Source organism: Balaenoptera physalus (genome assembly GCF_965194825.1).
Source record: "Balaenoptera physalus genome assembly, chromosome: 10".
NCBI lineage: Eukaryota > Metazoa > Chordata > Mammalia > Artiodactyla > Balaenopteridae > Balaenoptera > Balaenoptera physalus.
In genome coordinates, this window is record NC_138889.1 from 110507579 (window position 1) to 110649457 (window position 141879).

General features: G+C 54.6%; 1 protein-coding gene and 3 long non-coding RNA genes across 7 annotated transcripts in view; 1 reads left to right on the forward strand and 3 right to left on the reverse strand.

Moving 5' to 3' along the window:
- Positions 1-2065, reverse strand: part of FGF3 (fibroblast growth factor 3) — a gene marked incomplete at both ends in the record, with an annotated part of 7638 nt that extends 5573 nt beyond the window's left edge. The window contains one exon of the mRNA XM_082476802.1: positions 1846-2065. Coding sequence (XP_082332928.1) covers positions 1846-2065 — 220 coding nt within the window. The remainder of the gene's footprint in view (positions 1-1845) is intronic.
- Positions 2066-34708: 32643 nt separating this feature from the next.
- Positions 34709-36670, reverse strand: LOC309668195. The gene is made up of 2 exons (XR_014268115.1): positions 35886-36670; positions 34709-35337 (listed from the first exon to the last, which is right to left on the reverse strand). It is a non-coding gene; the product is annotated as an uncharacterized lncRNA (long non-coding RNA).
- A 4911-nt stretch (positions 36671-41581) lies between these two features.
- On the reverse strand, positions 41582-54414 carry LOC309668192. 4 transcript variants are annotated; one of them, XR_014268109.1, is made up of 7 exons: positions 54244-54414; positions 52063-52188; positions 51753-51918; positions 44485-46358; positions 43424-43617; positions 42402-42512; positions 41582-41890 (listed from the first exon to the last, which is right to left on the reverse strand). It is a non-coding gene; the product is annotated as an uncharacterized lncRNA (long non-coding RNA). The 4 variants fall into 4 exon arrangements; XR_014268110.1 differs by having other exon boundaries at positions 45472-46358; positions 51753-52188; XR_014268111.1 differs by having other exon boundaries at positions 45201-46358; positions 51753-52188.
- Positions 54415-60962: 6548 nt separating this feature from the next.
- Positions 60963-90086, forward strand: LOC309668194. The gene is made up of 4 exons (XR_014268114.1): positions 60963-61183; positions 63543-63682; positions 70209-70449; positions 89308-90086. It is a non-coding gene; the product is annotated as an uncharacterized lncRNA (long non-coding RNA).
- The last annotated feature ends 51793 nt before the right edge of the window (positions 90087-141879 follow it).

The following is a 141879-nucleotide window of genomic DNA, read 5'->3' on the forward strand; positions in this document are numbered from 1 at the left end:
CTGGGCCCTTGGTGAGGTGAGTTGATAATGGAATCCACTGGGGTGCATTTTGGGTGCCACCCAAACCCGCTGGCAAGGTACGTGGGCGTGAGATCATTGTCTCGGGCCTGTATGCAGGTTACAGGATGTTGGCAGGAAGCCGGTTTAGACCCGGGAGCTCACAAAGGGAAGCCACCTGCGCTCACCGCTCTCCACTGAATGTAAGAAAGGTTAAATCTCCCCCAACGCCTCCCTTTTGGACCCGAAAGCACTTTTTTCCGGAGGCCTGCAACGAAGCCCCAGGTGGGGCCATTGTCCCCCGAGAATGGCTCCGAGGAAGGGCGGCTGGGGCAACAGCCGGTGCCCTCTCCAGGGGGCGCATCTCTGGCAGTGCGTCTGGCCCCGAACACGTCAGCCATCATAGGGCCCAGACGCCGCCGGAGGCTTGTGCGGAGCGTACGGGGGTGCAGGATGCGGGCCTCTCGCGTCCCCCGGACGCAGGCTGGGCGGATTCCGCGGCGCCGGCCCGAAAACCAGAGAAGCGCGCATCTGGATGCGGGACAGGGGCGGCTGCAGGCGCGCGCCCTCCTCCCTCAGCCTATGGGCTGCCCGCCTTGGATGCCCCAAGAATTTGGATGCTCTGCGACTCCAAGGGGGAGACTGGATTTGGAGAGAAACGGGGTATCGCTACTAGGCGAGTGCAGGCGCTCCCGTAACCCCGTCCTGAGCGCAGGGACGTCCTGGCAACATTTGGCTCCCGCCGCGCGGCTCCGGAGGCGTCTGCCGAAGATGCCCTCGCGGGACTGCGGCTTTCCTGGAGGAAGTAGAGTTTTCCGGCCGCCGCCCTGAATCCACCGCACCACTTCCTGCGCCCGGGGAGGGAGCAGAGCGCGGGTCGCAGCGGAGGACCCCCGAGACCCTGGCCCCACTCCCACGCTCCCCACTGAGTTCCTGCCTCGGGCCTCCTGCTCCCCACCGAGCGGATCTGCTTCGAGGCCCCCTGGCCTTGCGCTCCTCCAAGGAGGGCTCAGCATGAGCCCGGGCCCCCCCTGGCCGAAGGAACCAAACCTTGGCGCCTCGCGGGACTCCGGCTCCAGCGCAGTCCGGGCGCGGGTCCTGGCTGCTTGGCGCGGTGAAAGTGTATCTGCGCCCCCAGACACAGGCAGACGCCCCTGCGTGCTCCTAAGCCGCAGCCCGCGGCCCCCCACCCGGCGGCCGGGGCGCCCACCCGGCCTGTCTCTCTGCGGCCAAAGGTAGAGGCGGGAAGGCTAGGGATTCCGGTCTGGGGACACGATTCTCTATCCGTGCGGCCGCCTCCCCAGAGCCCCGCTCTGTCCGGGCGAGTGTCCTCCGCGCGGAGGCGGCGCGGGGCGGCCGCGAGCCGCGAGGGCGGAGGGGATGTCGGGGCGCCCCGGGGTCGGCAGGAGGAGGAGAAATCGTCAAAATAATAAAGAGGATGATAAATGCTTTGTCCAGGGCCTTTTCTCCGAAAAACTCAAAGGGCTCAAACTTGGCAGGACCTCCGAACCCAGCCGAGCAGGGAGCCCCCGGGCGGCCTACCTCGCACCCCCTCGGACGAACGGGCGGGCGGGGTTGGGGGCAGGCTCGGCCAGGCCAGCCGGCCCGACAGCGGGCAGCCACTGCCCCGAGCCCTCTTCGGACGTGTCCCGCCCCCCACCCCACCCCAGCTCCACTCTCGCTCTTCTCCCGGACGCTGAGGGAGGCCAGGGGACCCCGGCGGTCCCCCTCGGGCAGCAGGGGTGGTCTGCGTTCCTGGGCACCCTTCGCGCACCAGCCCCTCCTGGGCACCGCTCCCCCCCCCCGCCCGGGGATGCGCCGCGCGGCGCCGCGGGGCCGCACACTCACTGTAGGCGCTGTTCTCTAGGCTGCCGTTGACGCGGCCGCTCGGGTGAAGCTGGAGGTGGTACTTGGTGGCGCAGTAGAGCTTGCGGCGCCGGGGCGCCCCGCCGAGGTGCTCGTAGACTCCGCCGCGGCCTCCAGCATCGCGCCGCGGCCGCCCCCCGGGGCCCGCGGCCGGCCAGCCGGGCTCCAGCAGGCCGAGGAGCAGGAACCAGATCAGGCCCATCGTGGCATCGCGCCCGCCCAGCAGCGGCGGCGGCGGCTGCAGCAGAGCGCGGCGCCCATGGAAGGGACGGCAGCGGAGCCGGGGCGAGGCGCGCGGAGCCGGCTCCGCGGAGTGGGGGGAGGGGAGCGAAGCGGAGGGGCGGGGGCGGGGGGGAGAGAGAAAGAGAGATCCTTTAATTTTCACCCAGGATCGGGTGAAATTTCCGTTGCTGCGCAAAGAGCTGAAAGAAAAGACGGTTGGGCAACAAAAGGCCGACGTGGTCCCCAGGCGGAGGCGCGGGAGGGGCGGGAGGCCGGGCGGGTGGGGAGCCCGGCGGGGCGCGGGGTTCGGGCCGGGCGCCGCCAGCGCACACTCGACCCCCGCGGCCAGCCGTCGAGCCGCGGCTCCGCTCCGCCGCGCGCCCCGCGCCGCCGTGCGCCCTCCCGGCTCTGAAAGGTCCCTTCCCCGCCCCTCCCCCGCCCCCTCCCTCAGACCAATTATGCCTCCGAAAATTATAGACCGAGGCCTCGAGGCGGCCGCCCCAGGCCCTGTCACCCCCTCCCGCCCCCCATCAATCCCAGGGCACAATGGGAACGCCGCCGGTGACTGATGTCCGCGAAAACAACTTGCGGGGAAGTCGAGCTGACAAACGCCCATTAAAGGCGGCGCATAATGAAGGGGGCTGAAGAGCACGGCGGAGGGGAGGGCCCTGGGCGCGGGCGCGCGTGGGGGACCCCAAGGTTCTGACTGCGCCCAGGGCTCCCCGTTGGAGCCAGGACGCTGTTCTCGGCGGCCCGAGGCTTGGCGGGACCGGTCGGGAGGTGCTGTATCCCGTCGCGCATCCCAACCGGGCAGATCGGGAAGGGTGAGGTTTGCGCCTGGAGGGTCCTGTCCCAACAGCAGGCCAGAGAGCGGGCTGGGGAGGTAGGAGGGGGACAGGAGAGCCAGAAAAAGGGGCACAGAGACAGAGAGCCCTAAAGCAAGAGAGACAGACCCAGAAGGACAGGGAGAAAGATCTCAGAGAACGGGAGAGAATATGACAGAAAGGAAAGAGAGACTGAGAAACAGAGATGGAGACCAAGAGAGCAGGGGAGTGATGCCCAGAGAAAAACATGGGAAGCCTGGTGGCCACAGAGAAGGGAGGTGGGAGGAAAGTGGCAAAGGTGGGTGGATATCCCCGCCTGGTGGGTTCCAAGTAGCAGTGTAGATGCCCCTGGAGACTGCATGGGGGCCCCTCCCCTAGGGACCCCAGTGCAAGGGGGCTGAGGATGGAGTGTTGGGAAAAGCCACATCCCCACTCCCTCTCTTGTTCCCGCAGCCTCTGTGCCCCAGCAGCCCCCTGGCCAGCAGCCAGCCTGATGTTGACACCCATGCTCAAGCAAGGGCACTTGCGAGGTCCGGGGTGGGGGTGTGGGGCTGTAGGGTCCAGTAGTCTAGGCTACAGCCTTGGCTCGCAGCCCAGGAGCTCAGGGATGAGCCAGGTGGGCTGGCATCTCCCATCCCTTCTACGTACAGCAGGATTTGGAACCTTGGCCCTTCCCAGGGGAGGGGCATGTGTGGAGGGCACCAGGGACTCTCTTGAGCTGCAGGAGCTAGCACACCCCATTGGGATATGTCTCACCACCCTGGCCTAACACAGATAGGGCAGCATGTCCTCAGTGAGCCCTCCCCAGCACACTCAGTGCCTGAGTAGCCGTGGGGCATCACTCGGTACCCCAGTCCCAGAGAAGGTGGCTTCTGGCTAGGGTCTGTCTTTAGACTTAAAGACCAGGCCACTGATTGCTAGAGCCCCTTAATGGTGGAGCCTGTGTCACAAGGGACCGAGGACAGCCCCCAGGCAGCCCCCGAGGTTGGAGCCAAGGGGAGCCCATTGGAGCTCTACCCACAGGGCTGGCCTGGGGCTGCTGGTCACTTGAACTTCCAATGAGAACACAGGAGAGACACAGTGAAGGCTGTAGGTGCCCTAAACGCCATTTGCTCTGCTTCTGGGGGTCGGGTACCTCGGGGAGATGGGAGGAGCCAGAAAACTCCAATTGGGGAAGCTCTGGGTTTGCAGCCTCCTTCCTGCCCCATGCCTGGGGCCCCAGCAGTGCCCTGGGACCAGTTTCAATCCTTCCCATGGTGGGTCACCCTGCACCCACCCCAGTCTGCCTGCACCCTAGGACTGGTGGGGGGAGGGGGCTCCACAGAGCAGGGGTCCAAGGGTGGTGAGAGGTCAGGAGGGCAGGAGGTTCTGCTGGGTTTGTTCATTGCTGTACCCTCAGCTCCTAGACTGTGCCTGGCCCACAGAAGCCTCTCAGAACCTACTCCTTGAATGAATGAATAAATGAGTGAATGGCTTGGCTGCTTTCTAGCCCTGTGACCTTGGCCATTTGGCATCACCCCTCTGAGATGCTGCCTTCTCGTATATAAAATGCCTCAGATAGGGACTTCCCTGGCGGTGCAGTGGTTAAGACTCTGCGCTTCCATTGCCGGGGGCACGGGTTCGATCCCTGGTCGGGGAACTAAGATACCACATACCATGTAGCGAGGCCAATAAATAAAATGCCTCAAATATAGTGAGAGAAACTCAACAGAAGTACCCCTGCAAGGGTCCTGCCACCATATCAGCGCAGATCTGGCCCCATCAATAGGGAGCCACAGTGTTTTTGTTTTTTTTTTAAATAAATGTATTTATTTATTTATTAAACTAATTAATTTATTTATTTTTGGCTGTGTTGGGTCTTTGTTTCTGTGTGAGGGCTTTCTCTAGTTGTGGAGAGCGGGGGCCACTCTTCATCGCGGTGCGCGGGCCTCTCACTATTGGTGCGCGGGCCTCTCACTATCGCGGCCTCTCTTGTTGCGGAGCACAGGCTCCAGACGTGCAGGCTCAGTAGTTGTGGCTCATGGGCCTAGTTGCTCCGCAGCATGTGGGATCTTCCCAGACCAGGGCTCGAACCCATGTCCCCTGCATTAGCAGGCAGATTCTCAACGACTGCGCCACCAGGGAAGCCCGGAGCCACAGTTTATTATGCAAACCAAGATGCCTCCAGGAGTGAAACAGGGCACTGTGAACAGACACGCTTGGACAGCCGGCCCCCCTTCCCCAGGTCCCTTCCAGTGGGCCCGGCTCGCCACGGCTTAGGGGGATTTCTCCAAGGCAGCTAAGCTCCCTGGGCCCTGCCCGTAGCCTCCAGGCTGAGGTCAGAGGTAGTGTCTAAAACCCAAAGCTGCCATCTGCGCCGCACCCCGCCTTGCCCCGCATCAGACCCTGCGGCAGCCCCATCCTCCACTAGTGTTGGGGGGCACTCGCCCACCTGCCTGCACCCCCAGCCCACTACCTGCAGCCTCTCCCTCCTCAGACACTGGGGCCCAGCTGAGGGAAGGGTGCCTGATTTCATGGAATCTTCCAGGCAGGGCAGAGATGTCATTCACAGAGTCGTGCTGGGCTGGGTGGTGCACTCACACATCCCCGCCACGGCGACCTCCCCTTCAATACGGAACCAGTTGGGGGGGTAATGCAGTAATAGCCATCCTGTTAATTGCTTCCAAATGGTCTCTGCATCCATTTGACTAATTGGTCTCTTCCAGACCCCAGCCTGGACACCCTCAGGCTTGGCCCCTGCCAGCCTCACCACCGCTCTGGGACTTCTGCTCCGGGTGTCCTTGCCCCCAGATCCCCTCCCAACCCTATCTCGTACCTGGGTGACCCCCTGTGACCCCACTTAGGTCCAGGCCGACACCTCCAGCCCTTCCCCTGGAGAGGGAGCAGGGGAGGGGAGGGAACAAAGAACAGTGTTCTGTGATGTGGTCCCAGCCTGCCCACCGGGGTGACTATCAGATGTGGTGCTGGCTTCAGGCCCCAAACTCACTCTAATTACCCCCCCTCCCCAAGAGCAGGGGAGAGAGGCCTGGCCTGCACCGGACCTGCTCAGAGCCAGCGGGCCCTGAAACCCGACCGACAGCCCTGTTCAGCCCCACCTTAGAGGTGAGAAACGGAGGCTCAGAGACATGAAGAGACTTGCCTGAGGACACACAGCTGGGAGGGGAAGTGAGGTGACAGGAGCCTCCACCTGCCTCTGTGTGGGCACCTGGCCATTTGACCCCCCAGGTGGCTGCAGGGTCCAGGGATGAGCAGGGGAATCTTTACTCTCAGGCCCCGTCTTTGCTTCCAGCAAAGTCAGAAGCCAGGGAACAACGGGGATGGTCCTTGAGGGCAGACTCTCCAAGCCCAGCCGGGGCCAGTTTTTGCCAATAGACACTGCCTCTGGGTAGACCATTTGGCTGCCCTCCCCAGCCAAGGCCGCCCCACTCCTTAGGGCAGAGCCTGGTCCCAGCGCCAGGCAGGAGCCCCCAACCGGGGGGCACAGCTCCCTCTTGAGGGTCCTCCTGGATGCACCTGGCTGGGGGCCCCCTTCTCGCCAAATGTCCCAGGACCACTGGGCTGCAGGGGTGGTGAGACTGCTGGCACCCAAGGGGCCTTGAACACTGCTTGTGCCCAGGGAGAGTGAGGGCTGCTGGGCACAGAGAGGAGGGGACCTGCCACTCTCCTACATGCCGGCAGGACCTTGGGGTGGGTCAGCTCCAGTACCGGGTCATGGGTCAGAAACACCTCAAGTGCACAGCTGCTCACCAGGGGGGGGAAAGGAGACCCCAGGAGGGTAATGTGAAGTCGGGGTGCCTAGGGGCTACGACCACCCAAGCTGAGTCTTTAAAAAATTTTATTTTTATTTTTTTAATTTTAAAGAGCTTTACTGAGATATAAATCCACATATCCTACAATTCACCCCTTTGAAGTGTACAATTCAATGACTTTTAATACATTGTTGCTGTGCAGTCATCACCAGGTCGATTTTAGAACCTTTTCATCACCCCAAAAGAAACCCTGAACTTTTAGCTGTCATTTACCTATTCCTCCCTCCCTGCTCAGCCTTAAGCAACACGAATCTACTCTCTGTCTCTATGGATTTCCCTATTCTGGACATTTTATAGAAATGGACTCGTACATTATCTGTCTCTTTGTGTCTGCTTTCTTTCACTTGGCATAATGTTTCGAGGTTCACCCATGTGGTAGCGGGTGTCAGTGCCTCAGTCCTTTTTATGGCTGAGTGATGGTCGCTTGTATGGATGGACCACACTTTGTTCATCCATTCTTCTGTCAATGGACCTTTGGCTTGTTTCCTGGCTCTTATGAAGCTCCAAGCTGAGTCTGAAAGGAGGAGGAAGAGGAATCCTTTCAGGATCGAGGGGTGGAGGGGAGACACACTGTGAGCTGTCCCCACTCCTCCCCGCACCAGACCGAGGGCAGCCTCCGGCCCCTGCGCCCCCTCAGTGCCTGGCATGGGGCCGCACACGGAGCAGCCAGGAGCATGGGCTCTGGAGACGTGGCCTGTGGCCGTGCCCTCCGGTGCCTGGCCAGACCTCTGCCTGCCCCAGTCTCCCCCCTCTGTAGCAGGAGTGACCGTCCCTCCCCCTGCACGTACTGGGTGTGAGGGTTCAACGAGGGAGCGCTCAGATCAGTGCCCACTGCAAGCCATCAGCTCACCCATGGTGACCAGCAGGAACCAGTGCCTCTGAAGCTCACCTTGAAAGGTGACTCGGGGTAAAGGGCAGGATGATGACCACGCAGTGAGGGCTATATTAGTTAGCTCGGGCCATCGTAACAAAGTCCCGCAGCCCCGGGGGCTCACACACAGACAGGCCCTGTCTCCAGTCCTGGGGCTGGAATCTGAGATCCAGGTGTGGGCAGGGCTGGTTCCTCCTGAGGCCTCTCTCCTTGGCGCATAGATGGCCCTCTTCTCCCTGTGTCCTCACAGGGTCGTCCCTCTGTGTGTGTCCGTGTCCTGACCTCCTCTTCTTATAAGGACACCACTCCTATGGGATTAGGGCCCCACCCTGGTGACCTCGTTTTACCTTAATTACCTCTTTAAAGATCGTATCTCCAAATACAGCCACATTTTGAAGCAGTAGGGTTTAATGACTGGAACATATGAATTTGAGGGTACACAATAGCCCATGATAAGTGCCAACGATGAGGTGTGCCCCCAGGCCTGTGGATGGGGCGAGGTGGAGTCAGGGGCTTGGCCTGTGATTTCTACCTGCCACCCACCACCCCCATCACGGCCTGGCAGAGCTTGGTAAGAGCTATGGAAGCAAACCCACACCCACAAGATCATCCCTGCCCCACCCTCACCAGGGTCTTCACACACGCTGGTCCCTCTACCACCCGGGACACCCATTAGCCTTTTCCTTCTAGAAACTCCTGCAAGACCCAGTGCACGGCACTTGGAAGCTCCCAGCTCCCCAGGCACAGGGAGTCTCCCTCACATCCCACGTGCCATCCTGACTCCGAGACCCCTGCCTCCCAGCTGGGAGGGCAGGCAGGCCCTGTCTGTCTCTGTCCTAGTGTCATCCTGTGTCCCATGGCCAGGATGGATGAGATGGCCACCAGGAGCTGTGGGGCGCTGGCCAGTGGAGGGCGTGGCGTGAAAGGTGCTCTCAGGGCGCTGGCAGGGAGGAGTGCCCTGGCCTCACCCCCAGGGATTGGCACGCTACTTGTGTGCGCCTTCACTTCGCACAGGACCTCTGGGCACTGCTGCCTGACCCCAAGTCTGCAGAGAGAAGGGGCTGTGCTCTGGGCCTTCACTGGCTGGCCACCCCCCACCAGCAGACTGCCCGCCAGGGGACAGGCTGCCAGCTGGCAGCAGTGGACCGGTGGCTTCTGGTTCATAGTCTCTCATCACTGTGGGCCCAAAGCCTGGATCAGGCAAAGGCGCGAGGGAGTGAGGTCAGGAAGGGGCTGGTTGGGCGCACGCTTACTTTTGTTGTTAGGAAACGTTTCTCATTTCCCAGCTTCAAGAGGCCGGGGAAGGACACTCACCTCCCCTCTCCCTACTGGGTGGGCTTCCCTCCACAGAGCAGGACAGCCTCCCAGGGCTCCCCTGACATCTCCATCCTGGCCAGCTGCCGGTGTCACCTGCAAGCCCGCTGTGCCTGCCACGCATAGCCGGTGCTTTAACTCCTCACCTTCAGGCTTAGGACCCTGACCTCAGGCATGGTCCAGCCCCCGCCCACTGGCCTTGACTAGGCACTGCTCCCAGCACCCCCTGGGAGCACGGGCTCTGCCGGACCTTGGGGTCTCTGCGCTGGCTGTTCCCACCACCTACAGCGCCCACTCCCCTCTCTGTTCCCAGTGTTGGCTTGCCTAGATTCTTCCTGTTCTTGGCGATCCAGCTCAGAGAGTCCCTCCTCCGACGGGGTGTCCCTGCATCCCCCTCCCCGCACTCCCTGGCTGGATCAGGAGTCCCTCCTCCCCGCTCCCTGAGTCCATCTCACCCACGGGGCCGTGAGGTTCTGAGGAGGCCAGGACTGGTCTGCTGTTCTCTGCTTCCTCAATGTCTCCACCTGGGGCTTGGCCTGAATCTATCCCCCTGGAGATGATGAATGAATAAATGAAGGAATGAATGAAACCCCCATAGCATCCTTTAATCCAATAACGTTGGTCATTTGAGCGAAAAAGTGCAGAAAAGAAGTTGGAAATATGGGTCCTGACAATACTGGCATTTCAGGCGGGCGGGAGGGAGCAAAACAGTCATCTCGTCTCACTGCCTGGCAGGGTGGGCAGCCCATTTGGAGTCGCTGTTTCCAATAGAGATAGAGGGGGTTTTCTGGAACATCGGGTCTGGCAAAACTCCAGAACATCTGTAGACTAGAAAATGACCCGTCATAAGAACTACTCATCAGAGGCGTGGAGCTGGTTCTGAGGCAGTTTTCAAACGGGAGGGAGTGTCTCCAGCAGACAGAACTGTCCGGGTAGCTGCAAAGAAAAGAGCTGCACTCGGGCGTGTCCTGCAGAGCTGGAAGGAGTGCAAGCCAGGGCCACCTCCAGGAGGGACATTGGGCAGGATCTGTGGCAATGCTCACTGGAATGCCCCTTGCTCTAGGAATCCCACAGGTGGCACGTCATCTCACAAAGTCCATAAAGAAATATGCCTGGCAACGTCCACTGCAGCCTCATTCACCAGGATATCAACCCAGATACAATGCAAATCGCCCCCACGTGGAGACTGTGGCGTGCAGCCGTCGCCATGACAGAGAGCTCCCTGGACGGAAGGCTCTTGGGGTGGCCTGTACGGGAACCACACGGTAGCATAACAGCGTGGGGACTGCGATCCCATTTGTGACTTGCTGGGTTCAAATCCAAATCCTGCCACTTACTACCTGTGTGAGTTTGGGCAAGTGAACCTCTCCAAGCCTCAGTTTCCTCATCTGCAAAATGGGATGATTACCGTGAGGCTGGGATGAGTTAGCACAGGCAAAGCGCTCAGGGCGGTGTCTGGCATGCTTGGGTACTGGACCTGTGCTTACTGCTGTTATTAGTATTTGCGCACACTCGTGGATACGCAGAATGTTTCTGAAAGATACAGGAAACTGTAGGAGCGGTTAGTTACCTCTGGGAAGGAGGAGGCGAGGAAGGGATGAGTGGGAAGAGGACGGTTCACTATCACCCTTTGGTGTTGATTTCACTGTTGTTTTGATTTTTTTACTGCGAGCAGGTATTGCTTTGGTGATTCATAAGGGAGTTGGTACTCGAGACATGCTTAGCCGAGGCCATTTGGCCGGGGCACAGGGGACACTGAGGGATCAGGATTAACGCCTGCAGAGACGAGAAGGAAGGAAGCGGATGGGGGGCAGCGGGGTCCTGCCCTGTGCCCTGTACACACGCATTTTCCTCTGACAGCAGCTCCGCCCAGGAAGGATGCTTCAACTGGTGGGAGCCCAGGCGGCAGGAGGTCGGTGCGCGTGCACGGCGGGGCTGGATTCACACTCCACAGCCTCGCTCTCTTCCACTCATCAACCGGACCCGCGAGTGGAAGATCAGACCCACCAAGGGCCCCCTTGCCGATTATTTTGGGTGAATGTCTCAGCACAAGCAGGCACCTTCCCGCCGCCCACCTCCGCACAGTAAGTAATGAACTACAGAGTAGACCTGGGCAGGGCTCCCTGGAGACGCCAGGCCCTAGACCCACTCTCCCGATTCACACACAAAACCCTGACACAGGGAGATGAAAGTAGGTCCAACTCGGGGACTGACGGACGGCGGCATTTAAGCAGAGACCCCACTTGACTTAAGAGGGGCCTTGGGGCCCAGTAGACGCGGCCACGGCCGGCTTGAGGCCCACACAATGTAGCTAATTGGCCTCCGCATTTCTCTCTCTTGAATTTTAAATCCTTTTAGCCACAGATTATGGGACAATGGGCTGAATTCTCGGGGCTGTCATTAGGCTGGGGGACAGCGCGCGGGCTCACCGTCCCTGGGCTGGCCTTGTTACCGGGTGGTTGAGAGGTGTGGGTGTCTCTCCTGGGACGTGCACACAAACGTAAAGAACGTCTCGGAGCCACAATGCCAGTTTCATCTGGGGCGGCGCGCCAGCCCTGACAAAGGAGCCTCTCCCCGCGGCTCCGGGCCCGCGATCCGGAAGGCCCTCAGCCAGCTCCTTGGTGCTCGTGATCTGAGTGAAAAGCGGGCACCAGAACCCAAGTCAAACCCCGACCTCTGCCCTGTACGGGCACTTGTTCCTGGTGCGGGGGATCCTTTGGAGTGGAGTGTGGGCCCGAGACCGGGCTGGGCTGCCCCACTCCCCAGAGCGCCCTGCCTTTGCTGGACAATCACCTCGGCCCCTTTTGTTCCTGCGGCTTTTGATCTCACCTGCCTGCAAACTGGCAGCCATTGCCCCGCCCCATGCCCTGCACCCTCTTACCTGACCCTCCCTGACCCGCGGGGTCCCACCAATGCCATCTCCAGGGCGCCGGGCCATGGCATGGGGTGGAGGCTTTGACCCAGTCACACCTGGACTAGTAAAGATGCCAGAACCCTAGGCCCCTTCCCACTGCCCACCCCCGGCCCGGCTACGAATGTGGGATCACGGGAGTTTGGGGAGCATAGGTCCCTAAAACAGAGCTCCTCGTAAAGGTGGAAGACAAGCGCTTTGCCCCATGGCGGGCACCCCTCCCAGGCTCTGTGTTCCCCACACGTTTGCTGCAGCCTCCCTTATAAATCACCAGTGATGAGCTTTTTTTTTTTTTAATTACATTTTATTTTTGTCTGAGTTGGGTCTTCGTTGCTGCGCACAGGCTTTCTCTAGTTGTGGCGAGCGGGGGCTACTCTTCATTGCAGTGCATGGGCTTCTCATTGCAGTGGCTTCTCTTGCTGCGGAGCACGGGCTCTAGGCGTGCGGGCTTCAGTAGTTGTGGCATGTGGGCTCAGTAGTTGTGGCTCGCGGGCTCTAGAGCGCAGGTTCAGTAGTTGCGGTGCACGGGCTTAGTTGCTCCGCGGCATGTGGGATCTTCCCAGACCAGGACTCGAAACCGTGTGCCCTGCATTGGCAGGCAGATTCTTAACCACTGCGCCACCAGGGAAGTCCTGATGAGCTTTTAAACAGTCTTTCTTGTACCTAGATGAGGCCACATTTTGACAACTTGACTCCGCAGCAAAGAGAGATCCAGGGTCCTGGGTGCCTTGTCTGGCACCCAGGGACAACCTGGCCGGGGTACCCACTGTCCCAGCCCTGCTGAGGCTGCCATGAGACTTTGCCGCAGGCTGGTGCCTGGGCTCTTTCTGCAGTGCCAACTCACAAACCTACTTGTTTTTATAGAGATTTGTTGAGATATAACTCACATGCCACACAATTCACCCACTTAAGGTGTTTTAGTGGGTTCAGCGGGTTTTAGAGTATTCAGACGCTCAGCCATCACCACTATAAACTTTAGAACATGTTGCTCACCCCTCAGAAACCCTTTACCCGTAAGAATTGCTCGCTTTTCTCCTAACCCCCAGCCGCTGGCCAGTACTCACCTAATTTCTGTTTGTATAAACAAGCCCATTCTGGAAATGTCACATAAATGGACTATACAATAGGTGGTCTTTTGTGACGGGCCACACCTATGTTTTTCTTTTTCTTTTTTTATTGAAGTATAGTTTATTTACAATGTTGTGTTAGTTTCAGGTGTACAGCATAGTGATTCAGTTATTCTTTTTCAGATTCTTTTCCCTTATAGATTATTATAAAATATTGAGTAGAGTTCCCTGTGCTATACAGTAGGTCCTTGTTGGTTTTCTCTTTTATATACAGTAATGTGTGTATGTTAATCCCAAACTCCTAATTTATCCCTCCCCCCTTTCCCTTTTGGTAACCGTAAGTTTGCTTTCTATGCCTATGGGTCTATTTGTTTTGTAAATAAGTTCATTTCTTTTTTTTTTTTTTTGAGATTTCACATATAAGCAATATCATATGATATTTGTCTTTCTCTGTCTGGCTTACTTCACTTAGTATGACAATCTCTAGGTCCATCCATGTTGCTGAAAATGGCATTATTTCATTCTTTTTTATGGCTGAGTAATATTCCATTGTATATAGGTACCACATCTGCTTTATCCGTTCATCTGTCGATGGACATTTAGGTTGCTTCCATGTCCTGGCTCTTGTGAATAGTGCTGCAATGAACATTGGGGTGCATGTATCTGTTCAATTTAGAGTTTTTTCTAGATATATGCCCAAGTGGGATTGCAGGATCATATGGCAACCCTATTTTTAGTTTTTTAAGGAACCTCCATACTGTGCCCCATAGTGGCTGCACCAATTTACATTCCCACCAGCAGTGTAGGAGGGTTCCCTTTTCTCCGCACCTTCTCCAGCATTTATTATTTGTAAACTTTTTGATGATGGTCATTCTGAGCAGAGTGAGGTAATGCCTCACTGTAGTTTTGATTTGCATTTCTCTGATAATTAGCAATGTTGAGCATCTTTTCATGTGCCCGTTGGTCATCTGGAGGACTTCTTTGGAGAAATGTCTTTTTTTTTTTTTTTTTTTATGTATTATTTTTGGCTGTGTTGGGTCTTCGTTTCTGTGTGAGGGCTTTCTCTAGTTGCAGCGAGCGGGGGCCACTCTTCATCGCGGTGCGCGGGCCTCTCACTATCGCGGCCTCTCTTGTTGCGGAGCACAGGCCCCAGACGCGCAGGCTCAGTAGTTGTGGCTCACGGGCCCAGTTGCCCCGCAGAATGTGGGATCTTCCCAGACCAGGGCTCGAACCTGTGTCCCCTGCATTGGTAGGCAGATTCTCAACCACTGCGCCACCAGGGAAGCCCAGAAATGTCTTTTTGAAGCAAAGCAAAGGCACCCTCCTCTCTCGAGCGCCCCCCTCTAGCACCCACTAGCCACCCACACATAGTAGGTTATGAGAGGTAGGGCCCCAGCTCCCACCTGGTGTGGAGACAGCAGGTTTTTCAGCCATTTCTTTCAAGCTGGACTCTGAAAATCGGTGGGCGAGACCCACAGGGAGGCTCGTGGGAGCTGCCCAGTTCAGATCAGGCTGGCTGAGTTCCAAAGGAAATAGCAGTGATAGTCCTAACAGTGAGTGTAATTACAGCCCCTGTGTGCAGTGCCAGGAGCTCAATTGGACGTAAATATTTTTTGCAATCTTCACCGGCTTAGGCCCTGCAGTCACACTGCTAGATGTGGCAGGGCCAGCATTTGGTCCAGAACCTTCTTCCCAGCTCTCTGTCCTGCGATGTAACCCCATCACTGGCCCTGGGATGGGGAAAGGACAGGAAAGCCCCAGAAGCCAGAGGCAGTACCAGCTCTGGGGACCTGCCCCCGGGAGCCCTGATGGTGCAAGGTCATTTTGGAAGATAACGCATGAAGGAACCTGCTTTCGCATCACAAACCTCTTGTAGAAGTATTCTCAAAACATCGGGCCTTAATTCCGTCCCAAAAGAAGTTCATCGCGAGCCCGTCCGTCAGCATCTGTGTCTCTGTGCATCTTCCGCTGGAATGACTCTGCACAGTGCCACCCATCAAGGTGGCCTTGGGAGTGTTCGTTCAAACCACTGGTGGCTCATCTGTGACTGATTGAAATCAGACGGATCAGACCTCGAGGCCACTGACATCCATCTGGAGACCACTGACATCCACCTGGAGGACGTTTATGCCACCTGGAGGACACTGACATCCACCTGGAGGACACACACCCACCTGGAGGACACTGACATCCACCTGGAGGACACACGCCCACCTGGAGACCCCTGACAACCACTCGGCATGTGTCATGAGCACTAAGGGGACATGGCCATCTTCACCATAAGCCCCGCCCCGGCTTCAGTTGCTTCCAAATGTGCAACAAGGCAAATCTGACATCCACCAGCTATGGAAATTGCTGTCTTAGACCATCTGTGAGATCAAATACAGTCTGAGAACTCCTCTATAAACATTTTGTCATTCTCTCATTCATTCATTCATTCTCTCATTCATTCATTCATTCAACCATTCAACAGCATTTTGAATTCCTGCTTCGTGCCAGGCCATGAGCTGAGGATGCAGTTTGAAGAGGACACATTCCTTTCCTGGTGGAGGCGGGGGTGGGTGGGGAGGGCCAGGAGACACCTACCACCAGGGAGAAGGTGAGTGACAAAAGTGAGTGACAGCAACACATTCAGGCCCTTTGGGCACGAGCTGGGGGGCCCCTACTGGGCCTGGGTAGGTCAGGAAGCAGCCTCTCCCCGCCTCGTGCTGGCTAGCTTTGGACCCTAACTAACTACTCAGTAAGCATCATGGGTCCCTCCCACACTCCAAATCTCTCTCATTTTATTTTCCCCAAAGAGTTCCACCTTTGGGCATGTCTTCCCTTTCACCCCACACCCCTCTTTGCCTGGCACCCGAGTTCTGTGCAACAGGCAGGGAAGAGACAACTGGCTCCATTTCACAGGTGAGGAAACTGAGGCACAGAACGTAACCAGTTTCCTCAAGAGCACATGGGGGTGGGGGGAGTGGATGAGCTGAGTTTTGAATCCAGGACCCAAACCCACACACTGCTCCCCCTTTAGTAACCATCAACAAGAAAGAGAAAGCCAAGCAGGCAATGCTATTCTTCTGGATGTAATTTGTAGCCCGCAGGGGGTGGTCACACCCAGAGTTTGACAAAAACCGAAAATCTATTTGCCAGACACTGATATAGTACTTGCTATAGACAACGTGCTCTTTGAAGCATTTTACAAATCTTAACTCCTTTAAGCCTCATAACGACCCTAGTGGATTTTCTCAGAGATGAGAAAACAGAGGCACAGAGAGGTCCAGCAACTTGCCTGTAGGTGCTCAGCAGCTTAGGGGCAGAGCCAGGATTCATAAGCAGGGACCCGGGCTTTGGACTCTGTCTGAACCACCAGGTGCTGCTGTCTAACTCAGGACACCTTGAAGGATAATTACGGCGATCATGTGCTGGGTGGGGAAAAGCTCGTGATAAAATATTCAGTGAAAAAGCAGCATTCAATATTGTATGTGTATTTTGTTTGCAAATAGGAGAAGAATCATAGGCATCCTTTTCTATGGAAAACGTGATAGCCGTGTATTACCTGGGGCCTGGCCCTGGCAGGGGACAGACATAAAACACAGGACACAAGAGTGATTAGCGTGGAGGAATGGGGGTGAGGAGGGACCTTTTTTCCTCCCATGTTGATCCACCCCATTGTCTTTACAACAAAAATAGCTCGTTTCCCCATGAGTGGGTTTCTTTAAAGTGTCACTTTAAAGAAAATTCCTTTCGGATTCTCCAGGCTCATTCAGGTGCCTGGAGTGAGAGGAAGGGGGCCCATTATCCCGGGCTCGGGACACAGGGACAGGAGTCCCATCTCTGCTGGGCTTTGATCTCAGAATGCATCACCTGAAAGAAAAATGGCCTTTCTCTGGGATGCTAGGACATCCGGATGTAACCAGACCCCACGTGCAGAAATGCGTGCGAGGCCGGAAGCTCAGGACTCCCACGGACCCCAGCTCCCCAGCAGTGCTTCCACGCAGGCATCTCCCCCAAGTCAGTCGTAGAGACCCCCGGAGGGTCCTGGACCAGCGAGGCAGTCGACCTCGCCCGAGATGCCCCAGCTGCAAACCCACCAGCAAAAGTGCGCTACACACGACCATATCCCGAGTTGTCAGGGGTGGAGGGTGGGGGAGGGTTGGGGGCTGCGGCCACCAGTGCTGTTCACACAGGACAGAAGAGTTTGGGGACACTTCTGCCGTAGCCGCCAGTGCATGGCCGGGGTCGCACACTGAAGCTGCCTCGCTGCCACGGTGAGCGCCACAGGCCATGTGGTCCTGGATGCGGCGGCACACGTAGTGGCTCAGAAGTCAGACTCTGGCCTCAGACCCAGCAGCTCTGTGTCTCCGTTTCCTCCTCTGTAAAATGGAGACATAACAGCACCTACTTCATAGGGTCTTTGTGACGATGACCCCCAACGTGCAGTGAGCATTGGAGCCACGTCTGCAGCCTTCGCTCTCCAGCCCTTGCTGCAGTCCTGTGAGCTGCCTTCTGTCACCCACGCTTTGCAGGGAGGAATCGACATACAGAGAGCGTAAGTGACCGGCCTGGGGTCCCTGGGGGTGGCTTCCTTTCTGGGCCTTTCCTGGGGTCACGCCATCTCCCGGGTCATCACTGGACCCCCAGGTCCTGGGACGCGGCAGGGTCTCCCCCATAGAACTCCAGCAGCTGAGAAATATCCACCAGCTATCTCTCGGACAAAAAGATCTGACAAGAACAAATGGATTCGTTTTTATTTTTACTTACATTTATTTCAAAGGAAAATCCACACCTTTTTCAAGAATAGAGACCAACATCCTTTGCCCTGATTACAATGTAACTATAAAATATTATTATGTAACTATTAAAATAACTGCAAAAAACGGTATTATTGAGTTCTCACCAAGTCGCAGGCTCAGACGCAGGCACTTGCTCTTCCTTTGTAAAAGGGGAGTTGGGGGGTGTGGCATAAAGGCCAACTGTGATTAAGAAAACTTGAACGAGAAGGAAGAGAGCTTTCTCACCATTTTATGCGATTTCAGCTACACCAGCCCCCCTCGGTCCACTGGAGTCCCTGTCCCACAGCCAGCATCTTCCTCATGCCAGCGATGTCCCAAGCCCTGGACCTATGGGCCGGGCTGGGACGATGGGAAAGTGGTACAAGCATCCAAGTCTCTGCCCCGAGGTCCCCCCAGTGGGCCTGGGTCTCATGCCCTGGCAGGCTGCCTTCTACAAGGCCAGGCGGGCCTCCTACTGCCCCTCTTGCCTCCCTCCTCAGAGGTTTTCTCCTTTACCACCTCCACCCGCTTCCTTATTTACAGTTGGAGCCAGAGGCCCAGAGAGGGCAAGAGGCTTCTGAAGGTCACACAGCGGTCTAGGGGCCCCAAGGGGTTGGATTCTTTATTTATTGACGATGGCTGCAGCGACCTTAGCTACACAGTGATCGTATCTAATCCCCCCTTACCCTGTGCAGAGGTGGAGACCAGCTCAGAGGGTTGAGTGATGGGTGCAGGATTTGAATCCAGGCCTGGCGCCCTGGCCCCTATCCTCCCTCGGCCCCGCCCTCTCTGTGCTGCACTGCGGGCTGCTCATCGCCCAGCCACAGCCTTTTCCTGGCGTCCTGTCGGGATCAGTGGAGCCCAGCACACTCCCTCTTCAGGGCATCCTGGACTCCAACCGTCTCCGCCCCCCAATTTGTCTGAATTCTGCGGTCTTTAAAAATCCTTCATCTTCAAAGCCGGGAAGAGAAAAGGCTCCAGAGGGGCCAAGGGGGCATTGTGAGTGGCTGGGAGAACTTGGCTTAAGTCCCTGAAATGATGACTAATTGGAACCCGGGGGGTGGGATGGGGGTGTGTGTGGTGCTCTCACTGTGAGCGCTGCACCTGGGGGAGCCTTCGGGTGGGCAGGCGGGGCGCGTCCCCTTCCCAAGCTGGTCCAGCCGCGAGTCGAGGGCACCACAGCCCAGCTAAGTGGTGTCCACAGCCCCAAGTCAGACATTCCAGCTTTGGTTTGGGAAACCACAGGCGCCCTGAGTGAGCCCCACTGGACTTGGGTTCCTGGGTGGGAGGCACTGCAGTCGCGGGTACCAGCTGGGATGGGGGGTTGTAATAACAGCTTTTTGTCTTGGTTTTCCAGGACTGTTGTAACAAAGCACCACAAACTGGGCAGCTTTAAATAAAAGACATTTATTCTCTCACGGTTCTAGAGGGCAGAAGTCTGAAATCAAGGTGTTGGCAAGAACGGGCTCCTTCCAAAGGCTCTGGGGGAGGAGACTTCCTTGTCTCTCCTGGGGGCTCCAGGTGTCCCTTGGCTTGTGGCTGCATCCTTCCATTTTCTGCCTCCGTCTTTATCTGGCCTGCTCGATGTGTCTGTGTCTCTATTTTTTCTTCTTACAAGGACATCAGTCATTGGATCAGGGTCCACCCTACGCCAGCATGATCTCCTCTTAACTTGGTCGCCTCTGCAAAGACCCTACTTCTAAATAAGGTCCCCTTCACAGGTTCCAGGAGTCGGGACTTGGAGATATCTTTTGTGGGGACACAGTTCTACCTCTACCCTCTCATGGTGGCAAATCCCTTTGCGGGCATCACCGTAGAGAATCCTTCCCACGCAGCAGCCTGAGAGGGAGGTGTGCTGTCATTGCCGTCATTGTTGCTATTTTACAGATGGAGAAATCAAGGCACAGAGCCATGCTCTGACCCGCCAGCCTAGGCACCTTGACTGTGTGGGAAGGGACCGTGATCCTCCCTCCTGGGGGGATGAGACACCAAGGACCTCAGTCCCCTGCCCTCTGGTAGCCCACGGCTCTCCGGTTGCATGCCCCAGGAGCTGCCCACCACACCACACTGCACTCCCTGTCAGCCAAGCTCTTGGCCTTGACGGAGAGAGTTGTGAATTTGTGAAGCTGAGCATCACAGCCAAGGAGCCAAAATGCAATCTGGTCCCAGCTCAGGCGGAGCCTGTTACTTGGCCTTGGACACCTCTCTGGGCCTCAGTTTACCCACTGGGAAAGGAGGAAGAATCTAGATCTGCACTGTGTCATAACGAAAACCGTGTGTGATGACTGAGCACTTCACGTGTGGCCAGCGGGATCGAGGCACACAAGCTCCATTACACTTAATTTTAATTAAAATTTGGATTCAAAAACCGATGATTGATTTGGTTGCTACAAAACTTCTGTGTGCATTTGGAACAGCTTGGGTGTGTGAATCTGCTTTTTCAACCTTAGATTTTATGAAAACTAAACACAGATCAAGTATACCCAAAAGAAAATTTTGCATGTGGATTGAGATGTTCCATTAGTGTAAAATGCACACACTTGATTTTGGAGACTTAATAGAAAGAAAAGAATTGGAAATGGCTCATTGGTATTTTATACATTAATAACATATTGAAATGATACTATTTTAGATGTCTCCGGTTATGTAACATATATTGCTGAAGTTAGTGCCACCTGTTTCGCTTTACTCGTTTGAAGGCGGCTGCTAAAAAAATGGGAAAATTGCAGTATATTCTTTTTTTAAATTTTTTAAATTAGAATATAGTTGATTTACAATATCATGTAAATTTCAGGTGTACAGCACAGTGATTCAGTTTTATATATATATGTATATATCTATTCTTTTTCAGGTTCTTTTCCCTCATAGGTTATTATATAATACTGAGTATAGTTCCCTGTGCTATTCAGTAGGTCCTTGTTGGTTATCTATTTTGTACATAATAGTGTGTATATGTGAATCCCAGCCTCCTAATTTATCCCTCCCCCCACCCCCCTTTCCCCTTTGGTAACCACAAGTTTGTTTTCTGTGTCTGGAGTCTCTTTCTATTTTGGAAATAAGTGATTGGACAGGGCAGGTTCAGATCAGGGGGTTTGCATCAATGATTTACCTTCTCTTGCAGGCAGGCTATTGCAGGGGACCCGACCAGCAGTCGTAGGGAGGGGCCTCCGAGGGGAGCTGGAGGCTGGGGGTGTCTGGGCTGTGCCGAGGCTCCCACGCTGCCCCAGCATTACCTGCACTTCTGTTTCTGGCATGCATTAGTGGGGTGGCCGAAGGATTAACATCCAAACCAGGAGAGTGGGAGGGGGTGCTGGGACACTACCAGGCTGTCCTGGGAAGACCGGACATAAGGGCCCTATGACGGAGACTTCACAGCACAGCTGCTCTTTCCCCTCCCCAGGGAAGCCTTCCGAGACCCCTATCCCACCCCGTGTCCCCTGGAAATCATCCAGCAACATGGATGGACTTGGAGGGCATTATGCTAAGTGAAATATGTCAGACAGATACAAATACGAAAGACAAATACTGTTATGATATCACTTATATGTGGAATCTAAAACATACACCAAACTAGTGAACATAACAGAAAAGAAGCAGACTCACAGATATAGAGAACAAACTAGTGGTTACCAGTGGGGAGAGGGAAAGGAGGAAGGGAAAGATAGGGGTAGGGGATTAGGAGGTACGAACTACTAGGTAAAAAATCATCTACAAGGGTATGTTGTACAACACGGGGAATATAGCCAATATTTTATAATAACTATAAATGGGTATAACCTTTAAAAAGTGTGAATCACTATATTATACACCTGTAATTTATATAATATTATACCTCAACTATACTTCAATTCAAAGAATTAGTTTACTGTGCTGAGTCTGTAATGCCTAGAAAAGATAGCTTAAGCCAACTTGGTGTTTTGTTAGTGAAGAGTGCTGCTTTAAGCGTGGTTAAATGCGACGTGTAGAGTACTCACACAGCACCCAGGCAAACGGGATTCTAGGCTGATCTTTCATTATTCATCGGGAAAAAGCATTTAATCTCTTTGGGCTTAAGCCTCTTCATCTTGGACCATAAATACTTATTAGAATAAATATTTCCTAAAATTCTCCTATTATACAATGCTACAAAATAAAAGTCATTTATTAATGACAGAAAAAAAAAAAGCCATAGGCCTGAGCAGATTCAGGGGGTGGGGAAATAGCCTCTACCTCCTGTGGGAGGAGCTTCAAAGCCACATGACAAAGGGTTGTGGCTACAGGGACGGGCCAATCAGGTGTGGAGGTGCTGCTTCTTTGTATACCTTGTACGCCAAGCACCATCTTGAGAATCTGAAGGATGTTGTGGACCTGCCCTCATCCCAACACCCCCGTGTGTGTACACACAGCATTTCGTGTACAATTTTAGGGTGTTCATGCACCCTTGTTTCTGGTCCATCCGTGGAACTCCGCTGTGTGAATCAGCCCTGGGCATCAGGGCTGCAGCCATTGGGGGTCCACTGGGAGGCCCAGCTGAGGGCTGGTGGCGAACCCCCTTCTCCCCAGTGGAGGACAGTCCCGGTTCCCGTTGCCATATTACAGACAACCCGACACTCAGGGGCACACACCCAGTGTCCCACGATGCTCTCAGGTCCTGCGGGTCAGACCCCGGTGCGACACAGTGTAGGCAGCTTGTCTCCCCAGGCCTCAGCTGGGGAGACCGGGTGGCTGGGCCCTGGGATCATCCGGAGGCCCCTGGGGGAAGCTGGGCTCTGCTGGGCCTGCCGTGGGGCTTAAATTTCTCCCGATGTGGCCGCTGGGTTCCGGAGGGCGTGTCGCCAGAGCAGCGCTGCAGGAGGGTGAGGCAGGAGCGGCCCCCTTGCCTTTCCTCTTTTTAACTTTATGGAGGAGTAATCGACAAATATAATTGTGTATGCTTGAAGTGCGCAACGTGATGACGTGATATACACACACAGGGTGGGATGATTTCCAAGATGGAGATAATCACCACATCCATCTCACACACTGAACTCTTCTTCTGTGTGGAGTGAGAACGCTTAAGATCTACTCTGAGCCACGTTCAGTCTACGACACCGAGTTACTAGCTGTGGTCTCCGTGCCGTGCGTTAGAGCCTCAGCAATTACTCTTCTTGTGACTGAAATATGTGCCCTCCGATGCAGCTCCTTTCCCCCCAGCCAGCCCTAGCCATCACCCAGCATCACGCCCACCACTCTCTTCTGGTGAGCGTGAGCCCACCCGGACTCAAGGGGAGGGGACACAGAGCCCTCCTCTCATTGAAAGGCTTCTCAATCACCTTGAAGCAATTTCTAAAGCCTGGCAATGACTCTCCGAGGGCAAGCTGCAGGGAGAGGCACCCACCCGGCACCTCCCACTGGGGGTGATGGGAGCTGACGGAGAGTGCTTCCCAGACCCCCCAGAGATACGGGCCACCACCACGGGCCTGGCTCCCAGGGCACCCTGAGCCTCCCTGCCCCCCGCCCTTCCAGGAGATGGGGTCTCCGTTTCCCCAGTCCTGAGGTGCTCCCTTGCTCAACCTAGCAAATGGTGAGCCCTCCCTTCCTGTTTTAAGTAGGCAGCCAGGACAGACTGCCTGGTGCCACGGTCCTTCCCAGCTAAGCAGAGACTCGGGGTCCCTCTGCTGGGTTCTAAGCCCAGCCCTGCCATTCCCGGCTCTCCCCCAGGTCACTCAATCCAGAGCCTCAGGGGTCTCGGGGTAAAATGGAGATAATGACAGTTCTTCCCTCTGGGGATGATTAAGCGTGAACTGCTTAGCACATGGCCTGGGACACAGCAAGTGCCAGACGTCAGCTGTTACTATCATCAGAAAGATCAAAGTTTTGAAGTTTCCCCGGACCCTTTCCCACGATTCCCCCATCTGTCCTAAATCCATAACCTTCTTTGGAGCAAGGTATCTGCCTCGAAGAGGCTCCTAACAGAAGGACCTTTGCTTCGGGAGCAGTTCACCCAGGACTCCTTGAATCCCACACCCCCTGGTCTTGAGACCCTTGGGGCACCTGGTTCCTGTCATATCGAGGAGCTGGCGGCGTCAGTGCCCCCATTTTACAGGGGAAGAAACCGAGCTCAGAGTGTGAAGTGAGTTGCCCAAGGTCGCTTTGCCACGGAAAGGAGGCCCCAGGGTCAGAAACCGACTGTGTGATCCCAGAGTCAGCACACGTAGCCACTGGCTGCCCTGTCTCCGGCCAATCACAGGTCAACCGCATCCAACAACTGTCACAGAAGCAGTGTGTGGGTCGAGTGCCTTCGACGGGCCAGGACGGCACCAAGCCCTCTTTGCAGACCATCTCATTTCATCCTTCAACAACCCCATGGGGTCTCTTTGATCATGACGCCCTCTTAGCAGAGAAGGAGCCCAAAGCAGAGACAGGCTAAATAGCCCCAGGTCCTGCCACGGTTCGAACCTGGATGGTCTGAGCTCACGCGTTATTCATCTCGGGACCATCCTGCACCAACATCCAGCAAGCAAATGAAGGGGAGGATTTAAAAACACAAAGTAACCATTCTAAAACTAGTTCACATGCGTCGTGGACGCATCCTGTGCTTTGCTAAGTGCTGATGGGCATCAGACGTGACCCTCACAGCGCCCTGCGAAAATGAGTAGACCCAGGATCTCATTCTACAGATGAGGAAACTGAGGCTCAGAGGATCTAGATAGTTGATTTCAGGTCCTGTCTATGTTAATTTCCACGCGGCCCCGCATTGCTGACTGGCAAGCAAAGGGAAAGAGCCGTCTTCTCGCGTCTTGTTTGCACATGGAGTCTCTGTGTCCAGACTGGCCGGCCCCCTGCAGGTCTCTGCCTCCTGGTCAGGCTCCTTCAGCTGCTGGGGGCCCAGAGCTCCGGCCCCTCCAGGCTGGCTCACCTGGGCCCTGGCTGGAGGCCCCGCCAGGCACCTCCCTGCCTGGAAACACCTGGCTGCCGCCTCCCCGTGGGAAGCTGCAGACACTAAGGGCAGGTGGGAAGCTGCAGACACTAAGGGCAGGTGAGAAGCCAGGGGCTGACTGCCCCCGCCCCGAACCCCGAGACGGCTGCCCTGCTCAGTGTCGTCCTTAAGAGGCTGGGGCCACAGGCCAGTCCTCCCGGCGAAACGCAATCGTCCTCCTGGGAGAGGGGCCTCCTCTTGGCGGGCGAGGCCGCGGAGGCCGTCCCACGAACGGCCCTCTCAGGAGCCCGGCCTCCCCTTTGTTGAGATTCCCACTTAGAATATCAAAGCTGCGGGGCCACAATGCCCCACTGAAAGCTGAGTCACCCAGGTTCTGTGACACCACCAAGCCCTCCTGCCGTCTCGCTCTGAGCGGGGCTCCTAGTGCCAAATGAAAAGGAAATCCCCGGCCAAGGGTGGGCCTGGGCAGCGGCGGGGCCTGGTGAGGCCGGCGCTTCATAAAGGGGCCTTGTTCGCAAATCAAAAGGGCCTGAACACAAAGGGGAGAGAAGAAAGGGCCGGGTGGAGGGGCCAGCTGCAGTCTGGCGCACCTTGAAGGGCGCGGAGTGCCAGGCCCGCAGTGCCCGCTGGCAGGGGCGGCCCCTCCTCCACCGCTCCCCTGGCAACACTGGGCTTTTCCAGAAGCCCTGCAGTGGGAGGCAGACAAGCACGGGGTGGGGTCTCACATGGAGCCAAACAGCAGCACCCTCGAGACCCTGGCACCAGGTGTGAGCGGGGTGCCCACGGGGGCAGCTGGCACCAGCTTGCTGCCCGCACCAGCGATGCCAGCACCATCAACGGCACCCTCACCACCAGCAATACCAACAAAGGAAACGCCAGCAGCACCAACAACGCCAAGAGCGTCCCCAGCTCCAGTCCTGCATCTGTAAAATAAGGACGATACCGTGGTACCCACCTTGCAGATCTGTTGTCAGGATTAAACGAGTGCATCCAGAGAGGTCCTTAGAATCGTGAGGGCAGAGGGCAACCAACATTTAGGAGGCATTTGACCTGGGCCAGACTCCACTCTAAATGCCTGACGTGAGGCATTTCCTCCAGAGGGTGACACTCTTGTCATAATTCCCACTTTACAGATGAGGATGCTGAGGCCTAGAGAGGTTCAGGAGATTGCCCTCAGCTGGGATGTCTAGCTCCCAGAATCTGAACACAGGCAATCTGATCCCAGAGCCTGTGCCCAAAGCAGGCTGCCAGGCTGCCTCTCAAGTGGATGAGGCGGGAGGGTCCAGGGTGCGAAGGAGGCCGAGGCCACCAGCAGAGCTGACCCCGAGCCCCTGCCCGGGGCACGCCCAGCGCTGCACCTCCGGGGCCCACAGGAAATATCTGCCCAGGGGCTGGAATCAGAGCAGTGCCCCAACGTGGTCTCAAGGCAGCAACAATCCCTAGCCTCCAGCTGCCGGCCTGCCCTGTGAATTTCCGACTTGCTGGCACCACAGTCCCAGGAGCCAATCCCTGGATAAATCAAGGAGATGTATTACGTATCCTGACATGATTCGGCCTGGCTCCTGGGTCAGTGGCACGATCATTTTTCTCCGTGATCAACACACAGCCACCAAACGGATGGGTTCCCAGAGCCTAGGCTGTAGCTCCCAGCCTAGGTGACTAATGCATGCTTTTGCCACTTTGTGGCATTTCTCACCAAGAAGCAGCCCCCATAAGACCCCAGGAACCCGAGGTCCATGTGTCCTCAACCAGGTGCTAAGTCTCTGATGCTCAGGACAGCACGCCCTTTGCCCTTTGAGGATGAGAGAGGATGATTCCGCAGATGACTTCGTGTTCTTGAGTCCAACTTTCCACCCAGAGTCAAGTTCGCCATGGCGTCCCGAGGGGCCAGCCCCGCCTTAGGCTGACTCCACAACCCAGAGGGCACGTGTTCGCAGTCAGACAGACCTGAGTTCCAGTCGTGGTGCTGCCACTTACCCGCTGAGCGGCCTTGGATAAGTAAGTCACCCTCTCTGGGCCTCAGTCCCTCGTGTACAAAATGAGGATGGTGATAATGACACCCGTCTCTCGGAGCTGTTATCAATGAGTTAATCCATACAAAGTCCTTAGAATAGTGTCGGCAGAGAGCAAGCCCTACCTTAGCGAATAACAACAACAGTAATCATAACAGGATGATGATGGTGATGGTGATGGCGATGATAAGCTCGGTGTTTAGCTTAAGTTCTCAGAAAATTATAGCTGTTGGGGATGGCAAGTTGCATTGGGCTACAAGGCAAACTCGCCCTTCAGGGTGGAGGACTTAGCAGCAGCCGGTTCCTCACTCAGGGGGGCCAGGTGGGCTCCACCAGCCCAGCCGTGAGCTCAGAGGAGATGGGGAATTGAGTGGCCGCGTTGCAGCAGCCCGGTGGCAACCACAGAGAGCCTCAGGGCCTCGTCCTGGGACTCCGGGGCCACCTGCATCCTGAGGGCACTTGCAGACACCCTTCTGGGTGCCTGAGTAGGTACAGGCTTTGCTCCTTCCTCAGTTCATCGGCTCCCCCAGACCTAGAGCTTCCCGTCTCATCTGGGTACCCGAGCCCTGTGTGGGCAGGAACAGTCTCCAGCCCAGGTCCTGGCCTTCGAGGGAGCTGGTTATGCTGGGGAGGTGGAGACGGCTCTGTACCCTCTTAGTTGTAGCAGCAAAGCCAACTTCTTAGACAACACTTTGAAGCAGGCTTCCCCAACCTGGCCCCCACTGCTCCCCACAGCCCAGGGATCTTTTTGGTTTTGTAAACCGCCTTGGCCAGCTTTGACGTGGCCCTCTGATGATCTTGGTCATCAGCAGGCAGGCCCTGCACAGGCAAGCTGGCCTGGAAGCAGGGAGCCCTCTCATTCCAACGGCAAGAAAGGCACAGGCTCCCCTCTCAAGCCTTGGGGGGCAGAGGAGTGGTGGTGGAGGGGATGGCTGGCTATGAAGCAATCCCACAGAGGCCCTGCCAGCACCTGGGTGAGGTTAGGGCCTTGAGGTCCCATGGGTCACACGGTAGGTGGCAGCTGAGGAGGGAACCTCCCAGAGGGAATCCAGCACGGGGCCTTTGGAGGCAGGAAATCTGGTTTGCACTTCAGCTCTGGCACTTTCCAGCCTGTGGCAGGTCACTTATCCTTCGTGAGCCCCAGTTTCCTCATTTTAAAAATGAAGGTGGTGATAGAAAATCAAACCTCCTGACACCATGGCAGTGAGGACTAAATGAGATGATGCATACAGTGCCTGGTATACAGTAGGTGCTCAGGAGGAGCTGTGATGATGATAGTGGTGATGAAAATGATATCAGTAAAGACGGTGAGATGATGATAATGATGAAGATGGTGAAGGAGTTGATAATGATGGTGGTGAAGAAGATGGTGATGAAGATGGTGAAGGAGATGAAGATGAAGATCGTGAAGAAATTGATGATGATGGTGAAGATGAAGATTGTGATGGTTGAGAAGATGATGATGATGATGAAGATGGTAAAGAAGTTGATGATGATGGTGAAGATGATAATGGTGATGAAGATGGAGAAGATGATTATGATGATCTTGAAGAGGATTGTAATGAAGAGGGTGAAGATTAGGATGTTAATACTGCTGAAGATCTATTCCAATTCTCTCTTTACGGGCACAGAAAAGGGAGGAACTAACCCAAAGTCAAAGCAATTAGTGGTAGAGCCCAACCTGGCATCTTAAGCTCCTAACTCCCATTCCAGTTCTCTTTCCCCTGACCGCACATCCCTTGACATCACCTTGAACTGAAGCAACTGATCTAATCCTTAAGCGTGTCCCTGAGATTCATGGATACCCAGAATTAGATGCCTTGGGCTTAGATCCCTGGATGTGTGGAGTCTGCCTGTTGCTTCCTCCATTTCCCTCCTCCCTTTCTTTAGAACAGAAGCCCTGTAGGTTGATATGGCCAATGGAATGCAGGCAGAAGTAATCGGATGGGGTTCTTAAGGAACTCTTTTTGCCCTTCCCTCCATCTTCCGTCCTCTGCCTGGGATGCCAACAGGGTGGCTGGATCTGGAGCAGCAATTTTGTATCATGAGGTCATGAGAAAGGAAGTCACATGCTGAAGAGTGAGGAGAAGAAAGGGAAAGGACCAGGGTCCTTGATGACCACAGAACCTCACGCCAGTGCCAGAATGCTCACCTGTGCTGCAGAAGTGAATCACCTGCCCTGTGGACCATTCATGCTGGTTGAGGGAGACAGAAAATAAAACAATAAACATGTGAATGTGTTCAAGTCAGGTGGTGATAAAGCCAAAGAAAGGGATGGAGAGTAGCCATGTTGTGCTGCTTTAGAAGGAGTGAAAGTCCTCTAAGTCTTGCATAAAGTCCATCAGAGGGGAGGAGGGTCTTGGAAATATGCCTCGTGTGGTCAAGGAACAAACAGGGGTCAGGGAGCTGGGGTTGTGTGAACACTGGGGTGTAAATGGAGTTGGATGGGGACCTCCAAAAGACATGTCCATGTCCCAGTCCTGGAACCTGTATTACCTCATATGGCAAAAGGTATAATTAAGCTAAGGCTCTTGAGATGAGGAGTTTATCCTGGACTCTCTGAGTGGGCCCTACGTGCAATCACATTTGTCCCTATAAGAGAGACACACAGAGGAGAAGACAGAGGGGGAGCAGGGGGCCATGTGACCACAGAGGCAGAGACTGGAGTGAGGCGGCCACAAGCCAAGGGTTGCAGACAGTCACCTGAAGCTGGAAGAGACAGGAGAGATCCTCCCCTAGAGCCTTTGCGGGGAGCACAGCCCTGTCAACACCTTGAATTTGAACTTCTGACATTCGACTGTGAGAGGATGAATTCTTATTGCTTTAAGTCACTATGTTTGAGGTCCTTTGTTACAGCATCCCCAGGAAACTAACATAGGGGTGAGTGGTGGGTGCTGAGATCAGAGACAGAGGTGGAGGCCTATTGCCCAGGGCCTCGTAAGCCACCTTGAGGACGCCAGTGCCTCTGCAGGATCAGGAGCAGGGTGTGGGAGGATCTGATGTGCATTTTTATTTATTTTTTTATTTTTTTATTTTTTTTTTAAACTCAAGAATGGAAGAGAGCTATATATATATATATTGTTAAGAATTTTGGTAGGAACTTTATAAATTTATTTATTTATTTATTTTTGCTGTGTTGGGTCTTCGTTTTCTGTGCGAGGGCTTTCTCTAGTTGCGGCGAGCGGGGGCCACTCTTCATCGCGGTGCGTGGGCCTCTCACTATCGCGGCCTCTGTTGTTGCGGAGCACAGGCTCCAGACGCGCAGGCTCAGTAGTTGTGGCTCACGGGCCCAGTTGCTCCGCGGCATGTGGGATCTTCCCAGACCAGGGCTCGAACCCGTGTCCCCTGCATTGGCAGGCAGACTCTCAACCACTGCGCCACCAGGGAAGCCCTGATGTGCATTTTTAAAGGACACTCTGGTGGCCAGGTGGGAGGAAACCAGCTGGGAGACATCTGCAGTCATCCAGATACTAGAAGGTGCCCCTGGCCTCAAGGGCCCTGCCCAGGGCTGCCCCACACGCCATCGGGCAGTTGCTTTAGGTGTTCCAAGTGCTCTGGGGGCAGAGAATAGGGCATGGCTGGGCTCCTCTGATCAGCCAAACAAAACAAATGTGTTTTTAATGGGGAACAAGAGGCCATGTGCCCTCCGGGCAGAGACATGGTTGTGTGTAAATATTTAGAAAACTGGGTGTGATGTGTTCATATAAAAAAAATTCCCTTCCTTTTCTTTGAATGATTCTTTGAATGACACAGTGGAAACACCCAATTGTTTTCACGCCAACATACAGGCTGGTCGGTGACCTTCAGTGGGCTGAGGCAAAGGGGACAGAAGGGGAGAAGGTGGTCCAGTAGACTTCAACCAGAAGCCCTCCATCAGGTAACAGAAGAACCTGGGTTCAGCTGGCCCTTGGGCACCCCCAAGGTACTGTCACCAACGGGAGCTGCATGGAGACAAAGACCAACGGCTGAGACCGAATCCTCAGGTAAATGGTTTTATCAGTCAAGTGGAATCAGAGACCTTTGCAGCTGGGTGAAGAGGCAAAGCTACTGCACCTAAAATTAGTTTGCAGAAGAGATCGTTTTTCTCAAAGTGCCTGCACATTCCCCCAATCCACCTTTGCTCACACTACATCACCTCTTCTCTGCTCTTCACCTGTCCAGTTCCTGGCTCTAGGTGAGCAGATGCCCAAGGTGGGTGCAGTATTCAGGAGACCCTGGGCTGTGAGTGCAAGAGGACTTTCCTTGGGCCACCCAAGAGGAGGAGAAAATCAACCCATCAAAACAGGAAAAGCACCTGGGGCATCTAGCTAAGAGGCTGGGTGGAGTTGGAGAGCACAGTGCTGAGCCTGGGGGCCACCCTGTGGTTCAGGGACATGACTGCTGCACTGCCTACAGCGGGGGAGCTTTTAAGGGCACTGAAGAGCTCCAGCATCTTCCAGACTGCTCTAAGCCATGCCCCAAGCTTGCATATCCAAGGCCATCACCTCCATGGTGCACCAGCCCAGACTGCCCCACGACTTCCCTCTTCTTGAGCTCCTTTAGCATTCATAAGACAGAAGGAGAGAGCTCATGAACACCTGCTGTGTGCCAGTCTCTGTGCCAGGGCTTTACATGTTTCGTATCACTCTCATCACATCTTGAAAAACAGGAGCTATTGATATCCTCCTTTTGCAGATGAGAAAACAGACTCAGAGAAGTGGAGACTAGTCCAGACTCACACAAGCCTGTTTGTATATCACACTGTCTTTCCCAGCTCAGAATTCATCTCATTCTCCAAGTATGTATTGAATGCTGTTTGGCATCTGGCTCTGTTCCAAGCACAGTGGGTATCATAATGAGCATAACAGATGCAAACCCCTGCTTTCTGAAGGAGGCTTCTGGTGCTGGAAATGTTCTGATCCTCAAACACAAGTGTGTTCAGTTTGAAAGTTATCAAAGTGTACCTTCACCATCTGTGCATTTACTGTACTTAAAGAAGAAAAATTTTTAGATCCCTGCCTTCACTGAGGTTACATCCTGGTGTGTGAGATACGGTAGGCTGAATTAAGGCCCCCAAAGATATGCAGGTCCTAGTAACTTGAACGTGTATGTCACTTTGTGTGGCAAAAGGAACTTTGCAGATGTGATTAAGTTAAAAATATTGAGATGGGGAGAGTATCCTGCATTATCCAAGTGGGCCCTGAATATAACCAAAAATGTCCTTATAAGAGCAAGGCTGAGGGAGATTTGATTACAGCAGAGGAAGTAGGAGATGTAATGATGGAGGCAGAGGTTGGAATGATGCAATGAAGAAGTTATGAGCCAAGGAATGCAGGCAGCCTCCAGAACCTGGAAAGAACAAGGAGTGGATTCTCCCTGGAGCCTCCAGAAGGAAGCAGCCCTGATGACACCTTGACTTTAGTCTAGTGAAACTAACTTCCGACTTCTGGCCTCCAGAACTTGAAGAGGATAAATTTCTGCTGTTTTAAGCCATCAAGTTTGTGGTGATTTGTTACAGCAGCAACAAGAAGCTAATACACAGAGAACTTTTATTTTCTTGAACCACTTGAGATAGTTGCCAGTGTGATACCTCACCACCCCCTGACTGCTCTAGTGCATATTTCTTACAAACAGTGACATTTTTCTGCATTATCACAACAAACTATCAGAATCAAGAAACTGATGCTGATATATCACTACGCACTTCTGGCTTCACCACAATAGTGTCTTTCTAGCAAAGCATCCAGTTCAGAATCTTAGTCTCCTTCAGTCTGGAACATTCTTCAGTCTTCCCTTGACCTTCACGGTCCTGATGTTTTTGGATACAGGCCAGTTATTTTGAAGAATGACTCCCAATTTGGGTTTGTCTGATGTGCCCTCAGGATGAGGTTCAGGCAGGTTCTGCATTTTTTTGCAAGAAGTGGTGCTGCATCCTTCTCACTGCCTCCTGTCAGGTGGTGTGCAATTTCAATCAGCCCACAGCTGATGCCATCCACCCTGATCGGTGGAGTCTGCTGGCCTTCTGTGCTGTGATGTTCCTCCACCTTCGTAATTAATATGTATTTCAATTTATTTGTTTACTTATTTATGTCATCATGGAGTAATGGTTTCTTATTTTAGTCAATGAATTATAGTACATTTCTGTCATTATTTATTTTGACCCTCAATTTGTTCTGCGTTTGACCAGTGAAAGCCCCTTTTGATGTGTCTCATAATTCTTTGAGCACTTCCCGATTCACTGGAATAAGATGCTCCAGACTCACCTGGTACCTTCCCTGAAGAATCCAGGAGACGCCAGGCTCCAGCTTCTGGTTGTCTCCTCCCCGGGTCACATCCTCCCAGCAACCTGTGTGACAACATGCCTGGAGTCTTACCAACCAGGGAAGCCCGCCCGAACCTGGGTGTCCAGGGCTTTTTTGGGGGGGTCAGTCACATTGACGTGGAACTCCTTGGTCTCCAGTCCCTCCAGAGACCACACTGATAGAGCGAGGCCAAAGGCCCAGGTGCACACACTCTTCCAGGGAAGGTGCTCCAGTGCACTGGGGTTATCTCCCAGGAGCCAGAACAGAGTGCGGGGTTGGATCACCCAAGTCCACCAACAACCCTTGACCACACAGAAGCCTCCTTTGCTTCCACCCCTTCCAGCTCCCACCTCTGGTCACCCATCCTGCTGTTCCACCAGCTGCCCTCTATCGGCACTGATCACACAGACAGTCATCTGTGCATCTCCCCCAACACCAGGATGGATGGAGACATTCCCATGTCTCTTGACCCCATCCCAGAAGGTTCTGCAAATCTCTAAGCTTCCTTTCTTCAGGATTACCCTAAGGCAAGGCCTTCCCCTTGTGTACCTGCCACTGAAGCTGAGTCATCCTGGGATGTGGGGGCCATTCATTCATTAGATGGTAGCTGTGCACTTCCCAGGTAACAGTCCTTGTTGAATAAGACATACCCCTCCCCTCACAGATCTTCCAGAACAAGAGTGTCATTATGCTCAAGCCTCATCACTTCCAGGAAGCCCACCCTGATTGCAACCCCTCCCAGGTCTTCAGTGACTGGTCTGTCCTCCAAGCTGCCGCAGACTGGCTGACTGGACCCAGCCCCCAAGGCCACTCATGACTGTCCCAGCTGGGTCAAATAGTCCTTTTCCTGGGAATTTGGAATAGGGAGACAAGAATTATAGCCAAGCTCTGAGGGGCGCTTGTCTTAGGACATGACCTAGAGCCACCTTGGGCATCATTTTTGGCAGTCAGCAAGGGGAATGTGAGTGAAGGGTGGTGCACGGGGCAACAGTGGCAAGAGTCCCTGTGACCTCACAGAGAGCGTGGCCGGATTCCTGGTGACTTCCCAGCTCAGGGCAGTGGGCCCCTGGGCTCTGGGAAGATACCCCTTTTCCATCCAGGTAGCTTCATCTGTCTTATTCCTGGTGATGTAAACCTAGATCACTTAGTGAAGGCAGTGCCTTCCAGTTTCTTTACTGAAGTTACTACTTTTCCTGTTGTACTTAATAATTATTTGGGGGGAGATACTTTGAGACTATGAAAATACTTTGTTTCTCCTTGAAATTTTACCCACTTATTTGAGGCCCTATCTGTGGATCTGTAACAATTATTACTGTATTGTTCTAATGGTGACTTTCTATTTTCTCAATTCTTTCTACATTTATTAAATGGAATTCTTTTCTAAGGAAGAGCTGTCCCCTCTTCCCATCACTTATTTACTCCACCCAGATTTAGCGTACAGGTGCATTTCCTCCCCTGCTGCAGGGCAAACTTTCACGTTAAGCAAACCTTGAGATTCCTGTCTTGTCCACAAACTAACTCCATGTGTCAGCCAGTGACAAGTCTTCGTACATCCTACAAAATTTCTCTGATGCTCTCACAAATAAAAGCTTAGACTGTGCTCACAAATAAACTTTTTTTTTTTAATCTGGAAGAATGTTTTCTTGTTTAAAAAACGTACAGAGAAGGGTAAGGGGGAAGTAATTGCAGGAAGAGGGAATAGCATACACGGTGGCTTAGAGGAAAATTGTGAAATCCAGTCCCTAGCTGGAATCTGAGTTGCTTTCTGAAGATGATACCATTTACACAGCATCTCTCCTACTTCTGGGCTGGTCCCCTCTTCAAGGCCCTTTTGTTGATCCTTGTGGTTGAGTGACTGCAGAAATGTTTCCAATTGTTTTGTCCCTGAATCCATACCTCTGGACGCAGAAATCCCCATCAGGGGGCAAAGTGTTATTTCCTCGCCCCCTGAATGCCACCTTGAATCTAGGCTTATCTTGTGACTTGCTTTATCCAGTAAAGCACTGGCAGAATGACCAGTTGGCAGTTCTGAGCCTAGGCCCCGAGAGGACCCTACCATGTGGACCAGCCCAGGCTAGCCTGCTGGAGGAGGAAAGACATGTGGCGCCATTGCCCCCGTCACCCCAGCTCAGAGCCAGCCCACCATCAGACATGGGAGTGAGGCCATCAAAGACCAGCCAGTCCCCAGACAACCCACCAGCTGACTGCAGACCTACAAATGACTCCAGTCAAGATCACTGAAGCCTGATCCAGATCAGCAGAACTGCCCAGCTGAGCCATGGGTAGGTTTTTTAAAAACAGAAACAAATGTTTATTATATGAAGCCACTGAATTTGGGGATGGTTTGTTACACAGCAACAGCTAACTGCTACAGTTCTTAACTACTCCCACATTCAAAACTAAATTCTATAACACTCAAAGAGATGCCGTGTATGAAGCTGTCTTCTGGTCTTCTGGTCCAGCCTGTCATAGGGTGCGTGACACCAAGAGGGATCAAGTGACCTGCCAGAAAGGAGACAGCAAGTTACAGGCAAATACAGGGACAGAACACATAACCCCAGCCTCCAGTCCACCTTCTGCTTTCCCTTAACCACTCTGCTTCACCAAATCTCAGTTTTCACATCCTCAGATTGAGACTCTCTGACTCTACAAAGTGTCCCTCGGGGTTCACCTGCACTGACCCAGGGCTGAACTTGGCAATCCAGGACTGCTGCCCACCTGGGGCAGGTTCCTGCTTAACCTAAAGAGCGGTCACCCTCGCCATCTCTCCCTCCCCTTTCTCCTGGAGGAAACAGCTGTGCTCTGCCAGCTGCTGCTTTGGGAGGGGCCTCAGACACTGCGGGCAGAGACAGTCCTGAGTGCACACTGCAACATAAGTATCTGTAAATTAATGATCAATGAATGATATTAATCATGGGAAAGGCTTCTCTCTGGGATGATGCACGTCTAAATAACAGTAACAATGGCAGCAACAATAACAGTAAGTACCACTTACTGAGGTCCTGAGCGTGTCTTGTGCTGTACCTCACTCCATGCTCCTAGCAACTTACGATAGAGCAGGCATGGTCCCCAGTTCACAGGTGAAGATGTTCAGACGTGCAGAACTTGCCCAGTGTCACACTCGATCACCCCTCAGAGAAGCTTTCCCGACTGCCCTAGTGAGAACAGAGAGCCCCCATTAGTGCCTGCCCCTCACACTGGTCATGTGACATGTCACCCACGTTCCCCGCCACCACCACCCCCCAGAATTGGCACCCATGAGCTCAGTCTGTCCCACTCACAGCTGCACCCAGAGCCTGTGTAACCGAGCAGGACCCTATGGGGCCTTCCCGGAACAGAACCCCCCCCCAACCATGTCCTCTGCCTGCCTCTTGTCTGTAGAAAAACTTTATCCTCCTAGGCCTTCCCCAAGTTCCAAAGAATAAACTTAATCAGAGAGGTGAGAAAACGCAGAGAGAAAGGATAACAGTCAAACAAGACAAAATAATTAATAATAGTTTAGCCATTAAACAAAGTCAAGGGCCTTTAGTTCCTCTTCCAGGGTTATAGATAATGTTCTGAGCCATGTCCTTGAGCTGTTTTGCAGATACTGAGACCTCCACCAGGTGGAAGAAGTTAACTACATGCTGCCCACGAACACATAGACCCCAGACTGGTGGGAACCAGAAGGTTGATGATGTTGACTCCCAATTACCTCACCACCAACCAATCAGAAGAATGTCCATCAGCTGATCACACACCCCACAAGCCCCCTCCCTCACCCTGTCTTTAAAAACCTTTCCCTGAAACCCATCGGGGGAGGTCAGGCCTTTTGAGCACTAGCTGCCTGGACCCCTTGCTTGGCGCCTGTTATAAACGCTACACTTTCCTTCACCACGACCCGGTGTCAGTAGATTGGCTTTACTGCACAGCAAGTGGACCCACGTTTGGTTCAGTAACACCCGGAGCGTGGCAGGGGCTGAATGGAGGCTGGAAGTGGGTGGTCTGCTGGGAAGTGCTGGACCCGGAGCCCCCTGGAGGCCCCCACCATGCAGCAGGTCATGGCTGCCCCAGAAGGGCCTGTGCCTGGAACGAGGAGGGGCTCAGCCTGGGGAAATCAAGTCTGCAAAAGCCAGCAGAGCCGCCAGCAGTCAGGCCCGGGCTGTGCCGTGCTCCAGTCGGTTTTAGGATCCCCTTCCTGGGCCACGACAGTGGGTGGCCGCTCACCCCCGCTGCGGTGGAGGGGGAGACCCTTCAGCGCCTGGGTCCCTCCGACGCCCTGACTCCTTTTCCACTCAGAGCCTTGAACTTGCCGACTGTGCGCTTGGCACTGGGACCTGCTATCAAACAGTCCTGCGTGGGAGTCTGAGATGGTCTGAGTTGGTAGCTGTAGTCGCCCTTGTTTTTCTATTTTATTTTTGCCGTTTAGGGATTCCTCTTATAATTCAATCTGTTGTTTTTTTTTTTAATTACATGAAATATTGACTTGGTTCCAGAGTCAGATCTGCCAAACAAGGCTGTATGAGTTTGCTATGGCTGTTGGTGTCTTAAAAAACACAAATGGACTCTCTCGCAGTTCTGGAGGCCAGAAGTCCCCAAACCAAGGTATCCACAGGACTGCTTCCTCCTGGAAGCTCCAGGGGAGAATCTGCTTGCTCAGCTTTTTCTCCTTCTATGGGCCACCTGCATCCTTGGCTCATGGACCACCCACCCTCCCACCCCCCGTCACTCCAACCTCTGCTTCTGTGGTCACAGCCCCTCTCACTCTGACCCTCCCGCCTCCTCTTATAAGGATGCTGTGATGATGGGATCCAGAACCATCTTCCCATCTCGAGATCCTTAACTCAATCTCACCTGCAAAGACCCTTTTGCCCTGTAAAGTCACATATTCACAGGTTCGGGCATCAGGACATGGGCATCTTTGTGGGGACCATTATTTTGTCTCCCACAGGAAATACAGTTGAGGAAGTCTGGCTTACATCCCTGTGCCCTGCCCCCCGAGAGAGGTAACTATTCTTTCACTTTACACACAGTAAAATCTACTCCTTGTGGTGCCCAGTTCTGTGGGTTTTGACACACGTGTAGACTTGTGTGCCAACCCCATAACAGAGGTCAGAATGTAGTCTCTTGGGGCCGGGAGGGACCCTTGGGGGGCCTGATCCAGTTCTCCCAGCAAAGCAAACCCAAGGCAGGTGTCTCCTAGGTTTGCTTACCCCCAGGCTGGAATCAAATGCCCAGTAAGAATGGCCCTCCTGGAGGTTACAGTTTAGTGGGAACAAGACTAAATCAATCTATGATACAATTCATCACTCGATGACCGTGCATGGGTACCGAGCGCCGCGGGGACCCAGTGCTGCCTTGGGTTATGGCTGAGATGGCAGGAACCCCTTCCTCTCTCCTGGAATTCAGCAAAGGCAGCTCTAACTCTGGCCCTGGGTGAGGCAAGGTCCCCCCCGGCCCCGGTTACAACGGGGCTTTTTGAAATCTCATCAAAATGAAGCGTGGCCTCGTGCAAGCCAGCCGGGGGCTGGTGGCCCACGGGGATGGCATTCCCAGAGACAGCAAGGAGCCGGGGGCCCTTTTCTCAGCTGCCAAATAAAAGCTGCCGACCTCAGCGCCACAAAAAGGCAAGAGGGTGAATCGCTTCTGCAGGGACTGCAGTTCCTTTGAGGGGCCTGTCACTGGCACCGGGTGGTAAGAAAACATTTTGTCATGCACGTCAGCAGCCTTTCTCTGGCCTCGGGTGGCCCAGGAGCCACTCAGCGCTCATCCATCAAGCTCATGATGAAGTTGCAAATTGCCGTTTTAGAGCGATGCTCAAAAGCCAACTACTTTAGCCCGTGTCCAGGAAGCTGTCAAAGGCCTGTCCCCGGGGGACGGGCTCCCCCCAGGAACCTTTCTGTGGGGGCAGAATGCGGAAGGCTTGACTGGTCGCTAAAGGAGTTGCAGTGACCACCAGCAGCTCTGTGCTTCCCTTGGGGTCAGGCTGCCTGCCCCATGGCCCCATTGCAGCTAGAGGTGCCTAGCCCCACCCCCATGATACTTAAGGCCCCAAATCCTTGTTAATTTCAAAGCTGGCCTCGAGAGATCCACCGGCCGGGCTGCGCCTCTGGGCACCCACCTGGCTGCCTGCACCGGCCTGGAACCTTCCTTTCCTCCACACCCAGGCTGTGGTGAACTGAGAAGCCCAGCAGAGCCGCTGCCAAGCCCTTCCCTGGCTTTTGATCGGACAGTGATACTGATTCTGGTGGTGGAGGAGGGAGTAGCTTTGCTCCTTCTGGCCCGCCCCCTGCACTCCCTGTTTCACTGAACCCTCGAAACACTCAGGACGGAAGCAGTCCTGTCTCCCATCCCACGGGTTAGACATGGAGAGGTCAGCGAGCTGCCCCATCACAGAGCAAGTGGCAGAGCCAGACCCAGACCCGCTCCGAAGCCCAGGAACCGCATCACCCCTTGAACCGTTGCATGATTAGCTGCGAAGTGGCACCCATGTAACCACCACCACCCGGCAGAGAAGAGATCAGCGTCTCGCGTGACCCTCCCCCGCAGGGTGACCACTGACCCCTGTGGTCTCACCCCAGTTGGCTACGTGAATGGGGTGGGGGCCCTTCCTCCATCTTTCCTCTGAGTCCTTTCTGCCAGGGTCGCCCTCCAAGGCCGGGTCCCCAAGCCACCCTCTGAGGGCAGGCCGGGCAGAGCTGGTGCCTGGGCCTGGCCATCTGGTGCTGTGGTCGTTAGGAAGGGATGCCCTCCTTGGCAAGTCATCAGTCTGTTGGGGTTTGTGTCCCTGGGGCCAGGAGCGTGGTGGCAGCGCCGGCCCCGGACTCAGGCCTCACCTGTGGGCCCTGGACAGGATCACGTAGACAAAGAGAGACAGAGCCTCTGAAGACTCTCCTGGCCCTGCAGGTTGACCAATTCCAAAAGTACAAACACCGCCACGTGGGAGGTCTGTCTTTGCTAGTGGACCTTAAGAAAAATTCAAAACCACACTTATACACCAAAGATGAGAAGGCATTGCCCGAGCCGAGAAGGAGCTGGAACTCTTGAGTCTGCGGTTCATGCAGGTGGCCTGAGCACCTTTCTCTATCTTCCACACGAGTGGGAAAAGCTGCACATTTCTGCTTTTCTTAGCGCAGGGACCGGAAGTCAAACCCTGAAAAAGTCCCCACCACTGCCCCCCTTGGAGCACGACGTGTCACTAGCCATTGTGCTCATACCTGTGTGTTCTGAAGGCTGGGCGTGCCTGTCTCCCACCCCCAACGTGTAGCCCAGGGCGGGCGGGAGGGAGCCGATGGGCGCAGAGGGGGGAAAAGCAGAGAATAGGGAGCTGGGGGAGGGGTGGATGGAGCGGCCAGGGTGGCGCTGGTCCGGGAAGGCTGCTCAGGGCAGCGACTTCTAGTCAAGGCCTAAATGTTGAGAAGAAGCCAGCTGTGCGCAGGAGGTGGGTGGGTGCAGGAAGAGGCGGGCAGAGGCGCCAGCTGGGGTAGAAGCCGGGTCGGGCCGGGCACGTGCCCGAGGTGGGGCCTGAGCCCCCGCGCCTGGCAACGGGGCTGGGGAGGTGGCTGCCACACGGGGTGGGCAGGGGTGGGAGGTGAAGGTGCTGGGCTTTGGGTCAGAGCCCCGGGTCAGCACCCCACCTCTTCATTTACTGACAAGGAGGGAGGGAACAGTATGGTCTCTGGGCATTAGGAAGGGAGACGTCGTCAGCCCAGAGAAGGGCAGCTTTTAACCCAGGGTCACACAGCAAGTGAGCATAGAGCTGGGTCCTCACTGTTGCCTCTCCCCCCGCCCAGACCATGAAACAAGTGCTCAGCATCCGGCAGGTGCTCTGTGGAGGAAGAACCCGAGCCCCCCAGCTGATACTCAACCCAGCCAACATGGCTGAGGACGCTAAAGGAAAGAAACCAGGACCAGAGCTACTGAGGCTCCTGCCCGAGGGCAGCCCAGAGGGAGAGGGAACCCGGGGCTCCAGGAAGGAGGACCAAGATCTGGAGGGGCTTCTATCCAGATGCTGCAGCCAAGCCGCCCGCAGGCCTCCGTAACCTCCTACAGGAAGTCTGCCCGGATTTCCCCCAGCTGGTGCTCCTGTAAGCTCCTGCTGTTTACCTGTCCAACTCTCCTGCCAGGTCATGACCCCCAGGTGTTTCATCTCCAGTGCCTCCAGCTCCACCCAGCAGATGTGACACTGAATAGTGGACGAGTGAAGTGTGGCGGCATCGCAAAAGGGCTCACCCTGGACTCCCACCCGTCAACCCCGGATCCCCTTTTCTGTTTGGAATGGGACCTGACCACCGGAGACTCGATTTCCCAGACCTTCGCTGGGCCCGCTGCCGAGTGTGCAACAGTGGGAGGATGTGATGGTGGGAGAGGCAAGGACCATCGTGGCCTCTGCCCCCTCTGAGGACAGGAGACTCGGGGAGAGGGGAGGGCCCTTTGCTCCACGCTAACCCATCCCTCCCTCACCTCCACCTGGAGATTCAACTCCCCAGGTGACCCCAAGCTTGGCCTCCTCTTCTCTGTGTCTCAATTTCCCCGATTCTTTCCAGCTTTGGAATTCTAGGGGGAAAATTCCAGAAGGACAGCAGCTGGAGGCCTCTTAGGGCTCAGATCTGTTCTTGTACTTCCTTAGCTTAAAACCCTCAACTGTTTCCTTCCTGTTAAAATTTGAACTCTTTGGCTCACTCAAAGGGACCTTCCAGGTGTGTCACGGTTTAACTGTCAGCTTTTCCCACACTTAGAGGGATATAAAATAATGGTGCATCTTACAATCAGTGGTGTCTTATATTACATGAAATACGGCAACGCCAATCAATCTGACCAGTCCCATTAGCTCATTTAATCCCAGCAACAACCCTAGGTGGTACTTGCTATTATTATCCCGTTTTACAGAGAGGCTCAGAGAAGCTAACGCCCCACCTAAGGCCACACAGCTGGGCTGCCCATGCAGTCCACCCCAGGGAACCTAGGGTCAGGCGCCCTCTTGGGGGACGTGATGTTTTCACCGGGCCTTGATGAATCCTACAGTTCCTTGCTGGAGGAGCGGTAGCAGAGGCGGCATTTGGGATGGAGACATCTCCTGATCAAAGGACAGAGGCAGGATCGTGGGAGACATTTAGGGAACGGGGAGGCTGTAGGCGGGCTGGCATGTGAAGGGATGGCTGGAGTCCTAATCACAAGAGGCGTTAGGTCCACATTATGCTGGGCCTTGAATGCCAGTGCGAGAAAGAGATTGTTGGGGGAAGCCATGGGGAGCCACTGAAGGCTGTAGAGCAGGGGCATGGCAAGGCTGGAGCATCGTCTTAGTGGCTCCTATGTTTTCGGGCTAAAAGCAAGCTCCTTTTGCTGGCAGGCAAGGCCCTTCCAGATGGGGTCCCGCTGTCCTTGGCAGGTCCCTGGCAAGCTCCCCCCCAATACTGGTGCTTCCTTGGTCCCTGAGCCCACAGACTTCCTCCTCCCGCAGGTCAGCCCGGTCCCTCTCATCGTCCCCTGCTCCAGCATCACCTCCCGGGGGATCCCTCCCTCACTGCCCAGTCAACACGGACCCCGTCCTCCCCCGCCCCTTCCCCTCCCACCGTCCCCAGTCTTACCACTGACCATCCTGGAAGGGTCCTGTCTGTCTTTACTGTCTGCCAGACCCCGCCGAGTGGAAGTTCTAGCAGCCTGGGCCCCTCTCTGTCCTTCTGTCGCCGCGGCAGGGTCTAGAAGGAATGACTCAGCCAATGATGAAGGCTTGAATTTACTCCACCGGCAAGGGCCCGTCTGTGTCTATTGTGTGAGCACTCAGGTGGCACCTGGCCTGGGTACAGATGGGCGTGGAGGTCCCACCAGCCCTTTTCTCCCCATGCCCCACCCCACCTGGTTCCTGCTGCGACAGCCCATGAGGAGCCTGGGGTTAGATGTCAGCTGGTCTGGTGGGGCCCCAGCCAGGCACTGACCCGGCGGGCTGGATGGGCTGGGCCCCCAGCTGGTGTGCCGGGTGTTTTGCATCTGTGGTCCCTCTGGTCCCCCAGCTCACAGGTGAGGGAACAGAGGCCCAGAGGGGAATTGGCTGAGCTTTTACTAAGGTCCCAGCACGGGCTGAGGCTTTTCTCTGCCTGGCCCTCGCAACCTTGTGCTACAGCAATGGTTGGGTTTGCGGAAAAGGCCCGGGTTCCTGATGAGGACGATCAACGGGGTCTCGGCTAGCCCTCAGCCGCAGAGTCGGGACGGCAGGCAGGTGGGCGCCCGCTGCAGCCAGGTCCCACGGGTTTATGCTCCCTGGGCCCAGGTGCAACCCCGGGCGAGTCCCCACACCTTCACCAGCGCAGTCTGTAAACCAGCGGGTGCCGGCGTGAGGCTGGCTCGGGGCTGAGGCTCGCCTGCCGCACTCAGCAGAGGGCTGGGCTGAGGCTGACGTCATCATGGTCCACTGTCACCTCATCATCGGACCCACAGAGGAACTGACTCCAAATAGGGGGGCTCCTTCTGAGGGTGTCCGAGTCTGGAGCTGCCACCCCTTACATGGAAGGGGCAGGGACACAGGCCACTTGGTGCGGGGGGCACGTGCCCTTTGAATCAATGGGAAATGACTTGCCCCTTCTCCCACCCACCTCAAGAGCCAGGTACCCACATGAAAAGGGCTCGAGTAGGTGAGCGCCTGCCTTTGTCATCCGCTGCCATTAGGGCCGGAACTTCTCATGGGAAAAGTAACGCTTTGGCTGCATGAAAGGCAGGGGGGCGCTGCGCGGCCTGGCGGTTCCAGGGGCGACCGACCTGGAGCCGTTTGAAGTCCACCCGTTATCTGCCACTGGGGCTGTTTGGCTTCTGCCGGGGCATAAACAGGGTGATTGAAGTGGGCGGCTGTGTCTTTCCGGACGACAAAAGTCCCCTCGTTAATTGCCACATCAAATGATCGGGAACCCCCCAGTGGAAGCCCTCAAATTACCGTGAACACACACTGCAGCCCGAAGGCCGCAGCAGTGCCCCAACCCCGGCCGCGGCCCTGCTCCCCCCAGATTAGGTTACTTGCGCAGGCGGAGGTACAGGAAGGTCCCTGTGGATTTGTTCTGCTTCACTGCCAGCCCGCTATGCCAGCCCCCGGCCCAGCCGCAGCCCCCATTGTCTCCAGCCGCCCAGCCAGCACGCGGCCCGCCCTGCACAAAGCCCCAGGCCGCGGAGGGGAGGTCCCCTCCCGCGGTCACGCCCTGGTGACGGGGTGCCAGCTCCCAGACCAGCCCCACTCCGGCCGCAAAGGGGCCGTCAGTCTCGGCACCTTCAAAGGGGCCATCACGGAGCTGAAGGGACACCAAAGCCGCAGCAGCGTCAGCCGGCCACCCCTCTGGGCTCTTTGCTGTGCCTGACTGGTGGGGGCAGGGAGCCTGGGCGGCCAGTGGTCAGTCCCCTTCGCCGTCCTATTCCACACTGGGAACAGGCACCCAGTGGGTCTGGCCCCTTATCTATCCTGGGGACACTCCAGGCACCAGACTTCAGAACCCATCACGCCAACACCTCGTCCAGCCCTTTCAGGAGGGACAGGATCATCACCTCCATTTTACAGATGGGAAGACTGAGGCACAGGAAGCTCAAGTGTTTTGATCCAGGACATGCTCCTCATCTGTGCTCTGTGGTTGCTCACAGGCTGGTAAGGGAGAGACCCTAGTCACCCAGTGGTGATAACTAACTCTGACTTACCAATGTCCACACAACAGGGTGCGTGGCAACCACTTATGAGGGGCACATACAGCTCCTGGGGGGCCTGGCTGGCGACGGTCCCTGTCCCAGGCTGCCCACCTCTTCAGGCCTAGTACTGATTTCCATTTACTTAGCGCTGACGTCCCCTTGGGTAGCTTGGGTAGCTTCCTCCACTCCTGGGATCCCAACACCTGCCTCAGCCGTCACGCATCAGCTCAGTCTGGGGTGGAGGCGGGGAGACGAGCTAACTACAGAAATGGGAGAGATAAGAGCCCGGAGGAGAGGACACAAAATCGAAAGCAGTCTGTCCTGATGGAAGGAAAGGGCATTCGCCAGGTGAGGGTGGGTGGGCAGGACCGCTCTAAACCACGGAGCACACATGTGCCAAGGTCCTGCGGCAGCAGAGTGTGGCCCGTAGCTGTGCCCGGGGATGGGGGAGGGCTGTGAGCTGAGTACCGAAGGCCACGGGGCAGGATGCCGAGGGCCTGTGGGTCCACTGTGCTAAGGATGTCCCTCTCAGAGTGATGGGATGTTATGTGGGCTTGGTGGCTGCAGGAGTGATAGATCAGGACCAGCTTTCAAAAGTGACCCCTCTGCTCTGCTGTGCTGTGAGCCCAGCTCTCGGCTTCTCTCAGGAAGCCCCAGTGTGTGTGTGCTGAGTACCCACTGTGCGTGAGGAGAGGTGGCCCACAGGTCCAGGAAGGAGGGGAACTCACAGGACGGTCCCTGCATTCCTGCAGGAGCTGGTGTGGATAAGCGCTACAAAGACGATTCTCTTGTCTGGGACAGACACCAGATCTCCTGCATCAGACAGAGCTGAACGCAGCTGGTTCTGGGGGGTGGGATGTGGACCCTAAGGCTTTCCCATGGCAGGAGACCAGGCAGAGGTTCTAGTGCATCCTGCCGTCAGCTGGGGTTGCGCCACGGGGCATCAGGGCAGCCAGGACAAGACGGTCTGCGCAGACTCTGACACACAGTGGTTCTCACCAAGCAGGAGCCCTCGGAGCCTTGGATGAGCTGCTTCCTTTCCCTGAGTCTTCCTCTTGTAAGGGCGTGGTTGCACGTCACTATTTAAAAGCGTTCTTTGGCAGGACCTCCTGTTTCCCAAATGAAATGGAGCATTTGCAGACAAAGCAGAGCAAACCAGAGGTGCGCTGGGGACAGCAGCAGGGACCGGATGGTCCCTGGCTCTCTTGTCCCCTCCTTCTCCGTGCTCCCCAGCCGGGTATGCAAGAGGCACAGACAGTCCTTGGGGCTCTGACGGCCCAGGACTCTGCCGGGAAGCAGGTCAGCACTGGACAGAGCACCGCCCCAACGTCCACAGCCTGGGTTCCCGCCTCACTCGCTCTGCGACGTGGCCGAGGAAATAACACCCAGGTCTCCCGGGCAGTCGTGCCCCAAGGCGCTGACCACTGCCCAGCACCGCTTGCCCAGACATTTCTCCATGAAAAAAACCAACAGCAACTTTCTCTTGTCCAAACTTCTCCAAATGACATCTGCCTGATCTTGCCACTGTGTTTGCATTGGAAAGAAGAATGAGCATCTTTTCAAGTGCTTATTGGCCATGCGGATGTCTTCTTGGGAGAAATGTCTATTCAAGTCCTCTTGCGTGTTGTTCTTTTTGTTGTCGAATGGTAAGAGTTCTTTATATATTCTGGATATTTAATAACTTTAACAAGGGCCTTGCATTGTCACTTTGCCAACAGCCCCGGAGTCAGGCCAGGTGGTGGGGCTGTGTAGTGGTTTTGCAGGTGGCTTGGCTGGGCCCTGGCTGGCGTGGGCTGGGTGGGAAAGCACTGGCGGGTGACCCTGGTCCTGTCCAGCAGCAGCGGGGGTGTGGCAGGGACACTCTCTGGGTGTTTCAGTTTTCTCATCTGCAACAGCAGACATAATAACAGAATCCATCTCGCAGCGCTGTTTCATAGAATAAATGACTTCATGGACATAAAGCAGGCAGTGGAGAGCCTAGCACATAGTGCGTGCTCAATTAACGTTCAGTATATTACTATATAAACTGTACAGCACTCAGTGCTCTATCATCAAAGGAATGTCCACTAAAGTATAATTTTTGCCTTCCCAAATGTCCTAAACTTTAAAAAAAAATCACATTACCCAGGATTATCAAGGCACCAGGGAAACAGTTCTTTTCATGAAGCAAAATAAAGTTTTCTTTTTTAAAATCTCCTTAAAATATTTAAGTGGCCGCTTAAAGCAAAGATAATTATAGATTATTCTGGGTGGGGGGGGGGTCACAACGTATGTAAAAGTAAATGTATGAAAACCAGAACACAAGAGCTGGGGGAGGGATATTGTAGTTAGTTTCTTACTCTGCATAAAACTGTGTATGATGCGATGGTAAGTGGGGATACACAGACTTCAAAGCGAGCGCTAAACAAGCAAACAAAAAGAAAACAAAGAGGTAAAGCTAGTAAGCAGATGGAGAAGGAAGAAGAAAGGGGAGACAGAGAACAGAGACAGAAAAAACCAGCAAGGCATCCATCAGCCCAACCATCTCAGGGACCACACTGAATATAAATGGTCTAAACGCTCCGGAATAAAAGGCAGAAATGGTCCAATTGGGTACACGAGTGAGACCCGACCATTCGCTGTGCACAGGTCATCCAGTTTAAAGGTGAAGACAGAGACACGAAAACAAGGATGGAAAGTTATCTGCGGGGTTCCATCTATCTGGACCCCTCACGCCACCTGGACCCGGGTCCCTGCCTATAAGGATCGCTTCGAACACACGTTGACACACACCACGGGGCTCCCCTGTCTGCGTGACGCTACACTTTGACAAACCCACAGGAAATACAACGCAAGGAGTGAACCCTAGTAGACCATGGGCTTTAGCCGATACTACTGTATCAGTCTGGGTTCATCAATTGTAACAAACGGTGTCCCACTAATGCAAGATGTTAATAACAGGGGGGCCTGGGGGGTATAGAACGCTACATACTATCAGCTCTATTGTTCTGTAAATCTCAAACTGCACTAAAAATAATAGTCTATTAATTATTGAAAAGCAAACAAATCAACTGAAAAAGATGGTGCACAGCATGGAAGAAGCGGAAAGGGGCCGGAGCTTGACCTGGGAAGCGGGGAGCCCTGGGGCTGCAGCTGCTGGCTTTCTGATTCCCAGCCAAGGGCACCTGGGCTACTTGCGCACTTCACATCACTTCATGGCATTGATTATCACAGCTCCTCCCCATTTACAAGTAGCTTATCAATAAACATCTTGTGGGCGCTTTGCTGGGGTGCCTGAAGCTGCTGCGGTGGCTGGAGGAGCTTCCAGAACCTTCCAGCCTGGACTGTGGCTCAGGAAGGCACACCTCAGCATGGCCGTGCCCGCGTGGGTTCGGAGGCCCAGCTGGATAGGCCGTAAGAGTGGTCTCTGCTAGCCAACGTGGGGGATGCAGGCCCCGCCCCAGTCTGGGTGGTCAGCCACTCCGGGTCCCGTCTCACCCTGCCCTGCTCTCCAGCCCCTGGCAGCCAGGAGGCAAGAGGTTGGAAACAAGCCTTTGATGCTGTGTGAGGCTGGGCCAGTGACTCAGCCTCTCTGTGCTCAGGTCTGATTTCAAAGGTGGCCCCTAGATCATAGGGTTAAGGAGGAAGGGTGTGATCAACACGTCTCCAGAAGTGAATAATAAGAGGTGTCTTTTTTCTTGGCAGCTCATGTGCCCTGGTTGTGGGGTCGGGGGAGGGGCAGGGAGGACCACCCCTCACCCCACCACCAGGCAGAAACATCAGGAGATGAGAACAAAGTGTTCCTAGCTGTATAGTTTGCCAGGGCTGCCATAACAAAGCACTGCAGAGTGGGAGGCCTAAACGGCAGGCATTCACTGTCTCCAGTCCTGGAGGCTGGAATCCCAGACCCAGGTGTGGGCAGGGCTGGTTCCTCCCGAGGCCTCTCTCCTTGGCGTGTAGACAACCATCTTCTCCCTGTGTCCTCACGGGGTCATCCCTCTGTGCGTGTCTGTGTCCTGACCTCCTCTTCTTATAAGGACCCCAGTCCTATGGGATTAGGGCCTCACCCTAGTGACCTCATTTTACCTTATTTGCTCCTTTAAAGACCCATCTCCAAATACAGCCACATTCTGAGGTGCTGGGGGTCAGGACTTCAACACAGGAATTTGGGGTGGGGGGAGACACAGTTCAGCCCATGACGCCAGCAAATTCCTAAAATACACCCATGAACCTGGCCCCAAAAGGGAGGATGGCAGCCAGCCACTGAGATGTGAGCCCAGCTTGGGTAAGGGATAGGGGGCTCCTGTAAGGCTGCATCCTGGGTTGCGGGTGAGAGCACTGCAGAGATGAAAGAGGAATGCATTCTGAGTCCGGGGTCTGGCTCTGGCCCTGCCAGGTCACCACGTGTGCTTTTCTGCCCCTGTGTCCATCTGCCCCTGCTCTCTGCCTCTCTGTCCACATCTGTAGAATGGGCAAACGTTTATTCAGGCCTCACTGCGTTTTTGTAAAGGTGCAGTGGGCTCAGGACAGCCAATCAGACCCCGAACACCAAGAGAAGGTGAGATGCTTAATATTAATTAGATCTGGGAAAGGCAGATGGGCCAGGTGGTCATCACGGACAAGCGTGTCCCCTCCCCGACCTCCGTCTCTCCGTGACAGTTCTGAGACAGAGCCATCTGGGGTGTCTAGAGAGCAGACAGTGGGGTTGGACCCGGCTCAGGGCTCCACGTACCTAATGCCACCCTGCGAGCTTCGCACTCTACCTTGCTTTGCACTACCTTGTGGAGGAGGCCCCATTTCACAGATCGGACAGCCGAGGCTCAGGGGTCACCGGGCTGCTGGCAGGTGGTGAGGGGGTTTCCTGAGTACAGGCACCCACTTCCAGTGTGATTTGCCAGGGAGATTCTGGAGGGGAGGGAGGTCTGCTCCCAAGGGATCCCATGGTGTCAGGGGTCCCCTGGCACCCGGGGAGCAGTTCAAGGTTGACAGGCTGGCAGGTACAAGTGTGCACTTGTCTTCACGATGCCCGAGGAGAAGCAGGGCTCAGAGCCCTGGCGGGGGGTGTTTTATCTGCGAAGGGCTCCCGAAGCTGCAATCGGTCATTTTGCTCCAACTCCAGGGAACTCTGCGGTCCCTGCAGCTGTGTTCCAGCGGCCAGGAGGGGCTTTCATCCCGCAGAGGACTCCGGCTGCTTCGCCACCAGGCAATGGAAAAAACTTATTTTAGGAAAACGGGAATCCACCTACCACTTAGTGAGGAGTCCGGGCTAATCGTGAAGCTGTTCGCAGTTTCTTTCTTTAGCTATTTATTAAACTGGCTCAAACTGGAATTAATGGCTGGGCCAGCCTTGCTCGGCTCCTCATGTGTGTGTTTCCTGGGGGCCTCCACAGCCATTTCGGCCTGATTAAAGGCTCCGCCAACCCACTGCCTCCCTCGGACCCACAGCTCGAAGCAACAGGCCTGGGAATGCCTGGCCCATGGCTTGCAGGCCTGACTGCGGCTGGAGAGGCTGATTTTGCCTCAAAATCCATGCCCTGGGCCCCCACCGGCACTACACACGCTGCTCAGCTACTCCGTGAGCACCTGCCTTGGCCATGCGGTGAAAACACCCCGAGCCAGCTGGTCCCAGCACCCACCCGGGGGTCCTCCCAGCCCCGGACGCCCTCTGCATATCACCCCACTGTTGGCTTTGAGGCACTTTCCATGGTTTGAGATGGTCCCGTGTATCCATTTGCCTGCCCTTCCAGAATGTAGGGCCGGTCCAGGAAGCCAGGGCCTCTTCTCCCCACTTGCCCTGAGTCTCTAGATGCTAGAACATGGCTGGGTATACAGCTGGCGCTCAGTCAGTAGGCACTGAGTTTCTCACTCCTAGTTGGAAAGGGAAGGCGTCAGAGGCCAGCCCAGGGAGACTTCAGTCCTCAAGAGCAGCAGTCAGGGAAGATCAGAGATGCTGTTCAGGGCTGTCAGCCCAGCAGCCAGGTGGGTCCCCACCTGCCTGGGGCTGCAGCGGGGAGGACCCTAGATCCTCTGCCACGCTGCCCCTCACAAGGGACCCGGGCAGGGCTCAGGCAAGAGTGAGGGTGTCACCTCCTCACACCCGCCATGACGGTTGGAATCAAGAAGTCAGATGATAACAGGTGTCGGTGAGGATGGCTTGGGAAAAGCCTGAAAGTTCCCTATGGCCCTGCAATTCCATTCCTAGAAATGAAAACATAAGTCCACACGAAAACTTGCACTTGAACGCTCATAGCAGCATCGTTCAACACAGCCCCAAAGTAGAAACAACCCAGATGGCAATCAACCAATAGAAGGAGAAACAAAACAGAACACTATTCAGCCATAAAAGGGAAGGAAGCCCTGACACACGCTACAACATGGATGAACCTTGAAAACATTCTGCTAAACGAAAAAAGCCAGTCACAAAAGACCACGTAGTATAGGACTCCATTCATGTGAAAAGTCCAGACCAGGCAAGTCTGTAGACAGAAGGTGGATTAGTGGTTGCCCGGGGCTGGGAGGAGTGAGATTTAAGAGGGATGATAGCTAAAGTGTGTGGGGTTTCTTTTTCAGTTGATGAAAATGTTCTAAAATGAACTGTGCTGATAGTTGCACATAACTGTGAATGTACTAAAAACCACTGCGTTACACACTTTAAATGGGCGAATGGCATGGTATGTGAATTATATCTCAACAAGACTGAAAATACAAAAAGAAGGCGAGCCCTGTTCAGCCTGTGTGCTCCTGTGTATACGCAATCGAAATGCATGCACATGTACCCCAAAAGGCACGCACTAGAATGTTCTCTGCAGCTTTGGTTAGAAAAGCCCATGGAGAGGTGAGAGCATAGGTAACCCTGGTGTCTCCGTGCAGTGGCGTACCGTGGAGCTTTGAGAACTACACGTGGCCTGCAGCCCACCCAAGGATGGTCAGACAAATGTCAAGATAATGAAGCCAGACCCCAGAGCACAGACACCGGATGATTCCTTCATACAAAGCAAAAGCAGGCAAAACTCAGATCTGCTGATAGGACTCAGGAGCGGTTACCCTTGGGCCAAGGTGCTAGGTGCTAGGTACTGGCTGTGTCTTGATCAGGCTACTGGCTATGAAGGGCAAGTCACTGAGCTGTGAACTTTTCTGTGTGCGTATATCACATGCCAATAAAACTTTCTCAAAGTTAAGGTGAAAACCAAGCATGTGGGACCAGGGTGGTAGGCAGATTTGGGGGTCCGGCCTCCCACCCACCAGCTGAACTCAAGCCCCAGCTTTTCTGGCTGAATTTGGTTGCTTACGGTTTTTCTCACCTGTAGAGCATGGCTGATGACAGCATCTACCTGAGAGGGCTGTTCTGAGGACCAAGGGAGATGCTACAGTTAATAGTTGAGTCTGGTCCAACACAGGGCCTGGATCCCCTGGAGCCAGGTGAGCTGCTGCCCTTCTGACTCGGTCAGCTGGGCTCCCTCTCGGTTCCTGGAGAGGATACTAAGGGTCTCTCCCTTCCCGTAAATGTCCACGTCCTGATCCCGGGAACCTGGGAACTCGTTACCTTATGTTGCAGAGGTGAATTGCAGATGTGACGAAGTTAAGGATGAAGTTAAACTGAGGGGAGATTACCCTCGATTATCTGCATGGGCTCAGTGTCATCACAGGAGATCAGAGTCAGAGAAGGGGACATGACTGCAGAAGCAGAGGTCGGAATGATGAGGCCACCAGCCAAGGAATGCAGGCGGCCTCCAGGGGCTGGAAAAGGCAAGAGAAGAGACTCTGCCCTGAAGCACACGGCCCTGCTGATGCCTTGAATTTAGTCATCAAGCCCACTGGAGACCTCGACCTCCAGAGCTCTAAGAGAATCAGTTCGTGTTGTTTAGAAGACACCCAGTTTGTCACCATTGTCAGAATGGTCACAGGCAACCTGTGCGCTGGGCCTCTCCCATCTCACCTGTGTCTGACTGGGACATGCCCAGAGCCGGGCCCAGCACCCAGTCTCCTCATGGTGGGCCCTCGGGGGGCTGTGTAAACCGTAAAGCCCCACACTCGCCACACTGGCTGGGCCGGTGCCCTGGCTCCCCGCCCTGGTGGTGGAGGAGGGACCGGGGGAGACCCTCGGGCTGCCCCAGCCCAGAGCGTGTGCCCCTCCCGGCGACAGAGGAGGAAAAGCTGGGTCCCCGGCGGTCGGGTCCTACTGGGGCCCCCTTGGCCTGACAGGGAACAACAGGCCCCCAGGGCTCAGCCAGGACACCTGCAAACACCCCCCACCGTCGTGACTCCGCTCAACACACATTTGCGGGGCACCTCCTCTGCCCCAGGCTTGCTCGGAGGGTGGGGACACAGAGGGGAGCAAACCCCAGTGGGGTCTCTCCCCCAGCGAGCCCAGAGTCCAGCTGGGAGGACAGATGCTGATCGCATCCTGAAATCTGGGCTGTCAGGGACTTAGGAAGGGATGGCTGGGCAGGAAAATCTGGGAAGACCTACCTGGGGAGGTGATAATTGAACTGGGGAGGGCGTTCCTGGGATGACAGAGTGGGAGCCTTGTGAGCCGGGGGAGGGGGGATGGGGACGAGGCTAAGAGAGCACAGGCAGCCGGGATTCTGAGCCTGACAGAAGGCCCTGGAAGGCTATAAGCTGGGGGGTGGGGGGTGGGGCGGGCAGTGGGTGGGTGTTGTGGCCAGTCTGCTCTGGGGAAGACCACTCTGGTTGCCCCGTGGAGACCAGCTGAGGGCAGAGTGGCTCTGGCCAGGCCAGGCAAGGGAGCCTTGGTGCTAACCCAGGGACTGCCTTTCCCTGCAGGAGGCGGGGCCCACCAGCCCCACCTGGAGGCCTTCCCTGGGTCTGGGAGCCCGGCTGCATCCTGGGAGCTGGCTCCAGAGAGAACTGCCTCCCGCTGGCCCCGTGGGCTGGGGGCGGGGCCTGCAGGGAGAGGCAGATACCAGCAGTGGGGCTCCAAAAGGTGCCAACTCTGCAGCCCCCAGGGGCCCGGCCCCCCGGGTCCACCCGGCCCCGTCGTAAACCCATTGCAGCCCCTCCTCCGCCTGTTCGCTGACCTGCAGCCAGGTGCAAATTGGGCCCTGCCGGGGACAAAATGGCTTTGATGAACCAAATGGCGTTTTTTTGTTGAGGGGGGCATTGGAATGGCCCCAGGCACCCGGGCATGGTGTCCTTCGGGGACCCAAGCCCAAGAAGGGCAGGAAGGGTTTCTTTTATGAGCCCTCCCCTCCCCCGGCCCCAGCCCCCAGAGCAGCTGCCCCCATGACTGGGCAGGCCTCTTCCAACAGCAGGCGCCTCGGCTCGAAGGCCTGGCCCTTGCAGGGCCCAGAGATTAGGGTCTGCTGTCCCTGAGGATGGGGCTTCGAAAGAGGAGGAACAAGAATTCTCACAACGACTAAAGTGCTCTTAAACAAACAAACAAACAAACAAACAAAAACTCAAGCCAAAAATGATGGATCTCAAGACCTTTTCCAGGGTCTCAAGAGAAGCAAGGGAGGGACTTCCCTGGTGGTCCAGAGGTTAGGACTCTGCGCTTGCACTGCAAGGGGCCTGGGTTCGATCCCTGGTTGGGGAACTAAGATCCTGCAAGCTGCGCAGCCAAAAAAAGAAAGAAAAAAAAGAGAGAAGCAGGGAGGCAGAGGGTCCCAGGCCCTCCCAGAGTTGCCTGGCCCTGCAGCCCACCTCCCTGCCCTCTCGCAGAGTCCCAGCCCCATCAGAGATGCCTCATTTGTTCAGGGGGAGCCGAGCTGACCAAGTCCTTTCCCGGGCATCTTGGATGCCAAGACAAGGGCGGGCAGGATCGGTCCTTACCCGTTTCACAGATGGAGAAGCTGAGGCCAAGAAGATAGGACAACCGGGTCCTTCCCCGTCCTCTTCCCACTAGACATTGATCCCTCCCCATCTCAGGGGGTTCCCATCCATCCCGTGGTCGCTGCAGAAAGGGAGGTGGGCTACTTTGGGTCATTTTGAACTGAAACTCTGCCCCCCCAATCCAGGCACATCCTTGCTAACCTTAGCCTTCTACTGAGAACCCCCTTGCCTCTCCCACAGTCCATTCCCCAACGGCAGCTGGTGATCTTTCCAAACACAGTACACCACGGCCCTCCCACCACCCTCACCCTCGGTCTTCGGGGCCCACCTGACGGAGCTACTGCCCTTCCAGCTCCCAGGCAGTAAGCTCCTCCGGTTCACCCCGTCCGGCCAGCCTTGCCACCAGGAACTCACAGGCCAGGGCCACCCTGCTCTTGGATTGTGTGGTCATTGGCACGGGGTTCTGGAGGGAGGACCTCTGGCTTGCTCTGCAGCTAGACCCAGGAGTGCGAGCTGGGACAAAGCTGCTAATCTCTCAGCCTCCGCGGGGTCAGGCATGACGGCTGACCTCCCAGGCTCATCTCTACCGCTCATCTCGCACATTCCTTTGAAGACATACTGCCCCTGCCCAAGCATGAATGTGGGCAAGAGAGCCCATCCCTGCCCCTCCCCACTGAGCCAAGGCAGACTGGACCAAAACTCTGGCCTCCTGAGAGGGGAGAGAAATCGCTCATCACCGATCCATTCAAAGCTGACTTACTGAGCACCTACTATGCGCCAGGCACAGTTCAAAGTCTTGAGAATGCAGCTGTGAATTGGACAAAGCCCCTATGCTCCTGGATCAGGCAGTTCCTGAACTCCACTCAAGTCTGTTTAGCTCAACCACTAGCACCTTTAGTGATAACACTACAGGCCCGCTAGCAGGCCCATTCATTTTGCCCATTTTCACAGTTCAACAGAGGCATCAAGAGCATGGGCTTTGACGGCTGACTGACCTGGCTTCAAATACGGGCTCTCCACCGACAAGCCGAGTGACTGGGCAAATTATAAAAATCATCACCATAACAGCTGAAACAAGTAACGCACCGGGTAGATGCCGGGAGCCGCTCCAAGCGCTCTACATAACGGGACCATTTCGTCATCTCAAGCCTTATAGAGCAGGCACCGTTGTCATCACATTGTAAGGAGAAGGAAAGGGGGGCACGGGGAGGAGTCTGCTGCTCGTGGCAGTGGGCCCCCCACTCTGAGCCTCGGGTCCAGCCCCCAAAAGCCTGCAGTGGGCACGTGTTAGTGTCCTGGGGCTGCCATACAAAACCCCAGACTAGGGGGCTTAAAAGAGCGGAGATTTCTTCTTATGGTCTGGAGGCCAGAAGTCCAAAATCAAGGTGTCGGCAGGGCTGAACTCCCTCCAGAGGCTCCGGGGGAGAATCCTTCCTGCCTCTTCCAGCTTCTGGAGCTCCAGGGGTTCCTGGGCTGCGCCCCTCCAGCCTCTGTCTCTGTGCTCACGTGGCCTTCCTTCCCTCTGTGTCTGTGGGTACCTTTCCTCCCTCTGTCTCTTATAAAGACACCCATCGTTAGATTTAGGGCCCACCCGGGTGATTCATGATGACCTCAGCTCTAGAGTCTTATCTCAACTCCATCAGCAAAGACCTCTGTATCAAATAAGACCACATTCGGGGGTTCCAGGCGGACATGTCTTTCGCAGGCCACCAATCTACCCTCTCCAGGGGCCTTCTAAGGTGTAGGGCCTGGGGCCTCTCTTGCCCAGATCTCAGGACGGTGCTCCTGTGGGCTTTGAGGTTCACAGAGGAGTTCGGACCTTTGTGCTGAAGGCAGACATTTTTCGGGTGAGAAGCAAGTTCAGATCAGCATCCTGGAAATTATCACCGAGGACTTCGTAAATTGAGTGGGTCTGATTGAGATGAGCTGGGAGCCGCAGACTCTGGCTGTGAAACCATAAAAGACCACCAGGGAGGCCCCTCCGAGTATATCTAGCCAGAGCCCAAATCTGGAGAAGCCCGAGCCGACCAGGAGACATCCCTGGTCTTCTCACCTTAGACCAGCCTTCCCTGCTTCTGCCCCAAACCCACCTGGCTCAAGGGTCCACCTGAAAGACCGAGTCAGACCAGAAACCACTAGGTGAGGGTCTCTCCCGCCTATATTCTAGATACCTCTGCCCCTAGCCTTGGCCAGGTGCAGGAGCACAGCGGTGAGAGGCCACTGCCGCAGGCTTCTCCAGACTCTGGCATTTCCATTCAAGGCGGCAGGGGCGGGTGGGGCAGTGGGGACCAGCAGCCTCCTCACCAGAAGGCATTCACCTCCCGGTGTCCAGTCTTCAACCAAATGTTTTTGATTTTACAGGAAGTAGAACAAGGGGCTAATCTGAGTTTAATTTTTGAAGCCAGGCCTTTGATTTAATACTTATTCATTTAAGTAATTAATGCCTCTGAGTCTGGGGTCAGAATGCGTCTCAGTTTAGCCCGTCTCCTTCTTTACATCCAAAAGACAGACCTCACAGCGCTTGGTACCTCCAAACCATTCATTTATACCAATTGGGACATTCCAAGGGCCCGGACGCAGTTACCAAATAGGACTTTGCAGAGTTCCCCACCATCGACGATTAAATTCCATTATCCTGTGCACCGTCCCCGGGGACTTCGCCGCCAGCCCCTCCCACTCTGGCACAAAATCTGCTCACAAGCCCGGTCCTCTTTCCCAGGTGGTGTCTGGAGAGGGTCTGGATATGGAATGTTCTGGGTTGTGAGACATTTTTTTCAAACCCAGACTTCATTCCATCAACAAATATGTATTAAGTGCCAACTGCCTGCCAAATACTAGGTAGACTCTGTAGGGGGCAACCCTGGTCCCGAAGGAGAAACACGTAGACCTACAAATCCATAGGCATGAGCAGAGTCTGAGCCCTGGGGCGGGAGAGGATCTCAGGGCAGGGCCGGCTCAGGTGAAGCTGACCCACAGGCGGGGACATGGCGAGCTCAGGAGAGGAGGGGGTGACACCCACGTGAGAGGAGGGGGTGACACCCACGTGAGGGCAGAGGTGAGAAGGCCAGTGCAAGGAGGGGAGGCAAGGCTGCAGTGCCCAGGACCGAGTTTCAGAGAGAGATTTTGGAGGGCTTTTCATACGCAAGTTCCTAGGGGAAAAAAAGATTATTTTTTCTTTCTCTCTCTCTCTTTTTTTTTAAAGCACAGGATGGAACTACCTCCTTGATTCGACCTTGAGTCTGCTGGCAAGTCTGCCTTGTCCTCGTCTTACTATGAATTTCACTTCTCATCATCTCGTGTACAGTCAGCTCACAGGGCCGGGGATCCAGCATCTGAGCGCCCAGGGGTTCACAGAGTGGGGTTTACACCATCACGGCTTCTGTTTTATAGATGGAAGAAGAGTGCTGGATTCAGGGCAGACCCTGGATGGTACGGGTGGCTCTGGGATGGTGTGGCAGGCTGATGTCACAGTGGGACCAAACTGCATTCAATGCTGATCAGAAAAGAGGGGTAAGGGGACAGAACCCGCAGCCCCTCCCTCAAGCACGGGGCCGGGTGGGCCAACCTGATGGGCCCCCAGAAGGGAGGGCCCTGCCTGGGGACCCGACGTGGAGTTCGGCCACGGATAGTTTTTCCAGTAAGAAGACTACTTGGTCCAATGAATTCCTTACGCCCACAAGGAGCCCATGGATAAACCCAGCAAGGGGGAGAGCAGGGAAGCCGACACCGGGCAAAGCTGGGGTGTGACCGTCCTTTCTGATCACTCCAGATGCCCGAGGGCTCAGCATGAACCGAGACAGACGAGGGGGTGGTGTCTGCTCCCTCCCAGGGAGAGGGGGACTTCCGGGGACCAAGCAACCCACTGCCGGGACCCAGGCGAACACCAGGGCAAAGATTTCCACCACATTTGTTCCCTGATGCACAAACCTGGCTTGCGATGGGCATGCAGAAAGGTTCGTGGATTGAAGGAATGAAAGGTCTCCTCCTCTCTTGGAAACAGACAGTCGACCACCACTACCAGCCATGTTCGGTATCGGGCAGGTATGGACACGATGCCGTCTTGCCCTTAGGTGGGGCTCTACCCTGAGCTACGGCACTGAGCTTCATAGCCAGTGAAACCCTAGAGCTGGGGGGGATTTTGTGGGTGCCTGTGTTACCCCAGCACCTAGAGATTCCAATAGGTTTCTTCAGAGCCTCAAAGGGGTGGATCACTCCCCAAGCCCCTGGCATCCCACTCACAGGCTTGTAAACCAGCCCTGCTCCCTGGGACCACCAGGTACAAGCCCACAGGCTGCAGGAGCGGAGGGAGAGCCCGGGTCCACGCTGACGGGGTCAGGGAGGCTTCCCAGAGGAGGCGGCTTTAGAGAAGGCCCACCCCTGCAGCAACCGAGAGGCAGATGATGCATCTCCTGATCGAAAATAGAATCCAACCAAAGGAATCGTTTGTTCATTCCACCCCATAAACTGACTCAGATCCTGGGTTGGGTGCCAGCCCTTCACTTCTTAGTGGATGGTTCAGGGTAAGTCACTTAACCTCTCTGAGCCTCAGTTTGCCCGTCATAAGACAGGTTATCATAGAACCTGCCCAGAAGACTGTCCAAAGAATTAAATGAGCCTCAGAGATTGCTAGGACAGGACCTGGCAGATAGGGAGAACCACTCAGAATTCAGCGTCTATTGGTCACAAGGTCAAAATACCTAGTAGAGTCCGGGTCCTGGGTCCAAATCCGGGACCCCGTTGAATACCACCAGGACCTGACCCGAGGGAGCTCAGAGTGTCGTCAGGGAGACGTCAACGTGGGATGCCTGCACCGCGGGAGCCCATAGGATGCCCCGCCCAGCCCTCGCCTCAGGGCGGCTCTCTCCTGGGGACTTGTCTCTGAGCAAAGTCCTGAAGAATAAAGGCACCAGCTGGAGGAGGAGAGGAGGGGAAGGACAGCTATGGAAAGGAGACAGGACTCCCTGCTTCCAACACACACATGCAGACACACACGCGTAGACACGAGTGCACACCACACACACAGGCATGCACACGTGTGCACAGGTATACACAAATGAGCACGTACCACGCATATAAATATGCACACATAAGCACAAGGCAGAAACGCACACATGTATGCACGGGACCAGAACATGCACCAGGCACACAGACACACGTTTGTATGCACGTGCACACGCATCTACACTCACACAAGGCACCATACACACACGCGCACAGGTACACAGATGAGCATACACCAAGCGTGCAAATATGCACACATACACAGGCACGGGCTGGACCACACATATGTACGTTTGCACACACACTCACATATCCACACACAGGTGAACAAACATGCACAAACACACAAGAGCACACGCCATCACGCAGAGACCCCCACACACGCAGGTATGCGCAGGTATGCACGTGCCCACATACGCATACAAGCGCACACACCCAACAGGAAGGCGTCTCTTGCCCTCTGCACCAGGACCACAGAATTACCTTCAGCCCCATGAGCTTAAGAACATCTTCAAACGTGGAGAAGATCCCTGGGTCTTCTTAGGTTGCAGATAAAGAGAGTCAAACCTCCCAAACCCCACAAAACAGTGCCATCTTGTGGTGGCAGCGGGACCAGGCAGTGACCGGTGGCGGCCTTTCCTTGGGGCAGAGTTTTCCTAGAGCCACTTTCAAGGTGGGCTGGCCCCAGCTGAAACCCTGGGTGGAGCCGGAACCCTAGGGCAGGCGAGGACGAGTGCTCTAGTCTGCTCTAAAGCCCCCCTCCCCGGCTCCTGCCGGGCCTGGGGTCACCTGGGCACTGAGTCAGGCCCTGCAGGGGATTTGGGGAAGCCTCCTTTTCTCCCTGGGGTTCACATGCCTCATTCGGAAAATGGGGCCATCACACTGATGCTCGCCTCTGTCTAGGGCTGCTCCTCCTGCCCTGGGACGTCCCCAGAATGGATGGGGCCACCCCGACACAAGGCCGGAAGCAGAGGCTACCCAGGGTCTCCACTTGGCCATTTAGAGATCAGCTGGGAATCAGCCCTAGGGGGTCCCTTGCTCCTCTGCAGACCACCGACTTCAGCATCACCTGAGAGCCTGTAAGAAACGCGGGATCTCGGGCCCCACCGAGAACTTCCAAGCCCAGGGGACTTGGTCAGCGCCCTCGGAATACCCTTCAGTAGCCCTCACCCCCTCTGGGTGCCCATCTGGGTAACCACGTCTGTGCCTCTGTGCCCTCATCTGTAAAATGGAACCAAGATCAGAGCCTGTCCAGTAGAGTCGCCGGAAGGATTAAAGGAAATCTACTCCAGGCAAAGTGCTCAGCCCCGGCGCCTGGTCTACAGAAGAGCTCAATAAATGTCAGTGAGTAGGGGCAGGGGTGGCTTTGCCCCATCGTTTGACACCCCCTCCCCAGTTCTAAGTACATTTAACTTTGAGCTTCACCTCCGGAGCTTGGGGAGAGGCCTCTGGAAGACAGAAGGAGGAGGCTGGGACTCCTGCAGCCCCACCGTGGACCTGGCACGTGATGGACGGTGCAGCATCCAGGAACCCTGGTTTCAAAGGCATCGGAGGTGGGAACGGCTTCTCGCATTTCCATAATTCGCTGCACACCAATTAATCTTTCACTGTCGATATAAGCGTGTGTCCTGCGGCGGCTCAATTCCCTCCCCGGGAGGACGGGCCCTGCTCAGGCTCCGAGGGGTTTTCTTTCATTTGGCATGATGTTAATTTCCCCCAAGTCCCCTGGAAAGAGGTTTTAGAACAAGACGTGAAGCTTGGCAGGAATCTGACATCTGAAACAGCCGTGGTGACAAGAGGAGGGGTTGTGACATTTGCTAATTGCCAATCGAGCTCTAATGTGAGCGCTGAGAGGCTTGGAAAAAAGTTTCCATCCCCCAAGCCTGAGCTGGTTGCCTGGCTGGAGATATACCCATGGGCGCACCATGCTTTGCCATTGGTAAGTATCCTTCTAGGATCTAAGAGAAATAACAGGGAAATTTCCTTTTGGAAAACCGGAGACCCCTGGGAGGCTTGGTTCCAGAGTATCTCTGCTGAAATCCAGCTGGGTGAGCGAGGGCAGGACCCTTCTCTTCCCCGAGCATCTGTGAGGTGAGGGCCATGGCATTCCCGGACCACCACTCCCAGACCCCGGACCCCAGACCCCAAACCCTGGCTTTCAGCTGAAGTCTCTCCCTTGTCAGAGGATATGCAAAGCCAATTTTATGGGCCTCAGAGACCTACATCCGAACCTGATCCCCAAAGGGGGCCTGCCTGCCATTAGCCCTGCCCCGTGGTCTGCCTACCGTGGGTCTGGTGGACCCAGAGCCAGGACAGAGCTTTCAAACCAAAGCTCTGAGGTCATGTGCAAACTTGGCTTTTAAAAACGCTGGAGGGGCTTCCCTGGTGGCGCAGTGGTTGAGAATCTGCCTGCCAATGCAGGGGACACGGGTTCGAGCCCTGGTCTGGGAAGATCCCACATGCCGCGGAGCAACTGGGCCCGTGAGCCACAACTACTGAGCCTGCGCGTCTGGAGCCTGTGCTCCGCAGCAAGAGAGGCCGCGATAGTGAGAGGCCGCGCACCGCGATGAAGAGTGGCCCCCGCTCGCCACAACTAGAGAAAGCCCTCGCACAGAAACGAAGACCCAACACAGCTAAAAATAAATAAATAAATATTTTTAAAAAAATAAAAATAAAAATAAATAAAAGCGCTGGATGTGTTAAGTGTTCGGGGTAGAAAAGCTGGAGCAGCCCCAGCCTCTGCATCCTTCCAGCGGTAGCTGTTTGGGAGGCCAGGGCTCGCCAAGTGCAGCCCACGCCTGCCGATCCTACACTCCATTTAGCTTCAGACGCTCCCAGCAACTTCCAGTAAGAACCGCGGTGATGATGTCACCAAGCTATTAAGTGCAGACCAGATAGAGCAGCGCACCCCGGCACTCACACTTCTGTTGCAGGTGTGTCTGCACACACTCAGGATGGGCCGGCAGCCTGGCAGGGCTCTCTGGTGACCACGATGGTGGCCTTAGCCCCGCCAGTCCTCACCAGCAGCCCCGAACACAAGCTGAGTAAACCCTTTGCCTGACCCAGTGCCCTTCCACCCAGACTGCTGCCCCTAAGCCATCCCCCCAAATAGAAAGTCCCCTGATGTGAGCTAGACGCACGACAGCACCTGTTACCTGCAGATCTGGGGGTGCGCCGAGATGGGGCTTACTCTGGGACCCCCCTCTGTCCGTGCAGCCTTGCCGTCACCCCCCACTTCACAGGCCAGTGTCCTGCTCCAAGGGGAGTCTGGGGCCCTTCCCGAGAGTGCCGGGCCCCTCCTGGCACCTGCATCATCCCCCCTCTGCCCTGGCAGCCCCTGAGCTCTGGCTCCAGAGAGCCAGGGTCCCCGGGGAGGCAGCGTGCCTAATTGCACTTCCAGCTCATTATACAGACTAATGAGAGGGAAAGCCGGAGAAACAAAGAGAGAACGGACGTGTCTTAGCTTCCACTGGGGACCCCGCCGGGCAGGGATCTTTGTGTTCCGTCCTGATTTCCTCTCCCGTAACCTCAAGACTATAGAGATCAGCAAAACGACAGCCATGCCAATTACAGACCCATGTCGATTGTAAACACCTACTGTGTGCCAGGTTCTGTGCTAGGCACATCATCCTCCAGAATCTTCTGGAATCTTCTCAATAGCCCAGACTCAGGCTCTGTTATTACCCCTGTTGTATACCAACTGAGGCTCTGAAAGGGTCGACAGCCTTCTCAAGGTTATGTAAGACCCACCAGCCGAAATAATAACCGGTGAGTTTACTTGGGGTTAAAATCCTGATACCTAAGACTGAGACCCCTGCCCCGCCCTCTGTCCTCCAGCCCCGCCTTCGCGGCCCTGAGCCCCACTCCCAGGAGTTCAAGCTGATAACCTAACAGCGGCTCCGGAGCTGTTCTGTCTGGTACGGAATATAAACCACCCAGTGGGATGTGTCGCCATCTTGGCTCGGTGCCCAACTCCCGGGTCACGGCCCCGACGCCCTTTCCAGGAAAGCACGCAGGAGGCATTGGGCCCCAGGGAAGGTAAAGGCGGCCGAGGTTAATGACTTGCCGTGGGTCCTGCCGCCCTTGCACAACAGAACACTGCCCGCCTTTATCTTGGCCACAGCGTTCTTTGAGCAACAAACCTAAATCTGAGGCTATAAACAGTTGGCCTTTGTGCACACAGAATTGCTTTCTCAAGGGCTGCTGATTCCTGCACCGGTTTGTTTGTTTATCGGGAGTATTTTTAGCTTGCACTCGGTTACTCACCGACTTTCCTTTTCAATCCTCTGTTTGAGTAGAAAGGAAACAGAGAGTCACTCACGTCACTTGAAGGCCGAGGTAACTTTCGGGCAATGCTCACTAGGCCACCGAGGTCAAGCTTCCGCCAACAACAACCCCGTCAGAGCTGGAAGATGGGGCTCAGCCCTTGAAGGCACAGGTGTGTGAGCTGAGCGGGGCCCCGCCAGAGGCAAGGGTCAAGGCATCCGACCAGGGACCCACCAAGGGTCCAGATCCAGGAGGGGGAAGCGGTCAGCACTATCATCTCTCCAAGCGGTGCTGGACCTGGAGCCTTGGACCCCAACGGGACCCCTGTGTGAGTTCCAGGGATGACATTTCAGGCAAGGTGGGGTATGATCCCATGCCCCCACTTCAGAGAAGGCTCCTGGCTTCCTCCTGGTCCTTGAGTCCTTGACTTGAATAATGACACTGCTACTCTGCTCTGCACCCCAGTGCCTCGGTTTCCACACCTGTAAAATGGGGGTTAACAAGAGTACCTACTCCATAAATTGTTCAAAGGATTAAATAAAGTGCCCAGGCACATGGTAAGCACCTTGCAAGGCATGACAATTATTATTACCGTTGATGTTGCCTTTGTTATTGTTAGTTACAGCTGTACGTACTCAGGGGGAAGCAGGAACCCTCTCCCTCTGAGGGGGGGTGGAAGGTAAAGGATGGTGAAACACCTGGCTAGTGCCCTGGGGCCAGGAGGGAGCAGTTACAGAACCCAGAGAAAGAGGGGGCTGTGGAAGGGGATGCCAGACAGGAGCTGCGGCGTTGGGTCGAGGTGGGGCCCTGCCACCCCCAGGGACCCAGCCGGAAGGAAGCCAGCCCCTCTCTCCTTCCTCACCCTGATCTGTCACTGGCATCTCCCGCTTGCTGAGCCCAGCTGGAACCCAGAGGCCAGGAAGCCAGTGAGCATCAGCCCCCTGAGGCAGAGAAACAAGGTGGGGAACGAGGGTAGCTGGACCCGGCGGGGCAGGTAGACAATGGTCAGCTTAGCTGCAGGGATCCTCGTGTGCCTGGGGGCCACCCATCTGGCAACCCCCGGTTCTGCAGCCCAGGAGGACTCTGGGCCTGGGTCTGGGGAAGCTGGAGCCCTGTGGGCCGAAGGGACCGGGCCTGACCTCTCCTTCCCCAGGCAGGGCCGCTCCTTGCCCAGGGCACGTGTGAGCAGGCTGGGTCATCAGCCTTGGGAGGGACTCCAGTGGAAGTTGACCTTTTGAAGCAAGGCTTTGCGCTCTGAGTCACTACCTTCCGAGCAAGAATGTGACAGTCAGCAAGTAGCAGGAACTGCAGTCTGGCCGAGACAGCCAGACAGTCTGTGGGACAGTCCCCAAGGAAGATGGCTCAGGCAAGAGGGTGCACCCCATCTCCCAGAGCCACCGCGGTGACCACCTCTCAGCCCGACGTTCCTCTTTGGTGCCGAATGGCAGTTAGAAATCAGATTCCGAACTGGTCCCGCCGTCACCCTCCTGTTGGAAGTGTCGCTCACCGAACCACTTTTGCAGGATGGAGATTTTTGTTCCGGCCTTTCATGCTAATGATTAGGGGCCATCAAAGCTGGGTGCGAGTTGAATTTTTGAAAATTGCAGAATAATTTTCCCAAGATGGTCACAGTCATTGCAGAGATGCATGGATCCGTCTTACAGCTGGAGATTGTGACAACTGTCCCAACCAGGAATAGGAAATTGCTTTTGACCTGGTTCAGGTAACCCCCCCCTCCAAGGGACTGTGGTCCTTACCCTTTTAGGGTCATGGATCCCTTTGAGAATCTGATTAAAGCTAAAACACCTCTACTCAAAATAGAGCAATACGCTTGTCCATAATTTTTTGTTTGTTTTGTTTTTGTTTTTGGCCGCACTGCAAGGCATGTGGGATCTTCCCCAACCAGGAATGGAACCCGTGCCCCCTGTAATGGAAGCGTGGAGTCTAAACCACTGGACCACCAGGGAAGTCCAATAGGCTTGTCCATAGACACGGTATTTTTGTACATAATTTCCAGGGTCCCAGACTCTAGTTTCCAAGTCTGTGCCCTGGGTGGGGGTCTAGGGGGCTGACAACAGGGTCTCACAGGCTCTGTCTGTGGGAGTGAGACCCCCAGGATGCCTTCCTCAGCCTTCACCCCCACCTCCCAACAAGGCTCACTCACTGTGTTGGTTCATTTCACGTGTCGCCCTGGCTGGGCCGTGATGGCTGTGGTTTGGTCAAACGCCAGTCTAGGTGTGGCTGTGAAGGGCTTTTGTAGACGGGGTTCATGTCTTCCATCAGCTGACTTTAAGTAAAGGAGGTTATCCTTGACTTTGTGGGTAACCCTCATGCAGTCAGTTGGACGTCTTCGGAGCAAAAAACTGGGGTTTCCCAGAGGAGAAGGAATTCTGCCTCAAGGCTATAACATAGAGACCGTGCCTGGGGTTCCAGCAGCTGGCCTGCCCCACCGGTCTCACAGTTGGCCACAACTGCACAGGCCACTTCCTTAAAGTCAACCTCTCTCTCTCTCTGGGGTGGTGTCCCATGGAACCCACCCGTGGGTTGGTCTAGTAGACTTCGGGCCATCAGTACCCCCCCACCCACCCAGCCCAGGTCTGGGGGCCACCCACTTCTCCCCACACTTCCTCTCAGGCCCCAATATTAGCTGCATCCTCCTCAGGACTTAGTTCATCAGCTGATGCATTAGCATAAGGTACCCTGACGTTTAAGGAATACACACTATGAATAGCCATTTGTTTCTCTGCTTATCTGAAGCACCTGCCTGGTGGTGACTTCATGCCTTGAGGCAGAGGATGGAGGGTCCAGAGGCCCTGAGGGAGTTGAGGCACTTGAATGGCCAGCTCCCCTGCCTCCCTGATACTGATATTTTGAAGGGAGTGGGGTGGGGGTCAGGCAGGCATGTGGATATCTCTGAGTCGGTCACATGCCTCTGTTCTCTGCCTGTGTCTCACTTGCTTGATTTATTTCACTTTATCCCTGCATCCCACTCCTTTTCCCATTGAACTGCCTTTGCTCCATGGTTTAAAACAAGTTGTCAATATGCTTAGGTCTTGTTACAGACTTTCTGTTCTGCCCCACTGATGTATTTGTCTGTCTTTATGCCCATATGGCACTTTTATTTTGGGTTTAACTTGCTTTCCTTTTTCTAGTTTCTTAGCATCTTGGATCATTGATTTGAGACCATTCTTCTTTTTAAATATAGACATTAGTGCTATAGATTTCCCTCTACACACTGCTAAAGTGGCATTCCATAAAATTTGGTATGTGGTGTTTTCATTCTCATTCAGTTCAAAATACCTTCTATTTTCTTTTATGATTTCTTTGTTGACCCATTGCATTACTTAAAACTGTGTTATCTAATTTACAAGCACGTGGGGATTTTCCAGATATCTTTCTGTTCCTGATTTCTAATTTAATTTAATGTAGTCAGAAGACGTACTTTGTGTGACTTGAATCCTTTTTAAATGTATTGAGGTATGCTTCATGGGTCAGGATATGGTCTACTTAGCAAATGTTCTATGTGCACTAGAAAATGACTTACATTCCATTTTGGGGGGGTGGAGCATTGTGTAAATATAAATTATGTCAAGTTGGTTGATGGTGTTGTACAAATCTTCTATATGTGTCCGTTCTGATATTAATATAGCCACTTCAACTTTCTTATGATTAGTGTAAGCATGAAATATCTTTTCCCACCCTTTTACTTTTAATCTATTTATGTCTTTATATTTAAAGTGAGTTTCTTATATACCCCATAGTTGGGTTTGCGGTTTTTATTAGACTGATAATTTCTTCCATTTAATTGGAGTATTTTAGGTCATTTACATTTAATGTGATCAATGGGTTTATGCCTATTATCCTGCTATTGTTTTCTGTTTGTCCCATCTGCTCTTTGTTGCCTTTTCCCCCTTTTTAGTGCTTTCTTTTTGATTAATTGAGTACTTTTTATGATTTGGTTTTATCTCATTTGTTGCCTTATTAGCAATAACTCTTTGTTTTGTTATTTTCGTGGTTGCTTTACAGTTTACTGTATATATCTTAAACTTATCACAATCTACTTTCAATTGGTATCGTATTACTTCATGTCTAGTATAAAAATCTGACAATGGTATATTTCTATTCTACTTCTCCCCTTTATGCTCCTGATACATTTTATTTCTACATATACTATAAACACCACACTGCATTGTTATTACTTTTGCAATATAATTAGTTATCTTTTAAAGGTATTTAAACAGTAAGAAACAAGTCATACATTTTCTCACGTAGTTATCTTTTCTGGTGCTTATCATTCCTTTATCTAGATCCTGAATTCTATCAGGTGTCACTTTCTTCCTGCCTCAAGAACTTCCTTTAATATTAATTGGAAGGTGGATCTGCAGGTGATGAGTTCTTTCAGCATTTCTGTATCTGAAAAAGCCTATATTTCACCTTTGTTTCTGAAAAATATTTCACTAGGTAAAGACTTCTAGGTTGACAGATTTTTCTTTCAGTGCTTTCAAGATGTTGCTGCACTGCCTTCTTGCTCAAATTTTTTCTGAAAAGAAATCCGCTTCACCCTTATCTTTGCTCCTCTGTATACATCTTTTTTTCTCTGTCTGCTTTAAGATGTTCTCTGTCTCACTAGTTTTGACCTATTTGATTCTAATGTGCTTTGGTATCATTTCCTCCATGTTTCTCATGCTTGGGGTTCATTGAGCTTCTTGGATCTGTGGGTTTATACTTTTTACCAATTTTGGAAAAATTTCGCTCATCATTTCTTCAAATATTTCTCCTTTACTCCCCCTCTTTCCTCACTTCTGGAGACTCCAATTACATGTATATCATACACGTGTATCGTACATACACACACTGGTTTCACACCTAACAAATCAGATGTGCATTTGCCTTCTATCTAGCCAAGGAGAGAGCTGGGGGAGGAGACCTAGATCTCTCCTTCTGCTATAAACATGTTCCACCGCTCTTTTCTGAAAGGTGCTAATGACCCCCTCAGGTCAGGATGGCTCTACCTGTGCAGTCCACCATGGCGGCCACTCATCCACCTGTGGCTATGGAGTTATCGAGCTGCGGCAAGTCCACCTGAGATGTGCCATAATGTAAGATACACACCAGATCCCGAAGGCTTACTGTGAAAATAAGAATGTAAAATATCTTGCTGATAACGTTGTAGTGTAGCTTACATGTCGAGTGGTAACATGTTGGATATATTGGATTAAATAGAATATATTATTAAAATTAATTCCACCCGTTTTGTTTTACTTTTTTTAAAAATGTAACTAGTAGAGAATTTAATATTGCCTATGTGACTCCCACTTTATTTCTATTGGACAGCAAACCAACTATTCAGACAAGTCCTAGGAAAGTGGAGGATGGAAAAATAGAAACGCCGTCCCACCCCGGTCTGGATACCAGCCAACCTCAGCCATCCCGCTTGGTTCCAGGCCACTACCACACCCCCTGCCACCCCCTGGCCAGTCAGCAATAACCATGAGAATGTCAGGGTGGCTGTGGGGAGCTGGATCCAACTCAGAACTGGCTCCGGGGTGGCTGGAAGAGTAGCGTGAGCTCCCGGTAGCCAGCCAAGGTCAGTAACCAGCTGGGCATGTTCCCTGGCCATGACCGAGGTGCCTAGAACCTGCTGCTGAGTCATAGGAGTGAGACAGTCACAGGCCAGGCTACAAGGAAACTCCTTCTCTGCAGCTCCCTCTTTTGACAGTCTGAGTAATAAGTCACCTGCTGGTCCCATCCCTGGGGAACCCAGACTTGGGGGCTGCCACACGTGCCCAGGTTACCTCCAGTGCCAGAGAAGGTGGGGAGGGAGTTTTTACATTATATTTTAAAATCTGACTTCTTCAGAAAGGAACCAAGTAAAATGTAGCAATCGTTTGTATTTACCACCCAGAATTAACCACTTTTAACCTCTGAAGCTTATTTACGTCTAGTCTTTTAAAAAATGTATTTACTTTCCATAAATCATAAAATGAATATACACATTTCTTTTTCAAAAGAAAGAAAGAACAAAAGACTATATTACAAATCAAACTAAAGCACCTTCCCTTCCTCCTTGACCCCCATCCTAATTTCCTCTCTTCCCAGGGAGATCTCCATTACGTATTCTGGGAATCTCTCCATTCCTTGAAAAATATCTATTGCCACCTACAACATTGTTTGGGGTGGGTTTTTCTCCTCATTTTCCCAAAGGCATCACACGGTGTGTGCGGTCCCTCCAGCAGCAACAGGCCCTGGTGCACCTCCCTGCTTGGGTGTGGGAGAAGCCAGCCTCTTCCCGTCCCAATGAGGCAGTGTAGTTGAGTCTACCCAGCTGGGCATGGACACACCCTTCCCATGGGCCTAGGAATTCATCTTCCTTCCAAGCCGAGGTTCCAGGCTGCTGCCACTGCAATGGTTGACAGAAAACGATATTTTGGTAAATTATGACAAGTCATGGGATAGAATACTATGCAACCATCAAAAAGAATGAGCAAACTCTATCTGAGCAGATGAAGAGAGCTCTCAGTGAGTCAGGTGGGCCCAAGCAGCGTCAGGGCACCGGGTGTTGAGCACTTCTGATGGATCGTAAGAAGTGAACAGAACTTAACTCTGGAAGACAGGTCTCGGGTCTGGGGGTGAGGGGAAGAGAGAATTTTCACTTTACGTTTTCTGATCATTTGATTATTTTTTTTCTAACTACACAGGCATGACCTACTTGTATTTAAGGACAACGAAACACACGTCTGAAAACAGCAGCTAGGCTTCACCCAGAGGCTCTGTGGGCACCCACTTCACCGCCACGGGGCTTGGCCCCCGCAATGCTGCTGTGGGAATGGGGGTCCCCTGTGGAGAGTCTGGCCTCCAGAGGTGCTGTTCCCTCAACCTCTTCTAGGGGGAGCCCCTGAGCACTGTGCCCAGGTGTGTCGCCCAGGGACTGTGAACCAGGTAAGGGGGGCCAGGGGGCAGCCCTGTGAGGGGCTTTCTTGGTGGAGCCGATAGACAGGGTGGGCAGACGGTCGGGATTTGCACAGTCAATGCCCAAGCAGGTTCCCAAATGCCGTGGGCCTGGGGAGCAATCCCAGGTGTGCCCTGTACCAGTGGGGAGCCTTGCGCAAGTCCTGTTTTCTCCGTGGCCTCAGTTTCCTCCTCTGAAAAACAGAGGCAGTGAGTCTCCCTCGCAGGATGTTGGAAGGAGGACAGAGGACTCGCCGTCTCTCGTGCGTGACGCAGGGGCCGGGCGGTGGCTGCCGGAGCCACCCCCCGCCCCCATCGCCCCATCATGTTGCTGAGGTCCTGTGTCTGTGTCCCACAGGCCGGGGCAGGGGGGGCTACCTCACTGACGACCTCACTCTCTCTTGTCTTCTCCACCTCCCCTTTGGAAAAAAAGTACCAAGAGAAAGAAATGCCCGGAGCAGAAACCCTCACACGTGGTTCAAAGGCATCCCCTGGGTGCTGACAGCTCAGAGACCTCACCTCACCCCACTTAATGCGAACCTCTAGGGATGGAACCCAGAACTCTGCGGCTTAAGGAGAGGCTGGGGGTTCCGAGGCACATCACTTTGAGAACCATCCCAGGCTGTCAGACGGGACGTGACGTGGGTGATGAATCCAGGTCACACAAGGCCACCACCCTAACCCGGAGCTGCCTGGCAAGCAGTGACGCACAAGCAACCCGAACACAGGGCCGGGGTTCTGGGAGAGCAGTGATGCCAGGACCCCTCCCCCCTCAGCTATCCCCGCAGCCTCTGACTTCCGTGGGGCGTGTTTGTCTCAGTAGCTCCAGCTTGAGGTCGGCATGCTCAGCATCCGGGGGGGACACCCCCTCCCCGTGCCCAGAATATTCTTCAGGGGACCACCCACCCCGCTCCAGGTCCCTGGGGACGCCTAGGCTGGCCCTACCTGTCTTGTTCCAGGCCCATTAAGCATATGCGCTGCCGGGCCCTGGGGCGTGCGGTGGGATCTGGTGCATTCCTGACCTTGAGGCCAGAGGGGTGCCCTTTCTCCTAGGGCTTCTGCGGAGACCTGGTGGGGACCTGCTCTCCTTCCCGGGACTCAGGTGGGAGACGCCAGCCTGGAGCTGCAGGGGCATCATAGGGGGCGGGAGTGGAGGGTACCTGTCGCCATCCAGAGTGACACAGAGACCAGACACGGAGAATGACAGGGACCAGAGTCGCCTGCTGGAGCTGCAGGGACCAGACGTCCTTAATGCCCCTTTGAGGGGGTTGCTTCACTTGCCATCAAGGGGAAAAACAAAAACAAAACACAAAGCCCCCTATCCAGAGCCCCTCCAACTGGAGAAGTCACCGCAAATGTCACCAGGTTTCAAGTGGCCCCCTCCCCAGCCCAGCCCCCGACCAGAGGCCTGCTGCGGGCGCCCACCACACCGTCCCCCTCCATCCCTGGGGAGGGGCCAGCTCAGGAAGCTGACCACTGTGTCCTCTTATCTTTTGCAAGCCCAGCTGGGCATCCGCTCCACCGGGCCTGGTGCTGGACCAAATTTAAGGAGCCGGACGCTATTGTCAGCTTATCTGGTTGTAAAGGTCTGTCTTATCTCCAGCCGCCTCTCACTGCCAGTCACTGGTTTATGCTTTTACAAGGGCAGTTTGTTTCTTCTGGGGAAGGAGGTGCAATCTCCAGAGGTGCCTGGGAGTGGGAGCAGTGGCCGGGGTTCCTTCCCTGTAAAGCGATGGCCCTGTGCCAGCCCTGGCTCAGCAGCTGTGTGGGCCCTGTGGGAACCCTGGGGGGGAGGGGCAGGGGGGAAGGGCTGGGATGACCCAGGTCACCAGGCCCGCTGCAGGCCCCCACGTCTCTTCTTGTTCCCCCTTTCGGTACCCTGCCCCTCTCGGCACACCTGCATCCCACCAGCTCACCCTCCACTAACCTGACTGTGGAGGTGGGCAAAGCCCTGGGCCTGGAGGCCAAGGTTAGACCCTTCCTTGGTGCCTCTACCGTCCCTTGTAAAGTGAGCATAAGATGCTGAGCCCCCAACTTCCAGGATGGCTGTGGGGAGCCGCAGAAGGTAGCAGCATCCAGGGTTCTGTAAACCAGCCGGTGTGTCTCTGACCCACGTGGCATCCTTCATAGAAAGTTCTAGGAGGCTTATCCGTGGTCCCTCCCTGCAGGATGTTTGCACTCTGAGGCAGCTGGCAGGGGCCAGGCTGAGCCCCAGGGGTGCGTGTTCTGCCAGGTGAGAGGTTTCTAACTCCAGGACCCTGGATTCATTCATTTAACAAATATGCATTGAGCATCTATTATGGGGCACACATAGATGCTGGGGACCCAGCAGAGACCAAAACAGACACAACCTCTACACTCCAGTAGGACTGAACAGACGCTAAACATGACAAATACATAGACTGTATGGTCCGTTGTGTGGTGATAAGAGCTAAACAGGAAACTTCCGGAAGACGGGCACATCTCGGGGGATGAAGCATCAGTTTTTTTTATCGGGTAGCCAGGGAAGGCCTCACCAAGCCGGTAACATCTGAGTCAAGACCGAAGGAGATGAGGAAGTGAGACGTGGAGATCCTGGGATGAGTGGTCCAGACAGTAGTCATGGCACATGCAAAGGCCCTGGGGCAGGGGCCCGGTGTGTTCAGAGAATGGCCAGAGGGCTGGAGGTAAGGGGGTCAGTGAGAAGTTCAGAAGAGGAGATCAGAGAGGTAAAGGGCCAGCATATGGACTTGGCTTTGACCCTGAGTGAGATGGGGCCTGGTGGATTTTGAGCCCAGAAGAGATAATGGTCTACTTGCTTTCTGAAAGACTCACTGGCTGCTGAGCGAGCAGTAGACAGAAGAGGCAGGACAGAAGAGGCAGGACAGAAGCAGGGAGACCAAGTAGGAGGCTCTTGCATCATCTGGGTAAGAGTGGGTGGCCCTGGGAACAGTGCTAGTGAAATGGAGCAGGACCACAGAGGTTGGTTGGAGAGGGTGCAGGCTGGGTCTTCGTGGAAGGTGGAGTGGGGTTTGCAGGTGGATGTGCCTGGCAGGGTGAGACGGGGAGAGACGCACAGCCCCGAGCCCACACTGGGGACCAGCACTGTCCCAAGCACATCACGTGCCCTTGACTCTCAGGATCCTTTTTCCCAGGGAAATGCAATCATCCCCACTTTCAGGATGGAGAAACTGAGGCACCGAGAGGCCACAGAGCTGCAGTACATTCCAGAGCCTGGGCCCTGAACCGCAAGGCCACCGGCTGTGTGCAATGTTAGCGTAGCTCTTCCCGGGCTCGGCAAACGTTCCCTAGTGACGGTATGTCTGTCCACGTCTTGTATTAAGATTCTGGGGATCCTGCCTCAGTCCAGACGGAACTCCCCATTTACCCACGTGGAAGGCCAGGTCCTGCCCCGGCGCTCGCTAGGGCGAGCGTGTAGGTCAGGGCCCAGCAGACCTTCTGTAAAGGCCCAGAGGGGGAAGATTTTCGGCCACACAATCCTCTCACATCTCTCAATCCCCCACCTTGTAGCTGGAAGGCAGCCTTGACAAGAGTCAATGAATGGGCAGCCGGGCACCAAGAACACTCACCGACGGACACTGACTTGGAAGGCTGTGTCGTTTTCATGGGCCGTGAAATTGTTTTCCTCTTTTGATTTTTTTTTTCACCCCTTAAAAAATGTAAAGTCATTCTTAGCTCATGGGCTCTACGAAAAAGGTGGAGGAGGATTTGACCTGCGGCAGGGGTTTGCAGCCCCTCTTGGAGGTTGTCACCCAAACTGCGACACTGCGGGAGAGGAAGGAGGCTGGTGTTAACTAGCAATGTCGGTGGGACAGCACAGCTGCAGGCGGCGCGGGTCAGGCATGCAGGGAGCGGGGTCAGGGGTGCGGAGGTTGGTGGGCAGGGGCCAGCCTCCAGCCGGATGTACCAAAGGACCTGAGGTCAGGTCCAGTCCCTGCCCCCTCTGCCCTCCTTCTCCCAGACGCCCTCAGCCCCTCATTGCTCCCAAACCTGACAATGACCTCCTGGGGTCATCAGTTTCTTGTAAAACATCATTGATCCCTTACCACGCACACACCGGGTACCACGTGGCGGGTACCGTGTGCTGTGTCCCGACGGCCCTTCCTCATTTCGTCCTCACCCCCCCTCTGTGACCGGCCCACGTGCAGCACGCGTGTTCAACAGGCTTTGTCCACAAGGGAGGGGACCAAGTGAGAAAGAAAAATGAGAAGAGAAGGTTTTGGAAAAGTGTTTTTAAAAAACACAACACACGCGCAAGCACAAACGTTCCTGGAACAGATTTCATCGTGTAACTTTAGCTTTATCTTGGACTTCATATCAGGGGGTGTCGTGGGTTGATTTACATCCTCGACACCGCTCCTACCCTCACCACCAAGATATGCCCGTGCCTTAATCCCCAGAATGAATGTGACTTTATTTGGCAAAAGGGTCTTCGCAGATATAACGAAGGGAAGGATCTCCAGGTGAGATCTTGCTGGCTTAGGGAGGGCCTGAAATCCAGCAACAAGTGTCCTTATGGGAGACAGGAAAGGAGAAAATATACGCAGACACAGATGAGGAGGCCCCGTGAAGATGGAAGCAGAGGCTGGGGTGATGCGGCCCCAAGGCCAGGAACGCCTGGAGCCCCCAGAATCCAGAAGAGGCAGGAGCTTCTCCGAGGGCCTTCAGAGGGAGCGGGGCCCTGCCCACACCTCCGTTTCAGACTTCTGGCCTCCAGAACCGGGAGAGGATACATTTCTGAGGCTTTTAATCTCCTGGCATGTGGTCACTTGTTACGGCAGCCCCAGGACACTCACACAAGGGTCGTGCACCATAATCTTCACTTTGGGTGCGGGGCCAGGTGCGTGCAGGTGAGGGGGACAGAGGCCTACAGAATCGACCTTGCAGGGTAACCGGAAGGGCCACTGGGCTCCATCGCTCAGCAGACCGGATGGGCAGCAGGTGGCCTGGACTTCAGAATCCCAGCTTGGGCAGCTCCCGGGTCTGCCCCCAACGTGCTGTGCGACCCACACAGTCCCTTAAGCTCTCTGAGCTGCCACCTCTTCTTCATGAAAAAAATACAACTAGCTCCGGAGTTTCGGGGAGGGAGTCAGATGCCCAGCTTTGCTCCCCCTCCAGCCCAGACGGGCCTGGCCTGCCTGCCGTGGCCGGGATGGAGCAAACCCTTGGAGGAGCATCTGGGGCCAGCTGTGAGCCGGGGTCGGGGTCCCACATCTGGGCTTCTCCTGGGTCACGCCAGGGCCATCTGCGAGCCTGGGTGGACCCAGGCAGCGTTTAGGGAGAGTCAGTACCCTGACCGGCTGGCCCCGGGCCGCTGCTGGGGCGACCCTCTGTCCCTCCCTGTCCAAGCGGTCCAGCCTCCCACCCGCGAGCACAGAAGGTCATGCAGCCCAGCATGTCCGCATCCCACCCCCGGCTGGAGGGCACACCAAAGAGAGTGATTCTCCTCGGTCCCAGGGGCCACCGGCCTGGGGGTGCAGTGCCCACTGCAGACAGCCCCCTCTGCTGGGGTCCCTGCCCTCCTCTTTCTCTCCCTTCCCCCCACCCCACCCCATGGCACTCCCTCCTGCCGCCCTGTGCCAGGAGGACGCCTTAGAGCCCACGAGGGGGTGGGAAGGCCACTGTGCAAACCGGGAGATGCTGGTGCCTGGCCTGGGGCTGGCGGTGAGCACCGTGAGGGGAGGTGGAGCGCCGGGGACATGGGATCCGTGAACGTGGGTGAGGTGGGCGGCGTAGGGGGCACAGCTTCCTGGCTGGAGAGAAGAGGTGGGTGGGGCGTCTTCTGCTGGGAGGGGACTCGGAAGAAGCAGGTTTGGAGGTAGGATGCTGGGATCCAGTTTGATCATGCCCAGCTGGCTTTGGGGCAGACACCCCTGTGGAGCTGCCGGCGGGAAGTTAGGTAAGTGGGCCCAGAGCCAGGGGAGGCCTGTGTGTCTGCCCTCCCTTCTGCTAGGTCTCCACCTCTGACCGCTCTTCCCAGGCGCTTTGACCCTGTCCTCCCAGCCCCGTGCCAGCAGCCCCACTGGGACCTCGTGTGGGGCTGATCACAGAGCCTGCACCTTGGCTGCTCTCAGGGATGCTGGGCATACAGTTGGCACTCGATACACGTCTAATGAAGGAGAGTCTCGCCACAGAGATCCAGTGGACGCAGCAAGCTCCCGGGCAGCCTTCTGGCCAGTACGGACTGGCCTGGTGTCCTTTCCCTCACTCCTCTGGCCTAACCCAGAACCCAAAACAACTGCTATTCCTTTTTCCAGGGTCACCGCCCCCAAGACCCTAAAATCCAGCCTGGCTCCCTTCAAGGAGCACCTCCTATTTGCCAGGTGCTGTGAGGCTGGGGCAGGGGAAAGGGGTGGGGTCACCGTCTCCGTGCTGGACCCAGGACGGAGGTACGAGCTCGTCCAGGGGCAGGAGGAGAGCCGGGTGTCACATCTACATGCGGTGTGTTTGAGGGACTCACGGTGGGGCTCCGAGGGGCATGGGAGCCTGTGTGGACTCTGGGGCACGGTAGTACCGCCCTGGAGAGGGAGGACTTGCTGGAGGGCAGCTCACGCATCCCAGGACGGGCGGCGGTGGCATTACAGACATCTGGGGTGAGAAACCCCCATGCCTCTCCCCGAGCCCTGGCAGGGCTGGGTGAGGAGTGAGTGAGACGGGGGTGAGGAACGTCCGTGAGCAGGGGCCAGCTGCCCTCTCGGACGGGGAGCTCACTCCCACACGCAGCACACGTCTGCAGCAGCTCCTGGGTTGACCAGCTCTTTGAATTTGGCCCCAGGGAGGAGGTGACCGCCGCTCTTAGGAGAATCTGGCCTCTGTTAGTGACGACAGCTGCCAGGGAGCTGAGAAGGGGCTCTGCTGGGTGGCGCCTCCCACTGGTGGGCCCGAGGAGCTGTCGGGAGCTGGTGGACCCAGCACAATGTCGACCACCTTGCTCCCGGCTGGGCCCTGCTTCTGCCATCACTCAGGCCCCAAGTTGCAACTCTCCAAACAACCCTTTGGAGTGAGAACCAGGTCCAGCTAGGAAGGGACACTTCTAACTGACCCAGGGTGCCCCCAGCGCCTCTGGGACCCCGCCCCACCTCTTGTGTCCTGCCAGGGGGCACACGGAGCAGGCTGTCCTGGCCCCATCGTATACACGAGGAGCCTGAGGGTCAGAGGGGTTCCAGACCTGGGCGGAACCCGGAGGAGGCTGGGCTCGAATCCAGGTCTCTGAGCCCCATTCCAGGGCCCTTCCCAGTGCCCCCCATCATGCCAACCCTGCCCCCCAGGGCAAGGCTGCCAGCAGGTCCCCAGAGGCCATTTCTGCCGTCCACCTGCCTTGATCTCTGCTCTAGAGCAGCTCCTGGCATTCCGAGGTCCACCTGTGGCCCAGCCTAGTATGGGGCAGGCCTCCCGCTCTTCTCCCGAACCCGGAGGGGTCAGGGGCTGGGTGGCAGTCCAGGGCTGTGGGAGGCTTAGCAGGAAGGAAGCCCCTCGCCCTCAGAGCTGCCCCCAATCCTGGGAGCCAGGAGGGGGGCACCACCCTCTGAGCCCCAGATCCCTTTGGCTCCGCGCTGGGGGATGAGGGGGAGGCGACAATCCCCCCTCCCTGCCGTGCTGGCGGCTGAGGCCAGCTTCCTGGGGGTCAGCCGCACATGAGATTCCAGCAGCATCTATGAGTGAGGGGGCGGGAGGAGCGCTGCCCTCTCGGGACTCCAGTCCCCAGGCAGGTGCTGCCCCCTGGTGGGCAGTCCCTGCAACCGCGTTGTGGGCATCTCCAGTTTGGCTCAGGCCAGGAGTCCCTCATTCCGACAGAACATCCCCCGGGGGCTCCTGTCCAAGCAGGGCCCCTGCTAGTATCTCTGTCTCCTGGGGGTGGAGGGTGTCAACTCCTGCCCAAGAGACTCCCAGGTGGGCACCTGCCAGGGGGCCTCGAAGGATTCCAGGAACCGCCTCTCTGGGGCAGGGTCACGGGGGCACCGACAGCATCCTGCATTCACAGGCAAACAGGGTCTGCTCACCTGCCCCAGGTACCCAGCGCTGGGCCCGGCTGGGGGTGGGCAGGAGCAGCCACCTTCCTGAAGCCCCTCTCCCTACAGCCCTGAATTCGACTCTGCGGGGCTGCTCCCGGGGCCCCGCTCAGATGTGGGAATGTGGGCTAGACTCCGTGTGAACAGGTGGCGCAGGTGTGGTTCAGACCCAGGCCGAGGTCTCCCAGTCTGCCCTTCTCCCACCTGGGCCTGGGCACTGGGAGAGTCCAGTCGATGGGGAAAGCCCTTCCGAGCACCTGTTGTGAGGACAGAAGGGACGAGGAGACACCCACCCTCCGAGAGGGAGGCAGCCGACAGCAGCCTGAGTCCACAGCACTGTGGCCACCAGCCCCAGCCTCCAGCTCGGCGCCAGAAGTGCATCCGGGGGTGGAGCCTGAGGCACAGCTGGGCCCGACGGGTCCCCTCATGGGGAGCAGAGCGGTCTCACGCTGAGAGTGGCCGGCGCATCAGCGGAGCCCAGGAGTCACCCTGAGTCAGCACATCCCCTCCCGCGGCTGCCCGAGTCCATTACAAGGTTCTGTCGTCCGAGCCTCGCACCCACCTGGGGCGGGGGCTCTTGTTGTGGCTCCATTTTTCAGATGCGGAAACTGAGGCGCAGGGTGACCAGGCAGCTGTTTAAGGCGGGGGCTGGGGTGGGGGGGAGATGGGGGGGCACGTGCAGGCGGCCAGCGGGCCTCCGAGGCCGCCTCTCCTGCGCGTGGGGTGGGGTCAGGTTTGGAATTTCCTGTTGCTCCTCACCTTTGAGTGGTGTCGGCAGCCAGGCGGTGCCAGGCTGGGAAGTCTCTCTGGAGGCTCCACACCCAGCACACCTGGTATTTTTATTCCCGTGTAAGTCTGATGCCAGGAGAACGTGGTTAAGGCCCTGCTGTTTCCTTCCATGCCCAGGGTCAAGGGATCCCTTATCTGGCGAGATCTTATCTGCATGTCCTCGCTGGATTCTGGAGCTGGCTCCTGGAGGTACAGGAGGCCCAGGCGGGCGATCCAGGGTACCAAGGATTGGCCCAGAGGGGTGGGGCCTCCCGCCTCTGGGCCCCGCCTCTGTCCCCTCCCCCCAGCACCGCTTCCCTACGAGGTCTTTCCCTCTTGCTCACCTGCCCACTCTCCACAGCACTGGAGGTGTCAGGCAATAAAAGGGAGATAGAAAGGAAGTCAGAACAAGCAGGAGTTGAGCGGAGAGGAGAGGAGAGGGGAGGGAAGAGGAGGGGTAGGCTTTCCAGGGCCCCAGGGAGCTATTTCAGCCCTGGGTTATACAAACTGGCTCTGAGCTTCCTAGCAGCCAGGGTAAAAGGGAAAGAAGTTGAAGGAAGGTGGAGTCAGAATAGGAGACTGGTCTCATGCACAGAGCCTAGACCATTCCCTAGACGTTGTTTCACTAATCCTTTCTGCCCTCAGCCTTCCCTGACATGAACCTTCTTTGAAAAGGACGAGACAGTGCAAACGTCACGTTCCATGACAGGGCATGCGTGCACACTCCTGCATGTCCGTTCACATGTCCTTTCCTGCAGCAAACACTCACTGGGCACCTACTATGTCCAGGCCTGTGCTAGGTGCCGGGGAGATGGTGGTCAGCAAGACAGGCGTGGTCCCTACCCTCAGGACCTCATCAGCTCAGAGGAAGATGACAGTAAACAAATAACGCAAAGGAAAACAATTCCATGTCATCAAGCATTTGATGCCTCCTCCTTGGACCTGGAGGAGCCGAGGTCCCGGCACGTCTGAACAAGAGGACACAGTGAAGAAGGACTAAGCCGTTGGGCCTGCAACAGAGCTGGGAGTGTAAGCACCTGGAGACCAGGGCTGCAGGGAGGGAGGGAGAGGGCGAGGGGCTGGGGCCCCGGGGAGGTGTGGCCAGGGCAGCAGCGTGCTGTGCCCGCATCCAAGAGGCAGAGGGGATGGCACGCACTGCTCTCCCTGCAGACTGCGGGCACCGCCGGCTGCAGGGCCCCTGCCCAGCCTTCAATCGCTCTGTGCCTCAGTTTCCTCATCTGTAAGAAGAGCTGGTGTGGGGATTCTGTAGTTAATACCGACAAGGTGCTGAGTTTGGGGTCTGGGACGTGCCGCGTGCACAAAAGCAGGAGCTGAGGCTGTTTCTGGGGACTGTGACACTGAAGGTGAAGTTTCTCCTGCTCTGTTCTCCCTGAAACTTCCGGCCCAACGCAGGCTCACAGCCCTGGGTCAGGATGGTTTGGGGGATGAAAAGGGAGCTGTGTGGGGCGGGGCTGTCTTGTGAGTAACAGGGCTTTGCTCCACGCCCGGGGTGGGGGGGGGGCGCCTAGGAGACATCCTTCAGGTGGAGGGGCTCCGGCCACGCTCCATGGCTGGGGCGGGGGAGGGGCGACATCAGGAACTGTCAAGAATTACCAGCACCAGTTCTGTGAGAGCAAAACTGCATTTTCACGGAGTCCCGTGTTATCCAACGACGCATCATGCAGAAACATGGTTTCAATGGGGAAAAGGAGGCAAGCAACGGGAGAAGGTCCGATTTGAAAAGCAAATTGCATCCTTCTGTGGGAATTTCAATATTGCAGGTGGGTTTTGCAGCAGTAAACCTACTTTTGCAAGGCCAGAGGAAAGGACTGCGTTCACCAGAGCTGCCCTACCCAAATCTAAATAGCCTGGGACTCCATCGACCTTCCAGACTGCAAGGACATTCCCTTTAAAACCACCCCCCCCCCACTACTTGCTCCCAACTCCTCACTATGGCCTCCAAGCCCCCCGACTAGTCCCTGCCCACCTCTCCATTACCTCATACCCCCTTGATGTGCCCCCCACCCTGCACCAGCCACTCTGGCTTTCTTGCTGTTCCTCAAGCATGGCAGGCTAGTTCTGGCCTCAGGACCTTTGCACTTGCTGTTCTGTCTGCCCGGAATGCCTTTCCCCCAGAAAGTCACCCTCCTGCCTCTCAACCTCCATAACGCTGCCTCTGGAGTGCCTTTCCTCAACGGCAAGACCATTCTCTGCTCTGTGTCCAGACCCCAGCATATAATAGGACTCAATACCTACTTGAGTATTGCATTGAACAAAGACACAAAACACTCGTTGTTTTACTTTTAAGGCCGCAAATGGAAATCAATTGCAACCCAGTTCCTAGACTCCTGGACTTACTCCTGCTCCAGCCCCGCTTCCCTGACCTGGGGGGTGCCAGCTCCCAGCTGGCCCACATTGTGCTCCGAGCAACACAAACCATATTCCCTGATTGATCCGTGTCTCCAGGTCTGGATCTGACCCTGGGGGCTGTGGCTAGCTTAGCACTCTCCGAAAAACTAGACCCGCCGCTGGGGGGCAGCATGGTGTCGTGGGAAAAAGCGGGAAGCTTCAGGGGACCTGATTCTGGATGCAGCCCCTGCCCCTTCATGAGACTGGTGACACTGGCCCAGTCACTTCTGTTCCCAAGCTTCAGAGATTCCCTCCACAAAGTGGGGCTAGGACGCTTCCGTGCCAGGCAGATGCGCTTGCTGGCCGTGAAAGGCCAGGGCCCTGTGCCACCCGAGATAATTTCAGACAGACTGGGGACCATGGCTCCCAGGCCATTTTCAACATTCGAAAAGTTACAGGGGAAAAAAGCAACAGTTTAAAAATAGGAGGACACATGTCCAAAAGAACGTTGTATTATTTCCCACTGGGTCTCTCTTGGCAGGCTCTGGCTGGGAGGAGCAGGGACAGGCCATGGCGAGGCCATCTCGCTATCAAGAGCTCTTTGGGGGCTCAGAATCCTAAGCCCCTGGCCCCCAGCCTTTGCCCCCTCCTTGGACAGCCAGGGAAAACTGAGGCTGCTTCAGTGTCCCCACAAGGCTGCCTCAGGCTGGCTTTGGGGTCTGGGCAGAGGTGGGCTCGTGACCCCCTTCATTTAGAGGGCAGTAACCCACTTCCTAGAACGGGACCTGCATTCGTGTCCTACGCTGCTGTCACAAATGACCCCAGATTTACCGACTTGAAACGACACAGATTTATTCTCTTGCGCTTCTAGAGATCAGATGTCTCACTGGGCTAAAATCAAGGCATCAGCAAGGCTGGTTCCCTCGGGAAGCTCCAGGGAGAACCCATTCCTCGCCTTTTCCAGTTTCTGGAGTCGCCCACGTCCCTTGGTGTGTGGCCCCCTCCTCCCTCTTCAAAGGCAGCAGTGCAGCGTCTTCAAGTCGCTCTCCCTCTCTCCAGCCTCTGCTTCAGCATCACATCTTTTCTCTGACTCTGACCCTCCCGCCTCCGTCTTGTAAGGTCCCTTGTGGGGCCCACCTGGGCGATCCAAGGAAAGCTCCCCTCTCCGCTCAAGTTCATCACATCCAGAAAGTCCCTTTTGCCACATAAGGTCGCATATGTGACCTGGGTTCTGGGCATTAGGATGTGGATATCTTTGGGGGGGTCCTTTTTTCAGCCTACCACAGACCCTGTACACTGTTGGTGCCCAAGGGACTTATTATAATAACAGGTACCAATTGCATGCCGGGGGTATTGCCCTCCTGAGGATTTCTATTCTGGCACCAGTTTTTTGAGGCAGGTAGTATTATTCCAGATCCCAGGGCACCGGCCACCAGAACACAAACACTCAGCTAGCCAGGACTTTCTCCAGGCTTTCCTGGGGGCCCGCTGCAGCATGCCCCTCACCCCACAAGACGTTCCCCACGAGGCATCTGCTCAGGGCCCTGGACCATTGGGGTGAAATCTTCAGGGAAGGGTGACCCTCCGATGCAGGTGTCTGGGACGGTCGCTCCACCCCATGAGCCTCAGTTTCCCCGTTTGTAAATGGGAAGGGTGGGGCTGGGGGGTCACGTGGGAGACTGGGGTCAAGTCTGGATTCTGTTAGCTGCAGGCAGAGTGCCCAGGCCAGGCGTCTGTGAACAGGCCAGCGGCCCTGCCTTAGAGGGCGTTGGAGGATGACATGTAATAATGTCCCCCAACCCCCGAACACAAGGCCATTGGCTCACGCAGCCTCACTCGGGAGGTCTCGTGTGAACACACTTTCTTTCTCAGCCTCCGAGGGCCTTGAGGCAAAGTTGTGCAATGGAAAAGTTAGTATTACAGGCCGATTGACAGAGGTTCTCTCCACCACCAGGGGGCAGCATTGGCCCTCACTGCTGAGCCTTCCTCGTGGGGGCCCAGCGGCACCCACCCCACCCGCCAAGGGCAGAGGCCTCTGGGTTCGCGGGGTGTGGACCCTGAAAGCCTGCCTGGCCCTTCCCAGACACTACGTCCCTGTTCCCACCTAAGGAGTGGCTCCCAAGGTTGACTAGAACCTCGAAAGGCCCCGGTGGGCCGTCCTCCCGGCCTGGGTCCCTGCTGTGAAATCTCACGGACGCTCCTCGGCTTTTATGCTCCCCGACCCCCTTCCTGAGCCCCCCTTCCTTGACCCCATCCTGGTCTCCCCCCTCCCCCAGGCTGCTGTCCCCCTGGTTCACACCAGGCCTCACCCAGAGAGGACTGGGGGGCCCTGGCGCCCGGATGGTGGAGCCCCCAAGGGTGATGGTCCTCCTGAGCTGTGTTCCGCTCACAGCCCTTTCACTCCAGCTGGCCCGGCTCCCTGGTGCTCCCACACACGTGCACACACACACACGTGCGCACACACGTGCACATACCGGCACTCACGCATGTGCACACATACCCAGACACACGGCACACTCACACATGTGCACACACCCACTCACACGCGCACACACGGCACCCCAGCGTTCTAGGGCCCTCTCTGTGTTGTCACCCCCGGGGTTCTTCCTCCCCAGCGACCCCCGGAGGCTCCCTGTGTCCTGAGCTCCTCTTGGGGTGACTCCTCCCTCGGGGTCCCCCTCCCCCCTCCAGCCTTGGAGCCTCTCCAGAGCTCCCAGCAAGCCGGCGTGTGCCGGGCCCCCCAGGAGGACCAGCTCGGGCCCTTTTCTTTCTTTTCGTCTGTTTCCTCAGCTGCCCCGCAGCAGGGGTGCAGCAGGGGTACAACAGGGGTGCGGGGAGGGGTGGTGCCCTCCCCACCTCCCGGAAACTTGATGCACGCATCCTGCCCCACAAAGTGTGTCTGCAAAGAGCTTGCAGCCCGTGAGCCTCCCAAGCCCTGTGCCATATGTGGGAGGTGGTGGGGAGCGTCCCCACGCTCTCTGGGATGGACCGTCTCTACGTTGCACCTGCAGCGCATGGCTGGGGAGAGGTAAGGAAAGGCTCGGTCCAGGCCCCGTGCTGGGTCCCGGACCAAGGGTAGGTCCTGCAGCCCCAGGCATATCTGAGCTCCATCCTCCTCCCCAGGAGACGGGGCAGAGCTGCCTCCCCAGGGGCCCGAGGAGTCCGGGGCAGCCTCTGAGGTTCTAGCTCACAGCTCACCTCCAGTCATGAGATGCTTGTCCTGTGGGATCCGCTACTGAGACGTTGACCCCCTCCCCACTTCTGACAGGTGGGGAAGGGGCACTGGGTTCCTGGGTCACTCACAGCTTCCTGGCTTCTCAGGACCCCAGGCTCACCACCACCCTTTGTCAGAAGATAAATGCATTTCCCTTCAAGAAATAAAGCCGGTGACCCCGAAAGGAAGGGGAAGGAGGCCAGGCTCAGACTGGGAGGGGGAGCGGCCAGGTGGGCAGTGGGCACCCTGAGAGGGGGCTGCAGGCTGGGGACTCTCGGCCTGCGGGGCCCCGTCTGTGGCCTCGGTCTTGCTGCCCACCCACGGCAGGCCTCCAAGACCACAGGAGCGCTGAGCCCTTGACCAGCTCTCTCGGCTGTGTGGCCCCAGCCAGGGACCCTGGGGGAGGCGGGGGTGGGAGAGCCAGGCCCCCGGCCCGCAGTGGCTCCACAGTCCGGCTGAGAGATGTGACTGAACAAGGGGGTGGGTGTGTCTTCCTGATGGGTGGATGGGTGGATTCAGCTGCCGGAAGGGGTGGCACGGCACACGCCCGGGGAGTGCAGGCCCAGAGGCTGGAAAGTCCCCGGTGTGCCCAGGGATTAAGGAACAGGGGACAGGACCAGAAGCAGGTATCTGCATCACTGTGCCCGCCTGAGAGCCAGACTAGGGGGTTGAGCAATCCTTTCCAGATAATGGGTGTGTGGAAAGCCGGCTCCTTATTCCCGCAGGCTCGGTTTGGGCACGGTGCCCACCTGGGAGACTGACGGTAATACTCCAGCAACATCTCTAACTGTCCCCTGCCCCGGTGTCTCCTCCGCGTGGCCTCATCAGCTGTCACCATCCCCCATCCTGCTTCTCTAAGAGGCCGAGGTGGTCTCAAGCCAGCTGCTGGCTCTGGGCACAGCTCCTGGCCTCTCAGGGCGCCCAGAGCCTCATGGCCTCCAGGTAGAAGCAGGTGGACGCCTGGGACCTGAGAACAGACAGAACGTGTCCCAAAAAACCCGCTCTAGGAACAACATTCTCGGGTTGGTTCTGGGAACTTGCCACTCCAGAAGGCCCAGGGGACCCGAGGCTGCTGGGAATGGCCTGGGGGAGGTGGAAGGTGGAGCTGGGTGCCCTGGTCATGTCCTGGCACCTTCCCTGCAAGAGGCCTCTGGACTTAGGAGGGCACCTGGACTGAGGTCCCACAGGGATCTGAACGCCCTGACCCTGACCTTGACCCTGACCCTGACCTTGACCCTGACCCTGACCCTGACCTTGACCCTGACCCTGACCCTGACCCCGACCCCGAGCGGGGTTGTGTGGATCCTGGTGGCCGGAACCTGCTCCTCTAGGGGCCCATGTGAGGGGGCGTCGGAGGGCAACAGAGGATCGGGGTTCTCAGCGGCCCCTTTCCACGCTAAGAGGGATTTTAGCCTCTGCAGATGTTATGGTTGAATTGTGTTCCCCACAACCCAGATTCGTCTGTTGAAGTCCTAACCCCCGTTACCTCAGAATATGACCTTATTTGGAAATAGGGTCGTTGCAGATGTAATTAGCTAAGATGAGGTCGTACTGGGGCATGGTGGCCCCTAAGCCAATATGAGTGGTGTCCTTATAACGAGGGGAAACGGAGACAGACGCTCACACAGGGAGAACCCAGGTGAAGACTGACGTGACACAGCCGCAAGGAAAGGAACCAGCAGGACGCAGGAGAGAGGCCTGGCTGGACCATCCCGAGCAGCTGAGGGGAGAGCGCCAGCCCTGCCCACACCTTGACCTTGGACTGCCAGCCTCCAGAACCATGAAAGAAGAAATTTCTGTTGTTTAAGCCACTCCATTTGTGACACTTTGTTTCGAGAGTCCCAGGACACTAATGCAGCAGCTATGGAGAACCCGCCATTAACTCCGGTCACCCCGGACCTGTGAGATAGCAGGTGGTGGGTGGGGGCAGAAAGGGATTTATTATTTGAACCCCACCCTCTTCTAAGAGCTGCAGTAGCATGGGGCATCTCTTTCCTCCTGGAAGCTGCCCCCCAACTCCCCAAGACCCCCCATCACCCCCAAGACCAAAGTCCCCTCTACCCACAGCCAAGGGGTTCCCTGAGCCATTGTTCTCCTGGGGCTGCAAGGTGTCCAGTCCATAGGGACATGTGAGATGACAGTGCCTCAGTGGATGGACGGATAGGTAGCTGGATGTTTGGTAGATAGATGGGTGGATGGATGAATGGATAGATGTTTGGTAGATGGATGGATGGATGTTTAATGAATGGGTGTTTGGTGGATGGATGGATGGATGGATGGTTGGATGGATGTTTGATGGATGGATGGATGGATGTTTGCTAGATGGATGGATGGATGTTTGATGGATGGATGGATGGAGGTTTGGTAGATGGATGGATGGATAGATGTTTGGTAGATGGATTGATGGATGTTTAATGGATGGATGTTTGATGGATGGATGGATGGATGGATGTTTGCTAGATGGATGGATGGATGTTTGATGGATGGGTAGATGGATGAATGGATGGATGGATGGATGTTTGGTGGATGGATGTTAGATGGATGGATGGATGGATGTTTGCTAGATGGATGGATGGATGGATGGATGTTTGGATGGGAAGCTGCTAGTCTTATGGCCTCACTCCTGTGTCACTTTGCCTGGGGTATGAACACCATGGGAGGCACTCTTAGTGCAACAATCTTGTTGGCCATGAGTATGCAGACTGACACAGGCTGTTGGGTTTGTGCGACTGCCCTCCAGCAATTTCCATGCCAGTTGCCAGGTGAGATTTTTCACTAGTTCCCTGGCTTCGAAATGTGGAAAAACAAGCTACATCATCCCCAAGCCTGCAAGCCTCTCCGACCACAGCAGGCATCGCAGCCGGCATCCCACGCTCCCCCAGGTGTCCCGTGTCGGCCGCACTGGACGCTGGCCTGAGGAGAGAGCCCTGCCTCGCCGGCGCATGTTGCTGGGCCAGATTTCTAAACTCGGCTCTGACAAGCATTAAATTTATGATGGAGTTTATTTAAAGGAGGAAGCGGCAATAAAGTGCAACACCCAGGAAGTGATGAGCTGAGAGCTCCAAGGCAGACACAAAACAGGTACCGACAAACACAGGACGCGTTATTTAAAATTCCCCCCGCTGACAGATCGGACGGCCGAGTGGGCCAGACACCGCTCAGAGGAGATGAAAAGAGCTTATTTCCTTCCTCTGGATAAACACACCAGCAGCCAGATCCTTCTGTGATGATAAATGGTTTCCTCCTGTCATCAGTGCGGGGGGTCACGCCTCCCGACTGGCCAGAACCTGTGGTCCATCAGGGGCCCCGGAAAGGGCAGCGACAGGAAGGTACTCCTGCATAAGAATTCCCACAAGCCCGGCCTGTCTTCAGGCACCGAGGTGCTGCTTATCTCACTCCAGACACATCACAATTCTCAAAACACAGGAAGATGCAGAGGGGTTGGGTGCGGCGGGGAGGGTGCAGCTCTGACATCCTGCCCGGGGCCAGGACTGTGGGATTGAAGGTCCTCCCTGGACGAGATTCTAGGAGGAAAGGAGCAGGGGCAGGGAGGCAACTTCCCTGCTCCACGGGGCAGGACGATGCCGTGGGCCCTCGTTGCGGAAGTGAGGATTCAGCTCTGTCTCCCCAGGACCAGGGACCGGCTTTGGTTGGAGTCCGAGTGCCAGGCCTGGTGGGAAGGCAGTCACCCTACAGCAGGCACGCATCGCTGCCCGGGCTGAGACTGCTTCAGGAGGAAATTGGTTTGAAGGATAAGCAGAGCTTGGAGCAACCCGCCGCCGCCCCCCCCCCCCCCACAGCCCCAAATGGTGCTTTCAAACAAAATCCAATGAGGTTATTTATAAAAGGCCAAATTGCTGGCAGATGCACCACCTCCTGGGGCTGGAGGAAAGGAAGGAGTCAGAGCCCAGCTCGAGGCTTGCAGTGATCCGTTTGCTGCCCCATCCTCCTCTACACCAGAGATGCATCTGTGCTTTCCTCTTCCCTGGGCTCACCTGGGGGTGGGCAGAAGCCAGGACGGAGGCCTGGGTCTAAAGAAAACTCCCCCCCACGCCCCCCAGGGGGCAGCATCCCGCCTGCCGAGCCGGCTTCCCCAGGGCAGCTCCTTGCTCTCCAGGGGTAGGAAGCAAGAGTGCGCACGCGAAGGAATGAAACTTTGACACCCTTACGGCATGGATGACCCTGGAAACCATTCTGCTCAGTGAGAGTAGCCGGACTCAAAGGCCACACATCGCACGATCCCGTGTATATGAAACATCCAGAATCGGCAAATCCATAGAGACAGAATGCAGATTGAGGGGTGCTGCCAGAGCCTGGGGTTAGAGAAAACGGGGAGTGATTACTTAATAGGTGTGGGGTTTCCTTTGGGGGTAATGAAAATGTTTTGAACTTGATAGAGGTGGTGGTCATACCACGCTGGGAATGCACAAAATGCCACTGCATTGTTGACCTGAAAATGATTAATTTTATGTTATGTGAATTTGACCTCAAAATTTTTTTAAAATGCAGGAGGGGATCAGCGTGGCCTCTGGAGGGACCTGCGTGGCGCCACCTGGCTCCTTGGCTCAGACAGGTAGCCACGTGTGCAGCCCCCGGAGGAGAGAGGCACACAGATAGCCACCTTCAGTGGCAGTTGTTAACACATCGGACAGTCTGAGCTCTAGGCCCAAGAGATGGCGGTATCTGGGGACTCAGACCCCACTCCACTGCTTATGGGTGACTGGACCAGATGACTGGCCTTCAAGAATCCTGTCTTCACATCTATAAAATGGAATCCACAAAGACACAACACCAGAAAGCACAGGGCCCCGGATCCAGCTTGAAGCCGGGCTCTGCTCACGGGCCATTGCCCTTAGCCTAGCTCCCTCGTGGTGCTTCTGATTGGGGTGTGGACGAAGAATGTCGCCCGCCATATCGGGAAACCAAGGATGTTGCAGCCGTCCAGCCAGCAACCATTGCAGCCAAAACCCCCCACTGTGCACCCTGAAAGGATTCAGGATGGAGGAAAGCAGGATGCTGGCCCTAGATAGTTGTGGTGCTTATCAAAGGGATGATTTCAATCTTCCCAGACATAAAAAAGTGCTAAATTCATTAACTTGAGATGTCTGGTTTTTCTTTAATTAACAGTAATCTCTTGATGTACCAACTACCTGGTTTTTGTTTCAAAACCCCCTGTACCTCCTGGTTTCTCCCCTGCCTCTCCGGGGCAGTTCCTCAGGGCTGTCTGAGAGGCAGCCTCTGGGGCTTGAGTTCTCAGCAAGTCCGCCGAATAAAACATAAACAACTTTTAGGTTGTGCTTTTTTTTTTTTCTTCCAGTCGATAGGGGCCCCGTCTTACCTTTCCTGCCAGACAGTCACGGTCCCAGAATCAGGGCTGTGTCTGTCACCCGGGCTGGCAGCAAGTGGGCCAGAAGAGGCCGCCAGGAGACCCTGTTTGAGAAATGCTTTCACTCCCTTGACACCCGGCGGGACCCCATCCTTGGCCCCAGCAGGAAATGATCCTCCTGGAGACCAAGGGTAAAAAAAAGAATGTTATTTAAGAAACTTGTCAGGCTTTATTATTATTATTTTTTTTAATACGAAGAGAATGTTCAAGCCTTCCCACCAAGGAATAATAAGATTAAGGAATTTGAAAGAGGTGGCTGGTGACATATATTGTACATACGCTTCATGGGAGGAGCTGCCGGGGAGCCCTGTGAGGGCTGAGCTTCCCTTTGTAGCCTCACTCGGGAATGGCAAAGCCGATTCGGATGTAACCAGAAGGATATCAACACGCTCGCCTGCCAGGCCCTTGCAGGCCCTTCCAGCCGCTCACCTTGCTTGGCGATCCAGCTGCTGCAGGATGTAAGAGCAATAATGGCTAAGACAGACTGGCCTCTTTCCTCCTGGACACAGAGCCGGCCCACGTGTCCCAGCCTCCCTGCCCTTAACGTGGCCTCAGCCTGTGGGTGGAGATTCCGGCCCAGAGGAACCTCCCTGGAATCCCCCATCTGCAGAGGACCCAAGGGGAAGACTCTGAAGCCCTAAGAGGGCCACAAGCTGGAAGGAGCCTGGATCCCCAAATGACTTCGTGGAGCAGACCCTCTCTCCTTCACCTTCCCGCGCTGGATTGTGATATGAGAGAGAAATAACCTTCATTGTGTTAAGCGCTCCACATTTGGGTTGTTAAGGGCAGTGGCTGGCTTGTGCACTGATGCTCATAGCTACAAGTAGTCAAGCTCTTGCCACCAAACAGGGTTCTAAGCACTTTTGGTGAAAAAAATATATATATATATACAAGAACCACAAGTCTGTTCTCTATGTCTGAGTCTGCTTCTCTTTCGTAGATAAGTTCATTTGTGTCATATTTTAGATTCCACATATAAGCTATATCATATGGTATTTGCCTTTCTCTTTCTGACTTACTTCACTTAGTATGATAATCTCTAGGTCCATCCATGTTGCTGCAAATGGTATTCTTTCTTTCTTTTTTATGGCTGAGTAGTATTCTATTGTATATATGTACCACATCTTCTCCATCCATTCATCTATCAGTGGACATTTAGGTTGCTTCCATGTCTTGGCTATTGTAATAGTGCAGCTGTGAACACAGGGGTCAGTGCTATTGGGATATTGACACATTTAATACTCACTCAAGAAAATAAAGCCCTGGGGGATGGGGGAGAGATGGGGGGGGTGTAAATGGCCCAAGGTCACACAGCCAGGACCTGGGGGGGCTAGCCTGTGAGCCCTACCTCTGACCCCTCAGCTCCCCCGTTAGAGGAGAAAAGCGAGATTCAGCAGGATAGAAGGCGCTCACCCCAGGCTGCCAGCTGGTCATTCTCAGGGAGCAGGGATTTAAACCGCCATCACTGGCTCCAGAGCCCACGGCCCTGACGGCTTGCTGCTCTGCTGAGGGAGGTGGGAGCTGTGTCCTGAGGCGGCCGTGAGCCCCATCTCCACTGCTGTGCAAACTGGGGAGGGGTCTCAGAGTCGGGGAGCCAGCTTCCACCCTGCCATGGCCAGCCAAGGGTCTCTCTGGGGATGATCCCACTTCCAGTGGGGGCCCGGGTCCCAGAGAGCCAGGCCCCTTCCCACGGCAGCCCCGGCTCCACCGGCAGCCTGGGTTCAGGGTCCCGCCCTCCAGGCCTGGGGTCCTGCCCCCTCCTTCTCCCCACAGAGCCACACGCTAAGGGCTCAGCCAGCTCCCTCCCGAGCCCACGGCACGGCCAGGTGAAGTGGGACTCACGCCGGTCAATCTGGGTTGCAAACTCCTGGGGGGCACCGCCGCCCCTGCCCCCCACTGCCCCAGTTGGGCTCATCATCTCAGACAGCAGCTAGGGCCACCTTAAGTGAAAGGGACATTTGTTGGATGGAAGCCCAGCATCCTCGGGACCCCCTCTCAAGGGCCCAGGCCCAGGCCCCCAGGCGGGTCTCTCTGCTTCTCCTGCGTGCAGCCCCACCGTACCTCCCTCCAAGTGGACACCCCAACCAACCTCACAGCACCCCTGCCTGGAACTTTCTTCCCAGTGCCCCAGATGCCACAGAGGCCTGCTCTGTCGCCTGCAAAAGGCCTCCCGACCCCCCCGCCCAGGGATACACCCAGGTCTGCCCCCCGCCATGCTCTCCCTCTCCCAGCAGATTATCTATTTGTTTGTCTACTGTCCCCCATCTCCCCTTAGGTGAGCCCTTCAATGCCAGAACTTCATGCACCTGTCGCTTTGATGTGACCACAAGACCCGGTCAAGACCCTGGCACAAAGGAGCAGAAGCCCAGCATCCACCGTCTAAAAAAAAAACCATTAAAATCGCCACGATATTTGATACCCTGTTACTGTGTCGCTCTGTGGTGCCAGGCCTGGGGAGCAAGGCTCTGGACACACCCCGTACACGGAGGGCTCCGGGCCACGCCTGGTAGGATGGCCCAACGGTTAGGGGCCACAGGAAAAGGGAACACTCTGGCCAGGCTCCAGGCTCCCTGGGTGTGGCCTGCGGTCCAGCAGAGGCCCGCACGAGGCAGTGTCTTGAACCACACAGAGCAGGCAGCCACGCCTCCAATAATGATTTCTGATGCCCTAAAGTCTTCATCAAACACCCCATAAAGCTGCCTGGCTTCATACTTTGCTTTATGCAACTCTCATCAGGTTTCCAGGCGGATGAAGGGGGGCCCAGCCTGACACTCACAGGACTCCTGCAACGCTGGTCCCCCCATCCAGCAGGAACAAGTCCCGGTGGTGAAACACAGGTGAGGTGGCGTATCCAGGGTCACAAGGAGGCTGCCAGACCACCCCAGCACAGGACCTCATCCCCGGAAACGCCCCTCCGCACCTCCCAGCTCCTGGTGAATGGTTGCTTCCTCTGCAGGACAGTCCGAACTGGCTAGGCCACAGTTTTCCCCTCCCTCCTCTCCACCTGCCACCCTCCAGACACACTGGGCCCTCAGCCCTCACACCCCAGGCCTGCATCGGCGGGGGCCCCTTTGCCCACGGTCTCTCTGCCTCTTCTTCACGGGGTGGTCCCTTCTCAGCCGTGCAGTCCGGGCTTAAATGTCACCCTTGCAGGTGCCTTCCCGACACCCTCTCCACCCGGCACCTCCCTGCCCTCTTCCATCTCTGCCTTTCACTTCACATCCCATCTTGCCCCACACTTGATTCCTCGTTCACTTGCAGAAAGGACGCTGAAAGCGACAGTAAGGGGCTGAACAGTGGCCCCCAAAAAGATCCATTCACAGCCTAACCCCCAGAACCCGTGAAGGTGACTTTATTTGGAAAAACGGTCTTTGCAGATATCATTAAGTTAAGGATCTTGAGATCATGGTGAATTTAGGGTGGCCCCAAATCCAAGGACTGGGGTCCTTATAAGAGAAAGGAGAGGGAGGTTTGAGACACAGACACACAAGGGGAGAAGGGCAGGTGTCAATAAGGCAGAGATTGGAGGGATCCGGCCACAAGCCAGGGATCACCTGGGGCCCTCAGAAGCTGGAAGAGGCAGGAAGGACCCTCCCGTAGAGCCTCCTGTGGGGATGCAGCCCTGCCAACGCCTTGATCACAGACTTCTGGCTCCAGAACCGGGAATCACTTCTGCTTTTATAAGCGCTCCCAGACTGTGGTTGTTTGTTGCAGCAGCCCTGGGACACTCACAGAGAGCTTCACCTGCTCTTTCAACATTTTGGCCGCAGCCCTTCCTCCCTGCAGGGGCCTGAGCCAGGGCGGGCCTGAGTCTGGGGAGAGAAGACTTGACCTGGTTGAGAGACTGGACTTTTTCTGTGGACCAGACAGGACATTTTCATCTCTGAAAGGCAGTCGTCATGGGTGAAGTAAGACTATTCCTACGGCCGAAAGGCACCAGAAAGCTACAGCATCAAGGATTTTATGGGACCCGAAGCTTATACAGTTGGTGGAGGAACACTTGAAGAAAAAGAATATATCACTATAAGGAATTTGTTGGGACTTCCCTGGTGGTCCAGTGGTTAAGACTGCGCACTCCTAATGCAGGGGCCTGGGTTCGATCCCTGGTCAGGGAACTAGATTCCACATGCTGCAACGAAGATCCTGAGTGCCACGACTAAGACCCATCACAGCCAAATAAATAAATAAATAATTTTTTTAAAAAAAGAATATTTAAGGAATTTGTTGTCTATTGCTACCTAACACACTGCCGCAAGTTTAGCAGCTTAGAAAAAACCCCATGTGTAATCTCACAATTTCCCTGGGTCAGGAATCCAGGAGCAGCTTAGCCAGGTCCCCTGCCTGGGTCTTAGGCTGGAATCAAGGTGTTGGCCAGGCTGCGTTCTCATCTGGAGGCTGGCTCAGGGGAGAGCAGCTCCCAAGCCCACTCAGGTTTTCAGCAGCTTCACTTCCTCGCTGCTCTAGGATTCAGGGCAGCTGGTTTTCTCAAAGCCAGCAAGAGACAGTCTCTGACTTCACCAGAGGCCTGGGCCCTCTCAAAGGCTTGCCTGACTAGGTCATGCCCACCAAAGCCCATCTTTTGAAGAACTCAAAGTTAAGTGGTCTGGAATTTTAATTACTTTTGCAAAATCCCTTTGCCTTGGCCCTATAACTTACCGTACTCACGGACACGGTAGTCCATCAACTTTGCCGTATTCTATCTGGCAGAAATAAGTCACAGGATCTGCCTATGCTTGAAGGAAGGGAATTATGCAAGGGTGTGACACATTGGGACCACCCCCCTCACCCTAGAGTGTGTCCACCACATAGAAAGCGCTTATTTTTGCAAACTTTACAAAAACACATGACCTTGTAAACACAACGCCCAAGTCCCTCCTGGGCCCTTGGAAGCCCCTGGCAAGTAAGTTGACCTGAGATTGAAGTTGCATTAGCTTCACGAAAAATCCACACCTGACCGCGGGTCAGGGAGGGGACTTCTGTCAGGAGTGTTTGAAGAGTTGGGTAAAACAAAATCCTTTCCTAGGACCTCAGGAGGCCAGTCTGTTTGATAAGCTGGTTCCTGTGACTGTCTCCCTGGTGGTCCCCAGGACCCGGCCCGTGGAAAGAGCCCAGGAGGTGTCTACTGTGTGTGTGAGTGCACCCCCAGAGCGCCCTGGCATTTGGGGGGACGCACTGCTCTGATATGTACTCAGTTTTCGGGTCTGGCTGGCCCTATTCTGTGAGCACGTTCACTCAGACACCCAGCAGCGAGCTCAGGCCTGACTGTGCTACCTGTAGAGTGAAGGCAGGACAATGAAAAAAGGGAGGGGCGGGAGGGAGAGGAGGGGCTGGTCAGAAACCGCAAGGGATGGGCCCTCAGGCCTGGCGTCCTGTAAGGCCTCCGGTCCTCTGGGTTAGGACCCACCTACCTGCTCCTCCCCGAGCCCTGAGAGGGGCTCAGAGTCATGCACACGGCATTTGCCTGCAATGAGCTCAACTTCTGTGGCCCAGCTGGTGAACCTTAATGCCGGGAGCAGGGCACACCTGGTGAACCTTAACACCTTGGACAGGTGTACACCTGCTTGACGTGTTGCATCTGCTTTCAGTGCATATGCACCCCGCGCAGGAACCACTCTTGAGCCCGCACACCTGAGCCTGCACACCTGAGTCTGCTCACCTTGGCTGGGGGAAGGTGAAGAGGGGAGGCGGGACACCAGGGTTCCCAGCTCAGCCTTGCACTTGCTTCCAGATCTCAGATAGCCCCTCGGTTTCCTTATCTGCATGCCACAGGGTGTGAAAACAGTGTGTAGACCCGGAGCTCTTGGTTCAAGCACAATTTGGGGAGAGGGTCTAATGGAGAACATAGATTAACCTGGAGTTGCCAGACAGAGGGTCCTGGGCAGCAGGGACACTCTCCACGGGGCCTCCCCCTTTCCCTTCTCTGCTAAGATGATCTCTGAGGTTCCCTCTCACCAGAACATTTTATTTCCTAAAAGAGAAAATGTACAGGACGGCCAAAAAAAAACAAACAAACAAAAAAACCAACCCAAGACAAACAGCACAAAACCCACCTGAAAAGTGTCAGGTTTTGCTTGATTTTTCCTTCTTTTAGCATCTTGGGGGGAAGGTGAGCTGCTGGCCACCCGGCTGGCATCCTGGGTCGGGCGTTTTGTCCAGACCTCAACAGAGCTAGTCAGACCCTCCCGCAGAGAAGGGAACGAAGGGAAAGTCGAGAGATTGTGAATAAGCATTCCAACTCTGCTTTCAGATGCGTAGTTTTGCCCAGTTCCTATGGTCCTGAGAAGGAATGTCGAAAGCAATAAATGGTAAAATGTAAGCTATGCAGTTATATGCCCAAGTCCTGTTGATCCTAAACAGCTCTGAGACCCACCCCTTACTATATACCCCCTCCTGCTCCCCACTTTCTAGGATCAGGCCAGGGTCCCTCTGCTCCCAGACCACTGCAACAGCCAAGCAGACGGCCTGACCTCCCTTCCCACCCTTTCTAGTCCATTCTCCACACAGCAGCCAGGAAACGATAGGGGCTTGTTTGCGTCTGCCAAGAGCCAGACGCAAAGCTAAGACTTGACCTAGAAGAGGTTTACTGAGGGAGGCAGCGGGCGAAGGAGCAAAGAGACTTCAGACCACTAGGCAGGGCTGACACCTCCAGAAGGAGAGAGGGAGGACCAGAGGACCATGCAGGGTGGGTCTCCAACTGCAGCATCATCCCAAGAGAGTTCCTGCCAAGCTGACTCTTTGGAGGGAAAAAGGTAGTTAAACAAGCTAAATCAATCAAGAAAAAGGGAGAACATATACACATACAGAATAAGACAATACAAATAGAGAAACACTGACAGAGAAACTGGAAAGCACTACAAAAGAATGCTTTGATCGACACTATGCAAATAAATTTGTAGACTTGGATGAAACAGATCCTTTCTAAGAAAATATAAATTATAAGACTTAACCCCAGATGAGACAGAAAAGAGACGATGACCCAACTACCATAAAAAAAATTGACATTCTTAAATAGATAGCTCTAGCTCGTGCCAAGACAGCACCAGGCTGTGTTATTTCAGATGGGAATTCTAACACAATTTTAGGGAACAGATCATTCCAATACCATTTAAATTGTTCAAGGGCATGGAAAAAGCAGAAAAGTTTCAAAAATGTTTAGAAAAAGCTAGTGTAACACTGATACTAAATTCAATAAAGATAGGACAAAATTTTGAAAACCATAGACCATGCAAGAATCTGAAATAGACTATTACTGAACACTACAAATTCTAATGAATATAGATGCAAAAATCCTCAATGAAACACTGGCAAATCAAATCCAGAAACGTATAAAACAATTATACAGTATGACCACATGACATTTATCCCAGGAATTCTGGGTTGGTTTGACATATGAAAATCAATCAAAGCAATACACCACACTGTTAGAATAAAAGATAAAACCACAAGTTCATCTTCATAGATGTGGGAAAAGCATTTAACAAAACACTCTTTCATGATGAAAACACTCAACAAACTATGAATAGAATGGAATTTCCTCAACACAATAAGGGCATCTGTAAAAAATTCACATCTAACATCAACTTAATCATGAAAGACTGGATGCTCTTCTCTTGAGATCAGGAAAAAAACAAAGACTTTGATTCAACATTGTACTAGAGGTTCTAGCCAGAGCAATTAGGCAAGAAAAAGAAATAAAAGCCATCCAGATTATAAAAGAAATGAAACTCTCTCTACTCACAGTGGATATGATCTTGTGTATAGAAATTAGGAAGGAATCCACTAAAAAAACTATTTGAACTAATAATAAAGTTCATCATTGTAGCAGGAGACAAGGTCAATATACAAAAAGTCAATTGTATTTTTACATACTAGAAATGAACAATATGAAAATAGGAAAAGAACACTATTTGTAATAGCAGCAAGAAGATTAAAATACTTAGGAAGAAATTTAACAAAAGAAGTGCAAGACTTGTACACTGAAAGCTATAAAAAGTGTTGAAATGTAAGAAGTTGAAGTTCTAAATAAATGGAAATTTCATGTTCATCCATCAGAAGATTTAGCATTAAGATGGCAATATTCCCCCAATTAATCTACAAACTCGATGCAATCCCTCTCAAAATCAAACCTGGGTTTTGTTTTTGTATTTTTTCAGAAATTGATGAGCTGATCCTAATATTCATATGGACCCAGGATAACCAAAGCAATCTTGAGAAAGAAGAACAAAGTTGGAAGACTCACACTTCCTGATTTCAAACTTGCTACAAAGCTACAGTAATAACATAGTGTGGCACTAGCATGAGGATAGACTGGTGGGACAGAATAGAGAGTCCAGAAGGAACCCTCACATTTATAGCCACTTGATTTTTGGCAAGGGTACCAAGACCATTTGATGGGGAAAGAATAATATTTTCAACAAATGGCACTGGAACAACTGGATATCCATGTGCAAAAGAATTCAGTTGAACCCCTTCCTCACACCATACACAAAAATTAACTAAACATGGATCATAGACCTAAATGTAAAAGCTAAAATTATAAAACTCCTAGAAGAAAATATAGGACTAGATCTTCATGACCTTGGGTTAGGCAAAGTCTCCTTGGATACAATACCAGAAACACAAGCCACAAAAGAAAAAATAGATAAATTGGACTTCATCAAAATCAAAACTTTTGTGTTGCAAGCAATATCATCAAGAAAATGGAAACACAACGTACAGAACAGGAGAAAAAGATTTGTAAATCATATATCTGATACGGAACTTGTTTCTAGAATACATAAAAAACTCATATAACTCAACAATAACAAGACAATCCAATTTAGAAAGACAGGTATTTGAATAGATATTTCTCCAAAGAAGACATATAAATGGTCAATAAGCACAGGAAAAGATGCTTAATATCATGAGTCATTAGAGAAATGCTGATCAAAATCACGATGATAAACAACTTCTCACTCACAAGGATGGCTCAAATTAAAAAAAAAGAAAAGATAATTATATATATATATATAATATATATATATAGTGGAATACTACTCAACCATAAAAAAGAATGAAATCTTACCATTTGCAACAACATGGATGGACTTGGAGGGTGTTAAGTGAAATAAGTCAGACAGAGTAAAACAAATACTGTATGATATTACTTATATATGGAATCTAGAGCATACCACAAACAAGTGAATATAAGAAAAAAAGAAACAGACTCATAGACATAGAGGACAAACTAGTGGTTACCAGTGGGGAGAGGGAAAGGGGGAGGGGAAAGAGACAGGTAGGGGATTAAGAGATACAAACTACTTTGTATAAAATAAATAAGCTACAAGGATATATTGTACAGCACAGGGAATATAGCCAATATTTTTTAATAACTATAAATTGAATATAACCTTTAAAAACTATGAATCACTGCCAAAGCAATCTTGAGGGAAAAAAAACGGAGCTAGAGTAATCAGACTCCCGGACTTCAGACTATACTACAAAGATACAGTTATCAAGACAATATGGTACTGGCACAAAAACAGAAATATAAATCAATGGAACAGGATAGAAAGCCCAGAGATAAACCCACACACCTATGGTCAACTAATCTATGACAAAGGAGGCAAGGATATACAATGGAGAAAAAACAGTCTCTTCAATGGGTGGTGCTGGGAAAACTGGACAACTACATGTAAAAGAATGAAATTAGAACACTTCCTAACACCATACACAAAAATAAACTCAAAATGTATTAAAGACCTAAATGTAAGACCAGACACTATAAAACTCTTAGAGGAAAACATAGGAAGAACACTCTTTGACATAAGTCATGGCAAGATCTTTTTTGACCCACCTCCTAGAGCAATGGAAATAAAAACCAAAATAAACAAATGGGACCTAATGAAACTTAAAACATTTTGCACAGCAAAGGAAACTATAAACAAGACGAAAAGACAACCCTCAGAAGGGGAGAAAATATTTGCAAACGAATCAACAGACAAAGGATTAATCTCTAAAATATACAAACAGCTCATGCAGCTTAACGTTAAAAAAACCGAACAACCCAATCAAAAAATGGGCAGAAGACTTAAATAGACATTTCTCCAAAGAAGACATACAGATGGCCAAGAGGCATATGAAAAGCTGCTCAACATCACTAATTATTAGAGAAATGCAAATCAAAACTACAATGAGGTATCACCTCACACCAGTTAGAATGGGCATCATCAGAAAATCTACAAACAACAAATGCTGGAGAGGGTGTGGAGAAAAGGGAACCCTCTTGCACTGCTGGTGGGAATGTAAATTGATACAGCCACTATGGAGAACAAAATGGAGGTTCCTTAAAAAACTAAAAATAGAATTATCATATGACACAGCAATTCCACTAATGGGCATATACCCAGAGAAAACCATAATTCAAAAAGACACATGCACCCAATGTTCATTTCAGCACTATTTACAATAGCCAGGTCATGGAAGCAACCTAAATGCCCATCGACAGATGAATGGATAAAAAAGATGTGGTACATATATACAATGGAATATTACTCAGTCATAAAAAGGAACGAAATTGGGTCATTTGTAGAGACATGGATGTACCTAGAGCCTGTCATACAGAGTGAAGTAAGTCAGAAAAAGAAAAACAAATATCGTATATTAATGCATATATGTGGAATCTAGAAAAATGGTACAGATGAACTGGTTTGCAAGGCAGAAATAGAGACACAGACGTAGAGAACAAATTTATGGACACCCAGGGGGGAACGCAGAGGCAGGGTGGTGGTGGGATGACTTGGGAGATTGGGATTGACATATAAACACTAATATGTATAAAATAGATAACTAACAAGAACCTGCTGTATAAAAAATAAATAAATAAAATAAAATTTAAAAAAATAAAAATTATGAATCACTATGTTGTACATCTGAAACATACATAACATTGTACATTAACTATACCTCGATTTTAAAAAACAGACAATAACACAAAGTTTTCAGAACTTTTGGCTTCTTTGTCTGATCTAACCCCAGGCATCCCCCCCTCCCCACCACACACACACACACACACACACACTCACACTCACGCATACACATTTCCCAGCGAGGCCCCAGAAGCCACGAGCCCAGCACCTACAGCTCGGGGAGGCAGGACCGGTGAGGTACGTGTCCACGGCCTCTCTCAGGAGACGCAGCTCTACAGAGAAGACACAGACTGCCCCCGCCCAGCAGCCTCCAAACTCCCAGGGGTGAGTGGAAAGTTTAGAGATTCAGGTTCCTGAAAAGTCAGCCCATCTGTTTTCAGGCCCCGCCACCCCAGGATTGACTTTTGGAAGATCTGAACAACCATCCTCCCAGCCTGAAAGCGCCAAGTTCCCTCAAATGCCATAAAACTCAATGTAAACAACTTTGCAACTCTAACCACGGGTGTCCCGGTCACCCTGAGAGGTTGCTAGGATATTATCTTGGCCGGGAAGTCTATCCGCCAAGTTTGAAGACCAACGGCGTGGTTTCATAGCAGAGAAAGTGGACGGATCTGCACAGAACAAAAGTCCCATCCTCCCAGCCAGCCCTCCTGCGGTCTCCAGCCCTTCTGGGTATCCACAGGAGGACATGGCAGGGCACAGCTTTCCTGAACACCAGGGTGGGCTTGGATGTGGATTCCCGGGCAAATGCCCCCAAGCTGTCCCCTTGCACTGCCCTCTCCGTCCTGTGCCGTGCAGTGAGAATGGGTCACTCAGTCCTGGGAGAGACCGCAGTATGGCCGAGGCCAGGGCACTGGGCAGATTCCAAGACTCGTGAGCGCAGCCATCCCAGGCTGTGTTTCCAGCCACAGTGTGAGAATGGGGGTTGTCCTCTCCCGTGTTTTGGGGTAGTGGTCCCAGGATTTGCCATTTCGCAAAGTCTGGGTTGATGGCCTGGCTGCCATCAGCATCTGTCCCCCAGAGACAATGGAGTGAAAAGGCAGCTGTGTGCTGAGGAGTCAGGGTGCCCAGGGAGGGTGCCCAGGGTGCCCAGGGAGGCCTGACCCTGAGCCTCCGTGGGGAGTTTTCCCTCTTCCATCTTCTCAACTCAGACAGATGGGCGTTAATCCATCCAGCGGTGACTCCTTAGGGCCTTTGCACATGCTACGCCCTTTGGCCTGGTTGTCCTGGCCCGCAGTCAAAGCTGTGTCCCCAGGGCAGATCCAGGTCAGGAGGCTGCCCTGTGTTACCCCCGTGACAGCAGGGACCACATTGGGCTGTAACTGCCCTGTGCTTGGCTCTGTCCCCAGTGACATGGGCCGTTCCTGCCTGCGTTCCTTCTTTTTTCCTTTTCTTTTCTTTTTCTTTTTTGGCCGTGGCGTGAGGGGTCTTAGTTCCCCAGCCAGGGCTCGACCCCACACCCCCTGCAGCGAAAGCGCAGAGTCTCCACCACTGGACCGCCAGGGAAGTCCCCTGACTGTGTTTCAATTCTTACTCTCCCTTCTTTCCAAAACCGCAGCTCGGTGCCCACAGCAAATTTTTATTAAAGATGTAAAAATAGTGGGCTAGTGCTCTCAGCCCCAGAGGGGCCAAAGTCAGTGCTGGGACCACCGGAGCCTCAGATCCACGAACCAGTGAGGCTGGGCTGGGCCTCCCCCAGGGCAGGGTCCTTACCATCAGCACTGTCGACATCTGGGGCTGGAACATTCTTTGTTGTGGGGCCTGTCCTGTGCCCGGAAGGAAGATAAGCAGCATTCATGGCCTCGACCCACTAGACACCAGTCTCACCCCGACTCCAGGTTCTGACAGCCAAAACTGCCTCCAGACATCCCCACGTGTCCCCGGGGGGACAAAATCGCCGGGCTCCCCACCCCAGCCGCAGCCCCATTGAGAACCACCGCCCCAGGGAGGCCCACAGGAAAGAGGAAGGCAGAGAATGAGGGTCCATCCTGATGTCAAGTTCGGTTTCCTCTCCACTCCTCTCAACAAGGAAGGGAACTCCCAGAGGTGGGTGGGGCAGGGCGGGGCCAGGTATGCCGTGCTGGGAGCAGGTGTGAATCCTGGCCCTTGACCCCACCCACTTGTGACCTCGGGCCTCCCTCCGTGGGCCTGTGAAGGGATAACTCAGACAACATCATTCAGGAAATAGAGGAGCTTTACTGCAAAGAGGCTCACGAAAGCCAGATGCAGGAGGACTGGCTCACCAAATAAAGCCACAGCAGGTGCCAGGCTGCCCGGACCCACCAAGGGGGCAGCGCCAGTGGGCTTGCGGCAGAAAAACAGCGATTTTCTCCCAGGCCCAAATCAACACAGGCAGGGACCCTGGAGAAACCAGCAGAGCAAAGGTCAGGGCAATTAGGATTGGAAAGCTAGGGGCCAGGCCCAGGCTGCTCTTATGCTGGAGACCAGGACTCGACGGTGACCTGCTATGACCTGGTTTATCTTAGAAGGGCAGTGTACTCCAAACATCGCAGATGCGTCCTTTCCTCCCCTCTGCACCCACACCGCCCCGGGGACCATCACTTCTTGTTTGGACAGCTGCCCTGGCTTCCTACCCGCCTCTGCTGGGACCCCCTCCAATCTGCTCCACCCAGAGAGCAAACCAGCCACGACCTGGGGCTGAAGCCTTTGGTGGCTTGCTTCCCAACTTGTGTGATCACCTCTGGGAGGAGTTCCTTGGCCTCCCTGGCAAGGACCGGTGCCCTTGTGGCATACCCTCCTGGCTCCAGGGGCCTCGCCGTCACCACAAGTCCCAGATGACAATTTTCACTGGTCTGTGTGCCTTTTCGGATCAAGGTCCATCTCCCCCATCAGACCTGAATCCCCAGGAGGCCAGGAATGTGGTGCTTTGGTCCCCGCGCACATTTGTAGCGCTTACTGGAGAGATGAATGAATGAAATTGACACGGACGAGGGCTGTCTCTCTTCTAGGGGCAGAGGGCCAGATTCCAGACCGCGGTGACTATCGAGGCACTGCCCAGCCCAGACATTGACCCCCCCAAGCAGCTTCTATTCTAGATGGTGAAGACAGATTTGCCAGTGACACATGGTGACCTCCAAAGGCTGGTGCTGGCGGACGGGGACCGATAGGCAGGCCGGCAGGATCTAGAGGCCTTAGGGAGGTGCTGAGGACACACAGGACCCACCCCAGAGGAGGGCCGGCCGCTGCTGGCCACCAGGACACTGCATGAGTCCCGGCACTGCTCAGACTGGAAGGTGGAAGGCGGCTGACGCTGGTCTTGTAGGCTGGGCGCAGGTCCTTAAAGGGATCCCGAAAGAGGAGAACTTTGCGTGTGGAATTCCTACTGAACGCGGGGTCCAGAGGAGGCTGAGTGGCCCAGGGACATGGCCACAGGCAGTGGACGGTCCCGCTGGGCAAGTGATGGATATGGAGGACAGAACGCTTTCTCTGCGTCGGCGCCCCTCCCACCTCCCCCGGGGACCAGACTGCAGGGAGGTGGGGGTCTGTATCAGAGCCTCGGCCGTTTCCCACGCTGCCTCGTGCAGTAGAGAGACTGGGTCCCAGGGGGAGGCTATTCCAGGGACTGACCCAGGCCAAACCCGGAAGCCAGTACTGGGAGTCTCTCCAGGACCGGCCCTGAGAGAGGAACAGCAGAAGCCCCCCGCTGAGAGGCTTGAGCCAGCCTACCGAGGCTGCCGTGCACCCCAGACTGGCAGGGAGTTGGGGGGGGGAGACCCCGCCCTGGGTCGGCCCGCGGATCATGGACCCTGGACAGCCCTTCCTGATTTCCTACCTTTGGGCTTGTCACTAAAAGACTTCAGGGGTTCTTTCCCCACCACCCCGGGCTTCATTGTTTGAAGGTAGGATCCAGGTGTGAGGCCTTCTGGATTCTTCCAGCATCAGCAAAGGCGTCAGTGACTATGTAGAAATGTGCTGTTCTTCTTGCATGGGCGGCGGGGGGGTGGGGGCAGGTGGGGTGGGGTGGGGAGGGCAGATTAAAATCCATCCTGGTAGAAAGGAATCTAATCTTGCCCTGTTAGGCAGATTCTTGGTAAAGATCACTTGGAATGCTTCCACCCCCTGACAAGCAAGCCTTTTCCTGGGAAACGCTGACTCCTTGTTGACAAAGCCGTCACACCTTCTGAGGAAACAACAGTGCCTCTTTTTAATTTGCCTCAGGGGCCAGGTGGACGGGGCGGTGCCTGGGATGCAAAGCACTGGCAAGAGGACCCCAGGTCCCTGCTCAGCTGGTCAGCATTCAAGGAAAGGCCCCCAGCCCAGGTGGGAGGAGGGGCTGGAACGCAGGAGGAAACTGAGGCAGAATGGGCCACCCAGGGGGAGTTCGGGAAAGGCTGCCGTTCTCCGGGGCTGGAGCGGCCGAGGTTCTCATTGTGCTAATTCGAGGCAGCACGGAATACACCACCACCCTCTTCGGCCAGGGCTCTAGGTCTGGCGTCCTCTGGTCAGAGGGTCCTGGGGCTGGGAGAGGATCGTGTCCCCCAGACCGTGGACGAATCCGGTCTCAGGACCCCTGCCTGCTCTCTCTGGGGCTCTCCTGCTCCTGAGCCACAAGGCATAATGTAGGGGTCTTCCTTGGTGCCCACTGGCACCTTCTCCTGGGCCACCTCCTCCCACCTGCTTCAGGCGTCACCTCCTGCCCGGGATCAGGCTGGCTCCACTCACCTGCTTACAGGTCTCACTTGGTGGAAACCAAGAAGCAAATCAAACCTCAACTAACCACCGCTTCGACAGCTAAGGGTCCCAGTGATGCGGGGCTCTTGCCCGCCAAGAACCTGACAGTGTGAGGCAAATTAGCAAAAGAAAGTCACAGGAAAGCAATTCCAAATCAGAATCCACGGGAGTCATAGGATTGGGGCATGCCCCTGTTGTTTGCCATTTCTCTGAGGCTGGTCCCTGGGATGTGGGCCTTTAGCCTCAAGGGACCTCAATCAGGAAGCACTCATTTCCTAGAGGAACCTAATCAGGGATAGTAGAGATGGCATGTGCTCAATGACTATTTACTGGATGAGAGGAAAGAAGGAGAGAAGGGAGGAAAGAGAGGAGGACGGAAGAAGGGGGTAGGAGGGGAGGGAAGTTGGATTGTAGATGGATAGCCAGATGGATGGAGGGAGGGATGGATGGATGGATGGATGAATATGTGGCTGGATGAACTGATGAATGGATAGATGGATGGATGGATGGATAGATGGAGGGATGGATAGATGGATGGATGGATGGATGGATGGATGGATGGATGGATGGATGGATGGATGGATATGTGGGTGGATGGATAAGTGAGTGGGTGGGTAGGTGAGTAATCAGGTTCCATGCTTCAGAGAGGCGCCAGAGAGGAAAACCCCAATACTGTAGAAAGACGTTTCACAATAACGCTGGACACAAGACCAGTAAAATTTGCCTCCAGGTGGCAAGATTGCGTGTGGTTTTGACTTTCCTCTTTGTGTTCTTCTGCGTGTAACAGGATGGGACGCCGGGAGCATGACAGAGTATCAGCACAGCCTCTCACTGCCCTGCCAGGCAGGAGGACTTTTGTCTTTACTGAGGGGGAGAGAAGAGGCCCCGGGCAGACAAAGAGGAGCTCGGCTGATGGCCCCAAGGTGGGCCGCTGGACAAGAGGGTCTGACAGAGGCAAGAAGTGTCTAAAGGGAGGTTGGGGGCTGTTTGCCGTGGGTGAGTGAGGCCCCTCCCTCACGACCTCCTCTAATGCTGATCACATCCCAGAGGCCCCAGCACCATCCCACGGCGGGGGGGGTGGCTCCAACCTGTGAATCTGGGAGGACACGACAGCGTCTCTCCTCTGTTCCCTTGTGAAATTGCCCAAACAGCCTAGAAATAAAGCCGCCAAGCTTAGAGATCTCCTGGACTCCCCCGAAAACCGCACGCCCATGTCGTACGCACTCTGCGTGCTGCACGAGGGCCCGGCTCAGGGCATCCCTCACGGCTCAGACCTTGTAGGTCTGCATCCTGCTCAGCTCTGTCGGGTGGAAGGGGTACCTTAACCTGATTTGCATAACGTTGCCATGTGGCCTGGAGGCCCCCCACGAGAGCGCCCTGCACTGGTCAAGGGGACACCCACAAATCCAGACTCCAGCATTTCCACATTCTACGATTACAAAAAGAGATGAAAACCCAACGTGGTTCGTGGTCCCCGCCAGGCACGTCGAACATTCTGGAACATTCCAGAATGTTCCAGAAACCCCAGTTCCTGCTGCTCCCAGCATTACAGTACATGGAAATATCCCCAGGCTTCAGCTTGTGCTTCTGAGTAACGATGATCCCAGCTGACCCAGGTGTTCTTGGCACAGAGAGGCAGCCCTGCCTCACCCCATCCAACCATCCTCCCTGAGCTGACCCTGGGCACCTGTACTTTTAAATCTCTCCAGATGATTCCAATTCACAGCCAGTCTGGCTCCCCAGGTGGGGCTGCGGTTTCTCCTGGCTGCCAGGCCAGCCTCCTTCCCCCACATGGTGGGCTGTGTGTCACGGCTGAGCAGGGAATTCCGAGTCGACAAACACAACCTCAGCAAGCCACCCTCCCCACCGCCCTTTGGAGAGTCGGGGTGGGAAGGCTTCCGGACTTGCTCCCATCCCCGCCTGCGAACAAATGAAGGGGAGGGCCCATCCACAGCCCTGCCCTGGCCTGGCCTGGCCCCAGCCCTGGGCTCTCTCTGCAGATCTGAGCCCCGCCATCAGAGCATTGGAGAGTGGACACAAGTTCACGCCTGGGCCTGCTCGTCAAGGGGACCCTGAGTCACTGGGTGTGCTTGGAGAACAAAGACCGGGATAGGGAGGGGCCGGAACCTCCAGGAGTCTTAGGCTGGAGGGAAGGAGACACAGGGAGCCGCACAGCTATCTCCGGACATCTTCAGGGCTGACTCACAGCAGAGAGCAGGGGGAAGCTGGTCTTTCCCCAGGATAATGAGTGGCCGTGATAAGGGACAGATTTTAAACAGTTAGAGAAAGGGCCGTTTCATACCTGAGCTGCCCAGCCACCTCTCCAAGGACTGAGACCCCTCCTAGAAGTGTCCCTATGGCGAGAGAGGACACAGCCCACGCAGAAGGGGGGACCTGAGCACATTTATTGAAGGGAACTATTGTTACAGGTGTGAACAGAGAAAAGAGAAACCAGAGATGGGGTGGGGGGGGGGGCCTGCCCAGGGCCCCCAAGGCTGGCAGCAGTGGGTGGGGAGCCCTGCGTCCCCAGACCAAAGTGGCCGGGGAGGGGTTGCCAGAACAGGATAGAGCTGCAGCTGTAGGACAGCCCACTTGGGTAGAGGAACTCGACCGCCGCCAGGAAGGAGCCGGGACTAATTCCTCAGCCTCTCCTTCACCTGTTTCTGCCAGGCTCTCCCAGCGGCCAACCCGACCGGAAGTCAGAGGGCAAGGACAGCTGTCCACACGCCGCCCGTGCAGGCCAGTCCCTCGGACACAGGGCTGAGAAGGGTGCAAGGAGGCATGAGGGACCCCGGGGGGTCTGACCCGCGCTGACCCGGGATACAGGACCAAGATCCCTGCCCCCCAGGAGGGTGTTGGCCTCGGTGACCTGCCGTATCTGCTGGTGCAGGAACTGGGGACAAGCTGAGTCCCACTCCTGGGGGTGAATACACATTGGTGCCATCGGCGAATTTGCTTGTGGGTCGGGTCAGACTTGTCACGTGAGAGTCACCCCTACGGCCTAACATCAGGCACCCCACCGGCGACTCAGACAGACCAACCCTCTCCTGGATTGGGACAGCAGGTCTGTGGGGGACAAACCAGGACAGGAGCAACCAGAAACTGGGGGCTGGCATTTTTGAGAATGGATGGATTTCCCCTCCAAGCACGAGGCGTGTCAAGTCCTTGCCTCCACCATCAATGGACTCCAATCTGGCTGCTGTAGAGCCGGGGGTCCAGGGGCACCCACTGCAGTCCCCGGGAGAGCTGGGGGAGGCATGACATCAGCCCACAGTTCAGCTCAGTGAGGCAGGTGAGAGACTGAGGGGCCTCGTAGGATGCTTTGGAAGGTCATGAGCCCTGGAGGGGGCTGGCTGAGCTCCACTGGGAGAGGGCTGTTTGCTTCCAGCAGGAAATCCCATCCCTGTTTCTGTGCTAAACTGTTAGCAAACTGCCAGGCTGGCCCCATACACGTGTCCCCCGTGACGATATGACCAGCACCCACCTAGATACAGAAACTCACTTCCTTTGTAGTTTCCCATTCTTTGTTCCATCATCCCCCATCTTAGCCAGAAGTCTAGAATCTTCCTTTTGAATCCTCCTCCACCAATGTGAACGGGCCAAGAACCTCGGGAGCCCAAAGGATTGAATCGGCCTCCAGGGCCCACATTGGACCCACGTTGTTTCTGCTGTTGCCACACGGTGTCGCTGTTAAACACTGGTCCAGAGCATCCTTGCTGCTGGCCTGGGGGTCCCCCTGCTCAGGTCCCTGTGGCATCCCACGCTCAGGCTACAAAGAGCCTATGGGGTCAAGGGCTTGTCACTTCTCCCCAGCTGGAGCCCCACTTTGGCAGGACCAGACCCCTCAAACTTTGGCTCAGCTGGGGGCCTGCGGGTGTGGGATCCCTTTGACACCTGTGGGTCCTTGGTCCCTCTCTTGTCTGTGACCTCAGCTAGAACCATTCCCATCCATCTGAGAGCATCGCCAAGGGGCCAGGGCTTCCATTCCGTCCCCCAAGAGACTCCTGCGCCCTGGACATGTCTGCCCACCTCTTCCTCAGCACCATTCCTCAGGGGCGCTGGAGGGAAAAGGCCAAATCACTCCATCCCCTCCAGACCCCACTCACAGAACCCTTGTCTACACCGGTGCCCTCTTTATCCACATGGTCGGAAGAACAAGTGGCATTTAACGGCAATAAAAAGTGGCATTTCACCCCATCTGACACCCTGAACTCTGGTGCAGACCGTAATTGCTTGAATCCCGGGTCTTGCGGCGGGGGGGGGGGGTAGGGGAGGAGTGGGGTAAGTGGGGCAGGGGAAGGGGGGAGACGAACAGGGGGAAAGGGAAGAGGAAGAGGAGGAAGGCAAGTTCTTCCTCAGCTGTCTTCAACTCAGGACTGGCCCATTAGGAACATTTGAAACGGGAGAAATGGGACTTTGTCCTCCTCCCGCCTTCCTTGGGTGCCTCGTGTGTCCCAGTGCCCTCTTGTTCCACCCTCCCCCGGGCAGACCCTCTCCAGGCAGCACGCCTCCTGAGGTGCTCTGGGTGGGATCCCCAAGAGGTCCTATCCTCTCGGTGCTGCTCATCTGCTTTTGGGTGTTAGAAGGAAAGCCTACTAAACAAACTAATTTATACTATAGTGACAATGACCGATAGATAGCGGACCATCTAAGAGCTATTAGTGTTTTCTAAAAAGGTAGTTCCTGAGCCTAATTACTCCCTAAGTAGTGGGCTTCACACCTGTGCCAAATCAAAGGCAATGCGGGGGTGTGTTGGGGATCCCTGAGGATAGGGGCTGAGAACAGGGCCCCCCTAGAGCCACATACTCAATGCTGCTTCTCCTCCACCTCCTCTGGCTTTCTGGACCCAATGTTTCTGTCCTGGCCCTGACGGGGATGGGGAACCCAGGTGGGAGCAGCAGGGAAGATGGCCCGTGGGACTTAGCTCTGGGTAAGTCGAGGGGGACGCCAGCCCCGTAGCAGAGACCCTAATAGGACTGCCCTCTGTGGACCCTGAACTCTCCCCCAGTGCCATCCTGAGGCCCTCGCCACCCCCAGAGGATCTTCTGGCTTCACTGAAGTGACCTTGGCCCGAGTCGAGCTGCCAAGGACCAGCATCTGTCGATCTATTTACGTTCATGGACAGAGCTTGCCTTTTCCCACGGAGGAAAGCCCCCGGGGCTCCACCTCACAGAGGCCAGGAAGCCAGAATGTCCCTTCCTGCCCTCCCTGGGGCGCACACAGACCTCGGAGCCTGGGGGGCACTCAAATGGCACGGGATCAGCCCCATTTGTGAACGCCCCACGACTCCTCTGCGGCAGCCCCTGTGAAGGGCTCCCTGACAGGCAGGGGCACCTCCTGGCAGGACCACACCTCCTGGCATCAGGGAGGATGTGGTCACCAGCCCCTACCCCTGGTCCCCGCTCAGCTGGGATGAAGGGCGGGTTCTCTGACGCCAGCTCAGCCCCGAGTCCCAGGCTCCCCTAACTTGGGGTCAGTCCAGGTGTGCAAGCTGGACAACATTACAGAACACCTATTGTGTGCGGGTCCCCGTGTCCGGCCCTCCATGGTCGGGCACAGGGTGGGGGCCGGAAACAAGGTACTTCAGGGCTCTGAGCCTCGATTTCTGCACCTGAAGACTCGGGTGGCAAGGGTGTCTCCCTGCAGGGCAGAGTCCGAGAGAAATGAGCCGATGGGAGCCAGTCAGAGGGGAGGCTCATTAGACACCGTGATCGTCCGAGACCGTGAGCTTGGTCCTGGCTTCATCCCTGTCCTCACAGTGAAGCAGCTGCTCACAGACAGTTGTGACAACACGAGGAGAGGTGAGAGGAGAGAGATAGAGACAGAGGCAGAGAGATGGCAAGAGAGAGACAGAGAGAGCTGGTGGGCTGTGGAAGCACAGAGCATCTTCCTAGATGGGGGTCGGGGAGGGAAGGTGCCATCCTCCCTGAGAATTCCTGGCTGCAAAGGAACGAGGCCTGTGCAGGAAGCAGGAAGGTCTTCTGGGCCAAGGGAACAGCATGCACAAAGCCCAGAGAGTGTGTTCCAATGGCAAGGGGCTCCCGGAAGGAGAGAGAAGTGGTTAGCGCCGAGGAAAAGACACAGATGAGGCTGGAGCTGGGGGGTTGAGGGGCCGAGGGGCCTGGAGCCTGTCCAGGAGGGCAGGTTCAGTCCTGTGGACAGTGGGAAGCCCCTGAAGCTGTGAGCCAGGGGAGACTTTTGGATGGACCAGGCCACAGCTGGGAGCAGTGGTCCTGCAGCCAAACAGGTCCTACAGACCACAGTGACCGCTGGGGCCAGAGATGCGGCGGGAATCGGCTGCAGTGGGAGGAGGAGGGCCGAGTCCTGGAGGGAAAAACCAGGAGCGCACCGTTCTCCAGTGGGCGGGAGAGGCGGGGGAGGCAGAGGTCTCGGAGTTCCTGCCTGCACAAGGGGCACCCAGCAGCAAAGTGGTCTCAGCATCGTGGCGGGAGTGATTTCACGCGTTCACTGCAGAGCTACTGGAGAAACGGAAATGAAACCAGCAGGGCGGCTGTGTGATCTGTGGGGTCCTGGTCCAAAAAGCAGGGGAAAAATGCCCGCGGAGGTGCCAAACCACAAAGCCTTTGTCTTTCCTCTGCAATGTCTTTCTCGGCTTGTCATGTTTTTTATTTGCTGTTGAATATTGTTGTAAAGTAGAAAAGAGTTAGAATTTTAAATTATGAGCATGAATTTTATTGTTCATCTTGAGCTTGTGTGGTGCCAGCTTTGAATTCAAATATAAGAGCATGTTAAACAAGGTCCTCCTGTAGAGCACAGGGAACTCTACTCGATATTCTGTAACAACCTAAATGGGAAAAGAATTTAAAAAAGAATAGATGTATGTATATGCATAACTGAATCACTTTGCTGTACACCTGAAACTAACACAACATTGTAAATCAACTATACTCCAAAATAAAATAAAAAATTTTTAAATATGTATATATTGGAACAACCGAGAACTACTGACTGTATAGCACAGGGAACTATAGTCAATATCTTGTAATAATTTATAATGGAAAAGAATCTTAAAAAGAGATACATATATATATATATATATATATATATATATATATATATATATATATAACTGAATCACTTTGCTGTACCCCTAAAATATTGTAAATCAACTGTCCTTCAATAAAAATATATACTGGGAGGGAAAAAAAGCATGTTAACGTGTGCGTGGAATCACGGAAATTACTCAGCTTGCATTTTGTAGCTCATACACACGTGTGCATTTTTGTTCTCACCAGAGCAGTGGAGACACTGCACACACTGTCTCCACTGTTTCATTCCCCGTCTCTCCCCTTCCTCCTGCATCGTGAGTATTGGAGCAAGAGCTTTGATACAGAGAGGTGACAGGGGTGAGAAGGGGGTGATGGGCGCCTTGGCTGTGTGTGGTTCTTGGACCACCAGCACCGCCTTCCCGTGATTGAATGGAAGTTGCCCTCCCGGGGCTGTGAGGGTCCCACCTTCTCGGAACGTGGTGACCCTGTGCTCCCTGGGATTTCACTGGACTCCCCGTCGTGATGCCTCACAGCTCGCAGGAGAGGGCGAGCCTGCATCTGGCGCCTGGCACCTGTGCCAGAGCACACACTGCATCAGACTCCACCTAAAAACCCAAATTCAGTAAAAGAAAATGAATTTGAAGATAGAGACAGCAAAGCATTAAACCAAGCTGGGGCCCTCTGAGCTCGGGGCTCTGGGTGACGGTGGGGTCCCACGCCCCGAAGCTGGCTCTGCCATCAGGCCCTCTTCCCACTGTCTCTTGGAACCCTTGGCCTGTGCTCAGTGCTCGAAATAGGAGGTCTCTGGATTCTATCTAGGTCAAAAATCCTATAAATGATACATTCCTTGGTTAATGAGTACAGTTCCTTCCCAATGGGGTAAAATTAGGGGCACAGATTTAATTTAACATCTTCTGTTGTTTTTTTTTTTTTTTTTTTTCCTTTTTAACATCAAGATTTCTCGACCTAGCCAGGTCTTATTTTAATTCAAATCTGCCTTGATCCAAATCCCCAAAGACCACCAGAAGGAGAGTTTTCAGCTTCCTTGAGTTTTCTGTGCTCCCTCCATAAGCCAAAGATGAGGGGCTGTATCTGCAGGGAGCTTTGGTGTAACTGAGGGTGGGAGGAGAGGGGAGGGAGAGGCGGAGAGTCAGGAGAGGGGCTAGGAAGGGGGTCGAGGGGGAGGCACAGGGCAGAGCGACAATCTGATTGAGGGTCTGCAGGAGCCCCACACTCACCCAGGCTGGGTCAGGCCAGGTCGGGCCAGTGCCCGCTTCCAGCAGGACAGATGAGGGAGCTGCAAGACCCCCTGCTGGGCCTCCTTCACACCCCATTTTTAAGGAGAAGCATGTGCTGGGGGCCCCTTGTGTTTGTAGACGTCTGTATCGTCGGGGAGCGAGGCTTGCGGCATTTGTTTATCTTTTCAGCCGTAATGCATGAGCTCCCGGAGAAGAGACTGAGGGTCCGGGCATTCCTGCATGCTGGCGTCTCCGCTAAGGACCAGGCAAGGGCTTCAGGCACGGCTGTCACTAGGTGACAAATGGGTCTATTCTAGAGGGAGGCCAGCCTCAGCCACCTCTGACTCCTGGAATGGCTTGGGAGGGGGGGTGCAGAAGGGGACCCCATTGGAAGACACCTCTGTGTCCTTGCCAGACTTCGTCCTCACCACAGCCCTGCCAGGGACCAGTGACAGCTGATGTTCGCCTGGCCACCGTTTTGAGCACTTACACTCACAAACTCATCTGCTGCACAGTCGCCCTAGGGAGGAGGTACCCTTATTACCCCAGTTTATAGACGGGGAAACTGAGGCAGGTGGGGCTTAAGCGGCCAGTAAGTGATGGAGCCAGAATCTGAGCCAGGCTGCCCAGGACCCAGGTGGCACTCAGGACCACGTGCCTGGTGTTGCACATCATGGCCCCTGACTTGCAGGTGAGGCCACTGAGGCCTCAAGGAGGCCCAAGGTCACACAGCTGGAGCCACACCCACGTCTGGCTGAGCCCAGGCAGGACTCTTTCCTTTCAACTGGATGGCGCGAAAGGTTGGCCCTCCGAGGAGGCGTGGACCCCATGGCCACAGTGAGGAGAAGAGCGACCCCGTGCTCCCCTCTCAGGGCCCCCTACTTGCTCTGCTTTCTCTTAGCGGGCAGGCCCCGAGCCCCCTTCCTTTCTGTGTCTGGCGGTCTCCTGGCCAGTCAGCTGCTGCTAACTCAAGCAGCTCTCACCCCAGCCCTTGAGGAAGCTAGAATGTCCACAGCTCCTGCGGTCCTCTGTGCTTCCGGCTGCAAGTGACAGAAACCTAACGAAATCTTAGAGACGAGAACGAGCAGGTCACGTTGCTGGGGAGGTTAAGGTGTCCACTAACCCCCATACACAGCTGCGTCCTTCAGCTCGGCCATCCCCTGCACTGTCCCCAAGGGTGGCAAAGATACACCCGCATCTCCAGGCTGTGTCTCACCCAGGCTCCCAGCCACTGGGCCATCTCGGGCCACGGGGCCATCCCCGGACCTGTCACTGTAGCCCAAGACTGCCGGGGCTCAAGGTCCCCCTGGGGCGCCAGTCACCCCAAAGCTGGAGAGGGGAGGAATCTCCACCTGGGCCTTATGACTGGAGTGGGGAGGGTGGCCCCTGGGGGCCCAGGAAGCAGAAGCCACACATCCCAGAAACCCCGGACGCGGTCTCCGCCCGCTGTGGGCATGGGAGGATGTGGAAGGACCATGAATGACCTGTGCCCGTGGAGGCACGCGGCCATTCCCTGCAGGCTGTTAACTGATGCTCTCACTAGACGCAGATCCAGAATGCATGAGGCCCCCGAGCAGCTCCTGGAGACTTCACCTGCTTTCCCTCCGTGCCAGGCTTGACCTCGAGACCCCGGCGTCTTACCCCTCACCACGAAGACCACTCACATCAGAGAATCTGTGAAGAAAACCTTTTGCTGTAGATTTCTTGGGTGATACAGAGCGGGTGTTTACATCTCACAGCCAGGAGTGTTTCCTGCCAAACCCCGAGAAGGTGCGTGTCTGTATCCCAGTCTCCCTGTCCACGGCCCACCACGGGGCCCTCCTCGCCAACCTTCCCCACTGCCCCGCAAAACCGCTGCTAGTGTGGGACCGAGCCTCAGCTTCCTCAGACCTAAAAGAGATTTTCCAAATTGTGGTAAAATCCACGTAACATAAAATGCAGCGTTTCAATTTGCACAGTTCAGTGGCATTTAATGAATTCACGACGTTGTTCAACTATCGTCACCATCTCGCTCCGGAATGTCTGCATCACCCCAAAAGGAAACCCTGTACCCATGGCAGTCACCCCCATCCCCCTCCTCCCAGGCCCTGGCAGTCACCCATCTGCCTTCTTTCTCTATAGCTCTGACTATACTGGAAGGTCGTAGAAATGAAGTGATACAATGTGCAGCGTTTGGTGATCAGCTTCCTTCACTGTGTGTCATGTCCTCAACGTTCATCCGTGGTGTAGCACGTGTCAGAATGCCGTTCCTTTTTATGGATGAATAACCTTCCACGGCAGGGAGGGACCACAGTTTGTTCACCCATTCCTCTGTTGGTGGACATTTGCGTTATTTCCACCTTTTGGCTATTGTAAGGAAGGCCACTGTGAACATTAATGTAAGATCTTTTGTCTGAACACGTTTCCACTTCTTTACACTCTAAAAGTGGAATTGCTGGGTCATGTGGTAATTCTGTGTTTAACTTACTGAGGAAGCAAACTGTTTTCTGTAGTGGCTGCATCATTTTATAGTCCGGAAAGGGGTTTTTGAAAAGCCGGCCTGCCAAATTGCAAGTCCCTGGCACTTGTAAGCATCCGCTGGACAGTGGAGGGTGAGAGGGAGGTGGTCGGAAGTACAACCTATGCAGACAATGATCTAGATTCAAATTCTGGTGTGACCACTTGCTGGCTGTGTGCCCTTGAGGGAGTTACTAGATGTCTCTGAGCTTCACTTTCCTCATCCATCCAATGGGGCTGCTGTGAGGGCTAAACGGATATTGCAGCGTCTGGGTCTGCTCTGGGCACACAGCGAGTGCTCGACAAACCTCTGCTGTCTGTTCTCAGCACACACGTCTCACCTCAGCAGGAGGGGAGACGGCCCAGAGAGGTCAAGGAGCTCGCCCAGCCACACAGCAGCCCCCGACGGTGGCCGGGTCTGCCAGCTTCTCCCCATCACATGCAGCCCCCCACGTGGTGCCAGCCTCCCACCATCACCCACCACAGAAACTGAAGCTCAGACACAGTGCTGAGAGCAAGTGTCTAACGCCCATAAAATCCAAGGAACTCAATAATCCCAAATAAGGTCTCCTATGCATTTCTCCAGGAACCCAGCCCAGAAGGCAGAACTTGAAACATATCTTAGAAGGGAAAAAAACGCCGCTCTTCCCCTTTTCTTGGGTCTCTCTTTATAAGACAGCTGAGATCCTATCTCGAGGCCCAAACAAAAGCGCTTAGTGGGATGCCCGCCAAACCCCTGCAGCTCCGGGCCCTGTTGCCGACAATTCAAATTAACTGCATAACGTGTCGGAAAATGATAAGCGGGGTTCAAGTTTAATGGGCAGAAGGAAACCCACTATTCTTAGTTATTGGAAGGGTTTTTGGAGAAGGAACTGCTCTCAGATCTGATGTTTGCATCGTGCCTGCCTCTCCACTTAATCTTTTAATAACAGGGATTTTTTTAAAGTTTCCAAAGAGATGTTTCTGGAGACCCAACATCCTTACCTCCCCCTGGAAGGAGCCCAGCAGGGCCGGGACGGGTGGCCTCGGCCTTCCCAGCTCTGACTCCCCGCTACATCTCAGCGCTGGGACAGGCCCGGATGACCTGGCTCTAGGTCTCAGCCCCACCTCTTACCTTGTAGGGTGACTTCTGCCAAATCGCTTAATCTCTTCGGGTGTCAGCTTCCTCACCAGCCAAACTGGTGCAAGTGGGCTTCAACACTGAATGAGAAAACAAGGTTCCTAAAAGCGCCGGGTACGTTGGAAAGCTCACGGAAAACTGTCGTCCACATCTTTGCCATCCCCCAGGCCACCTTGCTGCTTTTACACATGTAGAGGCCAAGGGAGTAGATGTTCCGTGTTAAGCTCACACAGCCAGCCTGGACCCCTCGGACGGCTGTCTCCAGGCCTCTCTGCCCTCTTCCACTCTTCACCTGGCCCCGGGCCTGCACCCAGCCATGTCCTGGGGCTTTTCACTCATTTTGTCATGACCGAGTCCCTAGGAGTAAGGACCATTACATCACTTCGTTTGACAGACGAGGAAACTAGTGCCCAGGGAGGTAAACCTTGCCCGAGGGACAGCCCCCTTGGGCTATGCGGGGCCCCAGGAGCAGGGCTGCTCTCTGATGAATCTCCAGAGCACAGGCCCCACGTGTCCGAGACAGCAGAAGCCTGGGCAAGAAGCAGGTGGTCCAGGCAGTTTTGCCTGCTTACCTGGACTCGTCCATTGTGGCCCAGCGATCGGGAGCCTGGGAAAGTCGTCAAGGCTTGGGCACTGAAGCAGCCGTCGCAGCGCATGGAGGGCTATTCAAGGCTTATCACTCGCTGAGACTTCCCTTCCCACCTGCAAAAAAAAATGCCAGGCTCCTCCTCACGGCCTGCACGGCCCTGCCTGAGTGCCTCTGTGCTGCTTCCTCTCCCTCCCACTCCAGCCGCACTGGGCTTCTTCCAGACACATTTCCTTAATGTGTCAGCTCCTCCCGGCCACAGGGCCTTTACACATGCTATTTCCGCTGGCTGGAATTCCTCTTCACCTAGTGAAGGCCTGTTTGACCTTCCAGTACAGGCGTCAACTTCATTCCTTGCTGTAAGGGGTTGAATGGCGTCCCCCACAAGATATGTCCAAGTGCTAACCTCAGTACCTGCGAATGTGACCTTATTTGGCAATTGGGCTTTTGCAGTTGGAATCAGGTTAAGGATCAGAAGATGAGCTCATTCTGGATTCAGGATGCATTGGGCCCTAAATCCAATGACAAGTGTCTTTTTAAGAGACAGAAAGGGAGAAGACACAGAGAGGAAGGCAACGCAAAGATGGAGGAGAGACCGGATGGATGCAGCCACAAGCCCAGGAGCACCAAGGATTGCCGGTAGCCCCCAGAAACTGGGAGAGAGGCCTGGAAGAGCTTCTCACTCAGAGCCTCCAGAAAGAGCCAATCCTGCTGACACCTTGACTTCAGACTTCTGGCCTCCAGACTGTTCAAGAATCCATTTCTGTTGTTGTTGTTGTTGTTTTTATATTTTATTTATTTATTTGGTTGTGCCAGGTCTTAGTTGCAGCATGCGAATTCTTAGTCGCGGCACGTGGGATCTAGTTCCCTGACCAGGGATCGAACCCGTGCACCCTGCGCTGGGAGTGCGGAGTCCCAGCCACTGGATCACCAGGGAAGTCCCCAATTTCTGTTGCTTTAATGCACCCAGTTTGTTGTAATTTGTTACAGCAGCCCTAGGAAATTAATACACTTGGAAAGCCTGCCCAGTTTGCCCAGAGTGGAGGGGTTCCCTGAGATGTGAGACTTGCAGCGCCAAACCCAGGACAGTCCCAGGCGAAGTCAGATCCCAGGTAGGTAGGGAAGTCCCACTAGGGCATACAGTTGGTGCTCAGCTCTGGGAAATGCTTCTTGGCATGAAGAGGTGGCCGGCAATGATCAGGCTGCCTGGGAGGTAGTGAGCACCCCGTCCCTGGAAGCATGTAAGCAGAGAGGCTGGGGGGACGCTGCGAGGCCGGCCTGTACTGGGTGAGAGCTGCAATCAACACCGCCTAACATCCCCTGAGTCCCAGGATTCTGTAAGAGGCCCATTCTGCACGCAGAAGACGATCAGCCTGGGTGGAAAGGGCACAGTGCAGGGCAGGGGGTGGGGAGGGCCGGGCACCCAGAAGTATAGAGTGAGGACATTGAATGATGACAGTCAGCTCAAAGGAGTTATGGCAGGGTAAGGGCAAAACGAAGGCCAATAATCAAAATGATAATAAAAATTGGACCCATTTTAAAGGTGAAAAACAAAGGCAGCAGAAAGTTAACTAACTTGTCCTTCACCCTGGATATTGGAGATAGGGTCGTTACCTTACTGTTGCAGGGATCTTCACAGTTCACAAAATACTTTCATGCACTGTCTTAAGCAAAATGGAAATTTGTTGTTTATTCTCCATGTAAAAATCCCGGGGTATGTGGTTAAGGAAACATGCTCCCTGGTTTCAGAGATCCAGGCTTCTTACCTTTTGCTGCTCTGCTTTGTGAAGCCTCCACTCCCCAAGCCACTTCATAGTCTAAAATGGCTGCTCTTACTCCAGCCATCACAGGTCTATCCCAGCCAGTAAGAGAGGGAGAGGAAAGGGGAAGGGCATCCTCTCTTTAGGATACTTCCCGGAAGTTGCATTCTTGTGTGCCATCATAATAACTGGTAGGTGAAATAATAACATTTTGGAAAACTTGAGTGACATTTTCTCATTCAATTATTTATTTAATCCCACCAACATCATTTCAGCATCTACCATGTACCACTGGCATCTCTACATATATCCATCTATGTATTTCTCGCAACAGCCCTCTAAGGCAGGTCCCAGTAAGCCTATTTCACAGATGGGGAAACTGAGGCTCAGAGAGAACTGACTTGCCTGCAGCCCCACCCGAAGGACACAGCAAGTCTGGAGCCAGAGCCCAGGGCCCTCTGATGCCAGGCCCGGCTCCACCACCCCATCACTTCAGGCACTAGAGCTTCCTTCGCACTCTGGGCCACCCAGTGGGTCACGGCCCCTTTGTGTTTCCTCTTCGTTTCCTTGTGATTCACACTGTCCGATCCACCCCAAATCACCCCTTGGAGGGAACACCTGGGTGTAGAGAGCGGTGACTGGGCAGATGACCTCTGGGGACAGCCGTGTTTTCCATGGAGGCTAGGCTTTCACGGAGGGAGCATGAGGGCCTCTCCTGTCCCTGGACCAGGGGCTGAGGCAGCTGGCTCTGCAAGGGGACTTCCTCCAGGCTGCTCCTGGGGGCAGGAGTATCCGCTGCATGGCTCTTGCTGGGCTCCTGGTTCAAGGCCTGGGACCCCAGCTAGCTGCCCCTCCAACAGAGCAGCCAGTGGTCCAGCCCCTTCTCTGTGAGCAAAAGGGCCACCTCAGCTTCAGTGTCCAGGACGCGTGGCAGTGCTGAGCCCGAGCCTGGCACCCCAGTGACACCAGCCACCGCCGATATCTTGCTCTTAGTTTCCCTGCCCGGGTTTGGTGCACTCCCTGGACACCCCAGAAATCCGGGGACACCCGGCCTTCTTGAATCCTGCTCTGCGACAATGAATTTTGTTGTTTCAAATCTGTGTATCCACACGAACCTCAAAGAAATGGGAGGTTCTTCTGACGCCTGGTCTCCTGCACCTAGACACCTAGCCTACTGCAAGCCCGCGGGGCCCAGATTTGGATTTGGGGGGCACGCTCCCCTGTCTCGGGCAGCACCCTGGGCAGCGCCTGTAAAAGCTGCACCAGAAGCCCATCAGCGCCAGACCCTGGGGGGTCCCATCCAAAGGGGGCCCTGAAGCCCCAGCAGGTCGACGGAGGTGGCACCCACATCCGCAGCCCAGGCGAGGCTGGGATGTGGAGCTAATTGTTTCTCACACAGTCAAAGGCAAAGAGGCCTCTGCAAGTGATCACTTGGCTCTGTGACCAAATAAGGCAATATTACATTTCACTGTTTACAGCGGCATGAAGCGGGTGGCTCAAAGGGCACAGGGAGAAATGCCGTCCATGCTCTCTCCATCCCTAGCATCCAATAACTCTGTCCAAAGCCAGTTATAAGTTCCTTATAGAAACAACCATTTGTCACTTTTTAAACACACTAACAAACCCCAGAGGTGACCCAGTCTCGCCTCCAGGCAGCCGGGTGGTGGAAGCCGGCTTTGAACTTCCACAAGCATGATTTAAAGGTCCTCTAAAAATTGTATTCCAGGGCCTGAGCAAAAACAGAGACTCTTCTTAAAGAGCCAACTTCAGAGATTCATTCGTGAGGTGCCTTTTTCTGCCCTGAGAATTTATTTCAAACTTTCTTTTGCAAATAAGACCATTGCCCCAGCAAAGAGCTGTGGGTGACCTTCTCGTCCCGACAGTATTTATAAAACGAGACACGTGATTGGCAGGGCCGAGGCTTAGTAATTGGTATTAATAATAAGACAAGTGTAAATGTTTTAAACCCATTAGGAGGCTTTAAGTGCTAAACAAAGCTTCAACTTGCTGGCATTTGCACCCTGTGTGTGGACCAGTCTAACCTACAGCTGAGATAATGGAACCCCAGGGGGATTGTGCAGCATCGATGCAACCCGGTACTGTCTGCGTGGAGCACGTTTAGAGCCCAGGATGGACACGCGGCTCTTGCAAAACGGAGACAACAGGAGAGCATCAACCTCACTTTCAAAATGGAATTTTTGAACCTGACTTTCTCCCCACGAGACCCCGTGCACTGCCCCCATGCACTGCTTGCTGTCAGGAATGCAGGCTACTTTCATCTCTGCTCTACCCCAAAGCAGCCTTTCTGGACAAAGCAGATGCTCAGGAAATGGTTTCTGGAAGGGAGAATGAATGAGTGAATGAATGAGTGAGTGAGTGAATGATGAATGAATGAATGAATGAAGTTTATTATTGTATCTCTCGCCAATGGCAGCCTCTGATGTATTACCCTTGAATCTCGTGCAGGAGGGGTTTGCAGTGGCCAAGCGAGCTTTGGGATAAAATTCTCGAGCCCAGAGTTGATTTCTGGGGAGACCAACAGCGATCAGTCCTCGGTTTCATGCCCTAACGCCCCCAAGAGTCCCCCTGTGGTCCCAGTTTCTCCCTCCCCCAGGGAGAGGTCTCCCCACATCGCCTCCCCGCCTCCACCACCTGTCCGCCACCTCTCCACCCCCTCACGCCCCTCCTCCAGTCAGGAGAGTGACTGTCACCAGGCTTGGGCTCTGCGCGGGGTCTGCACCGACGGTGAGCTGGAACATGGGGCACCTGGCCTGGGGCCCGTGACGGGGAGCTCCGCGGCCACACCCAGGTACCGCTGCTTGCAAACCCGCCCGCCTAAAGGAAGTGTAATTCACTTTCCCAAGTAATATCTCGAGGACCGAATGCAGCCTTTTTAAAGAGCGCAGCACTGAAAGTCAGACCCACCTGGGCTGAGACCTGTGGCTTGTCCTGTGGCTTTGGCCAAGTCACCTGACATAAGTTTTCCTTCAACACCTGCCGCGTGCTGACAACACCAGCGAGCAAACCGGGCAAGGATCCTTGGCTCTGAGACACGGCCCGGTGACATGAGAGGCAGCCAATATTTATTGAGTGCTTACTGTGTGCTCAGGGACGGTGCTCAGAATTTTTCCTGCTTTGCCCCACTTAACCCTCGCCACGCCCTGCCCTGCCCTGCAGGGACGGCGTGAGGAAACAGAGGCCCCAAGGGAGGAAATGATTTGTTCTTTTTCTCCCTTGCTCTCAACCAGACCTGTCGCTGAACAGCCACCTGTCTGGACCTCACCCCCTCACCCACGAAACAGAGACACACAACCCTTCATTTGCAGGGCTGGTGAGAATATTCAAAGAAGGAGTGTATGTTGAGTGCCTGGCACAGCATGGGGAACAGAGCAGACTCAGGGAAGCGCAGCAGGGTGATCTGAAGGGGCCGTTACTGGCCAGGGGGTTAGTGTGAGCTGTGAGATGGGACCACTCTCCTTCAACAACTCTGACTTTTCAGAGCTGAAAATGTAGGGATAAAGGGAGACAGGGTCCCTGGGCACTGAAGCTCCCCTTCAGCACATAATCAGACTAAGCTGGCCCTGATGGGGTGGGTCACCCAGGACCACGGTCAAGGCTGGCAGATGCCATGCAGGCCAGGGTCCTTTGGGATCCCGGGGAAGTGTCTGAGCTGTGCGTTAATGATTAACCCACATGCTCTGAGCACTCTCGCCAGCTGACTCATTTTGCAAACTCTGCTGGCCCACCAGAGCGGCCTCTACCCCCTTGCCTGAGATACCGGTACAGAGGTGTCCCGAGCAGCCGCTGGGAGCCAGCGCCCACCTGAGGCCAGTGTGCAGGGCACACTCAGATGGAGGAGATGGCGCTGAACCCTCTGCTGGTGAGTAAGGAGCGGGCATCCATGGGGTGGCGGCCTGGGGCACGCTGCTCGCTGCCAGCCCAGCCCAGCCCCGGCTGGACATCCCACCTGCCCTCTGGGACCCTGGACGGGTCCAGGGAGAACCCAGGGACACAATTTTTCTTGGTGTCCAGCCCAGCCTGGCGGGGGAGGCGCCTCTGGGGTGGGCAGTCCAACAGTGGGTATGTCCATGCAAGACCCTTCCTAGGAGGGAAGCCCCTTCCTGAGAACAGTAATCACAGCCCAGGGCTTCTCAGCCTGGGCACCGTTGACATTTGGGGCTGAGTCACTCTTGTGCGGGCCGCCCTGGGCCCTGTAGGGTGTTTAGCAGCACCCCTGGCCTCCACCCACTAGAGGCCAGCAGTGCCCTCCTCCGTAGCGACAACCCAAAAGTGTCCCCAGATGTCGCCCAGCGTCCCCTCTGAGAGATCCCGTGACGCCTGTACGGAGCACTAGCTAAGCCCTCAGGCCGCGATGCAGCTGAGCTTCACGGGGCCTCACGAGGTTGGCCCCGACGCAAGTTGCCTGACCCTCCATGCCTTTGTTTTCTCATCAGTTCACTGGGGCTAAGAATAGCGTCCACCCTGCAGCACCCTGGGGCGGGAAACACTTGAGTTGAAACATGTCAAGGGCGCTAAGCACAGGGCCTGGTCCTCACCACGTGCTGTTTTGATCCCATTTTACACGAGGGGGTAAAGCTGGGGCCCAGAGAGGTGAAGTCACTTGCCCGTGGGTCACACAGCTCGTGGCCTCGGGGCTGTGAGTGGCCCTCTCCAGGGCCTCCTCTTGTAGCCACCAGGCTGCCCCGTGTGCAGGAAGAGGGGACAGATATGGGGGCCTGGTCCCAGCCCTGCCCTCCTCCACACAGTGGCCGGGCAGCTCCCTTTGTCTTGGGACAAGGCCTCTTGTGCTCTGAGGGGTTCCATCTGCCTAGCAAGGCCCCGCCAGGTGGGCAAGGACCGAGGACGTCTCACCCCACTCTCCCAGGCCGTTGGCGTCCTGCCTGTGGTCCTTAGGGACGGGGCCTGCTTGCTGGGGGCAGCAGCTCTGAGGGCCTTCCCGGCATCAGGGACCAGGCGGATCGCTTTGGGGCGAGCGGAAGGTATTTCTGAAGATAGAGCCCTCCTCTTGCCTCATAAGGATTCGGTCACCAAGTCCAATACTTGGATCCATCTGACCAGCCCCACCCTCCGTCCTTGGATTAGTGAATGAATGAATGACATCACTCCACCTATGAGTGAATGAATGGAGGAATGAATGAGGCGGCGGACTTACCACCCCTGGCCCCCAGAGGGAATTCCAGGAGCCGAGCCGGGGCGTCCTCTCCTGTAGGACAGAGGGGGTGGGAGGTGGTTCTCGGTGGCCCCCATTCTGTGCTTCCCCCCAGAAGTCAGAGGTCAAGTCTACAGGGCAGCTGCCCTCCCAGAGACGTCCTTGGCCAAAGCCAGAACACCGCCCAGGAATGACCCTCTGGTCTCCTTTGGGAGACAAGTCCCAAGGGCGGAGGGGACAGAGTGAGGATTTGCAAAAAAATGAGCGAATCAGCTGGAAAAGGATTCACTTTTATTTTTGGTTTGTTCTCAAAGTGTCTGAGAGTCAAGCCAGAGGAAGGAGAATGTGAGTTGAGCAATCGAATGTTCAGAGGGGCCTTCAAATACCTGCCAAGTGTCGCCAGAGCTTGGACATCCCTGCACTGAGGTTGTCCTGGGACCCGTCTCCTCCTCGGTGACCCCCAGGCAGTGGCATCGCTCTGCCCTCCTGAGGAGGGAGGGTGGGAGGGGCCAGCCTGATGCACACAGAGGAGGACGGGGCTTCCGCTCCGGGAATTGTGGGAAATGCTGAATCTCAGAGCAAATACAGGAAGAGAGGGGGCAACTGAAGTCAGGAACGAGGGGCTGCCACTGGGGTCCTTTCAGGGAAGGGCTGGGACCTACATCTGCGCCATCTACATCTAGAGGGGATGAGCATATAGCTCTCCAGGTTCCCTGGGGGTGCCTCCACCTCTCCCAGGAGTACTTCTTGGGCAGGATTTCTCTCCAGGAGTGAGTGATACTCCTATGCTAACTTGCACAGCCCACGGACTTGCAACCTGGTCTTAAGTGCCTTCCTGCTGGCAGCACAGGGTTGTAACTTGAAGGGGTCCCCTGGGAAGACCCCTTGTCGTGCTGCTGGCAGCTGCATCCTTCCGTCTCCATTCCTTTGTCACTAAGCCCTAGGTCCTCAGAGCCCTCAATTATAAAGCCAGCATCTCCAAAGAGGAGCAGTTAGACACATACCAGTCAGTCACACCCTAGTATAAACAAGGTTAGTACCAGCCTTTCTTAGTGACTGCTGACTGAATGGAAATGGGCACCACTGCAGGACCTTAGACAGCCGAGGGACAGCAAGGGGTGTAGGGGACATGGGGAGGGTCCCTGGCAAGGGATGGGGGTGCATGGCCAGCAGTAAGAAATTCTCCTTCTCCAGCTGTCACCAAAGATCCAAGATTTACCTTTCAAGGCCATGTGTGGTGACTTCCTCCCAGAGTGGAGGCTGGGAAGGGCAATAGGGAGACCACGGGATCTGGTCTGGGGCGAGGCTGGATCCCGGTGCCGGGACTGCCTAGCTGGTGTGACCTGGGGCAAATCAAACTCTCAGCTCTCAGCTTGCTCTTCTGTAAATTGGGCATGTCCCACCACAGAGGACTCCTAAGGAGGATAGGATGGCTATGGCAGCGTTTTCCCTGCCGACGCCTGTTGTCTGATATTGGAGCCGGGAAGGGACCACTCTCTGGCTATTGCCTCTATTTCCTCTTCAGAGTGAGGCCCTAAGTATCTGACTCTACTGAGAAATTGTGTCTCTCTTTTCACTAAGTGGAGAAGTCGTGAAATGACGCCGTGGGCTCGTAAGGTAAGGAGAAAGAGGCGGCTGAGGAGCTCTGTGAGACCCCAGTGGCAGGAACGTGGCTGGGATGAATTATGTCACTCCTCATCAATCAGAGGAGGGGGTCCCTGTGAGGAGGGAGGAGTCGCCGAAGGTCAGAGGCAATTACAGGGAGGGGGGGGTGTGCACTGCAGTATCCTTAGGGTCTCAAAGAAAATCTTTGCCAACAGGAAATGCAGACAAATAGGAAGGGAGGGAGGGAAGGAGATCTTGAAGGACCTTCTTGCTCCTGGGTGGAACCTGGGAGGGGTGATGCTTCACATCAGAAGCCTGATGGGGGCCTGGTGGATCAATGCCCCCAACTGTCCCAGAGGCTGGGCCTCCAGGGAAGTGTTTTCTCAGAGCCACAGGGGTCACCCACCAGGCCCTGCAGCGTGTCCCTGAGGAGGGCGGGGCAGAGCTGGGCTGACAGCAGCCGCAGTGGCAAAGGCCTTCAAAATGTCACCAGCCTCATCGATTAGTGGTCATGTGAACATCCTGTTGGGAAATGCTCTCTAGGCCACAGTCTTGCCCAGCACTCTGGAGGCAGGCCCTATTTGTTTTAGCAATTATTCTGTGCAGGTCTGAAGTGGATGTTTATATAAGAGAAGCTCTGTGACCTCGGGCAGTTCACGCCCCCTCTCTGGGGTTGTTCTTTATCTCTATCATGATGAGAGAGCTGCAGAAACAGCCACATGGCAGGGAGAAGAGACCCAGGGAAGGTCTCTGTTGGTTCAACAGCAAGGGACAAAAAAGCTATCTTTAAAAAGTAATTCTCTCTCATATAAGAGAAGTCCAGAAGTGGGCATTTCGTGATTCTAGGGCTGGTAGGGGGCTTCATGAACTCATCAGAGACCCAGGGTTCATCTCTCAGGCTGCTCTGCCATGTTCAGCAAAGACGTCCTCCTCATGGCCCAAGATGGCTGCTTGAGCTCAAGCCACCAAATCTGCATTCCAGTGCAGGAAAGAGAAATGGCAAAGAAGGGTACTCTCCCTCCCTGGAGGTTGCTCACACACTTTGACTCATTCCCACTGGCCATACCAAGCTGCATGGGAAGCCTAGCCATGTCATCGTTTTTCTGGGTAGTCACATGCCAGCTGAAAAACTAGGAGTTCTTTTACTAAGAAAAAGGCAAAGAATAAATATTGGGAGGCACCTGGGAGTCTGTGGCACAGGTTCAGGATGAATCCCTAGTCCTGGTGCTGGCAGGCCATCAGCTGGCAAGGGACCTGGGTGTCCTCTCCTCACTCTGAGCCTTGGCCACTCATCTGCAAAACGGGTCAGTGGGTCCCCCAGGGTCTCTTCTTCAGATAAACGACTCCATTTAACAGAAAAGTGAAGGTGAATTCAGAGAAATGCTGGAGTATTTGCCTAATAGGCTGTGTTTCGAAATGCTAGCTTATCTCAGTCTCCAAAGTAGAGTGAGCGTGGGTGCCTAGACTTTTTTTTTTTTTTTTAAGTGAGTACATAGACATTTGGATACATATTTTCCAGTTCTGGCAAAATATGAGTGTTATTCCAAATGCACAAGCAGCGGGCACTGAATCAATTATGAGACAAGCCTCACAGACAATTGAAGAACCTCATTTCCTGGGTAGGTTTTACACATACATTGTGTTTCTCCCCACTTCGGAAACTGTAAAATGCTGTCATTAACATCATACGTGTCATCTTCCTGGAGCTGTAAAACAATCTGAGACCCTTTGGATTTTCCTCTCGAGTCCACACTGTATTGTGGTAAGATATTTCCGTGTACATACGCTGTATCAACATTTACCTGTGATTATGCCTGAAGACGTGGTTCATAAATCCAGGAAGATTCCATGTCCTTACTCTTTGCCAGCATTCCTGAGAGAGTCGGGCCAGTTGTGAGACTAAAGCCAGCTGCCCACAGGGCCTTTGCACGGCTGTTCCCTGGGCCCAGAATGTTCTTCCCCAAATGCCTGCACGACTCCCCACCTCCCTTCACTCAGACTTTGTGCAAACACCCTTTCCCTGTCCCCTGTCTCTGGCATCTTTTCATTCTCTCTCCCCTCCCTTTGCTTAACTGTTCTTCAGAGCCCCCTCGTTCTCCAGCACAACATCATTTGCTTATTCTCTTTCTCCTGCATAAGGATGTGGGTCCATAGCAGCAAAGACTTTTCAAAGCCCTCTACCCCCAGCATCTAGACTGGTGCCAGGGCAATATAGGTGCTCAATGAATATTTATCGCCTGAAGTCATCCACTTTTCTAAATATTTTCTATTGGTGCTTAGAGACTCTATTAAAAATGAAAATACTTTTTTTTCATGTATCTATTTTTTTAAAATTTATCTGATGGAAGTAGAGTTGATTTACAATGTTGTGTTAATTTCTGCTGTACAACAAAGTGATTCAGTTATACCTATATAGACATTCTTTTTCAGATTCTTTTCCATGATGGTGTATCACAGGATAGTGAATATAGTTCCCTGTGCTCTACAGTAGGACCTTGTTGTTTATCTATCCTGTATATAATGGTTTGCCTCTGCTAACCCCAAACTCCCAATCCATCCCTCTCCCCCTCTCCTGCTTGGCAACCACAAGTCTGTTCTCTATGTCTGTGAGTCTGTTTCTGTTTCATAGATATGTTCATTTGTCTTGTATTTTAGATTCCACATATAAGTGATATCATATGATATTTGGCTTTCTCTGTCTGACTTACTTCACTTAGTATGATCATCTCTAGGTCCATCCATGTTGCTGCAAATGGCATTTCATTCTTTTTCATGGCTGAATAGTATTCCATTGTATATATGTACCACATCTGCTTTATCCATTCATCTGTTGACAGACACTTAGGTTGCTTCCATGACTTGGCTATTGTAAATAGGGCTGCTGTGAACATTGGGGTGCAGGTATCTTTTCGAATTACAGTTTTTTCCAGATATATCCCCAGAAGTGGGATTGCTGGATCATATGGCAACTCTATTTTTAGTTTTTTAAGGACCCTCCATACCGTTTTCCACAGTGGCTGCACCAATTTACATTCCCACCAACAGTGTAGGAGGGTTCCCTTTTCTCCACACCCTCTCCAGGATTCGTTATTTGTAGACTTTTAATTATGGCCATTCTGACCAGTGTGAGGTGGTACCTCATTGTAGTTTTGATTTGCATTTCTCTAATAATTAGTGATGATGAGCATCTTTAAGATGGAAATACTTTTAATTCCCCGGTCTGGCGATGGTGGGGGTGATCCTTCTCAGGTGGTATAAGATGTCAGAGCACGTGTTCTACTTGAGCAGAAGCTTTTTAGATCCCAGCTAAAGGACTTTAAGGTGGCTTACCAAGATCTTTAAAATTCCTCAGGAAATAAAATAATTTAGAAGTTTGCAAGGAAAGTGAGGCACAGGGAAAATAAGGTTCTGGAAATGAGATGATTAAAAATAATATTCAGCACTTACTGAATGGCGGCTGTGAGCAAGATATGGGGTGTTTTCCTGGCTCTGGCTCACTTGTTCTTCACAACGAGGCTGGGGGCAGGCACTGTGATGGATCCCATTTCACAGATAAGGAAACTGAGGCCCAGAAGGAAGAAGGCCCTTGCCCGAGATCACCAAGCTGGCAAAAGGCAGGTGGGGTGAGTCAGCAGTCTCTTAGCAAATGGGACCCCCCCCCCAGTGCTATTGGCCCTGACGCCTGTATCGAGGAATGTGGGACCACCTGCGGGTGGCACAGGGTCCTAAACGCCTGCTCAGGGCACCTCCCCTGAGCCTCCCAGCAACCAACCCTGAGAGCGAAACAAGAGCCATTACACAAGTCAGTGTCCACGAAATAAGACCAGTTGCTCAGAAGGAAGATGCCCAAGACCAGCTGCTTCTGGGCATGGGTGCAAGTTTCACTTTCCGTGGGCCAGGATTCCCGGCGGCAAGCAACAGAAGCTGAGTCTGGTTCTCCATCTGGAAAAGAACATGATGGAAGGCCCTGTAAGAGGCAGGAGTAAAGACAGCCTGGGAGGCCACGAGTGGGCTGGGCAAGTGTCCTGCCCCCAGCGCTGCCGCAGGACACCCTGCCACTGCACACGGCTGCCATAGCAACGGGACAGTGCCGCGCTATTCCAGGAGAATCCTAACCCTGCCCTTTCTGGTCCAGAAGCCGAGCCTCTCATGGGCACATCTGATCAGCCAAGCCTGGGTGACATGTCCATGGCCCAGTTGCTAAGGAGACAGACCTGGAGGACTTCCCACCCTCTTCCACAGGAGTGGGCTCTTATCCATCAACATCACACACAGAAGATCTCCCAATAGGAAGGGGGGTTAGGTACTGCGCAGCCCCCTCCCCCAAATGACCATAACCCACCACATCCTCTCTGAGGAGTCCCCCAGGACAGCCTCCCATGGGGTCCACTGAGAACCACAAGCTCTAACTGCCTGAAAAGCAGGGAGTGAGGGGCTGGTGCCTTTCTGTATAAGTGAGGCCCCTGAATGAAGCGGGGTGGTGTAGAGAGCTGAGGAGACCCCAAGGGTAGGCCCATGATCCCCCTTCAGGGGCCATTTGGGCCCCTTTGACACAGAGACTCACGGGTGCTTGGGGATCCTTTGGTCCTTGGCAACTAGCAAAAGCATCCTTATCGTGAACGTGGCAGCTCTGGGGCACCGGCTCTGGGCACCCCCGCTCTCCAGGACCAGCTGCCCCAAACAGCGTCTCTGATCCCAGAACCAATGTCAGCCCCATAAGCCAGTGAGAAGCTGCGGCCGTCTACCAGGTGGGGTGACTTGCATTTTAGACAGTGTGTTCCAAACTTACTGGCTGGCAGGGACAGAACAGCTGACCGGTTTGTTTGTTTTAGTTTTTTCTGCTTTGTTTGGTTTATTAAGCTGTCCACGTGGTTGGGGTCAAAGCAACTCACACGCTGTGCTTTGCGGAGCCTCTGTGTGCCCCGCCCTCTCGCTGCCCTGCTCTGCTCTGTGCCCCGAGAAGAGGACAGGGGCCAGCCGTTATGGACTGTGTCCATTTGTCCCTGCCACCCTCTGGATTCTGGACACAGTTGGCCATCGGGACCAGAGGACAAGAGAGAGACACTGGACATCTATTCTTCTGGCCACTCCTGCCAGGCTGGGCCCCTCTGCTGCAGGGGCTGCCACACCCGCACCAGGCAGCCCTTTCCTCCAGCCCAGCCCCCTCCCTTGTCTCTGGGTATCAGCTGCCCACTGTTGCCAGCATCTGGGTGCCCTTCACCCCTTATTGATTTCCTCTCACCTGACCGCGCCTCTGTAAACTATTCTTTCATTAAACTTGTCATGGGCTGAATTATGTCCCCCACTCAAATTCATATACCGATGCCCTAACCCCTGGCACCTCAGAATGTGACTACGTTTAGACCCGGGACCTTTAAAGAGATGGATAAGGTAAAATGCGGTCACTACGGTGGGTCCTAATCCCATAGGACTGGTGTCCTTATAGGAAGAGGAGGTCAGGACACAGACACACACAGAGGGACGACCCCGTGAGGACACAGGGAGAAGACGGCCGTCTACACGCCAAAGAGGGAGGCCTCAGGAGGACCAGCCCTGCCCACACCTGGGTCTGGGATTCCAGCCTCCAGGACTGGAGACAGGGGACCCTGTAGTTTAAGCCGCCCATCTGTCATATTTGTTATGGGGGCCTGAACCGATTCATACAGAACCCCTCTGGAGGGAGCCGTCTTGTTTGCTGCCAGGCCCTGACTGGTACATATCACAGCAATTTCGTATCGAGGGCTGGGAGGTGCTCCCTGCATGGGTTCACTTCATACTCGTCCCCACCCTTGAAGATGGGCGCTCTGGTGCCCATGGTACCCCAGACCACGGAGCAGAAACTGAGGCTGAGCTTGAGAAGGCGTCCAAGGGTGCAGAGCCAGGGCCCGTCCCCGGGCGGCCTCATCCACACCCGACCCCCGCCCCCCCCGGCTTCTCTGACCGCGAGAGGACTCGTCGTCCAGAGTGAAAACGCAACCACCCTCCCCCCCCCAAATGGTCCTAAATTCTTTAGACTGAAATTAAAAGAAGGGGCCGGAACACAGCTCTGGGTGCTTCCTGACCTGTTACACCAGCCCTGGCCCAGGTGATGACACGGGGGTCCTGCCCGTGTGCATGGAAGCGGCCAGAGGAGGTCCTTCAATCCCAAAACAACTGCGGCCGCCGTGATCAAAGACCACGGAAACGGCCAACGTGCTGCAAACAGTCGGATATTGGTCCAGATCCTGTGACGTGGCCATGGAAGGGCAAGTCCTGCGCCCAGGACCCCCTCACTGAGCAGGGCGCTGAGGGCCAGGCCTGCCGCTCGCCAGCAAGGCCGCCTGTGCTGTGGGCAGGAGCCCGCTGACAGCTGCAGTGGGAGTGGCCTGGGCAACAGAGTTGCCCTTCCAAAAGGGGGCACAGCACAGCCCGGCAGCCTGCAGAGCGGGCCCGACCAGCAAGCTGGCCCAGCATCTGATGCCCGCCCGCCCGCCCGCCCGCCAGAGTGGCCCCGAGTCTTGAGGGCTGACGTTGGTTGATTCTCTGAGCGTGAGGTTTTTTAAATCAAATGTTTTGTAAGGGAGAGCATAAGGGTGGCCTGGGGACATGACTTAACCCTCTGCTTTTCAAGGACAAAGGAAGCCGACTCCCGGTCCGTCGGGCCGTCCCCCAGATGACTGGCCCTGTGCACCCGTCGCCAGTGCATCGTGGGCGGACCGTGTCACGGCTCTGAGCCCTCTGGAGATAGCTGAGGTCAGAGTTTCACTTTTCCTTCTCAGATTCCCTTCAAATGTCTGGGAAAGTGTTATCTCGAGGGTCTGTGAACAGTTCTGTCTCTGAGTGGCTGAAAGAGACAGAACTCTTTCATATGTGGCTGAAAAGGGGAAGGAAACCCCCCAGGGGGCCTCAAGGAGCCCTGCTCGGGGCCTTCAGGCAAGAGGCAGCCGGTATCCCCACGGGCACTGCTGCTGACGTTTTCTTTGGGAATCAACATCCCCCAACCAACCCTGAAGAAGGGGTTGGCATATGAGGCACAACTGCCCCCTTGTGCAAAAGACCCCGCGTGACACTGAGGCGTGCCCTGCGGATCTAGTTGGGGCTGGCCCTCCAGCCATTGGATGGGCCATCTTGCCTGGCAAGTACCTGCGATCAGATGGTGCTGTCTAAGCTTTTGTAGGCCAAGCACCTGAGAAAGGCTGAGCCTTAAGAAACAGATTCCCTGGGTGATGACAGACGCCTTCTTGATTGTTTTATTTTTAAACTAAACTCCATGGGAAGCGATCCTTCTCTAGAGACCGTTTTACCATCAACTCCTGAGTAAAAGCTTGCTATCTCTACTGAGGACCCATTGAATATTCTCTGGGCCTTTGGGGATGAAAAAGCACCAGGTGTGTTGAATTACAGATGCATCTACCATCCTCAGATAACTTAGAGACCATCTGGAGACTGTCATCTCCCCTCTGGTTTATAGCCAAGAACCTTGGCATTGATGTTATTTACTCGGAAAAAAACAGGCTGTTTTCTTTGACAGGGCATTGAGGGTAAATATTTGCACCATTAATTAGAGTCTGTTTAGTTCCCCAAACTCAAACAATATGGGCAGCCTTTAAGTGTAAACAGACCACAAGATGTTAGTCATACCTGGAAGACTGTGAGTTGAGTGTCTTCCCTTGGGCCCTTCGCCCACTTCATGCTGCAAACAAACAAGCGGAGGAAGGTTGAGGAGAGGTCAAGGAGCCCCGAGCCTGGATTTTGGACATAGAAGATAAAAGGGACTAATTATGGGTTTTTTCTATTGTTTCCATAGCCTTCTTGTTCTGTAGTAATGTGTTGCAATGAGTGTGTTGGGTCTATCCGTGAGAATTCCAAATTCTAGAGGAACAAATGGAAGTTTTGTACAGTGTATTGGAAAGAATTCCGGAGTTAACTAGAAATTTCTAGAATCAATTGGACCTGGATTTGACTCCCAGTTCTGCCACTTACTGGCTGTGTGGACTTGGGCAAGCCATGGTCCCCTCTGGGCATCCGTTTCCTCAGCTGTAAGTGGGAAGCATAACTCAGACCTCACTTGGTTGAGGTCACCCAGGTAAAGACAACAAAGCAAATATTGAATTCCGGCGACCTTGTGTTGCCCGAGATCTCTGAGGCTGAGGCTGCCCTCCTGCGTCTAAGGGGGAAGATGGCCAGTGGTGGGAGGGTCACAGTGTCGGATCACAAAACGTGTGCAGTGCACCGAAGCGATCATTATTATTTTTGGTATTTCCCCTAATGCAGCCTCCGGGGCCACAAGTGCTCTGCAGACCTGCTCGGGTGCAAAGGGAACCAATCTAGGGCGATGGGGGGGGGTCACAGACGTAGTGAGAACGCAGTGTGGTTTTCACTTCCCTTGCAGATATTTGCAGCATGTCAAGGAGAAAGTCTCAGCCTGCTGCCAGGAGGTCCATGCACTCTTTGCCAGGTGGTCTCCCGGGCGATGGCACCATCTCAGCTTCAGGGTCCCCGGGGCGGAGCATCCAGGTAGACCTGAACATTGTTGTATTTTTATTGTCCTTTATTAAACTATCACCTTCTGTTTATGGCCAGCGATTCTGATTTTCCATTTCCAATAGTGATATTGGGTACTTTTAAAATAAAGTTTGTTAAGCCTTATAAAGGAAGGACATTCTGATACACATTACAACATGGATGAACCTTGAGGACATCATACTAAGTGAAATAAGCCAGACACAAAGGGACAGATACTATATGATCCCACTCATATGAGGTCCCCAGAGGAGTCAGATCCGTAGAGACAGAAAGTAGGACGGTGGGCGCCAGGGACTGCGGGAGGGGGATGGGGAGTGAGTGTTTAATGGGGACAGAATTTAGTTGGGGAAGATGAAAAGGATTCTGTGGATGGATGACGGCTGCACAACATTATGAATGTACTGAATGCCAAAGAACTGTACACCTAAAAATGGCTAAAATGGTAAATTTTATGTTATGTATGTTTTACCACAATTAAACAATAAAAACAGTCCCCAGAAGTTTGAAAAAGTGAGCTGGATTAAAGGAAAATATGAAGCAAATCATAGCCCAGGGGATCACTGCTCAGGCTCAAACCAGAATGTGGGACTCTGGATGACTGATGTTTGGGAAACACTGGATTTCTACCTTAGAGCACATCAGTTCCGGTACAGACTCTGGAGTCAGGCTGCCTGGGCTCGAGTCCCAGCTCTATACTTACCACTGTGTGACCTTGGACAAGTGACTGCACCTCTCTGAGTCTCGGTTTCCTCATCTGTAAAGTGGGAATGATAATAGAATGGATGGCATAGAGCTGATATTTATGAAGTGCTTGGAACAGGGCCTGGCACACAGTAAGTGCTATATGTAAGTGCTTGTTAAATAAACAGACTCCCGCGGGGAAGCACCCAGTAGCTGCCTCTTCAGCAGGCCCCTCTGCAGGTTAAGCTCTCAGAGATAGACCCGCTTCAGCTGTAGGTCCCCTGCATCAGTGCCGGGGCCCAGGCTCACTCTAGCAACTGCGTGCCCCTGTCAGGAGCCCCTGGTATCAGCAGCAAGCAGCTGCCTCCAGTCTCCAGCTGCAGAGAAGGCTTGACTGGTCTCTCCCCAGCTCACCGTCTGCTCTCTAGTCCCCCTGTCCCCTCCCCCTCCCCCTCCCCTCCCCTCCCCCTCCCCCCTCCCTCCTCCCCCTCCTCCCCCCTCCTCCTCCCTCTCCACCCCCCTCTTCTCATAGCCACTGGGCTCTCTGCCCAGCCTTGCCCGGGGCCCTGGGCCACAGTGGGACCCTCCCCAGCCCCTGCAGGCACCTTAGTGAGACCCCTCAGGTCCTTTCCAAAGACACCTTGGAAACAGCCCAAAGGTCCACCAGTGGATGAATGGATAAAGAAACGTGGCACAGCCAGACCACGGAACATCATTCCATCACAAAAAGAAATGAAGCTCTGAAACGTGCTATACTGTGGATGAGCCTCAAATACATTATGAATTATGAAAAAAGAAAATTATGAAAAAAGAAAACCACTGTGAAAGGAACGGGACACAAAAGACCACATTTTGTATGATTCCATTTGTATGAACTATAAGAGATAAATCCACAAGAGACAGAAAGCAGATTGGTGGTTACCAGGGGCTGGCAGTGGGGGACAGAGAGTGACAGCTACAGGATCGTAGGTTTTACCCAGAGTGATGGAAACGTTCTCGAAGTACGCAGTGACGATGGTTGTACAACACCAGGAATGTACCAAATGCCACTGAATTGTTACTTTAAAATGGTTAATTTTATATTATGTGAAATTCACCCTGATACTATTTTTTTTTTTGCAAAAAACACCTGCTTGGTCCTGCTCAGTGCAGCTGCCTGGGACCCCACTGTCTGCCCGGCCCTGCCTTCAGATTCATCCCTCACCCGACCCATCACCTGCCAAGCTGGCCTGTTCCAACTGCCCCGCCCGCCCCGCCCCCTCGCCATGGTCCCCACGTCAGGGGCCACTGCCGGCTCTGAGCTGCCCATTCGGGAGCGTCCTCCCCTGCCTTTCAGGGTCCGCCACATGTCCCCGCCTGCCTCACCTGAGGATGATACAAATAACAAGACCCTCTAATCCAGGGCTTACAACGCGCCAGGTTCTGGGCTGGAAGTTGGATTCTCTTTCCAGCTTCCCCAAACCTCCAGAGGTAGCTACTGCTGAGGCCCTTTTTACAGATGCACAAACCGAGGTGCCGAGAAGCAACTTGTCCACGACTGCGTGCCAGCCCCTTTCCATTTCCCCCGAGAGGCCCCGGGCTTAACTCCTCCGCCACCTTGCTTATCTCCTCCGGCTGTACACCGGCTCTGGGGGGGACGGGGGTTCACCCCCTGCCAAGCCTGAGAAGGGGCCCTACCCACCGCGAGGGATGCTCAGAGAACCAGATCGAAATCAAAACACACTTCCCGAGACTACCAGAAGTGAGTATTCAAGTGACCCGTGACCCCGGACGTGTTCTGAGAATGAGTGACAGTGGGGGCAGGGTGTATGTGACAATTTGGGCATCTCCTGGTCTCTCTGAGGGGCCTGAGTGACTGCAGGTGATACACAGAGGGGTCTGCAGAGGCGGGTGGCCTTAGGCCCTGTGACACCGCTTGTCAAGTCAGCTCTGGCCTCTGACCCACTCCTGAGCGGCATTTGGGGGCAGTGGAGACCCAAGTGCTGTTACTTGGTGGCCTTGAGTCCTGTCTGATAAGGCATGGGGAGGGCTGAGCCTGGCCCAGCAGGGCCCTGGCCTCACCCTGCAAAGCCTATTTTAAACCAACCCTAGGGCCTGAGTGCTGGCCCCAGCTTTGCTGCGAACTGCCTTTCCTCCCTCCCTCCCTTCCCGCTTTGCCAAAAAGGGAAACCATTTTCCATAATTATAAGCATTGTGAGGCATGATTCCTGTATCCGGTAATGATGGCTCCGGCGGCAGGCGTGCCCCTCCCCAGGACAGTCCACTTGCCCCACTTTGCTTTTGACAGAAACATCTTCCTGACTGCACAGGGGGCTCCCTGGAAAACGAGTTGGGGCCCCAGGCATCCGTTCTTCTAGGGCACTCGCTCCCCGTTCACGCCACACGGGAGCCCGGTCTCACCCCAGCCTGGCAGCATTTACCAAAATAGCAGCCGAAACCAATCTTTGTAAAAATGCGCCAGTTCGGGTATTTACTAAAATATCTTTTAAAACTTGATAGGATGAAATACCTTTTTAAAAGGGTCTGGATCTCTGACCGGCTCTTTTGCATATGTTGGACGCAGCTGAAGGGTTTCATCAGAATGCAGCTTAATTGGAGCCAAGAAATGAAAAGAAGAAAAATGGCTTCAATCGGAATGAATCAACATCTATTAATGGCGGTTTAAAATATTTCTGCTAATAATAATACATTAAATAATCTGCCTTTTGAAGCTGGCTAACTAGACAATAGCCCATCTCTGCCCCCAAAAGGTAAACAATGATGGTTAAAAATAGCCCCGGGACCTATTTACATTTTTTTCCTCCTGGGCAGTTTTGGTTTATAGTTCATCATTCCAAGGGTTAGAATTCTAGAATTTTCTCTGTGTATTTACACAACTGAGCTATTGCTATGTATCACGTTGGCCATCAGACTCTTCCAAGAAAAATGAGTTTGTATCTGGACTCCCGCACACCAATGGTTTGGGTCAGATCACTAGGCTCTGTGAAATGCACATGGCCCCAGCAAGGGCCCCTACGGTGCTTCTTCTCCATCCAGACCCCTCAGCCATCCTAGGTATACATGTGGGGTACGCAGCACACAACTTGGGGCTTCTTGGCAGCCTCTTCACAGGATGAGACTTCATCCATCCACAGCACCCCACCAGGTGCCTCGTCTTCCAATTTTTTAGTCCAGACTGAAACGAGATAAATACAAAGGACAATCGCAGGTCACCTCTCTCCCTGACCCTTTAGGAAGAAGGAGGCTTGAATCTCCTCTCTGTACACAGCACTTTGCGTGGGGGGCAGGGAAGAACTTCCCAGCTGGAGACATTTCTTTGTGGTTTTGCTGCTACTACAAGCGTTTCCGCCCAGAACAGTACGCGTGGGTACCAATGCCAGCAGGCTTGGCAGGGGTCAGGGAGGACTGGTCATCCATCCTCAAGGAGGCATAGATTCCTTTCACGTGGATGTGGTCTGTCTCCCCAGGGTGGCTGGATCTGTCTCCACGCGGAGCCAGGCAAAGCCGGGGGCTTGTGGGGTGTTTACTTGGCAGGTGATCCAGGGGTCCCCGGCCCGGTTGGGCTCCTGGCACCAGCCTGGCCCCTCCTCAGGGTGTGGAAAGTGGGAGATGGCCTTTCAAAAGTTCAGGCAGGCTGCCCCGTCCTGCCACTGCCCGTGCAGTGATCAGGGAGCAGCTTAAATTAACGTTTTGTTTAAAGTAGTTGTGCCTCAGAATTTATAGTTATTTATCTGGAGGTGTCATGGGTGTGAGGTTTGGAGAGACAGGGGGCCCCTTGCCTAAGGCTCTCCTGATGCCCACATCTCTGCTGCCCAGGAGGATGCTGAATTGTCCAGACCTTGCCTTCTAAACAGGAACAGGGCTGCAGAGTGGTACCTCCCGGCTCCCAGCCCTGAGCCAGGCTGCAGGATGTGGGTGGGAAGTCCCTGCCGGCAGCCCTGGCTGAGTTCTCTTAGCCTCGCTTAATTAGAATCCTCAAATAACACAGTTTTCTCCGATTTGGGGGCAGTTCTCACTTTATCCAGATTCCCAAGTTCTGCATAGGTTGGTGTTCAAGTTCAGGCCAGGCACTTGCCCTGTAACCTCCAGATCTCCTTCCCATCCCTGGGCTTCACTTCCTCCCTCTTCTGACAAATTCAGAGAGATGAATTGGGGTCCCGCGTGGGGGAGAGGGCCAGTGCACTCTCCACTGATGCCCTATGCTGTGCCAGCCTCTCGGGGCTGGATCGCTGACCCCTCCCCCCAGTCAGCACCCCTTCCCTGGGGCCCTGGCTGGGGACCCGCCAAGCACAGCCGCTCAGGGCCCCACTGTTCACCCCGACCGATAAGACGGTCCGGCAGCTGGTAGAGACTCGCCCCGCAGAGCGCAGAGCGGGAGGCCGGGGGCGGGCGGGACCCGCGGGCCGATCGCTGCGGCTGGTCTCCAGCGTCCCGCGCCATCGCTCGGTGTCCGGGTGGCCGCGGGGGAGTCGCGCTGCGCACGGGGCGGGGCGAGGGCGGCGTCCGCAGGTAGCCCCGGGGCGGGGGCGGTGGCGGGGAGCCGGCCAGGACCCCCAGCCCAAAAAGCCGAGGGGGAGGAGCGGCGCGGCGGTGCGCGTGGGCGGCCAAGTTTGGCTCCTGCACTTGCGGCTTCGCGTGCTGCGTCTGGGGAGGCGGAGGGGGACCGTCCCCTCCCGAGTTGGGCTCGGACCCCGGCCCTCAGAGTCGCTGCAGACCTCTGGGGGTGACTTTGTCACCCCCTTTCCTGGACCCCGTGCGTCCGGGGCGCACCGGAGCCAGGCAGCGAGCCACGCCATGCTGGAGGGCGACATCGGCCTCGAGGGGCTGCCCCCCAAGGAAGCCCCCGCAGCTGGTGAGTATCCAGGGGCGGCGCAGGGGGGCGAGGGCCCCGGGCGGGGCGGCAGCGGCGTCGGGGACGTTCGGGGACAGCGGCTTCCCCGGGACCAAGGGGCGCGCAAGGAGCGGGCGACAAGGACCCGCGTCTCCGGTGGCGGGGACCGTCGCCCGCGAGCTTTTGGGGGGGCGGACTTTGTCGGCCGCAGGTCACTGGGGGCACTCACAGACAAACTGACGGCGGACAGATGGACCGCGGGCTGGGCGGGGCTGGGGGAGGCAGTGGCCCCCTGGCGGGCAAACGCCAGGCCTGCCGTGCGGTTTTCAATTCATGGGAGAGCATCTCCCAGCCGTGCCGCGTCCGAGGCCCTCGGCGGAGGGAAGGTTTTCGGATGTTTTTCCAGGCGCTATTAATACACATAATATTTCCGTGCTATTCTGGAGATTTATTTGCGATGTAAAGTAACTACTATGACTTGAAGTCATAATGGAAACTGCGGTGGAACTTGGGGGGGGAGAGACAAATGAGGCTTGGACAGGAGTTGGGAGGGGGAGTCCCTGACTTCCTCGGCCCCTCCCTGCACATAAATCACGACCCTGGCTATTTTTATACCAATAATTTTAAAATAAATGACCCAAGCAATGTTTCCTGAATGATTTTTCCCCTCCCAGTTCAGAGGTTATTAAATAAACCTCAGAGCGGGACAGTGAAGGAGCTAGAGCGGGCGCTCGGCCTTATTTAATTATACAGCTGAGTTCCAGCCGGGAGCGCCCTGGTTAGGATGCTGTGCCCTGCGATCAGAGCCACCTGGAACCAGGAGCCGCTAACTATAGCAGAAGCACTCCGCCTTGTTCCTTGTTCCTCCCTCCTCCCCCCCATCCCCCGCCCCCATCTCTTTTGGTGGGGGTGGGCTGGATTCCCATGGAGCAACTTATCCTGATGTCTGCTTCTTAAACAGCCCCAATTTGGCTTCTTTCTAGAAATGACACTGTATACTCATCAAATTCTTCCCAGGAGGAAGAGAGAGGGGGCACTGCCAGCCAGAGGGGGGCGGGGGGAGGCCGGACCTAGGAACAGGAAGGAAGGGGCAG